We start from the raw sequence: 143,056 nt of genomic DNA on the forward strand, positions 1-143,056 counted from the left end.
GTTCCGTTTAAGGTCGTTGTAGCAACTACTGAATATAACGTTGACAGCGGAGCCGCTATCAACCAGGATTCTTCCCACCGACATTTTGCCTATAATAACGTCGATCAAGAAAGGATCGTCGTGGGGCAGATGTATTCCGGGTTTCTCTTCCTCTGAGAAGGTAATAGGCTCCCAGCCAGACCTTGGGAGTTTAGCGGACCTTTCGTAGCGGATGCTGCAGACTTCCTTTGGGTGATTGGCTCGCGCATAACGCTTTCTAGCTCTGTGAGACATGTTGGTGATTGGAGCACCACCGTCGATTGTGTTGATGCGGCCCATGGGCTCAATGTCGGCGATCACAGGTGGCGGTTGACGTACCTTGAACTGCTCAAGCTTGCCGTCACGGTACAAGGTCTCAATGGCTGTTTTGAGGGCGTTACAGCTGTTAGTATTGTGACCGCTGTCTTCGTGGTATTTGCACCACCTGCCGGTGTTTCTTGGCTTTCCTGTTTTTGGGTATTTTCCCGGGGGTGGTGGTGGATCTGATCCTTGCACTGATTGTATATTTCTTCGTACGAAGCCGTGAGGACTGTAAATACTGCATATCGCTGGGAAGACTCCGTATGTTTGTTGCGGTTATTCCCATGGGATGGGCGGTTTCCCTTGTAGTGTTGGTCATTTTGCCGCTTGTTTTGGTACTGACCCTGCTGCCACTCCCTTTTCTTGTCAGCTGGCGCTGTGGTGGTTTTACTAGCGGTCCCCTGCTGGCTGGAGGAGGGTTGTGTCGACTTTGGTAGCTCTGCTGGTGGTGGTGGGATCTCTCCATATGTGATGAACTCTGCTTGGGCATGAATGACCGCCTCACTCATGAGGTGGTCGTAAACTGCATTTGGGTGATTGTAGTTGAGATGATAGAGAAATGGCCCTTTGAGGAGTCCCTGCTTAAAAGCCGCCGAAGCCATTGTTTTATCAAGATCACGGCACTGAGATGCTACCGCTCGCCACCTTGTGACGAATGCCTTCAGTGTCTCCTCCATACCCTGCTTAACGTTGAACAGTTGGCTTGTGTTGTGGTGCCCGGCGGACAGTAGGATGAACCGGGAAAGGAAAGCGTGTGACAATGCCTGGAATGAGTCAATGGACCCCGGCGGGCATTCGAAAAACCAATTCATTGCTTCGTTGTCCAACGTTTCGCTGAACAAGTGGCAGAGGGTGGCGTCATCGAATCCCTTGTTGTTGGTGACCTTCTTGAAGGTGTCCATATGGACGAAGGGGTCAGTCTTATCGCTGTAATGCGACATTTTTGGAGTTTTCGCATACGCCGGTTTGACGGCCAACAAAATTGCAGCGGTAAATGGTCCTGGTCTGGACGCGAAAAGTGGATTTGAAGCTGGTCCCGGGGTGCCTGATTTCGCTCGGATTAACCTTTGTTCCAACTACTGCATCCTTTCTAGTATTTGAGCGGTTGCATCGCCGGCGGGATCTAGCCGGGTACCCCGCTAGACCGATCCTCGCCTGGGAGCGGGTGGGTTTCCCTCTGTTCTCGCCCGAGGTCTCGAGCGGTTGGTGTGCAGTGATGACTCTGCCTCCTGTTCCAACATTAACTGGGGTACAGGGGGTGGTCCCATTCCTGCTAGCTCTGGTGGGTGCAGCGGGACCTGAAGATGCACGACCGGTGCTGGTATCAATGCTTCGGTACCAGGTTGGTTGTGCCTTGTGAAGATCTGTTCGCCTTGTGAAGATCTGTCAGTGCCAGCTCATATATAGAGGCGAGGTCTTGGGCTGGCGGGCGGTTACTACTTGGGTTCGTCTCACAGCCGGGGTTGACCGGGGTGGTGAATAGGGCGCGGTTGATGCCTACCGCTGGGTTGGTGGGTTGGGGGATGGCGGATTGATCTGCCTGCTCACCAGCGTTCCCCCCGCTGTCGTTAGTCATGTTAATGCTCAGGTTCGGCGGTAGCCGATCCCTGGTTTAACACAGGTCAGGAGGGCGGACCGCTACTCCGAAGATTGAATGATTCCTGTTTACTATAATACGATAGACAAGGTGTCAGAGGGAGACCGCGTTGGGCGGTCTTCACTTCTCCGATGCCTAAGTCAGTCACTGTATATGGACAGTATAACAATGAATGAGTAGTAATTGCGTAATTAATGAGGAGAGAGGAGAGAACCTTTTATAGGTGAGGAAAAGGTTGATCTTCTTCTCGTTTCCGATGTGGGACTGATGTGCTTCGATTCCCATCGTCTAGAGTTTCTGATGCTATCTTGACGCGACGCGTGGCGACGCGTCGGCGGTGATCTGGGGGAGGTCAAGGGCTTAAGCGGTAGCCTGCCTGGCCGTGCATTCGCAGGTCACCCCTTGGCGGGAGTCGGTACCTCCGGCGGTACACTGAGCGTGGCTCATTATAGCTAATTATGCTCGTTCTGGCGCATGTAGGTACATGCAGGGATCAGTTGATGGCGCTACAAGACAAAAGCGTCTCCTTCACGTGCTTGTTTCCTGCCTGCACAATTGGTGTGCGTCTTTCACTCTCTCTTCCATCGCGTGCAACAGTGGGCATCAATTGATGGAGTCACCCATGTGTGGAGGTCGGCCCGAGCTGGCAGTTCCAATGACTTGGTCATGAAAAATGTCAACAGCTTGCCCGATTGTTTGCCTCTAGTCATGCAAAGCCAAGATTTGGCTGGTCATGCATGGGACGGTGGAAGCGTAAAAATCAATTAACCAGTCAAACACATCAGCAATGCCCAGTCAAACTGAGACCGGTGCACTTGCTCTTAGGGTTTCAAAGGGACGAACTGACGAAGGAACTCCCAAGGAAACCCAAGTGGAAATTCTAGCTCAGCTTAATTTGAAAGGATGACGTAAGCATACTGTTGGAAACTTAATTAATTTAAATTAGATTAAATTCATTTGAAATTTGAATGAAAATTCAAATTAACAATTTTGATATATATGAAAGAAGTAACTGATCATCTTATCCAAAGGTTATAACCTTTCACATTAAACACAACGTGGAAGTTGTAGTTTACAAAGGTATGACCTTTCAAAGAGATGCATCAGACTCCCATATATACATAACCAATCCCACCTTTTTCAAGAAAACTTTTGCATCAGATTCATCCAGTATTTCAAAGAATTTCTGCATTTCATATTAGAGTTAAAAATAGAGAAGGTTCAAACACTACATTGGTTCGCCGTTTCTTGCTGTTTAAAGTGCTTTCTCAGTAAGAAGAAAGATAGTTGTATCCTGGGAGGCATTCGCCAATTCAAACATTCAAGCACCTATGAGGGGCGATTTGTCTTAAGGCTATAGAATCAAATTCTAGCCTTGATCTGTCAAAGGTTTTTCTAAGATTTCATACTTTAGTTTTCTTATATCGTATTTGATTTGAATTGCAGTGATTTCTTATAGATATACTGATTCACTATATAGCAATTTCCTAATTATTTTTCTAACACATACCATCCTCTCACTGCATGCGGTCCGTAAACTGCTTAAGTTTAATCTGTGCACCTCACCTCTACAGTAAAAAGTCCCGATCAAAAGTAGTTGATGCGTGGAATGACTCAAAGACTAGTTGCAGTGATCTTGACTCGAACAAAAAAAAAGAACATACTCCAAGGTCAAGTTGCAAAAGACTATGATAGCTCAATGGAGTGATCGATGGTTGATGAGTAAACAATCTCGCTATAATGGAGATTGTTGAACTTGTACGTGTGATTCAAAATAAATTAAGACTTTTTGAAATAAAATTTTACGCTTGTCTTCCTCAATGTGGTTAAGTGAGAAGAGTGTCAATATTGTGTCTTGCCAAAAAAAATTAGATAACAAATTTGACGGATAACTAACTAAACCATCTTCTAATTAATTTTGCCTACAAGAGTAGGCACGACCTTCCTAAACTTGGTGGGTAGGCCAAGACCTACAGCCAAGAAGAATGGCGGATGCAGTTATCAAACAAACAATACTAAGATGCCTCAAATTTTTACAGTTTGACTGACTTGTCTTAGCAAACTGGTATTTGGACGAAGCCTTCCGAAACATATATGTAAAACTAGCTAGCTAAAGGAAACTTATTATTTCTAGGTGGTCCATGTCTGTTATGTACTTCGAGGTGTACCCATCGGCACCTTAAAGCTTACAACTAAGGTAATGTGTTTAATCTAGGCCGGGGTGAATAGAACCAAATTAATTTTGAACCGGTGCCTTAATTAACAAAAGATTGTGGCCGGGGAGATATGGTCTAATTTGTTTTGCCGATTTTCACTATACCTACATAATGTCATCTAGAAATGACAAACTTGGTTCAATCTATTTTGAAGATTTCAATTTGTCTTTAGGTTAGATCGATCCTAAATGAAGTATTTTCCACGTTTCCCTTTAGCTGTGTTTGATGACTTCATGTTAACTTTTCATTCAATGGGTTATATAAGAATGAAATATCAGAACAGCTAGCTAATATAAAGGCATTGTGTATGTTTGCCAATTTTGGAGAGATCCAATCTTATAAAGAATTTGCATTAATTGCTTGTAAGGAATTGAACGTCTCCCCCTATAGTTAATTAATTTTGAGTTCTGTTCAAGTAAACCCTAATTTGTGTTGGCCCAAACTCTAGATTACTTGACCTAGTGATAATAGGGTTAAATTAGAAGGATCTAGATTCCTATTCAATGTACGATTACTTTCCTTATATGATTGAGATTGTATACATTGTAATCCTATATATAAAGAGACCCCTATTATCAATGAGAAGACACAGCGATTTCCTCTCAATTTCAGTTTCTCTACAACACGTTATCAGCACGAAGCCCTAACCCTGAAACAAATAGCCAAATCCTGATTCAAGAAGCTAAAAACCTTGAATCCGAATACAAAACCTTGAAGCCTTTTCTTCCCCTACATCACACCTTAAAGAACTCGATTCCAGGAGTCCAGAACCGGCGGCGGCATCCCAAGAACAGGCCGGAAACCTACCGAACTGGCCACCGGAAGCTCCATACAACTCGCAGCAAATATTCCACCGGTTCACCATCTTCCGGACCTCCAATTTCCACCAAATTTTGATAGCAGAAGCCCGTTGATCAGAAGTTTCAGGAACCGGAAGAAAAAGTCCAAAAACCGGCCTTAAAAGACGTGAACCGACCACCTGAGCAGTTGCATATTGAACCGGCAGAAAAGAAGAAAAGAAAAAGAGAAGAAAGGAAGCCCAGCCCAAAAAAAAAAAGGGAAAAGAAGTCAAGCTGAAAGAAGAAGAGCCTAGAAGCCCACTGACCTGACCCGGCCCACTGATACACCTGACCCACAGCCACAGCATCTTCCACGTTAGCACAGCCACATTAGTCTGCCACGTCAGCACGGCCACATCATCTTGCCACATCAGCTCGATCAGCCCCTGGTCAACAGTCAACGATCGGTCAACGCTGGTCAACTACTTTTCCGAGGACTTTTCAGGCCATTTTCCTTCCACTTTTTCCTGCCAAATTTTCCGGCGACCTATTTCGAGGTATTTTTTACTAAACGTTCCCCTTTTTTTAGAGTTTTTAAATTTAATTTCTCTTCTTTTTCGGGGACTTGCAACGTCCCTTCTTCTACCCCCTTTTCTTTATCATAGGGGAGACCAAATTTAGCCGAACTGTGGGGGTTCGTGCTCGCTCCAAGCTTGAAGCTTGTAGAGTTCTCCAAACTTAGAGTTTGTTGAGATAAAACGATCAACCGCAAACATCATTGTTTCGATCTAATCCAACCCCTCTTGGAATCGAATTTCTTGGAAGCGACTACGCTCAGAAATTTTATTTGTTTTCGTGGTAGCCTTTTTCGCTCGAAAACTAACCCTAATTTCTTGTTCTCTTTCAGGATGAGTAACCTGAACAAATTGGACTTTGCTCCATTAGGAATAGCTGGCTCTGAATATCACAGGTGGGTTCGTGATATCCGCCAGCATCTCAAGGCCGACGGAATCTTGGATACAATTCTCGAGCCTAGCCAGGACGTGCTAACTATTGAGCAAGCTCAAGTTTAGGAAGCAAATAGAGCAGCCTTAAAGGCAAATTAGGAGAAAGTCATCATCCTAACGACTTGTCATATGGATGATTCACTCAAGTACGAGTGTATGAATGAAGAAGACCCCAAAAGGCTGTGGGTCTCACTCGAAGATAGATTTGGCAACGTTCGTGACTCCCAGCTTCCTGACCTAGAAGTGAGATGGCATAGCCTCCACTTCTGTGATTTCAAGTCAGTTCTTGACTACGACTCAGAAGCACTTCGCATTAAATCCTTAATGGAATTCTATGGTAAAGAGATCACAAATGCGATGTCGATTGAGAAGACTCTCTCTACTTTCCCCGTCTCTGCATTGATGGTTACTAAGAACTATCGAATCGATGTTACTGCAAAACGAATCACAAGGTTTCATGAGCTCATTGGAACTATGAATGTCACTGAAAAGCATGACAACATCCGGAATCCAATTATAGTCGCGCCCCAAAAAGATGGCGCTAAGAGTGAAACCCTAATCTTAGAAATACATTTGGACGTTTTGGTCTATATAATCGCTCTACTTGGGAAGGTAATCGCCAAAATAGGCGAACACGGAACCGAAGAGGTAAACTTGGAAAGAGAGAGGGAGGCAACGCCTCTGGCAATGTTGGTGGTGCCACCAACACTAAGAGCCATCTAAATGACGCTTTCAAAGTACCTTAATCAATGGAGTTTGAGCAAAGAGATGTATGTTCTCGATGTGGAGGGTCTGATCATTGGGCACACATTTGTAGAGCTCGTGAAGAAATTGTCACCGCCTACGAAGCATATTGTGAAGCCAGAGAAGCTCACTATATGGAACAAGAAGATCAAGAAGATGATTTAGAGTAAAGGGTTGAAGACTACAAATCTGGCTAGGATCAATAGATTGCCAATTCTGTTTAAGTGTTTATTTTTCCAAGAGATGTAATAGGCAATTGCCATATATTTTTGTAGTAAATGCCAATGGTTTAGCTTTTCTCCAAAGTAGGCTCACTCAAAGTAAGTGTGATGTCTAGGAAGGTTCTGAGATTAGTGGTACTTAAGCAAGTCTTGCTCCACGGACATCTCTATACTCACCTGGTCACATTTATTTTGGAATTACTTAAAGAAGTTAAACGACTACCATTGTTTTGCATTAGCTATCATTTTGGATTAGATTTTGTTTAGTCAAAGAGACAATGATGTAACTCCGTTGGCTTATGAATAAAATTTTGAGTTATTTATGACTCCATTTTGATTCTGAACATATGGATTTTTTTACTATGATGGCTAGGCCATCAGTATTAATTCAAGGACATGGAATAGCCCAAGTTCCACTTGCCAAATGACAACTTAATTACTGTCACAGAAAATCTCTACGCTTCTAGGGCGAATCACACCTATGAATAGAACACAGATTCCATGCGAAAACGCATGTAGAGAACGGAAATGAGTTCCTTTGCAATACCTCTAATGATTGCGAATAAAGGCGCATCTTAGAGAAGTTTATGTATCTCTCTATTGGATTTTATGTCACTATTCGAGCTATTAAATCCAATAAAGTTACGAGATAAGATCTCTTGGATTTAGACACATATTGGCTTTGTCATGACACGATAGGTCATCCTGGTCATGATATGATGATCCGTCTACTAAAGACTTCACATGGACATCATTTCTTTCGAGCGAAACGAAGTATGAATCAAAAGTTGATTTCTGGACTAAGTGTGACCGACACAACTGCTTAGGGCACCGCCTCCGTCCACCACCAGCCTAGGGCTCGCGCAGTCCCTAACCATAATGCCATGGATAGCGTCCATCATGGTGATGGCGCCCCAGGTGATGTTGCAATCACCAACTTGCTTCAAATAGCGTTTCAGATGCTCAGGCCTAACCAAAATACGCATTAGTTGGTTCTAAAGTCTCTCGCTTGTTTTACAAAGCCCGTTCCTTAGGGAAATTAGGACTAAGACCATCCTATGCAAAGGAAATGAACATACTCATTCTGTTCTTACATAGAATCCATGGGGATTCTGTGGATTGATTCAACCAACTTACGGATGCTTAAATATTTCATGATGTTGGTTGACACGCAAACACGCTGGTCACGTGTTGTGCCATTGTCCACCTATAAATTATGCTTATGCTACACTCCTAGCACATATCATATGACAACGGGCTCACTCCCCAGATCATCCTACTCAGTCAATTGGATTTGACTATGCTAGAGAGTTTATATCGAAAGACTTTCGATGGATATTGCAATGGGACTGATGTTGGACATCATGTTCCCATGTACACACCCAAATGGTCTTGCAGAAATGACTACGATGATAGTCAGAACATTGGTAATACGCACCAATCTCCTTATATCCACTTGGGGTGATGCAATAGCGCATGCATCTATGCTAATTCGTCTACGACCCACCGCCACTTAATGTACCTCTGTGTTACAGCTAGTGACTAGGTACAAGTATCATACGTATGCATATTTCAATGAGACATTTATTTGACAATTGCGCCACCGCAGCGCTCTATGATGGGTCCTTACAGACGAATGGGCAACTGCATTGGATTTGAGACTCCAACAATCGCCCGCCACTTAATTCCCTTGCAAGGCGATCTCATTACCGCTAGATTTGCGGGTTGTCACTTTGATGAGATAGTCTTCCCATAGTTAGGGGGAGATAAGAACACTGATGTTCAGCAGGAATGACAGGAATTGTCGTGGCCTGTCCCCACTATGTCTCATCTCGATCCCTGTTAAAGTGAAGAGATCACATAAATATGCTGCAAACAAGCCTGCAAGGAATGACGTCCCTACGAGAGGACGTAGCGCCACCCTACATGTAGGTAGGCATGGCGCCAACGCCAAAGAGAGTGGCACTTTGGCGTTATAGGCCATGGCCCCATCTAGGATGCGTGGGAGGCCCGTAGGTTCGAATGACACTTTGGCACATTTCAATCCTTTGATCATCAAGACTCAAAATCCATCTCATTAGAATCTTCCGGGTTAGGGTTATCGTTGGGGGACGCCTCAACGTCAGAACCTATTCCTGAGAATATAGAGCTCTATGAAAATTACACTAGTGTACTTGAGACGTGGGATATAAACTCCATCATAATTGATGATGTAGTTGCGCATGAGTTTGTTGAGTCAGATGATATCGAACCACGCTCCGTTGATGAATGAATGCCAACATAGAGAGATTTGGCCTAAATGGAAAGATGCGATCCAGGTTAAGATGGATTCTCTAACGAAGAGGAAGGTTTTCGAGTTAGTGATGCCAACACCTCTTAACATAAAACCTGTTGACTAATTGGTCTTCGTTAGAAAGCGTAATGAGAAAAAGATATGGTAATCTCGCCTTATGGCGCAAGGCTTCTCATAAAACACCCTGAAATCGACTACGATGAGATATATTCTCTCTTAATGGATGTCATTGCACTCCACTACCCTGTCAGTTTGGTAGTTTCTGAATAATTGAACATGCAGCTTACAAATGTGGTCACTACGTATCTCTATAGGGATCTAGATATGGAATATACATGAAGGTTCATGGTGAACTTCATTTACCCAAGTCAAGTGGCTCTAGACCACAGAGCGCGTTTACAAAGAGCTTGAAACGCTCGCTAAAATGACTACTTGATTGGGAAGGGATAAGCCCACGCGTTTCCATAACAAGTTTCGGATTCCATCGTGGTTCATGTTGGACATGATCTTCATTAGAAGCCCTTAAAGAGTTAAGGGAAACCGCTGAACACTTGAAATCCAATTTTGAGATGAAAGATTATGGGAGAACACGATTATGTCTCAGTTTGGAACTTGAGCATCGTGTCGATAGATGCTTAGGCATTTTGACAAGGTCAAACCTTCAACACCCCCATGATGGTCCATAGTCTTGATCCTGAAAATGACCCTCTTTGTCTGAAGGATGATGACGAAGATGTGCTAGAGGCAGAAGTGCCTTACTTGAGTATAATAGGCGCATTATTGTACTTAGCTCAATACACAGGACCAGAATCTGGTTTGCAGTGAACTTGTTAGCTAAGGTATAGCTCTGCGCCAACGCGACGCCATTTTGATTGGTGTAAAAGATATTTTTCAGTACTTGAGATGTACGATTGATATGGGCTTGTTCTATCCCTACAGAGAGAAGACGGATTCGGAACCATCACACACCAGAAAAGTCACCAACGCTGGCCTGCATTCTCTATCCCCATTCCAAAAAGATATAAGTGTTTTGGAAGGTTTTGCTAATGCTGGGTACCTCTCTGACCCACACAAATGTCACTCCCAAACTGGTTAAGTGTTCACCATGGGAAAAGACCATGATAGCTTGGAGGTCTAGAGAACAGACCGTAGCCGCTATATCTTCGAACCATGTAGAGATTATTGCTCTTCACGAATTGGTTCGTGAATGTTTATGGATTGGATCCATAATCACGCATGTTCGAACAATTGTGGTTTGAAGTCTACCACAAGATGAGCCTACGAGCATTTAGGATAATGTTGTTCATTTTGAACAAATGAAGCAAGGCTACATCAAAAGCGACAACGCCAAGCATAATCAGCAGCAACAGACTCTCCACAAATACCAAAGTGAACTAGGTTCGATCTTAGGATAATGTGGCAGACTTGTTTACTAAGTCATTGCCCAAATCCACGTTCGAGAAACATGTGGCAAGAATTGGCTTGCGGAAATTATCTGAACTCTCATGATCGTAGTCATCAGGGGGAGACGCAAACATCAGGGGGAGATGTCTACATGTTCACCTCGAAACGTGAAGGGTGTGTTGTGCTCTTTTTCCCCTTCGACCGAGGTTATTTTTGTCCCACTGAGTTTTTGTTACTCGGCAAGGTTTTTAAAGAGGCAATGAGAGAAGCACAGTGTTTGGGCAACACAAGGGGGAGTGTTCAAGTAAACCCTAATTTGTGTTTGGCCCAAACTCTAGGTTACTTGACCTAGTGGTAATAGGGTTAAATTAGAAGGATCTAGATTCCTATTCAATGAACGATTACTTTCCTTGTATGATTGAGATTATATACATTGTAATTCTCTATATAAAGAGGCTCCTATTATCAATGAGAAGACACAGCGATTTCCTTTCAATTTCAGTTTCTCTACAACAAGTTCAACATTTTAAATTTTTCATGATATACATGATATTTTGTTATACATAAAGACTTAACGGCTACACGTATTCTATATCTCATTTGATATCACTAGGGCAAAAGGATCAAGTCCCCTGGTTTTGTAATGCCACTTTCTTTGGACTGCATCCGAACATAGACTTGGGAGCTTGCTTCAATGCCTTGCCATCTTAACTGGGGTTTCAACTGTACTTTGATTGTTGACTCTCATGACCTTTCATAACAAGGCAGGCGTGCGTCCAGTAAAATAATATAGTACCAATCATGCACACCTTTTATTTTATTAGTTTTTTATATAAAATAAATAAATAAGTATAATTATAAGCTAAAGCATCAGTCAAAAAAATTGCTTTTCAAAACACATGGTTAACAAAGAAACATTCAAAGCAGCTAGCAATATTCTTATTAATGTCTTGAACGATTGCCTTCAGTCTTCAAGGAACAGCACATTTGTCTTGGATGTAGCCAGTGATTAGGGCCCAGTTTGGTATTGTTTTTGGAACCTGCTTTTGGTCCAAAAGTGCTTCTAGAGAAAAGTGAGGTTGTTTGGTAAACTTCAAAATTGTTGTTTTTGGGCGAAAGCGCTTCTCTGGGCAGTAGGAAATCAAAAGCTACTTTTAGTAGCTTTTGAAAATAGCTTTTGCGGAACGTGGCTGAAAACACGGAAGCATTAATGAAGTTAAACGAACTACCTATTTTGTCTTTATCCTTTTCTAAAATTTACATTGAACCCAGTCATTTTTCTTCATCTGTACGAGGCAAAACCATCGCACTTTCCTCCTCCTCCTCCCTTATTCGCTATCAAATACTTGAGCATGATTCATACTTATCGGAAGAAATCGAGAGAGGGTGTTGACATTTTTTCCCTCTCATCCTCTCTTTTCGACCGTCGAGGCATCAGACGACGATCGCTCTCCTCGACTGTAACTCAGTGACGGACTGCAGTCGAATAGTTGATCGATCTGTGTGGGTTTTTACTTTCTGGGTTTTCAATTAGTCTCTCATGAACATCTCCATGATTTTTTGGATTTTCAGTCGAATAGCCTTGAACTCTTGGTTGCTCTCTTCCTCAAGTAGCAAAGCGAAATTCTTGGTTTCTTTCTGGGTTCGATTTTTGATTCTTCAAGCTTAAAGCCCCTCTCTAAACATCTCCATTAGTTGATCGACTGTTGACAAGTTGCTTTATTGGATGACTTATGGAATTGATCAAGTTGTTTTGGACGTTAGTTACTGATTGAAATTGTATTGTATATTTGTATTGCATCTGTTTTGAAATTTGGCATCAGTTTTGTCAGTTTTGATGGGAATTGAATTGCATCTATGTTGGTATTTGGATGGGAATTGAAATTGTATTTGATATACAATTGTGGACAAGTGCATACTGAAAACTAATTTGTATCTGATATGGACATATGGTATGAAATTACATACTGATTGGTTACTAAATACTAATTGCATTTGTTACTGTTTTTTGTTTATTTTTTTCATTACCAATTCTGTGAATACTGATTGGCATCAGAGTTGCCTCTCCTAATACGGCCTTGGAAAGGGGTTCAGGTGGAGGTGGAAACAAGTTGGTGATTTCCCAAAGCGGGGTCTAGAACTCATTGTGGGGATTAAAGCTTCCAAATAAAGTGAAAATATTTCTGTGGAAAGCATGTTGTGGCTAAAGATTAGGAGAGCTAGAAAGGTTTACAGTGATTGCTTGGTTTTTATGGCAAACTAGAACTTGCCGAGTTCATAGGAAGAATGTCTCACAAGCCCTTGAGTTAATTAACAAGGCTACTGCTTGGTTTGATTTTAATAGTACAATACAAAAAGGAGATGATGCGATGAGTAATGTGCCTAGTGTATTAACATGTATGACCATTTTGGTAATTATACACAGTCAAAGCACTTTTGCCTTGCAACTTACCAAACACTTAGAAATTGCTTTTTGTTCTCAAAGCACTTTTAAAAACAATTTACCAAACACTCAGCTACTTCTTCTCACAGCAAGTTCGGAAGCGCTTCTTCTCACAGTACAATAATCTCAAACTAAGCCTAGATTGGAGTCTCCCTCCACCATGATTTTCTTGATATTCTTCTCTTTTGCTTTAATTAGTCATTCTCTTATAGCAAGTGCTTTAGTAGTTGAAACAGAGATTTTTCCAACACACTTGGCACCTGCCACAATAGGAATGCTATGTTGATCTCTGATAAAAGCCAGTTGCTAAAAATGTTATTTGATTTAGCCAGTTGCAGAAGACATTACTTGATTTAGTCAATCATCAAAATTGATTTTGTAACTATCAGACTGTGGGGGATGCCATTTAATGATGGCATTCTAGTTTTTGTTTGTTTCCCCACCACAATAACCTTTAGTTTTAACTTTTAAGCGATGAACGAATTAGCTTGATATAGTTTGCTCTGTTAATTTTAGAGTGAGAATGAATGTAAAATGCTTCTCTTAATATATCTAACAAATTTGAATATATATATATATATATATGACGTGAAACTATCTAGTAATTTATAAAAATGAAAACGAATGCGATGAGAACCCTAGCCTTCCCAGCAGCTCCGGCCGACTTCCAATCTCAGGGCATGTCCGTTTGGGTTCTTTCCTATCTTTTAATCCATCCAATTGGGTTCCTTTTCATCTACATCCCTCAAGCTCTAGCACTGATATTCATGGTGGCGGCGGGAAGGATTCACAAGCTTCGTTGTTTATTTGGCTTGATGATCATCCTATGGTTGTCCAGTGGTATTCGGTTCAAAGAGAAGGCCCAAATCTAGGTCGAAATGGTGGCCAGATTCCCTCTCCTAGGTTATCTCCTAAACTCGATTTTGAAAACAAGTATCTTGCAACTTGCGTTCGGAAGTTGAATGGCAGCAAGTTGGCGTTGTTTTGTTGCGAGAACGGTGTCCAGGGCTATGGCACCTAGAGCCGGCTCTTAGCAGGTACAAGATGAGCGACAACATAGGGCCCCAAATTAGGAGGGCCCCATTTTCTTTTTTTTTAAGCTTTATGTTTATATAATTAAACTAAAAATAATATATAATAGGGCTCAAACTGTGGAAGTGTCAATCAAAAAAAAATTATATGGCCCCAGATAACAATAAAATCATAGGGCCCCAGACTTTTCCAACCCCTCTCCTCTTAGTTTCTGCGTTCTCTCTCTCTCTCTCCTCTTAATTCTTATCATCTCTTTCTCCATTCCCATGATCTTTTACATCCTTTTTTCATTCTTTGATAGCTCTAAAAAAATTCCACATTAGAGTAGTCCTAGTTCTCTCCCACTTCAAGTCTTCATTCTTCATTGAGAGATCTAGAAGCAAAATGAAGCTCATCAGTAATCCTTAGAGCCTAGTCACGACTCAGTTATGATTAATTGATTTATATCCACATATAAATAAATATTTGCTTTAATATTTGTTTAGTTATTATTTAATAGTTTAATTTGTATAATCTTCTTAATGATTTGATTTGTTTTTAAAATTGCAAAGCCCTAGCAATTTTCTGGGAATTGAGAAACCTAAAACAAGGATCAGAGAAGTCAAGCAGTGAGGAAAGCCTGATGCTCATATATCAATCAACATTTTGCTGGAAAAATGTTTTATTTTGAGGATTTTATGTGAGACCTTTTTGTAATTTTTTTTGTTGTAAATTTTCATTTGTATTGAATAGTTGGCCTTTCTTGTAGGCTCATTAATGAGGTATAATTGATCAGACATTGTTGGCTATTTTATTTTATTTTATTAAATTAGATATTGTCTATTTGTTTAAGTATACGTTTCAGTTCAGACAAAAAAAAAAGTATACGTTTCAGTTATGAATTTAATGAGATTTCGATGATTTTGTCTTCCTTATTTTTTTATTTGAAAGAGGGCCAGTACGGCTGCCCTTAAGCCTTGATCATTAATGAAACTGCAGAATACATGGGGGGGGACATGAAACTTGAACCCCAATTTACAATAAGCATATAGAGAACTACTCGAGATAATAACAAGAGTCTCAACAAAAAGTTCGTATTCTACCATGCACCAATTAGCGAAGAGTGCACTTTTGACTACTCTATTCGCTTTACAGAGGTGGTGACATACCGGAAAGTAAATGCTTACTTGAAGCCATAATATACTAATAGGATCAGCTTTCCCACTATGTTGCCACCGGAAAACGCATCCGGTGACACTTAGTTTCATCCTGCCACTAGGAGGCTGCGACCATTTAGGAACTCGCCGCCTAACTAGAGCAGACAAGACACACAAGGTGTGCAGTCCGGGACAGAGCCCACGTCGCCCTACCGTGACACGATAGGGACTTATTACAGGCATAAAGCCACGTTTAATTAAAATGACAAAACAACTGAAATAAAAAGTAAAATAGGGAAAATTTCGCAAACAGTACACCAAGTAAAGGCCACTAATAATTCTTATACACAAAGTTTCAAACCAAACATTTCGGTACACGAAATCTGAAATTCGACCCACTATCAGTACACGACATCATTTTTTGACACCAAAATGTCCATTATGCCCTCAGTTCTTTTTTTTTTTTAATAATTTTTTTTCTGTTATTTTTTTTTCCTTCGTTTATAAATGACTCGAGTCATTTTTTTTTCTGTTATGCGAGGTGAGGAAGGCGGCGTTGGAAGCGAGGGAGTGAGCCCGGAAGAAGGAAGAAGAAAGAGATAAAACGAAGGAAAAAAAAAATAACAGAAAAAAAATTGTTAAAAAAAAAACTGAGGGCATAATGGACATTTTGGTGTCAAAAATTGACATCGTGTACTGATAGTGGGTCGAGTTTCAGATTTCGTGTACCGAAATGTTTGGTTTGAAACTTTGTGTATAAGAATTATTAATGGCCTTTACTTGGTGGACTGTTTGCGAAATTTACCCTTTTACATAATACTACAATTTTGTATAAGACTACAATTTAGAGGGCTGCATTTTAAGCTTTCACACAGGGCCTCCGAAAAGTTTGAGACAGCCCTGATGGCACTACTGGTATTGTAGTTAAGCTAAAAGAGGTTGCACAGCTGGGCAGTGGTGGTGCAATCGTGGCTCGACCTGTAACCTGGCGAATACTATGTGCAGCAGAAGTCGGCGCTGCAAGACTGGCAGGCGGTAGCAGACTTCTAAGAGCTTGGGTGCCCTTAGCAATTGGGGTGTTTGTTCCCTGGACTAGTTTATGGGTCTATGTTCCAATTTGGGCTTTTTGCTATTAGTTCTGGGCCTTGCTGGTCAGAAGTCATAAAAACTTGGAAACTTCACTCTAGTTATCCTAGTGAAGTGGAGAAGAGAAAACCATTTGGGGTTACCATAATCAAGCCTCTTAGACCGGCAAAAGCTGCTGCTGATCGATGATGTTCTGAAGCTTATTTACACAGCCAAACCTAGGGCTGGGATCAGTCCCATTTTGGCAGTTTTTCATTGGAACCGAGACCGAACCGATTAGTATATTTTCGGTTCGGGTTTGCATTTTTTCATCTTAGGAACCAAGATGGGACCGAACCAATCACATATAGTTCGGTTCTCGGTTTTTTCGGTTCCTGTTTCAAAACTGACCTATTTAACAAAAGTGACGGAAATTTTGCAAAATTGCAATATGCAAAGTCATAAACACATGTCATTATGCCATTACAACGTTCCAAACTGTTCAACTTGCAAATGCAAAGTAGAAACTACAAACTGGAAGTCTGAAACAAAACAAATAATGCAGAAACAATTGAAACTTTGAAAGTTTCAAACAACTAAACATTCTGACTGAAAGTATGAAACAGAACAAGAAAGTCTGAAATTCTAAATTCTGCAACATTCCAAGTTTTCAATAGAATCACAATGAGCAGTTTGACACACTCCACAATAGGTTAAATATTTTAAATCAATAAGCATCTGCACAACTCCATTAGCAATGGCAGCAATGCAGACTCCTCCCAGCTTCCTCATTACACCATTCCACCAATCCAAGAATCAAATGAGCAATCACCAAGGCGAATAGGCATACAATGATACAAGCAATTCTGCATTATTTAAAAATTAAGATTATGACATATCACTATTACAAAAACTGCATCACACAACACCCATCAGACAAGAGATTAAAAGTTTACTGTCGTCTGATAACGTGAACTCCATTGTACAACGGTGTTAACCATGTTCTGTTGTAGGAATGGTACCAAATTGATGACTTTTTCTTCAGAGTTCTATCACACAACACAATTATGCATGTTCTGTTGTCTAAATGACACAAAATTTAGCGGCAGATATCCCGCCATCACTGAACTCAAAATCCCCTCCCAAGACAAGTTCACCAATTTAATCACACAACATAATTATGTTTCATCCGTTGTAATAATTCTGCATGCTACAACGGTGTAGTTGTTTCTGTTGTAGGACTAGAACGGGGTGCCAACTTCTGCGCCAAATTTTGAGTGGGCGGCAATGTTGTAAAAATTTGACACCTTCTACTAGGTATATGTAGTGTGTGATATAAAAAATGGCACAACCGATTGTGGGCATTCTGTTGTGTGAAGGCTCAAATCTATTTGAATTGCTTCCCCCAAACCTAGCAAGGCAAGCCAAATTTCCCTCCCTATCCTACGACAGTTGTTTAATTATCTGTTGTATGATGAACTTAACTCTTCTTTGACAAATTCATTGAAGTACTCAAGTCTTACCAAACCTAGACAAATATTCTCTCAGAGACTCAGAGTCTCAGTCTCTCCCTCTCTCTGCGGTCCGGCTGCATGATTCTCAGGCTCTCAGTGGCTCAACCTCTCTCCGACTGTCGGAGTCCCCGGTGACAACGAATTTCTGGTAAGTTGAATTTCTGGGTTTTCAATGATTCAATCGAATTCGGAATCATGATTCTCACAATCTCATGAACTCATTCTGGGTTTTCACTTTCCAGTCATCACTCATTCACTCTTGGTTTGCTTCTTTGACTCCTCCTCAAGCTGTCAAGCCACTCCTCAAGCAGCAAACTTTGGTTCGATTTATGGGTTTTTGTCTTTCAATTTTTCAAACTTTCAATCGAATTTCTGGGTTTCATTGTTTCAATTTCACAATTTCTGGGTTCACACTTTTCAGGGCTTTCTGGGTTCGATTTCTGGGTTCAAGGCTTCAAGGAGTTCAAGCTCGGTGATTCTGCAATACATTGTGAGTCTTGTTAAGTTGCTGGAATACTGGGCATTGAGTCATTGTCTCAAAGTATCAAACTTTGAATGTTTTGTACTTGTGCATCTCATTCTCAAGTTTTGGATTTTGGTGTTTCTTATTCATGATTGTTGGAGGCTTGGAGCTGTGTTGGACTTTGCTTACTGAGTTACTGTATTGTTTTGAGATAATGATATTTGGCCTCTGTTTTGGGAATTGAATGTTTTGATTAATTGAATTGCAGCTGGTTTTGGCCTCTGTGAATGACTAAATGGGAATTGAATGCTTTGATTAATTGAATTGCAGCTTGTTTTGGCCTCTGTGAATGACTGAATGGGACTAGGAGTTCAAGATAATCCTAGGCAACACTCACCTTAGGTTGTCCGATTTTCTGGATCATATATGGAACTATTATTCTATTTATTATAATTATTGTTTTATGTTCGGTTAAATGGACTGCTGTTAGTTCTTAAGTTCTTTTTCCCATTCTTAAATTCCTTGTTTTCTATTTTAAGTGGAGCTATTTGGTGAAGCTTGGCTTGCTGGTTTTTTGGCCATAGTTTTGCGTGATTACATAAAGCTTAATGATCAATGGGTTTTTCCAGGAAGCATCCGACTCGCTCAATATTCCTGTAGCATTTATTAGTGCCATCCTGCTCCCAGTTGTAGGAAATATGTGGTCTATCCTGTTTTCCATGAGAGAAAAACTTGTGAGTTCTTTGAAGATTATGCACCTCACCTCCCTTAAAAGACTTCATTTATTTGATTGATGGAATTAGTCTTCTTGCAGGACCTCACGCTTGGAGTCGCTATTGGATTATCTATACAAACATCCATGTTTACAGTAAGGACTCGAATTCATATTCTCAATGCAGACCATTGAAACGTAGAGATTTCTAAAGTTGAATACCATTCCTAAAACAGACTTACCTTATTAACAATCCCTCGGGAGATAACAGATAGTGTTTTGCTTTTTATGATTGTAGATCCCCTTTTGTGTAATTGTTGGGTGGATAATAGGAAATCCTATGGACATGAATTTTCAACTCTTTGAGACTGTTATATTGGTTATGGCTGTGCTAGTAGTGGCATTTATGTTGCAGGTTTGTGTATTATTTCTTGTTTTTACTTCCTTTTAGCTGTAAATTATAATATTGGTATTTATAATCTCCAATTTTGTGTATGAGAGATGTATTGCTTTCAATTCCAAATTCTAGTTTGTGTATTGAAAAAGTAGCAAGAAATTGGGGATGCAGAATCAGTTGGTAGTAGAACCACTTATTTGTGAAGATGGATCATTCACAATTTTCAGATATGCAATGTCATGACTGAAAAGTCTGTGCACAGTGAACTGAACTTTGAGGTTTCTAATTACATAATCCAAGATGAGTATTGCTAAGTGATTAAACTAAGAATTTTCTCTATATCGAAACCAACACTACATATGAAGCGCATATAATTTTTGCATCATATTGCAGGTTTGTTATGCATATATCGTTTGCCTCCCCTTGGCCATTATATTACATTATTGACAGTTATGCATCTCCATTTTTCAGCATAATACATTTCTTACTTATTCCATATAAATTATAGTCTAGTCACTGCAGAATCTTTTTCATCTAAGATTCATTGCCTTAATCTTTTATAGCAAGGAACGTCAACCGACTTCAAAGGATTGATGCTTATCCTGTGTTATCTCATGGTTGCAGCAAGTTTTTTTTGTACATGTAGATGAGTAGATCCTTGAAATGGTGAGTTAAGCAATTTATTATACATCTCAAGTGAAAAAGAGAAAAGGATAGTAGAGTCAGCTTTGTATGCATGGGCATATAGAGGCCTACAAATGCATCTCCTTATACCTGCTTTTACAACCAATACACTTTTAAAGCTGTGATTGATGAAAAATAAAAGATGCACATAATCCCGCAAGTTTTATCTGTGTCAAATCAGGCTTTTCATTTTGTAACTGTATTTTTCTGTTTGTGATTATGTGGCACAGGTAATGTCGTCAATAGTAGTGAAAGATGCATGAATAAAATGACATGCTAAGAGCGTTCCATTGAGCCATTGTATATCACTCCCAATCTCTTAACAATCACCTAAACTGATTTGATCTCTAATCGAGTATACATAAGCTAGTCACAATGTAGCGTGGAATATGTTTCCTTTAAGAAACATATACTCTTCTCGTAGACTGCATTGTTTGCTGGAAGTTCTTTTCTTTGCACATGTGGGTGAATACTTGGAATGTAAACTTTTCAATAATAGATACTAAAAACACTCTTCTTTTTTTTTAAATAAACTGTGGCAGAAGTCTGAGAACTGTGAACTCCTAAATGTGAACTCCTAAAGAACTGCAGATCATCTTAGAGTCTCCTAATTTCATATGTAAGTTATTATGACCTAACATTGTAATCATCTAAAATGTTTGACATTGTAATCAAATGTTCACATATCACTTAGTTACATATCACACCAAAAGAGTAATCATGTTTCCTTTCCCTCTAGTTTCTGTCCATGCTTTAGTTTTACTGTAATTATGATTCTATAATGTAATGTTAATCATATGCACTAATCATGATTAGAAGGTCAGAACACTGTTCTTTTTAATTGAACTGGTGAGTTGCATGCCTCACATGATTGTTCTTTTTCAGTAACTTTCTATTGTTCTTTTTCAGTTAACTTGCTATTATAATTCATGTATTAACATATGGGAACTAATTTATGGTATCCTTAATCAGGGTACTAATCAGCAAGCACAACATGCAAATGTAAATATGGTATCCTTATTTTAGTACTTCAACTTCACTGCACATTCAAATGTAAGTATGTTCTTTCATTTATATTGATAGAACTGTAAGTTTGGATTTGGAAGTATTGATTTTCATTATCAAGCTTGAAACTTTAGTGGTATATCCTCATGTGGTCTGGTGACAGAAATGACCTGTACAGTTTGTTGTTTGCAATATATCCTCATGTGGTCTGGTGACAGAAATGACCTGTACAGTTTGTTGTTTGCAAGTAAGAGAGCTGAAATAAGCGAAAGGCTACCCTGCATTGAGAATGAGTGCTCGACCCATCACTTAAAGATCTTGCAGGAGAGTTGGAAGGAGCCATCAAATTGGTTGAACGAAAGCATTTTGTTAAGTTCTGCTGATACATATATTCACATGCAGCAACTGCATATGTGCATGTTTTATATTGTATCAGCTTTTGCTCTTTTTAATTGTTAGCTAGAATGCAGCAGCCATCAAGCTAGCTAGAATGCTTTCTTTTTTTGTTACATGGTATAGATGAATGTATGGATGATTGATAAATACTAGCTCTTTTGGTACATGCTTGAATTAGAGTACTTCAGTACTTCATATATAGAGCATTATTTTTGTGCAAATATTCCAGGTAAATAATCGATAATGAACGAACAATAGTAAATTAAATTACGTTGTATGAATACGCATGTCGTCAATCACACAACAAACCACTTATAATCACACAATAGTATCTATAAAATTATGTCGTCACATTAGTACTCACACAACAGAATAAATGGGTATCAGTTGTCCAATGTTAAATCACACAACGGTATAGAAACAATGTGTTGTATGACTTGTGAAGAATTCAACACTGAGCCTCACACATACAACAGTTACTTATGATACCTGTTGTGTGAATGAACAACCAACAACAGTCGCCATATATTTCTGTTGTATGATAAGTTAACCAACAACAGCGTGTACTTACTTCTGTTGTCTGAGTGTTATTTTTCTGTTGTGTGAGAAGTTAACCAACAACAGCATGTGCTTACTTCTGTTGTCTGATCACCATCGAAAATGCGCCGCATCCAATTTTTGGCATTGGCATGCGCAGAATTGGTGCAACGGTTATAAGCAATGCGTTGTGTCTATGATATTCAGATAACGGTGTTTCACCGTTGTGTGAGTGTGCTCATCACACAACATCGAGATAGACGATAGACATGGTCCACATCACACAACAGATTTCCACAGTTGTGTGATGCAGTTTTTGTAGTAGTGTATTGTTCAATTCTAAACCTGCTTAGCCGTTTTTGGGTTCTGACCTGTTTAGGCGTTTAGCACTTTAGGCCTTTAGGGCTTTAGTCGATTTAGGCAACGTGTCGATTAATGGGGATATTCAGTTCTAAGAGATGACAAACACCAAACACCGGGACCGAACCGATACCCTCTTCCTCGGGTCGGTTTCTATATGGAACCGAAAGCCTCAGATCAAGAACCGATTGGAACCGCACCAAACCGACCATTTTGGGTCGGTTCCTCGGGTTTTCAGTTCAAAAATCCCAGCCCTAGCCAAACCTCCTAACCCTAGCTTGAAGGGCGAAGAAAAAATATAGATAGGTGTGGTAGGGGCCTATTTACTATGTCTTGCTATTCTCCATAATTTATGGGCTCGCTTTTAAATAAGTGAGCGGTTAGTTCGAATATAAGTGGTCTATTTCTATGTATCACAGTAGTTTCTCTTGCTACAACTTCTTGATCTGTCTAGTCAAAGGCAACAGAATGATATGTAATGGCTATCTTGGCATGAGTTAATGAAATCTACATTTCTTTCACAAAAAAATTAATAAAAATAAAAACACTTAAATTTCACGGACGTGTTTGATGAATTGTCTTAAACATAATTATATAAATAACAAATGCACGATTCAAAATGATATTTAACTCATTGTTAATCATCGTGCACAAGGTAGATGACCATCATATCCACTGCCGCCCATGTCCTGAGGCAGATGATGACCGCTTCACCTACCCGGAAGCTCCCCGCTCGTCGACCACCCAGCAACCGGAAAGATATAAACTGTTTAGGGTTTAAGTACATATAACATTTTTACCTCCCACTGTCCCACATGTTCAATTTGACTTATAATGTAAATTTAGAGAGATTATTCAGAGCACCGCCGTGCACTTGCACCAACATAAATATCAAAGGTTGAGATTATTTTATAAGGATTGGGTCACTTACACCGTCGGTGCATAGAATAATTTACTGTAAATTTAACCTCGCGCTTCCTCATGCTAATTAGCAATTTTGTAAGCTAGGCAGTAGGCACTGACACCCATAACAGTGAAAACGCCAAAAGATCAACAACAACAAAAAAACTAAAAACAGGAGTGAGCAATGAAGCGCTGCATGCACACGTGGCCCAGCGCGTGGAAAGGTCGACACTTTCTGCATGGAAGATCAGGACTGAAACGTAATACCATAAATAATCAATTCTGTTAAAGGTCAACTTCTGGTCGCACACCAGTCCAAACCCCAAACTCATCAGACAGCTGCAGCCATTAAATCTCCCATCCATGTATTCATAGTTTATCTTACCAGGAAGAAAAATAATTATATTTCTAATCACTTCCCAGTAAATTCAAATCTCCTTATCAATATAATATGCCCATTTTAGATTCAAATTAAATTCACAACCAGAACCATCCAAGCTCCTTCTCCTGCTTCTAAACAATTTGATCCCTCTCTCCCTTCTTCCTCTTCGTCCTCTCTGCAACTCTCTCATGCCCTCCTCACCTTGAGATCTTCACCCTAGAAAATCAGAACCTTCCTCACTCTTTCTTCAACCATTATATATAAAACCAACCAACTTATTAACCGTTCAGTTCACTCTCGCTAGCTGCTCTATCCTTCCTCATTCCTCTATCAATGGCTTTAGTAACTCCGCCGTGCTCGGAAATTCAAAGGCCGAGAAAATCAGCTATGATTCAGAAGAAGCCGATGATGCTCAAAGATTATCTGATGGACGATCTGAGCTCCTGCTCATCCAGCGGCTTCAAATCCTTCCCACGCCGCCAATGCTGCACAACCGTCCGATTTCTCCTCGAGATCGACCTCAAATCCTCCTCCCGGCCACAACTTCCGCCGCCGCCGCCGCAGTCCATTCACAACCACAACAACTTGAAGAATCAAAAGCCAAAGCAACTACTCGGACGGAGCAGGTCCAGAGCCGCCTCCTCCAACACCCTCTCCGCTCTCCAAAGAGCTTCGGGCGCCGTCATTAACGCCGTTAGAAACTTGCAGTTTCACACCGCCAAGTCCTCCTCCTCCTCCTCGACGTCGGTACAAAGCAGTGCTCGGAAAGGTGGCTTGGTACTGCTTCTGCCTCGAAGCATTTCACTGCGGCTGTGGAGGAAGAGCTTCCGGACAAAAGTAGAACAAGAAGAGAAAGACATAGTAAAGTGGAGATCGTTCCGGGAACTTCTACAGGAGCAAGATAAGCCGTCCGATCAGACCACCGCCAGTACAAAAAGTACCGACAGTAAAACCAACAGCAACAGTTGGGGGGAGAGCGAGTTTAGTTTGACCTCGGAGAGTTCAATTAGCAACGACGTGGCGGAAGGTAAAAATAGTTTACCAGAAAATAAGAAAGTCGGCGGAAGAGTTGGCGTAACAGCCGGTGAGGATTTCATGGAAACACCAACCACCACCAACTCCACCTCCACCTGCTCACCTCAAAACGCAGAGGTAAGCGCAAATTTGGGTGTTTATTTAATGCTTCGCGTGTGCATATTCTCTCTCTGTCTGCTGGTAGCTAGCTAGTGACCGTCCATTTCGGTCTATTAACCGCAAAGTTTAAAAAAAACATGATTTTGATTAAGTTGTTAAATTAGCTCAATGTATAAAACACACCGTAAGGCGTAAGTAATGACATGTATTTTAAAATTTCAACACTCATAAATACAATGAAAACGTTTTTAAAATTTTAATACTCCGAAGTTCCGTTATCAGTGTATTCAAACGTGCCATAAATTACCATTATCGTTTTTTTTTTTTTTGAAAGGAAGTACTATCGTTAAACATCTTTGAAATTTTACGTAAGTGGGAAAGCGGGTGGATAGCTGGCTGTGGGGGATGTTGGGATTGCGATTTTGCATGCATTTCACGCGTGGGGTTTATCTAGGGAAATGTATTAGGTGCTTCTCCCTGCTATGGAATTGAATGGCTTCGAGTATTTCTAGGCCTGAGATCCTGCCACGTGCTATCTATCCCGGGATCCACGGTATTTGAATTTGCGAGACTAGCTAGTACCGTAGGGTATGAGACACTGGACCATTTCTTTATATATGACTGATTTACGATAAAGCCCCTTGCGTTATGTTGATAGTAACGGGGCGTTTAAGTGGGAATGGCGCGGTTGGTACGCGTAGTAAAGGCAGGTCACATGGGTAGTTTTGGTAATTTAGCGGGTTTTTGGGTTTCGTCGGTGACAAAGAGCGTTTGGTTTAGTCGTTTTCCTTGGTGGGTTGGCGGCTCTGAGCATCTCTAACTGCCGCTATTATTTTAAGGCCTCTTTGTTGGGTGGGGCAGTAGCACTATTTATTTATTTTTAATTATTTGTTTCAATTTTTTGGTTTTTTATTTTAATTTTTTTATCAAAATTGAAAAACGATTTTTGAAAAACATATTTTGAAAATGAAAATGAGAAAATGATTTAATATTTTCATGATTTGAGAACATGTCTGGTAGCTTTTTTCAAAATCATTTATGAAAATAAAGACATCACAAATGTGTTGAATAACGAAATATAAAATTATTATGACATATTTGTCATTGGCTTTTTCATCAAATTACTATATTGAAGAACTTTTAAACTAAACTGTATGACTTCAAACCAAATAATGTATTTATAATAAACAAAAAATAAAAATAAAAAAATAAAAACCCACTACTCTTCTTTTCTTCTCCCTCTCTCAGTTCTGTTTTGCTCAATGTATCACTATTCTAAAATATAAAGACTGTTCAAACCAGAGCTTTTATCTGGGCAAGTTAAAAAATAGGGGCATGAGTCATTATACTACAACTTCCGCATAGAAACATTAGCGAATCATCTTTTCCATGATATATATTAAATAGGGTGTAAGTTGCTACAAAATTAAAAATATCAAACAGTTCCATCCATGGGTATGAGGGAGAAGCTTCAAAAACTGCTGACCGGAGAAAACAACCTCAATTTACAATATAGACAATTAAATTTGATATGTCTGCATATTTAGCAACCAATTGATGTATATCAATACCACCCAAACCAAAGAAACAATCAGATATGGTGAGAATAGTTTTCCATCACAAACATGTTTGTCCATGCCATAGAACTACTGATTTACTGGGATCAGACTTTTAGAGAAAGAGAGGAAGGAAGGAGATGAGAGCTAGTGGAAGAGCCAAGTCTATCATGGCCTTCATCAATGTTTTATTCTCCGTGTTTTGTAATCCTCTCTTTCATTTTCAAAAGGGTGAAAACATCAATTTGATGTTTTCAAATTTATAGAGTATTTTGGTTCTCATTTTTGAAAACCGTTTTCCGTGTTTTTCTAATCAAATCCACCGAATGCATATTCATCTGTTTTTGGTTTTTGAAAATGAAAAGGCCCATATGAAAAGTGAAAATAAATAATTGGACTAGAGAGTAAAGACTCAATCTTCATAGGAGTAAATTAACTAATAGATGTTTTACACCAAAGAGATCATTCTAAGACCATCCTAATCAAAGTGTCTTAGAGGGGAGTTTTATGGAGATCCATGTACACGTGTTTCTAAAATATATCTGACTATTTGAGCCAAAATTCTTAAATCTCTCAAATTCATGTATTTTAATTTTTTTTCCAATTGAGATATATAGACATGCATATGGACATTGTCTATATAGATCTTGTTCATGAATTAAGGAAAATGTAGAAAGGCTCTATTTGTCTATGTACACCCTCAAAACCTTTTTAGTAAGCTAATTGTTGAAAATTTCCCCAAAAATAACAGGTGTGGCTGAATAAAGAGGAGGAGAAAGAACAGTTAAGTCCCGTGTCGGTGCTCGATTGTCCATTTGAGGATGAAGATGATGAGAGTAGTAGTAGCTCTCCTTTTCGTTATAGACTTGCTCGAATGGAAGGTCCATCCGTTTCTTCTTCTTTTCTTCCTGATCTCCATTTTTTATTATTATTTTATTCTTGAAAAATGTCAATTGGCTTTATGACTTTTAACTCATGTATATGAACATGTGAACAGGTACACAACACAAATTCATGCAGAAGATCAGACGATTCGAGAACCTCGCTCAACTGGAGCCAATCGACTTGGAAAGACGAATGGCAATGTCAGAGACAGATGGAGATGACCGAGATAACAGAACCGAAGAGAAAGCCGGAGAGCTAGTGAAGCAGTTGATCATCAAAACTAGTAGTTATGCCCTATCGAACGATTTGGTAGTGCATATGAAGGCCGATAAGTTGGCGGTGGATTTGTTCAGAGAGCGGAGTGTCGAAAACAGCAAGGAAAATGTGGTGATGGGAGAGGTACTGAAAGTAGCAGAAGAGTGGGTGAATGGGGAATCACCAATGTTGTCGAGTTGGGAGGTCGAAAATGGTAGAAAAGTTTATGTTAATGATATGGACAATAATTTCTTTGGGAAGTGGATGAAGTTGGATGAACAAGAAAAAGAGGTTGGTTTGGAGTTGGAGGTTGAGGTATGGAATTATTTGCTGAATGAATTCCTGCTTGATCTAGTTAGCTAGATAGTTAATAGGTCACTTGGTTAGCGTGGTCTGTGGAGTAGGAAGAAATTCTCGTATACAACCTTTGACGCGTACAATTCATCGATCTTTCACATTTTATTTCAACACAGTTCATCGATTTGTGAGAATAAGGTTGTATTCGACGGTTGTACACGAGAATTTTTTTGAACAAAATGGGCCGGTTGATATGCATTTGGAATTAGGCAAGTCATTGACTAGAATGGCTACATAAATGTGTAGGTTGAAGCAAGAGGGATGAAATTTTGAAATTAGGAGGACCAGTTGTGATTCCCTTCCATTCTTTATAAATCATCCTTCTCATTATTTTGAGTGACCATTTCTACATCCTCACTTTGTGCATTATTTTCCAACATTAATATCATTTTTTTTCCATACATTAAAGTTATGAAAACATAACTCGCATCGCATACCATTGGCGGACTCAAAATTTTATTTTTATGTGGACATATTTCTATATTCTCTTTATTTTAAACTGTTATAAGGACATACATATTAATATTTAGGCTGAAATTTTGTCTGCTAGTTAATAGATGATCAATTAACTTCACCATACACAAAAACTTAGTGGGGGCATGAGCCCTCACTTTTCCCCAACTAGGTCCATCTATGTTGGATACTAAGTAGTGTCACCATGAAAAGAGGTAATAAATGGGACAGCTAAAGAGTTAAGCCATAGGATAGCCGACGTGGATAACTAGCTACAACTGGTCATTGAATGAGTTACCTTGTGTATGTGTATGCTGTATGGTGAGTTACTAAATGCACCATCTCATTTGAATGAAACGATTTTCGTTTCAAAAAAAAAAATCGAAACTAAAAACCCTCGTCAAAAAATGATATCACAAATTAAAAATGTCCATTCGAAATGCCCAATGTGTTAAAAAAAGAAAAAGAAAAGCCCAATGTGGTTAATATAAGTAAAACAGCCCAATTAGCCTTTGATTGGTCAGGATTAAATTTTTTACTGCAGCTCTCCTGGTGAGGGCCAATTTTTTTTTCAGGTTGACCCACCAATACCATCGCTGTAATTCATAGATAAAAGAACAAAGCCAAACCAAAACCTCACCCAACCCAGTAATTCTTTCTTCAATAAAAATTCAAATTGCACCAATATGTAAACCACCTTTCTTCGTCTTCGATTGCGCATTGATTCTTGTGTGTCGAATCCTAGGCTCCCTGAATCTCCCTCCATTAAATGCGTGCCTTTCTCAATTAATGGGAGAGCCTCATTGCCATTTGCCACCTTCATCCTAATAGAAAAGAGCCAGAGAAAAAGAAAAGACAGCTTCTCTGTTATTTTGGGCAACACACATGAAACTTTTGCCGCCTGTTCGTCTTAAAAGAGGGTCTGATATTTCTATATAATCTGATTCTGATACATTTCTTCTCCAACAATCCGACCCTTTTGATTAAAGCTTTGATTTTTGGCTATAGTTTACGGCATTGCGTCTGAAAGCTAGTCTTTGGGGTTTAACAGAGTTGGTATTTATTGGGTTTTGATTATCAATATTGGAATATGAAGAACGAGGATCAAGCTAGGTTTCTGTTTGGGATTTCACTCTCTGATAGACCTGTGTGGCAGCAATTCATTATTTGCTCGTCTGGGTTCTTCTTTGGTTACCTTGTCAATGGCGTTTGTGAGGTTTGTTTCTAATTCAATTTGATCATTATGAATTATGTGCGAATGTTTCTTCATTCTCAGATATGATTAATTGTTGTTTGTTATGAACATTTTCTCAATTTGCTTTGTTGTTGTTCTTAGTTTCATTTTTCACTGTTTGATTGGTGGAAATGTGGGAGGAGAAAATGGATTGGAGTGAGTTTAGTGCATTTTGTTCCAAATGGATGTGTGGTGGCTTTGCTGTGTATAAAAAAAATTTAAGGTCATGAACTTTCCTCAGCTACCTAAACAGAGTTTTGGGACAATGTTTAGGTAACAATGGGTTTTCCTTGCCATGTTTTTGTTTAGGTCATGTTTGTATGTTCTTCTATCTTTGGTTCAGTTCTCCTGTCATTCATTTTTCTCAGTCACAAACAGAGTTTAGAATAATGTTTTGGTGAGGATAGGATTTCATTTGCTATCTTATGATTGTACCTCAAGTTGCATTTTTCATGCTGTTAACATGTCTTCCTTAAATATCAGGAATACGTATATAATCGTCTACAATTCAGGTTAGTCCACCTTGCTCGAACCATACCATTTGATTTCTTCTATAGTTTCAACATGATATCTGCTTAACTAAATCTTCTCTAATTTTGCAGCTATGGATGGTACTTTACATTTGTACAAGGATTTGTATACCTGGGTCTCATATACCTTCAAGGTTTCACCACGCAGAAAATGGTGAATCCTTGGAAAACATATGTGAAGCTCTCTGCTGTTCTTATGGGTTCTCATGGATTGACTAAGGGATCCTTGGCCTGGCTCAATTATCCTGCACAGATTATGTTCAAGTCCACAAAGGTAAATTTGTGAATAAATCTACATGGTTTACTTTTGGTTTTTGTGACCTTCTAAGTAAGCTGATAGTTGATAAATTTTTGGTTCGGAAATACAGTCCTCCAAATCTCATGACATTGTCACACGTATTCAGGTCCTGCCAGTGATGGTGATGGGGGCATTTGTTCCTGGATTGAGAAGGAAATACCCAATTCATGAATACATATCTGCAATACTGCTAGTGATTGGTCTCATTATTTTCACATTAGCAGATGCAAACACATCTCCCAACTTCAGCATATTGGGTGTGGTGATGATATCAGGCGCTCTAATTATGGACGCTTTCCTTGGGAATGTACAAGAAGCAATCTTTACCATGAATCCTGACACCACACAGGTGATCTTTCAGTTCCTATATATCCTCTCCTGGTCTTTCAAATGGTTTAGAAGATATGCGATAAAGCTGTTGTCTTAATAACATGTTATTATTGACTGCAGACAGAGATGTTGTTCTGCTCAACAGTAGTTGGGTTGCCAATGCTACTTCCACCTATGATTCTTACTGGAGAACTGTTTAGGGCCTGGAATTCTTGCGCTGAGGTTAGTGATGCTTGATCTTCACTTCATTTTCTAAAGAGTGGTGTTTGTGTTTCCGTCAAGGAATTAGTTACGCGCCAACCATTCGTCTAATATGGACGTACGTCCTAGTGGAGATCCAATTTTTAAGGCCACTCTTGTGACATAACCAGTTCCTTATGTATATTCTGCTTTTCTGTCGATGATTGCAGCATCCTTATGTGTATGGGGTGTTGATGTTTGAAGCCATCGCCACATTTGTTGGACAAGTATCTGTGCTATCCCTCATTGCACTTTTTGGAGCTGCCACCACTGCTATGGTCATTCCCTCCTCCTCATTAGCTTCCTTATTCTAAATTTTCTCTCACAACAAAAAACATATATTCATAAATTCTTCAATGTTGTGGACTTCTGTAACTGGTGGAGTGGAGTTAAACTCACGATTGATTCTGGCATCGTTCAGGTTACAACTGCTAGAAAGGCGGTGACATTGTTGCTGTCGTACATAATATTCACAAAGCCAATGACAGAAGAGCATGGGACAGGGCTACTGCTCATAGCCATGGGAATCATACTGAAGATGGTACCGGAAAACCAGGTTAACAAGCATGCAAAATCTTTCAAAGAAGTACTGATGAATGTCCCAGAAGCAAACGATATCGAGGAAGATGAAGAGAACAAGGCCTTGGTGTAAATATGGGGACTGCAGCAATTTCCTTTCTTTTGTTTTTCGTTTTAGTTGGCAGCAATTTTTTGAAGTTTTACTTTTCTTTTTCTTGTTTTGTTCTTTTTTGTTTCAAATTGGGCAAATCCGTACACCGGGAGCTCAGAGGAAAAGAGAAAGCAAGAATTTTCACCAGGGGGCATCTAATTCTAACTGTCAGGCCAGAATCTCAGGGAAACATCTATCTAATTTTGTTGGAGGGAAGAATGAAGGCAGAGAGACTCTGAGGAGAGAACAAGTTTGATCATATTGTATGAGAATAAGGTGATTCTCCCAACCCCCTGTTTAGTGAGATTTGAGCACAAAACTTGAGCAGATTGTGAGCCACATTACTACGTTGTAAACATTACCAAACTTCATTTTGATTGCAAAATTATATTAACCCTCTCTGAATTTTAAACTTTCGTGTTATTGAATAATGTGTTTATTAAGAACAAAAGTTACAAATCATAACTTTTGCTAAGATGAACCTAAGTATTGATCATTTACCTTTCACAGAGTCACTGGTTTCGATCTCCTCAACATTATCACACATGCCATCTAAATCTAATATTTCCCTTCATTCTTTGGGGTACAACCCCAATCAATTTGTCAAGGTTAACATGTGAGACTTGTTTCTTATGATTTGGAGAGATTTTTTTGATAAAGGGTTTAGAGCGATTGTAATGCTTTAATGGAGATGTTATGTGCACGACTGCACATAATCTTACATTTTTTTTTTCTCGAGAAAATCACATTTTATCATGTTCGGAACAATTAAAATAAAACATTTTATCATGTTCGGAACAATTAAAATATTTATTTTAATTCTTCACCTGATGAGGCTTCCTCGATTTTCAACTTTAACCAATTGGAATCATAATGTTCCCGATGCTCAATTTGTACATATATATAAACCTTCTCATCGTATTTACAACCAATGAACATTTATACTACTTGTAACGATCTCTCATGAATATTGTTTGAGCCCAAAAGTATTTTTGGCAAGATAGGGGATATAGCATAGCGGGCTGATACCTGCGGCCCAAAAATAAGTCTACTTGGGTTTGGGTTACAGCTTCACCCGTTCCAGAATCCATAAGGAAAACGAATCCTTATGGGAATCAAGTAGTGGAGATTGAATAGGAAATACATGCGGCCAAAAATAAGCCTACTTGGGTTTGGGTTACAGCTTCACCCGTTCCAGAATCCATAAGGAAAACGAACCCTTATGGAAATCAAGTAGCGGAGATTGAATAGGAAACTTCAATCAATAATCATTCTATGACAAGGAATAGTCAAAACCCTAGGGTATAAATACCAGGTTTTAAGGACGAAACAAGAACAACTCTTCAACCAACTAATCGCAACGATTATCAAAGCCTCTCCGGAGCAAACTTACCTTCAACCTAGTTGAAAACTAGCTAAGCAAGGGTAATGCCCTCGCAACCCAGCGAAGCTAAAGATACACGTTAGCAAACCCGTGTTTTCTCCAAACTTCCCAATGATTGCTCTGCTTAACCTACAACGTTAAGTATCGATTCAGTGAACGCAAGAGATCACAACACAAGCCCTTACCAGTAAGGCAAGAAGTCCTTTTCCGAAAAGCATAGAAAAGAATTTGGTGACGAGGTTGGTGCTCTCCTCGTCCACAGCGTTTGAGAAAAAGTCAGGTCAAGGGACTCTCCGAGGACTGCACCTCACTGTGTTGGTACGTCTACGCACACACTCAAAAGAGACTGTTTGTAACCAGACTGGTTTTGGAGCCAAACATTTTGGCACACCCAGTGAGACCTGCATAGCATTTCTTAGCGATCGCAGCCATTAGGAAGTCAAGCGCAAACCCTTACCAAAAGATTTACGTTAATTGCCCGAAGCATAAGACCTCTAGTTACAGCCCGCACTCTCATGGTCTCTCTGACAAACAAGTGACTCAAAAGTTCTCACTTAATCCCCGATCATCCGACATGTCAACCAAACAGGGTGGAACTCCCAACCCGCTACTGAGGGCGACAACACCCATGTTGTCCAGCCTAATGAGGCCGGCAACGCGTCCAGAGCCACCCAGGTGGTCGCTAGCGCGGAGACAACTGATCCATTTGTGCCCATTCTCCTCCCAGCCAATGTGAGCATTGAGGAGCGGCTTGCTATCTTTCAACAGAATGATGCCGCATATAATGAAAGGATGGAAAAAGCCCTCGCAGAAGAGCGTCGAAGGCTTGACGAGCTTTCAATTTCAGTTCAAAAGCTTGAAGTGAGTTCACGACAAACACAGGGATATTGGCAAGATATGCACAAGCAAAGCCTGGAAAACCACAAGGACCTCATGCATATGATAAATGGCCAGGGCACCCAGAGCAATTACATCTCGGCCGACATCACGAACCAAGCCAAGCATACTGCATCAGAATTGGCAATTGTTCGCAATGAGGGGTCTAACCTCGCGACCCAGGTTGCCATGCAAAGGGCTGAGTTGGACCAGGCTAAAGAGGTTCTGAATAAAGCTTTAGGAGATCCTAGTGCCATCATCGGTTCGCTTGGTCAATCCTCAGACTTTGGTAAATACATACCACCTATTGCCCGTGAGAAGGCTGGCAGCAGCACCGCTACACTATCTGCAACCGCTGCGGCGTCGTCAACTAAAAACAAGGAAAAAGCTCTGGTGATTGGTGGTAAAGAGAAGTTTACACCTTCGGTATAGCAGAAAAGTAAAACTTTGAAATTCAGTGAAGGCAGTCCTGTAGATCCTGTCGTGTTTGCTCAATATGACAGCAATGGAGCAGAGAATGTATACCAAGAGCTCCCAGGGAATTACTATGGCATTGACCAGGAGGGCAATCTAATCAAGATAACTGCTCTGGTAAAGGATGTGTCCACGCCAGTGATGACTCTTCAGCAATCCACTATTCCCAGGACCATTCGTCTGGAGGAAGGAACAGCGACCGCTACCCAGGCCTTACCCCTGCATACTGCTCGCCAGACTGTGGAAATACGTCCTCATCCCGACCCAGATTATGTGAGACGCGAAGAGGTAGAGGAGATGATCAGGTTGGCTAATCCTAGAGCCCACCTTGATGAGGTTTATGAGGGGCCTTTCCTGCAGCATATAATGCTCGCGCCTTTTCCCAGAGGCTACAAAAATATCATATTTTCTACTTTTTCAGGAGAGGATACTGAGAATGCGGCAACTCATCTGGCCAGGTTTATGGTGCAATGCAGCCAGTATCAAAATGATGACATCCTCAAGAGTAGGTTCTTTGGTACTTCTCTTTCTGGAGCTGCTTTTAGATGGTTTTCTAAGCTTCGACCAAGATCAGTGGCAAATTGGCCAGCAATGGAAAAGCTCTTCCGAGAAACTTTTGGGGATATTGAGCCTGAGGTTGACTTGGCTTCCCTCACTCAGATGGCCCAACAGCCCATTGAATCTACTGTTGCTTATCTTCAACGCTTCCAGATTCAGAAGGCCAAACTGAGTATGGTATTGCCTGAGAAAGAACTAGTCAAGTTGGCGAACAAGGTCTTGGAGCCACGCCAGCAAAAGAAGCAACATGGCAGCATGATCCAATCAATTGGAGAGCTTATCACAGAGGTGGGTAGCTTTGAACATCTCTTCAGAGAAACCGACGCTAGAAAGAATGCGTCCAAATGGACATATGTGCCTGGAAAACACCATATTGTGGCTGCCCTGAAATATCAACCGGCCATCTGTGATCCTTATTACCAAGGTGATGAGGTTTTCCAAGATGAAGATGATGAAGAGGAGAATGATGTCTCCGCATTCGAGCTGACAGGAAGAAAGAACTTAGCCTTGAAGCAGTTGAAAATCTCTAAGGAACCTGTCAAGCTCAAATCTGTAGCCTTCACCAAACCTGAATTCGCGACGTATACATATGATACCAATAAGGCACATGATGTCGTAGATGAAATGATGGCCGCGAAGATGGTAAAGACGGATTTTGGACCCTTCTCGTGCCTAGATCAGCTGAAAGGAAAAAAGTACTGCAAATTTCACAACCTGTGGAATCATAACACAGCTGACTGTGTGAAGCTGAAAGACTAGATTCAGGTATGGCTCAATAATGGTAGTCTGCAGGTGGAAGCTCCGACGACCGCAGCAACATTAGTAGACCTGAAACCTTTTCCTGACACCGGGGTCAATATGGTTGATGTGAATTGGACCAAGAAAAACCAAAAGAAACCAACCCTAGACTTGACTACTAGAGGACAAGGACTAGATCCCAGCAAAGAAGAATGCCAAACCTATTTGCTAAGCATCACCAGTGGTCCTATGCTCGCGATACAAAGGGGAATATGGCATCTAAGTGTCACATGAAGAGGTCGAGCAGACATTTCGCTTTGGCTCTTTCCCACCAGTCAAATGGGATTCGCCATCCTGAAGCTATCAACCTTCCAGCCCAAAAGCTAGAGACAGGATGGAGTCACCGCCATCCCCAAAGGACTCCAACCTGTTCATGAAATTGAGAGCGACCACGGCCGAATAGAAACGAGATGGAAAAGCTAGGGGCGAGCATAAGGATGTCGTTACCAAACCCTATATACCATAAGCATAAGAAGATACTCGCCGAAAACCCTCGCCAGTGGCATGAAACACTGTATGAGACACTATGGGCTTATCGCACTTCCAAGCGGAACCCTACTACCACCACACCCTATGCTCTGATGTTTGGCCATGATGCAGTTGTCCCTTTAGAAATCAATGTCCAATCACTACGCGTGCAGGATCAACATCATTTGATTGGTGAGGACTATGTCCAGGCTATGTGGCAGGAGCATGAAGATCTTAGCGAGAAGTGCTTGGAGGCTTTAGACAGCTTGGTGATGGAAAAACAACGTGTCGCTCGCGCCTATGATAAGAGGAAACACGGGCATAGTTCCAAGGAGGGTGACCGTGTGTGGAAAGCAGTCTTACCACTAGGCGAGAAGTTGACCGGCCGCGGTAAGTGGACTCCGCGCTGGGAATGTACCTTTGTGATTCATCGAATTCTCGATCGCAGGGCCTTTCACCTTAAGGATCTGGATGGTGAACTCCATCGAAACCCAATCAATGGAAGGTTCTTGAAGAAAAATTACCCAAGCGTCTGGGAATTTGAAGATCCCCAAGACCCACTTGTTCCTGGGGCAGGGGCCAACCATAGTCTTACTATGTTCACATTCTCCCTTACATTTAGGCCTCCTCAGTGGCCTCATTCTCATGTATTCGCTTCACCTAGTAAGACAAAGGGGGGCAACACTCTATGCATTTAGGCTTTGTTTTCACGGCCTTCAGATTTCTTTGTTTTCGATTTTTTTGGCAAATTCAAATATTTTGACAATAAGTGTTAAGAGTATGAGCGCGTGTAACATGGCCTACAACAGAGGCCTTTTTATGTAATAGGAAAACGAAGTAGCAAAAGAAATATGATTTTATTCATAAAGTGGCTTTGCGGCCAAAAACAATACAAGTACATTCGCGAAAGGTACATTTGTAGGATTACAAAGCCAAAAGTGGCTGAAATGTTGGACTTCAGATATTCTAAGAGATTCTGGGTTTTCTGCTAGGAGGGCAGTCAGATGGTCACTCTTCCTCTTTCTCTCTTCACCCTCCTCATATCTGAGCTGCAGTTGCTATCACCTGTACTGCAAGGAGAGGGAAGGAAATAATCCATTTCAACCCTTCTAGTTGATTATCCTCAGGGATGAAGGTGGTCTCCAGAGGAGAGTGCAGCCCAGTTGCCCCATCTCCCTCTGGGACAAAACGGAAGTTTGGTCCGCTAATTAAGTCCAGGAGGTGGGGCTCTGAAGAAGAGCATACGGCCTTGGGTGGCCTCCCACCCTTCTTCGGTTTGCTGCGTGTAGGGGAACCTAAGGAGAAGGACTCTACAAAATGTGGTATCCCACGTTAGGAGCCCGTGTGTTCTTCAACCTAACTGAAACCAGTGAATCCTATCCAGACTTTCTGAGGCTAAAGAATGCGGCTGGACCTAAAATTAGGCCATAAGGCCTACCCAGGGCTTGAGATTAAGCCATAAAGCCTAAGATTTAGAGGCTGATGGTGAGTTTGTGAGGAGAATATTTCAGGAAAAGAAGGAAGAGAAGCAAAGCTTGCAAGATTAAGTCATGTTTGCATGTATCTTCGTTTCCCCAAATGTGGATATTTATAAGGCCAACCTCGGTAGCCTTAGCCTTCTGATAGACGATTGAAGTAGATTCAACGCCATCAATAAAATTCAATGTTGATCAGGGAACTGAAGGAAATTGAAGACGCGTAGGTGACGGAACGGTCTTCAAGGAGATAACCGCTCCATTTCGAGATTATCTCTTTAAAATTGCCTTAATGTGCAGTTATGGCAAAGTTGAACAATGCATTGCCTACAAAACTTAAAGAAGTATTTGGGCCAATAAAAGTGGGCTAAATAACTAAATAATTTTAATAATAATATTGTTCATACAAAATAATGGGCCTAACACTAGAGGCCTGAATACCCCGGCCCGCATAAGTTAGGCGAAGGAAATGCTCGTCCAGGCGAAAGCCAGCGTCAACAGCGTCCTGTTCAGCTTGTTGTACTTCTCCGCGTGCTTGTGCCAGGTTTTGAGACAGCGTCTCAGAAACGGCTAAGGGTTGCTCCACCTGGGATTCCTCATGGGCAAGCCTGACCCTCACAGTGTTGAGTTGGGCCTGGAGTTCCTGAATCTGGGACTGAAGGTGATTCTTTGCGATCCTCAAATGTCTAATGAGGTTGGCCCGCGCACTCAGGAAATCTTGCATGTTGTCCATTTGTTGGGCAAGGGCTTGGTAATGGGCCTGGGCTTGCCTGGCCTGCGCTATCGCGGCCATTTTCTCATTAAGCCACCTGGGGAAATCATCTAGCAGCTTGTCTATGTCGCGGAACTAGGCTTCAGTGATGGCACCCTCGTGGAGAAGAACTCAGAGGTACTCTAAAGCTCTCGCGAGCGCGCCAGATGTAAGAATGCCAGGGCCCAGGAGATTGCGAAGGCCTTCTCTAGCATCATCTACAACTCCTAGAGGAGGGGTCACTTCAAGCACCCGAGCCAACCACTCTACTCTGGAAGGAGGGGTTTGTTGTGGAACAGGAACAATGACAAGGGCCTCAAGACGCTCCGAGACAGGAATTGCCTCTGGCACCGGCTCAGGGTTCACTCCTCCTCCTGCTTCAAGCACTTGGGGGGCAGGTTCCTGGTCACCCATATTTTTGCCATCTGGCTCAACGAGATAGTCGCCAGCTACTTCTTCAGCAGCGACAGCCATCTCCTCGTTTGGAGTAGGGTTCTGATCCTAAAAAGAAGTGTTAAAATATTCAAAAGGATTAAGGCATGAGTCAGAGCAGAGGTGACTATGAGAGTGTAGAGGGGGAGGTCACTTCAAGCACTCGAGCCAACCGCTCTAGTCTGGAAGGAGGTGTTTGTTGCGGAATTGGAACAACGACAAGGGCCTCAAGAGGCTCCGAGACAGGAATTGCCTCTGGCACCGGCTCAGGGTTCACTCCTCCTCCTGTTTCAAGCACTTGGGGGCCAGGTTCCTGGTCACCCATATTTTTGCCATCTGGCTCAACGGGATAGTAGCCAACTACTTCTTCGGCAGTGACAACCATCTCCTCGTTTGGAGCAGGGTTTTGATCCTAAAAAGAAGTGTTAAAATATCAAAAGGATTAAGGCATGAGTCAGAGCAGAGGCGACTATGAGAGTGTACCTCTTCAATAATTGGCTCGCGAGGGGTTCCTGAAGCACTTAATGAGATGGGAGTTTTTGTTGCCGTTTATTCTTAGACAGCCTCGACAGTGTCAGGAACCGAGTAAGGTGCTACTTGTTCCAGGATGTGTGCTACGGTTGGCTCCTCGAGAGGAGTGTCTGGAGGTGGCATTCTTTCTGCCTCAGGCGAGCTGTCGTCTAGAATTTGTACTGGCACCAAAGCCAGCCGTGAGTCACTCATAGCGGTGATTGGGGTTGTTGCGCCAGTGGAGGCTGGTGGCAGTGCTTGTGAGGAAGAGGCTTCACCGCCAGCGGTGGACGATCCTTCCCCGATTTGCCTCGAGGAGCCTGTGGATCTGTGGTGGACCTGCAAGTGAGAAGTGTTATGGGTTCAGATAAGGATAAAACGAAGGTCTTCAAGGCTTGTTGTAAGTATGTATTGTATTACCAATCGATCAGCGAGTGGTTCATCTTCTTCCTAGGGATCGGTCCGGGGGTTGGAGCAACTGTGCTTGCGGGCCAGAGCGGCGGCAATCTATAAAGAGTAAGGAAGTCACATTAGACTTTGAAAGAAAACATCAAGATAATAGATTCTTTGAGAGATTCCTTACCGTCTGTGGGTCATCATCATCAGAAGAGTCTTCAACTTCAAGATCCGTCGCTATTGCTTTTTGTTTAGCGGCCTAACCGATGGCCGGAGTAGCATCAACTACTTAACTGTAGGAAGGCGGCATAACTCATCTGCAATAAAATTTGAGCTAGGAGGATAAAAGAGTGAAAGCAGAAGGAGAATAATGGAGAACATGAGAAGGAAATTACCTCATGTGAAGGCTCGCAGATTACTATTCCGGCTTGAGCAGGACGCGGGGCTCGCGTGGGTTGCGGAGTAGGTGCAGGTTGTGCCTCATCCTTTGGGAAGTGAGCAAGCAACTCAGTATCAGATTCATAGGGATACCTCAAGTCTTGGAAGAGGGTTGCGAAGAGCTCGTCATCCTGCTATCTCCAACAGTTGACAGAGACTTCTGACCACCATTGGTCGTAGTCCTCAGCTACCCATCGACGGGAACGATCTTGTTGGCCCAATTAGGAAGGTCAACCAGCGCGAGCATACTTTGGGCTGGTGGAGGCCCGGTTGTGGGGCCAATTCTGTGCTAGGAAGTGTTGTAATTCCAAGCATCATAGAGGGGGAATGGCACTAACTAGATCAGGCCAAGTTGGCGAGGAAAGTGATTGGGGGCATAGAGCTCGTAACTGAGTTCATCAGCAGTGAGCCGGATATCTGAGCAGGAGATCACGCGGAGAAAGGTTAAACGCGCTCGATGGCCATAATTAGGGTCCTCAGGAAGGAACCCATGTTCAAGTATGGGCGGGAATCATCTATCAAGCACCATATCCGAGTATGACATTTCGTCCAGGAGGTACAGGTATGAGAAACATTCAAAATAAGGTAGGGATGTGTACCTTGCCTCGCGGCATAGCCATTGACCAAAAAGTTCATCGGCCGGTGGTAGCGGTGGAATTTCTTCTCGGCGGAAATACAGGAAATAAGTCTGAATTCAGAAGTCAAGGATCCAAAAAGGGCCTGAAATGCAGGTCTCGAAGGGGTGCATGGTGGCTTGGTACAGAGTGCGATAGAGAGCGGCTAGTACCGGTTGTCCGAGTCCTACGCGGCGGTCGTTGTAGAGGGTCGTGGCCAAGAAAGTCTAGGGACCAATGGGCTTATTGGCAGAAGTGTAGAAAATGAATTTACAAAGCCAATACTCCAGGAAAGCAATCCAGCCGGTAGCATTGTGCTCTTTGAGGTAATGGGCCAGCCACCGAGGGTAGGAGCCGCTATAGGAACCGCGACCGGTTTGAGCCATTGTCGAAGTGAAGGTGACGGAGTCAAATTGACCGTGACTGTAGGGCACGCCGTCAATGGGTAGACCGGTAATGGTGAGAATATCTAACAAGGTGATGCTCATCTAGCTGAAGCGGAAGTCAAAGGTATTAGTGGCGGTGTTCCAGAAACACAGAATAGCGGCCAGCGGTGAGCGATTGCCACCGCGTGGAAGATAAAAACACAGATTGATGATGTGTGTGATACCTGCCGCATTCCAGCGAGCCAGATCTCTCGATACCTAGAGAGCTCTGCCGCCCTAATGGTGGGCCAGTGCCCTATTTTTGCTCTGTGCAGATGCACACCCCAATTATTGAAATCTCCAGGGGTCAACGGATGGGTAGACCGTAGAGGGTGATGAAGGACCCAGTCCGACATGGTTATTTAGGAGTCTGAGGAGCAGAGGTCTCTAAATGTCAGTGTGAATGAAGTAGCGGGCACCGATACTGATTCCCCAGGTGTGAGCAGCTTTCTCGTTGATTTCCTCCTCTTGATCGATGATCATTTTCTTAGGGGGAACCATTTCTGGGTTTCTGTGAAGAAATAGTATGGAACAAGAAGGTTTCTGGGTTTAAGAGAGACTGGAATAGATTCTGATATGACAGGTCTAAAGTGGCTACGGGTTTAAATAAGAGATTTTGTGAGGGAAACGATGTGACGAAAAGACTTTTTGCAAAGCGAATGGACGCGAGCCCTCATTAATGGCCTCGTTTCGGTCATCAAGCGTGTCGTTTAAGTCCGCTTCGATAGTTACATTTTCGTGGGCCTGATCTCAGGGCCTGGGAGGCAATGTTTGAGCCCAAAAGTATTTTTGGCAAGATCCCTTTAAGGGATTTAGCATAGCGGGCCGATACCTGTGGCCCAAACATAAGCCTACTTGGGTTTGAGTTACAGCTTCACCCGTTCCAGAATCCATAAGGAAAACGAACCCTTATGGGAATCAAGTAGCGGAGATTGAATAGGAAACTTCAATTAATAATCCTTCTATGGCAAGGAACAGTCAAAACCCTAAAGTATAAATACCAAGTTTTAAGGTTGAAACAAGAACAACTCTTCAATCAACTAATCGCAACGATTATCAAAGCCTCTCCGAAGCAAACTTACCTTCAACCTAGTTGAAAACCAGCGAAGCAAGGATAACGCCCTCGCAACCCAGCGAAGCTAAAGATACTCTTTAGCAAACCCGTGCTTTCTCCAAACTTCCCAGTGATTGCTTTGCTTAACTTACAACGTTAAGTATCGATTCAGTGAATGCTAGAGATCACAACAAAGCCCTTACCAGTACGACAAGAAGTCCTTTTCCGAAAGGTATAGAAATGAACCTGGTGACTAGGTTGGTGTTCTCCTCGTCCACAGCATTTGAGAAGAAGTCATGTCCAGGGACTCCCCGATGACTGCACCCCATGGTGCTGGCATGACTGCACCCCATGGTGCTGGCATGCCTGCACACACGCTCAAAAGAGATTGTTTGCAACCAGACTGGTTTTGGAGTCAAACAAATATATTTAAAAAAAAACTATTGTTCTATTTTAGGGAATCAAAAATTGAGAGAAAATTGATGTGTGTTCTCATTGATAATAGAGGCCTCTTTATATAAAGGATTACAAAGCATAAAGTCTGAATCATACAAGGAAAGATAATCTCTAGATTCTTCTAATTAAACCCTATTACCACTAGGTCAAGTAACCTAGAGTTTGGGCCAAACACAAATTAGGGTTTTACTTAAACACTCCCCCTTGTGTTGCCCAAACGCGGTGCTTTTCTCGTTGCCTAGTTAAAAACCTTGTAGAGTAACAAAAACCCAGTGGGACAAAAATAACCTCGGTCAAAAGGGAAAAAGAGCACAACACACCCTTCACGCTTCGAGACGAACATGTAGATATCTCCCCCCGATGTCTACGTCTCCCTCTGATGACTACGATCATGGGAGTTCAGATAATTTTTGCAAGCCAATTCTTGCCACATGTTTCTCGAACGTGAATTTAGGCAATGACTTAGTAAACAAGTCTGCCACATTGTCCTCAAATCGAACCTGGTTCACTTTGATCTTGAGGAGCTTCTGTTGTTGCTAATTGTAGAAGAATTTAGGCGATATGTGCTTAGTGTTGTCGCCTTTGATGTAGCCTTACTTCATTTGTTGAATGCAAGCAGCATTATCCTCATAAATGCTCGTTGGATCATCTGTGATAGACTTCAGACCACAATTGGTTCGAACATGCGTAACTATGGATCGAAGCCATATACATTCACGAACTGCTTCATGAAGAGCAATAATCTCTGCATGATTCGAAGAGGTAGCGACTAAGGTCTACTTTGTAGACCTCCAAGATATCGCGGTCTTTCCCATGGTGAAAACATAACCAGTTTGGGAACGACCTTTATGTGGGTCAGAGAGGTACCCAGCATCAGCAAAACTTTTCAAAACACTTATATCATTTTGGGATGCGGAGAGGGAACGTAGTCCGCCATATGTGGCGTCCCTAACACTTGATGGGTCTGAATCCATCTTCTCTTTGTAGGGAGAGAATAACCCCATATCGATCGTACCACTTAGGTATCGAAAAATATCTTTAACACCAGTCCAATGGAATCATGTTGGCGCAGAGCTATATGTAGCTAGCAAGTTCACAGCGAATGAGATATATGGTCTTGTGCATTGTGCTAAGTACAATAATACGCCTATTGCACTCAGGTAGGACACTTCTGCCTCTAGCACTTCTTCATCGTCATCTTTTGGATGGAATGGATCCTTCTTTGGATCAAGACTATGGACGACCATTGGGGTGCTTGATGGCTTAATCTTGTCAGTGTTGAAACGGCTAAGCATCTTTTGGGTATAAGCTGATTTATGAATCAGGATACCATCTTTACGGTGCTCAAGTTCCAAACCGAGGCAAAACCGTGTTTTCCTAAGATCTTTCATCTCAAACTCGAATTTCAAGTGTTCAGCGGTTTCCCTTAACTCTTTAAGGGTGCCAATTATGTTCATGTCATTGACATAAACCGCTACTATTGCAAATCTGAAACTTGTCCTTTTTATGAACACACATTGTACAGGCATGTACATTTGCAAGCATAATTAGCTATAATGGGCCATGCTCATTGTACCCCCAAAGGTACCAATCCCAGCCAAAGGAATGACATGCAGACACACCGCCAGGTGGGCTACAACCTCGGAGTCGGACCACCTCTGGATCGCCACCGACGCGCAGCCACGCGCCACGCCAAGATGGCATCAGAAGCTTCTGAAACTGGGATCTGAAGCATGTCAGTCCCACATTGAAAACTAAGAGAAGATCAACCTCTTCCTCACCTATAAAAGGTTCTCTCCTCTCTCCTCATTAATTACGCATTCAATACTTACCCACTGTTACTTTGTCAACATAAATACATTGACTAACTTAGGCATCGGAGAGTTGAAGACCGCCCGGCGCGGTCTCCCTCTGACGCCCATTGTATTTTATTTGACAGGTAGCGGGAGCTCCGAGAGCAACACAAGTACCGATCCGCCCACCGGATCAGCATTAACTAAGGTCCAGCTACCGCCGGACTTTTAGACATTAACACACATGGGCATAGTTCATTGTTGACATATCCATTTCCAATCAAGTAATCACTTAGACGGTTATACCACATCTGCCCTAATTGTTTCAATCCATATAATGAACGTTTCAATCTAATTGCAAACGCGCTTCGTGGTTTAGAGCTACTTGATTTGGGTATCTGAAGTCCATCTGGGACCTTTATGTATATCTCTATATCTAGATCCCCATATAGATATGTTGTAACCACATCCATAAGCTGCATGTTCAGTTTTTTGGAAACTACCAAACTGACAAGGTAGCGGAACGTTATAACTTCCATTACGGGAGAATAGGTCTCCTCATAGTTGATTACAGGGCGTTGTGAGAAGCCTTACTCCACAAGGTGAGCTTTGTACCTTATAATCTCGTTTCTCTCATTACGCTTTCTAACGAATACCCATTTGTGACCAACTGGTTTGGTGTTGGGCGGTATTGGTACAACTTTGCCAAATGCCTTTCTTTTCGCTAGAGAATCAAGTTCTGCCTGGATCGCATCTTTCCATTTTGGCCAATCAGCTCTACGTTGGCATTCATCAACGGAGCGTGGTTCGATGTCATCGATCTCAATAATCTCACGCGCTATTGAATAAGCGAATACATCATCAATGATGATGGAGCTTCTTTCCCACGTCCCATGTACACTAGTGTAATTCACAAAGATCTCTACGTTCTCAGGGATAGGTTCTGACATTGAGGCGTCCCCCAATGATGTCTCTTGGACATAACCATAATCCGGAACATTTTCATGGGATGGATTTTGAGTATCGATGATCAAATGATTTGTTTGTGCCTCATTCGCTCTCTTTCTAGGGCGAGTATCCTTCGAACCAATCGGTCTACAACGCTTTCTTGCGGGACCTATGGCCATAGATGCCACATCATTGCCATTTTGAGCAATGGCGCCATCTCCTGGTGTCACAGGAGTGGCGTTATGTCCAGTATTTGGGACATCGATCCTTTAGCAATATCGTCACTTTAGCAATATCAGCAGGTATGTGTAATATAGCTCGTCACTTTAGCAATATCAGAAAACGTATCAGGCAGAGTGTTTGCTACGTTCTGGAGCTTGATTATTCGTCGCACTTCAAGTTCGGACTGTGTGGTACAGGGATCGAGATGAGACATAGTGGGGACAGACCACAACAATTCTTGTCGTTCATGTTGAACATTTGTGTTCTTATCTCCCCCTAACGATGGGAAGACTGTCTCATCAAAGTGACAATCTGCAAATCTAGAGGTAAAGAGATCGCCTGTCAAGGGTTCAAGATAGCAGACAATAGTTGGAGATTCATAGCCAACGTAGATGCCCATTAGTCGTTGAGGACCCATCTTATTACGCTATGGCGGCGTAATAGGTACATAAATGGCACACCCAAAAACTCATAAGTGCGAGATATCAGGCTCGTACCCAGTAACTAGCTGTAACGCAGAGTAAGATTGGGTTACAGTAGGTCGTAGAAGAATTAACGTCACTGCATGCAATATTGCATATCCTCAAGCAGAAATATGGAGATTGGTGCGCATAAACAATGTCCGTGCTATCATATGTAGTTGTTTAATAACGGCTTCTACAGACCATTTTGGGGATGAATATGGGGAATTGGATGCTCTACATCAATCCCCAGTGACATGCAATAGTCATCGAACGTTTTCGATGTAAACTCCCCAGCATTATCAAGTCGAATTGACTTAATATGATGGTCAGGGTAGTGAGCCCGTAGACGGATAATCTGGGCGAGGAGTTTAGCATAAGCAACATTTCGAGTGGACAACAGTGTGACATGTGACCAGCATGTCAACGCATCAACCAATACCATAAAGTATTTAAAAGGTCTGCATGATGGTTGAATTGGTCCACAGATATCCTCTTGGATTCTCTATAAGAACGGAATGAGTATTTTGGGATCCTTTGCGTAGGACAGTCTCGGTCCTAATTTCCCGAAGGAAGAGGCTTTGCAAAATGAGCGAGGGGCCATAGAAGCAACCAATGAGGATTTTGATTGGGCTTGCGCATCTGTAGCGCTATTAGAAGCAAAATGTGTGACTGCATCTCCCATCATGGCGGTGGAGCCATGGGAATTGTTGTGTATGGTGTTATGACCATTGGGAGGAACAACCATGGCGTCATGCTCATGGTTGGCACCATTGATGGCGTCATCACATGGGACTTGAGCGGCCCTATGGCGCCTCAAGACTGCTGCAACGCCAGATGCTGCAATTGTTGAGGTCTTGCTAAGTCCAGGAATCAATTTTCGATTCTTGCTTCTTTTCACTCTGAATAATGGATGTCCTTGTTAAGTCTTTAGTATATGGAGCATCATATCACGATCAGGGTGCCCTAGTCGGTCATGCCAAAGCCAGTATGTGTCAGAATTCAAGAGATTTTCTCTTATGACATTATTGGATTCAATTGGTAGAATTGTAGTGACATAAAGTCCACTAGATTGACACATAAGCTTCTCTAAGATGCGCTTCTGTCCGCAATCATTAGAGGTGATGCAAAGGAACTCTTTTCCGTTCTCAGTATGAGTTTCCGCATGGAATCCATTGGCTCTTATATCCTTAAAGCTCAATAAGGTTCGATTTGCCTTAGGAGCGTAGAGAGCTTCTGTGACTTTAATCAATGTGCCATTTGGCAATAGGAATTGGGCTATTCCATGTCCTTGAGCTAAACCTGATGGCCCAGCCATCGTAGTCATAGAGGACTGTATAGGCAATATCTCTAAGAATAATTGCCTATGGCGTAGAATGGTGTGCGTAGTCACACTATCCGTAAGATATTTTAGTTCTCTATAATCCATTCCTAAAAGAAAATATCATAATTAAAAATGAGTCATAAAGAAAAGAACTAAACATTTATTAATAAACCAAAAGGAATTACATCATTGTTTCTTTTACCAAAGAAAATCTAATCCAATAAACTAGCTAATGCAAAACAATGGTAGTCGTCTAACTCCTTTCGGTAATTCCAATGCAAATGTGACCAGGTGAGTAGAGAGATGTCGGTGGAGCAAAGCTCGCTTAAGTTCCACTTATCTCAAAACCTTCCTAGACATCACACTTACATTGAGTACGCCTACTTTGAAGAAAGACTAATACCATTGGCATTTACTACAAAAATAATATGGCAATTGCCTACATGTCTTGGAAAATAAAAAAACTTAATCAAAATTGCCAATTTCTGGGTCTTGATCCTTGTAGTCTTCCACCTTTAGATCGAGATCGCCATCTTAATCTTCTTGTTCCATGTAATTTGCCTCCCTTGCTTCACGATACGTTCCTTATGCGTTTGCAACTTTCTGGGATGCTTTACATGCTTTGGCCCAATGTTCAGTTAATCCACATCGAAAACAAATATTATTATGGTCAGGCTCCTTTGATTGAGGAGCCTTTGGGGAGCGATTTGGACGACCATTGCTCTTGGTGGCGTTATTACCATGGTCGGAGGCTCAGCCTCTCTCTCTCTCTTTTCACACGTTGACATCCACGGTTCCGTGCACGCCTCTCTTGGCGATTTCCTTCCTCTTTAGGGCTAGAATATGGACTAGAACGTCCAGAATTGTCCCTAGTCTTAGGGTTTCGCTATTTGCGTCCCCCCTTGGGGGCGCGACTATAGTTAGACTCCGGAATAGATTTAGTTCACACGGGTCTAGCATTATAGTTCTTCACAAGAATATTGTCTTGCTTTTCAGCTACGTTCATGGCGCCAATGAGCTCATGAAATCTTGTGATACGTCCTGCATTCACAATAATCCGATAATTCTTTGAAATCATCAGGGCAGAGACAGGGAAGGTAGAGAGAGTCTTCTCGATCAACATAGTATCAGTTATGGTTTTGCCACAAAACTCCATTAAAGACTTGATACAAAGAGCTTCTGAGTTATAATCAAGCACAGACTTGAAATCACAAAAGCAGAGGCTATGTCATCTCACTTCTAAATCAAGAAGCATGAAGTCACGAAAGTTGCTAAATCGCTGCTCAAGTTCGACCCATAGTTTTCTGGGGTCTTCCTCATTGAGGTATTCACTTTGGAGCGAGTCATTCATGTGCCTTGTGATGAGAATTATGGCTTTAGCTTGATTTGCTTCAAAAGCAGCAGCCTGCTCAATGGAGAGCACGTTCTGACTAGGCTGTTCGATGGTTTCCAGAAGTCCATCAGCCTTAAGATGTTGGCTCACATCTAGGACCTACCTATGGTATCATGCGCCAGTTGTCTCCAGTGGAACAAAGTTAAACTTGTTCAGGTTACTCATCCTGAAAAACAACACAAGATTATGGTTAGTTTAGGAGCAAAAAAGGTTACCACGAAAAACTATTAAATTTCTGAGCGTAGTATCTTATAAGAAATTAGGGATCTTCTGAGCGTAGTCACTTCTAAGAAAATCCGATTCCAAGAGGGGTTTTGGATTAGATCGAAACAACGATGTATGTGGTCGATCTTTTTATTCTCAACAAACTCTAAGTTTGGAGGACTCTACAAGCTCCAAGTTTAGCGTGAGCACGAACCCTCACAGTTCGGCTATTGGTCTCCCCTATGAAGAAGAAATGGGGGTAGAAGAAGGGAGGTTGCAAGTCCCCGAGAAAAAGAAGAAAAGAATGAAAAACTTTAAAAACTGGAACTTTTACAAAAGTTTACCTTGAAAAGTTGCCGGAATTCTTGACATGAAAAGTTGACCGAGGTGGCCGGAAAAGTGGTTGGAGCTAGGCTGGGCTGCTGCAGGGGCTGTGCAGGGACGTGCGGAGGCTGTGCAGGGCTGGCAGGTAGATGCTCGGCAGGGACTAAGTAGCTGTCAGCAGATGCAGGCACAGGGGTGCACAGGTCTAGGCAGGTGTCGGCATGGGTTATGCCAACCTTTCGGCATATGTCGACAGGGGCAGGCATTGGGGTGCGCAAGGCTCTTGGTAGCTGTCGGCAGAAGGCTTGTAGGGGCTATCGCCAGGTGCAGGCACATGGCTCGGCAGATCTCGGCAGGGCTCGCAGGGGGCAGGCTTAAGGTAGGGCCGGTTCGGATTTTCCGATGGCTGGTTCAGGTCGATTCAGACCGGTCCAGGTGGTTCCGCCACCGGTTCTGGGCTCCTTGGGATTAGGGCTTTGATATGTGGGGTGGTGGTTGTCGGATTTTGAGGATTACGAAATTAGGGTTTTCAGGGTTAGGGCTTCGTGCTGATAACGTGTTTTAGGGAATTAGAAATTGAGAGAAAATTGTTGTGTGTTCACATTGATAATATGAGCCTCTTTATATAGAGGATTATAAAGCATAGAGTCTGAATCATACAAGGAAAGATAGTCTTTAGATTCTTCTAATTAAACTTTATTATCAGTAAGTCAAGTAACTTAAAGTTTGATCTAAACACAAATTAGAATTTTACTTGAACATATTCTAATTTTCAAAGAAGGCACTAAGCAGTAGCCAAGTGCTCGCTTCCCAATCTACAGAAGGCACACGTGTGGAGCTGTAGTGCGAAGCCAGACCAACGGTCCTAATTAAAAGTTACTTCCCCACCTCATCCAAAGGCTCCTGTCAACCCCCATTCCAATTTTTATTTTCCTTTATTTAAAAAAAAATAATCACGAAAATAAGGGAAAGTTCCCTTGTCCTTGTTTTGCCTGCAATTCTAGGTCGGAGGAAAAAAGCACAACCCCTGAAGAACCCTAGTTTGCCTTTTCATCCAAAACCATCATGATGGGAGGAGCCAAACGTTTCGGCTTATCAGATACCAACTCCGACTCCGCCGCCGTAAGTAATGCTTTTCCGTTCCAAAGTTTCAGGCTTTTTTTGTTTTGTCTTTGTTGACCTTTTTTTTCTCAGAAAAGTTGGCAAAACCCTAACAAATTAGGGTTTTGAGGATAGTGGAGGTCGTGTGTATTAGGGGTTTTTGGTTTTGGTGTTGTTGAATGGTGTAAAGGTTTGAAATTTGAGTTACCCAAGCTGAGCACGTACTGGATTTTGCTTGTTTTGCTTGCATTATAGTTCCAGTGTTGAAATGTGAAGTTGTGAAGGGTTATTTGCTGGTATTTTTGTTAGTTTATGGGATTATTCCGGGTTTTCGGATTGAGTGGTTCGTGCTGTTCGAGTCTGTTCCTGAACTAGCCAAAGATTTTGGAGCTAGAATAAGTGAAGCAAGAGTAGTATAGTAGATTGAAACTAAGTATTAGCAGTGAAAGGAAAGTAATTCGTGTTTTGACTTGATTTCAGACTTTGATTTGGTTTGAGTACGGTGGTTTGGGTTGGTTTTTGGGTGGTATGTTCTATCTTGAGTGCAAAGTTTGAAAACGGTGTAGTCTCTGTACCATATGATTGCCACCTTACTGACTTGATTATGTGCCAAAGTGGAGAGGACAAGAAAGCTGAATTGAAAATTAAGGTTGGAAGAGAAATGCAGACAGTGAAAAAAGAGAAAAATATTGCTGCCATTCTTCGTTTAGAGGCTTCTGGAGAGGGTGCGTAAGAGGTGGTACATTTATGGTAGGAGAGCCAAGGTGTGGGGGTTTATTGATGTCAAAGAAAGATCTCAAGTTTAAGGTTTCCCCTCTCAATAGGAAGTTATGTATCAATTGGTTTTTCCCAGCTTCTGTATATTTTGGAAGTTCCGTGGTTTCTGTTTTGTATTATTGTACTGATTGTTTTAGTAGTGTACTACTGTTTTGAATAAAATTTTGATATATATTAATGATGCATGAATTTGTGTCTTTTGCGTGATTTTGGATGTGCAGTTTTTGTATCGATGCTTATTGTAATTTCTCTTACATTAATGATGCAGTTTCGGAACAAAAGAATAATGACAGGATCCTCATTTGATGTTCATAGAGCAGAATCTTCTCAAGAGCAGATTACGGCTACACCTTCATTGGATGAACGGCGAGCTGAGTCATCGCGGCGGCATGTGAGAGCTCTCAACACCCAATTTGCAAGGTCCACCTTATTTCTATCTCCATAACTGTGCTGCCATGATGTAGCATGTCCTTATAGAAATTTCTTTTCATAAATGGTTCCAACTAAACAATTTGGTTCTTCTTACTGACACTGCTCTTTAGTATCAAATATGACGTGCAATTTCTCAACTCCGTATGACTTGATATTCTTTGCATAACACTGAAGTTTCTAGACCAGTTAAAATTATTTTCATTCTTGGAAATTAATTTTGCAACCCAGATACACGGCTGTCACTCTGTCAGTTTTTCTGTATTTTATGGACCCATTCAAAAATTTATTTTCTTTCTCTCTAAATATGCCTCTTTTCTCTACAGTTGGGTACAGACACAACTAAAAAATCAGCCTGATGAAATTTGGGAAGACGGTATTCGAGATTACCTGGCCCATGCTTCAAACATCATGGTAATTCTTTAGAATTTGTTTTCTATCTGGAGATACTTCTACCTTCTTGGCTAGTACATGATTTGTCAAACAAATCTATTTTACAGAAGCTAATCAGATAGGTTCCACAGATAATTGCTTGTTCAGGCCTTTCTTTTTTTCTCTAAATCTTCTCTTTGACGGGGTCTGGGTCGGGGTGGGATGGCAAATGCATTTACCTACATGAGATATGAGCCTGTGCATGTAACTGAATAAACATGTTTAGGACCACATCTCCACCCCCCCCCCCCCCCCCCCCCCCAAAAAAAAAAAACAAAACAAAACAAAAAGTTTCATTTTGTCCACTTAAAAGACTTGCTGCATTCAACCTCTTATGTCAGGAAAAATTCAGTGACGTTGTGAACTGGCTTAAAGTAAATGCTGCAAAAGGAGAAACTTTGGCTGCTGCAGGATCTCAGACTTCTACTGAGAAGAAAAAGGAGTCGGAGTCCACAAAGAATGAGACGAACAAATTTCAGGCGACAACCCCTTTCTCGTCAGTTGGTGCAACCACAAACTTTACAGCTCCATGGAGTACTGGAGTGTTCTCGAACAGCCAGAGCTCTACAGGAGTATTCTCCAACAACCATAGCTCCACCGGAGTGTTCTCTACCAGCAAAAGTTCTACAGGAGTATCTTCCAATGGCCAAAGCTATTCAGGATTATATAACAGCCAAAGCTCTCCAGTCTTCTCCGCTAATCAGAGCTCCAGCATATTTTCCAGTAGTCAGAGCTCCAGCATATTTTCCAGTAGTCAGAGTTCCGGCATGTTCTCCAATAGCCAAAGCTCCAGCATGTTTTCCAATAGCCAAAGCTCCGGCATGTTTTCCAATAGCCAAAGCCCCGGGCAATTCTCAAATAGTCAAAGCTCTAAAGTTTCTTCCGATAGTCAAAGCCCTGGGTTATTTTCCAATAGTCAAAGTTCGGCATTATTTTCCAATAGTCAAAGCCCGGGATTATTTTCCAACAATCAAAGTTTTGGGGGATTCTCCAACACTCCCAGTTTTGGGTTATTCTCCAACAGTCAAAGTTCTGGGGCATTGTCCAATAGTCAACCCCCTCCCTTGTTTGGTAGGTGTTGTTTTAGTTACGCATGTCACTTATGATTTATAGGAATTCATGGTCAGTGTGTTTATTAGAAAATCCAAGTAGGAGATTATGTGCCAAAAAGAAAAAATAATGTTTCAATATCAAAAATGTTATTGTTCTGTGGCAGAATAGAATTGAAGGAGTGAAACTCCAGTTGAATCATAATGATAGTCAAAGAAATAGTTTAAGTAGTTTAGAGAATGTTTTCATGGAGAACTGATTGAACTTCTGGTATTTTTAAAGTGTTTTATGGAAAATTTGCAAACTCTTAAAACGCACAACTTCAATTCCATAGGTAAAAGTGGTTGCTGTTAGTTTGACGTTCTTTCAATATTCATTCTTGCTAGTTTTCTTCCTGTCATTGATCCAGCTCCAGTACACTAATCAAAGATTAGGAAAACTGAAACCCGTAATATGTACAAGTTCTCCTGTTTTGGAGTAGAGAAGTGTTATTCCTGTTATTTTGTTGTGGACTTGACATCCTTTTTTTCTTTTGTGATCTTGTGTACCAGGAAGTCAGAGTTCAGTTCCTCAAAACCGTGATGCTTCTGATGAAGCAGATGCTGGTGAGACAATTAAGTTTCTACTCTTTTTTCTTTCCTCATTTCTTTCAATGTATGTTTGATTTCAGTTTCTGTTTGCTGATAATTATAGGAAGTATCTAGATATGGTCTTCTTTACTCTTATCAAGTATTGAATCTATCGTTTTGGTTATCAGATAATGATGTGGAGGAACCTAGCAGCCCATCTGTGAAAAAGTCTGAAGAAAAGGGTGTTGTCGTAGTCCACGAAGTCAAGTGCAAACTTTATGTGAAGGTATGGGCGTACAATAGTATATATTTGTTCACCGTCAACCACGTATGGGTAATCAGAATTCTTTATGTGCTGAAACAAATTTATTCTGATTTTGTGTTTTCATATATCTAATTGCTAGATGCACACTTTAATTTGATTGAAGGACGAAAACTAATGTATGGTGGTTACAGTCTATCGATACTTATTTTGAATTTTCCAAGTTTAACAAGCAGGTATTTGAAGAAGAGGTTGCCATGTAAGAAATATGAATCTGTATATAATATAGCAGTAAAGTATTCATAGGGTTAAGTTATCCAGGATGCACTTGATTTCAAATTTTGGGGTGTAGTGTATCTCTTGAATTTTCTGGATGAAAGTTGCATATTGCAGCTAACAATGCTGTGCATTACGGTATCAGTATTCTAGTACTGTATTCCTTTTCAACAGATGGAGAAAATAAAAAAGTGAGTTGGATATGTAACTTCATATGACACAATTAAGTTGTGCCCCTCACTGGGAAATAAAGGGAGGAACAGTCGTAGCCTTATAGAAGTGAACCACTATTTCATACACTATACCTTGGATAACACTGATTGATCAATATAGAGATCATCACTAGAACTTGTTACAGCATTTTGTATCTTTATCTGTTTTCTTTGTAGTTCACTTTGTTCTGGTACTGTTTTAGGCTACACATACCACCTGTCTCTCAACTGGTTGTGATCATAGTCTAATGCTACCCGTGTGCTGTTCTAAGAAATTATCTTCTGATGCTTTATGTCTATTCCACATTTGAGTGCTGCCTTTGATGGGTGCATTGTGTTCAGTGCTTTGGTTATTTTCTTGATTGATGCATTGTGTTCTTTCCAAAATCGCTGAGTGTTGTTCCACGGGCCACTTTTAAGTTAATATTTGCCGATTATTTTTTGACACCCTTTTCTTGATCTTGATATGTACAGTCAAGTGATCCAGTGGATAGTTGGAAAGATAAAGGGACAGGGCAGCTAACGATAAGATGCAAAGAGGGTGTCAGCAAGGGTACAAAAGAATCAAAACCAACAGTCATTGTTCGCAATGATGTATGTTTTCCTTCCAGACATCTGTGGTTTCAAATATATAGAACTGGTGTTAAAATTTAGTTGACATATTTGGTTGTTTTAGTTTTACTTTGTGCTTTTCCCCTTGTTAAGTATAGGAGTCAGATGTGGTATGTGAAACTAGTTATAGCTTTGTAGTCTATGATATGGGAACGGGTTATGAGAGAACAAGAAATTGTTTATAGATTTCTTCCCCCGTTTCCTTATTGAACATTTATGATGGTATGAATATTCTCTATTTCTGTTGTCCCTTTTTCAGTTGTTACTAGTGTGGGGTTGGCTTTATTTTCTTTTTCCAGTTTTCTGCAAATCATTGCAACTCTAAACCCTGGATGTCTTGACCGAAGTCTCACTTTCCATTCTCTTTACTGATGGCAGGTGGGAAAGCTGCTGCTTAACGCGTTGTTATATTCAGGCATCAAGACTAATCCGCAGAAGAATTCCCTTGTTGCGATATTTCATACTGCGGTAATACAATGCTATGATATTTGAATGTTCAATTAGTGTTGGTTATAACCATCTAGCAGGTATACATTACAGCAGGGTTATACTGCTATGAATCAAATAACAAATCTTAAAAAGGCATTATAAGTAGTTTAGCTGCCAAAAAAAAATTTGAGAAGCTCTTGGGAGTTCTCTTTATTCTTCTCTTGAGTGTCTCTTTTGTGGGATTTTGGGGTGGTCATTTGAACTTGATCCATTGATTAGGTATGTTAGGAATTAAAGCAACTAATGTCAATGCAATAACAAAAGAGTGCAATTTCTCCTGATTTTGTAGGGCTATGGTGATGGAAATGAAGGTAGTAATCAAGATAGTGTCGTGGCACAAACCTTCTTAATAAGGATGAAGACAGAGGAGGATAGAAATAAACTGGCCACAGCAATCCAAGAATATGCTCCTGCATCTGAAAGCGAGTAAAAACAGAACCTCTTATTTGCTGTAATCATCCACAGCTACAACAATGTAATGGTGTATTACTAGAAAGGATCATTTTTGTTCTCTATATATTCTGCAAGGGCTGCTTCGTTAGCTGGCCCTTTTTTGAGGCTCCAATCGAGCAGAGGGTCACTTTGATAGTTCAAATAAATTGTAGCGTGTTTAAGAGGCAATCTTGTACCATAAGGGAATGATAGTGGTTATGTGTTGCCGAAAATTTGTAACTTGTTATCTTTATGCAATCTACCTATCAATTGTTGGATGATTACAGTTATTAATGCACCACCTATACCCTTTCTACCCTTATTATTCATGGTTGTGTTTTCATTTTGGTTCCAATGGCTTTTACTTCGAACTAAACATGTCTTTCTGATGTCTTCCAGAACTAGAGAGAATGAAGCAGAGGGAACTCGAGATCAATGCTTGAAAATGAGGGAGATACTTTGTTCTTTTTCGACAAACCTCAGTGACAAGTTTTTGGCTGCACGGATGTGTATGTAAAGGGTTATATTAGATATTGGAGATCTCTCTAACAAATCGCGTCTGTAGTCCAACGGTTAGGATAATTGCCTTCCAAGCAATAGACCCGGGTTCGACTCCCGGCAGACGCAATTTTTTTTTTATTTGCTTTATTTTTGTTTTGTAACTTGTGTGTTTTACATATCTATTGATCTCGAGGCTGAAAACTGAATTCTTAAAGAAATCTGAGTTTTGAAAATGTCAATAATCGAGACTGAGATGTCGTTTTGCCAAGCTCTCATTTGGATTTTGAAACAAGTACATACAATCGGAAACTTTTTTTTATTTTTTTATTTTATTGTTCAATCACACGGTGTACTCAAAGTCTTCTTAAGCCCAAAGACTAATCTATGCTCGGGGGATTTGTTCAATCACACTGAGTTTTGAAAATGTCAATAATCGAGACTGAGATGTCGTTTTGCCAAGCTCTCATTTGGATTTTGAAACAAGTACATACAATCGGAAACTTTTTTTTATTTTTTTATTTTATTGTTCAATCACACGGTGTACTCAAAGTCTTCTTAAGCCCAAAGACTAATCTATGCTCGGGGGATTTGTCAGAACGCTTCCTCCCCTGGCCACCAAGAATATATTGAGATTTAACTCCAATAAGCGTCGGCGAGATTCGAATCTGGATATGGGGTTCCACACCTGGTTCAATCGGAAACTTGATAATGCCTAAACTTGAGTAAAACAATCAACATTTAAGAAGGCATCGTCACCCTATATTACACGAAAATTACGGCAAACGAGGCCCATGCAAACACCAGAGTTCAGCTCTTCAAATGACTCATCCTACAATCAAGTTTTTTCCTGTGTATGCAAGTACTGTATATATATGTTTCCCTCATGAAAGTATTGTTTAATTATGTTTCCCTCATGGCCGCCGGAAACTTATTCGGTCTTCTAGCAGACAAGTGACAATCTAAGAGATGGGACTGTTGGAATATGAGTGCATGATGCCCAACGAAAAACTGATTCGGTTACAATGAGATTTAGCTGATCAAGCTCACCAAGTCCAATTGTATGATTCCTTTTGCTGTGAATTCCGGCAACCCTAGACAGCCCATTTGTTCCACCTCTCCGAAACTCTTTGCGTTCTAGTTCTCCATCATCACACTTAGCTGGTGAGCATTCCAGCTCAAGTAGCTTCTCCACATTTGACTCTGCATTTCTCAACAGGAGGAGTTTTAGGACAGATATAAGTAGCTCATTCGTCATTTACTCAATAGTAACAAATATACTAAATAAACAATAACAAAAGTCCTGCTGATAAGCCAATAGGTATGCATTAATACCACACAATGACACACCAAAAATTATAAGCATTTTGTTTACTGTAGCTAGGAAATAAGATACCTCCACAAATTGGATCCAAAGTTGACATTTTAGCTTTAAATCTCAATGGAATGTTTCCTTGCACTTCTGCAGAACTTGGACTGAAGAAGGTAAAGCTAGGCATTGATGGAACTGGTGAAGAAAACTCAGTTGCACTTGATTCATAAGCACAGCTGCTGAAAGAAAAGCCTCCAGATGCAGGGCAAGGAGTACCATTCTCATCTAGGAAAGAGGAGAAAGATGATTTGCATGTGAATGCAGGTGAGTGCCACAGTTTCCCATCAGCAGTTGTTGGTGAACCCTCACCGAAGCTAAAGTCCTGATTCCTGTCAACGGATGCAGGAGAGAATGAATCTTCATCCAGTTGCAGCTGTCTGAAGACGCGGGTGTTTTGGTTGTACAGTTCTTCATGTGCTTGCGCACAGTCTTCCATCCATGGGTGAGCTGCATAGGATATAAACATTATTATACACAGAACTTGGAGCAAACAGCAGGAATCAATAATTGAGCAATTTTGGAAAGACATTTGGGATGACTTTATACAGTTGCTAGAGGACTAAATATTAGTGCTGGAATCTGGATTAGTCAAATTAACCAAAAGACAAACTTTACTGCCCATCAGAACATATGACATGACAGTACCATGATAAGCAGTAACTTGCAAAGGGCAGGTTTAATGGCCTAATCTGAAGTGTCTTCAATGCCCTTACAAGCACGTCTAAACAACCATGAATGTCACAAATTAATCAACTGCATGTCAAACTATTGTTATATCCTTTAACCGCAAATTTAGATTCGGGATCCAGAGAACAGATATAGTCTTCTGTCGGTTACTATAGCAAATACGCTTTGAAATTGACAATGATGAACTGTTGTACCTAGAACCTGAGCAGCTGTGAGCCTCCTGGAAGGATCAACACAAAGCATTTCAGCAATCAACTGCTTGGCAGAAGCAGATATGTGACCCCAAGGACCGGGAGGGAACCACAGATCTGCGGCCCTAACAGCGTCAAAAATACTTGATTTCGTCTTACCCCAAAACGGAGGCACTCCACTAAGAAGAATGTAAAGAATAACTCCAGCACTCCACACATCAGCAGACTGGTTATAACCTCCTGTAAGTACCTCAGGGGCTATGTAAAATGGACTTCCAACAGTGCCATGCAATTTCTGCCCTGTTGATACAAAAAGGAAGTGATTACAGTGAAATAAATATGTATTTTTGTAGAAAGGTCCAAATTTGTAGATGTAAACAAAAGGAAGGGAGTAAGAAGATGAGCTAACCGGGTTTAATGTAGGTTGCAAGACCAAAATCTGCCAACTTAATTGGTGAGGATGAAGATTTTGTGGCCAAAAGAATGTTTTCCGGCTTCAAATCTCTATGAACAACACCCTTCTCATGACAATACTTAACAACATGCATCAGATGCCTAAAAAGAACCCGAGCATCAGTTTCCGAGTATCTGCCTTGCTTCTCGAGCCGGTGAAAAAGCTCCCCTCCAGCACATAATTCCATCAACAAATGCACATAATGTTCATCCTCATAAACTGCCTTGAGACTCACAACATTCGGATGTCCAGACAACCTAGACATTATTTCAATTTCGAGCTTGATGCTGCGCGCATCATCATGCGTGACCAATCTATCTTTGGCAATAGACTTACAAGCCAAAACCTCACCTGTGAGCTTATCCGAACATGCTCTTATGACACCAAACTGCCCCCATCCCAATTGCTCACCCAGAATATACTGGTCTTTCAAATTTCCCACTTGGGTTGCTTCAAGAATAGTGTCAAAATGGCTTGCCACTCTGTAACAACTGTAGACTCGAATTGAAGGCTGCCTAATGTCGATTTTGTTGGCTATTTCCATACCAGGAAACACAACTCTACTATTCCTTGCTTTAAGTGTCACAATTCAGCATATTAATAAGAGCAGTTCATAGTATAAAATTGCAAAAGGGTCCTCAAATCATCATCCAGGGGCTTCCAAGATCATATACTTGTACTCTCGATCATGGTGGACAATATGGTCGAAGAACACATAACCCGTTCTTCAAACGGTGACATTCCTGAATCCTCACCAATCACCTGCTGCATAACATAAACATGTATCAGTTTTCAAACACCTTGATGAAATAAACTCTGGAATTAACATTTTACATGAATTTTCTTCTTTTGGGTGATACAATATAGCATTACTAAAACAAACCCATATCCCAAATTTGTCAAAGTTATAAGCTCACCCACCACCCTACATATTTCAAACCCAAAGTCAATACCTTATCACTCAAAAGTAAGCGTGATACTCAATTGACCAACAAGATTGAAAACCCACATGAACAAAAGCAACTGAAAACCCCATAAACAAGCACAAATCCTAAACACAAACAATCAAAACTCATAAACACAGCAAAACCATAGCAGAACAGAACAACCATTCAAGTTCCAAGCTTTTCTTGAACACTGATAAACCAAGCACATCAAAGAACTCACATTTTGAGAGAGACAGAGAGAGACAGAGAGAGTAAACTTGTCAAAGACCCATGGTGGAACAGGTCCGTTACAGCAAAGCATCCCAAGTCCGAACCAGTTATCGGCTTCTCTCACTTTGTTTCAAAAGTTCACTTCTTTTTACTCTCTAACCGGAGACCGGGGAAACCTGTCTTCGTTTCTCTAAAGTTTACAACTTTTTTCTTCTCTTTTTATTACCTGACAAATCTAAGCTAAGCTATCACAATTATTAGCGAAATAAAGTTACACCCTGGTGCAGACATCTTACACCTGTCCCCAAATTCCAATTTCGTCATCTAAGGTCAGCAGTAATACCGGACTCACCTAAATTGTGTCCCAAATTTTAATTGCAAAAATGGAAGACATGGTTTAGCAATAATGTCTTACTAAATGAAGATAAATGAGGTCTAGAGATAAAGTCTACATAGGTCAAAATTATGTGCATGAGTTAATATACTTAGTTATGTACTTTATTTTCTTCAATTCTAGACGTTTTTGTAACCACACTGCTTATGTGCTTATTTATTTGTCGTTTTCGTATTTAGTATCGCAAAGATGCCTATCTGACTCTTTTTTTAGTTTCTAAGACAGAGATTGATGTTTTGCTTTACTTCTTAATGGATTGTATTATTACAAAATTACAGCGCCAGTAATTCTAGAAAAGCTTGAAATTCATATTTTCGATTCTCATGTATATTATTGAGTTACTGCAATTGAGTTATCATATGTGAATTACATATATACCCTTATAGACAGGCATGTGTCAGTTGATAAGTTGTCAAGCACCCTCTAGTGGAATTTTTTAAATCCCAGGGAAGCTTCAAGCTACTCCAATACTTTTGATACTTTTTCATTTCTTTCATATAATTATGATTGGGGGAATTGGGAATATTTTAGTGGAGGGAGACCACTGAAAGCAAGTGATCCATTTCCCATGGCCAGATGTGTATAATAATGTTTCTAAGCATTTGGTGACAATGAGACCACATTCATAATTTGGTTGTTGGGTTTGCCTTGAATGGACGAGGGGGTACCATATCTGAGTTTTTCAAGTCCATGTAAGCGAGGGCAGGAGAGATTTATGTTGGTAGGTAGGTAGGTAGGATAGGAATCGATGAAGAATCCCAGCCGGGAATTATTAGGGTGTGCAGCTCTACACCCATGTGGCCTTTTGCCTTAAATGGAACTCCTCATCCGAATGAAAAAGTTTATGCTCTCTCGTTTGTCAATGAGGCACTTGAGTAGTTTGTCCGCACTGTGTTTTTTCCTTTGATACACTTTTGTGTAGAACCATGCAATTTTCCAAAATGATCTCTCCCATGCAACTTTTAGAAATTTATTTTTTAATATTGAAATTTAAAACATCAAGAAATAATGTCTAATTTAACAATCGATAAACAATTTATTGGCACGCCGATAATGTTAAAAATTTAAGAGTTACTATTTATTTCTTAAATAAACTAAGGGTTAGTGAGACTGTTATCAAATTTTGATTAACAAAATTGTTGAATATAATGGAAGACATAATACTTAAACCTCATATTATAACAAGCATTGAAAGACTATTCCGAATAACAATAAGACTCTCGACTAACCTTATATATTCAAACTAACAAGGATTGTCATACTATCAACTTTATTATACTAACGGTGATCTGGTAGTTGTGGTTACGTTTGAATGTTCCAACGTGGTGGAACAGCCAATGTAGCTAGACGGAGGCCCAACCCTCTGAGAAGCGCGGTCGTCATGGTGGTTGCACCACTTCTCCTAAGAAGTTCAAGACTATATTTGGTGGGAAGCTCCCAACTCTCCAAGCTGGTTCTCTAGGCCTGACTGAAACTAGGTTGGAAGCAGATTTGGTGACATTGTTTCGCTTCAAAAACCCTCGAGCCTCCAAGTAGCAAGATGCTACTCCTTTGCGTCTTACCTATTCTTATGTTGTTGGTGAAGTGGTTAGCCCTAATGTTAAGGGCAAAGGATAAATTTAAATTCCTTGTTTTCTTTGCCAGACAGTTGGATTTTGGTCCTTGTCTACTTAATTCCCAGTTTCTCTAATTGTACACCGATTGATGTGTCTAACGACTAGTTTTATTATTTTAAGGGAGTTAGGTAGTGAGATTTTGAGTCCTTTTGTTTTTAGGCTTGAATAAGTGCGGTCATTTTGTTTGCAATGAGGGTTAGTTGTAAATTTACTTGGCGGCTTTGTTTCAACTATGATTTTAGTATAAAATAGCATTTAATATACGTGTCTTCTAACTATGAATAAGTAATAAAATTATCATTTAAAAAAAAATGAAAAGTATAAGTGGTATATTTGCATCCAATGACATTATATGCGTTTCATTCTATACTTTTCTCAGACGATTATTGGAGATCGAAGGTCCAAAAAATATATAGAAGTCTAGAACACAATAATAATATCTTTTTATGTCATTCCCTTTTGTATTGTTGGTGATTAAGTTAAAATCTCTATATACGTTTGGGAAAATACTTAAGTACATTAATGTACGGATACATCAAGTACACTGGCTTGGTGCAAGGGTAGACTAACTCCATGCATGTCTACTCATGTACTGAGCTGGTCTACCTCTGTATTGAACTAATCTACTTGATGTATCGGTACAGTAATGTACTGTAGACGATCCCATAAATTTGAGACTGTTATTTTTTCTTTTTCCTATCATTTTACAAAGATTATTTTTGCATGCTGAAAATCAAATGAATTAAAAACCGTTTCGTGTAATATAACTCGACCAAAAATATCATGCAGCCTGTTATCAGAATTTATAAGCAAAGCCTGTCACAGGAGAGAAAGTTGATTTATATTATCTGGTATGTTCCACGTTGTAATAAGCCAAACATCGAGTCAAATCTCAAATGCCTTATTCTTTTAATTTTTCATGGCTTTCTGCCGTAAGTTTCAGAGCTCGAGAAACCTACTGCAATCATCGAACTTTATAGAAAGCCTTCAAGGTATTTAAAATTGTTCAGAGATCGGTCACGTCATATATTTTGGAGAGGTCATTCCAAATTTCCAATATTAAAAACCTTCGACCCAGAAAGCTAATTACGTGGAGGGTCGCCCTTAAATTATTAACTAATTAATCTCCATTTGACCATTTCTTTGCAGCACACAAAGTGGAAACCCAGATGATACATCTGCATGCGAGTGCTCCTTACTAGCTATGGAGTCCTATGGTGCAACAAGTCACCAACCCATTCAACATTTGCATGAAGTCGACACATTCTTGTAACTATCTTGAGACTTTGTCTTTTCGTGTTCATGTGAGCATTTTCAGTTTTCAACAGGCAAGATTTGGTAAAGTGTAAGCTTATACAAAACTGGCACAAGGGGTGAGTTAATTAGGCAAATGCAATTCTTATACCGGAGCTGGATCAAGTCATCGAGGCCAGCTTAAATGATGAGAGACGGTGAAAAGGCCGGTGAGTTACGCTAGGATGAGAAATAGATCAAGTATGATAATTTTCTTTTCTATAAAAGGAAAAAGGTAACTAATTAACACTAGCTAGCAAACTTAAGTAGCCACCTAAGTTTACACATGGTAATAAGTTTGTACTAGTTGCATGAGCACGTAGTGAAGCCAATTGCCCCACTTTAGTTGCTCTCACTCTTAAATTGTGGATTATTAGCTTCACTTGTTACGTTATTTTCTTCAAAAGTGCAAGTGTAAAAGTAGAATAAGTGAACGTACAAATTTTTATCTCCGAACAAATAAGTCAAGAAAGCGGTAACTTTTGCTTAGAAAAGAACTACAGTATACCAGATAGAAGAACTGCAGTGGTATTTTCGTCTCTTCTGATTTGATTCATTTGAACCATGTGCCAAACGGCAAAACTGCAAAAGGTTCATGTAATGCCAAAGTAGCACCGTACATATAGTAACTAGACTAATATATATATATATATATATATATATATAGTAATATCTTGTCACTCTTGGTTGTCTTTGGTGTTTTATCCTCGTATGATTTGTATAGTGGGTGGACCTGAGAGTGAGGGAAGAAACATGATAGAGAGATCTTTGCATGATTCTGGGTTTTGGACCTTTCAAAACAACATGTTAACGTGTCTCGTCTCGTTTCATGCTTATTCTAAATTAGGGGGTCATCATGGCTGGGCTAGGGCCGGCTCTATCCTAAATTTTAGGGCTTAGGGTAGGGTCGGGCCGGGCCGAGTCTAAGTCAACAAAATTTATGGTCGGGTAGAGTCGGGCCGGGACTTAAATATGCTAACTCTTACCTGCCCAAAAAGCTCGATTCGCTAGGGCCGAAAGGGCCGGCCTTCAGAATATGGCCAAATAGGGCCGAAAATGGCCTTATTTTGTATAACCAAAAATAAATAAAAAATACATTCCTCAAAATGTGGCTAAATGATTATACAGGTAATACAAGACTCATTGTTTTTTGTTGATCATATTTAATACATATATACACACACACACATATAGAAATTAATTTATAACATTTATTAATTTAGTTAAGGTGCTTATATTCAATATATTTACTTACCCATGTTATGAAAAATACATGGTTGCTCAATTTTGAAGTTAAGATAAGATAAACAGTAGAGCAAGCCTAAAAATGTTTCTCTCTCTGACTCTCTCACGAGAGAATGTCCGCGTACGGCGATCTAACTCGAGTGCCGGCGGTAAACCTACGATCCGAAAGGTGGGATTTTCTCTTCTCTCTGATCGCTTTTCCGGGGACGGTGGTGGCCTTCGACTTCATCGAGTCGCTGAGTTTGTTGCGTCTGGTCATCTTCTGGTGACTGGAGGCGCCTTTGCCTTATGGCCGGGGGGATCTCTCGGTGGTGGTGCTTTGATGGCGACGGCGAAGTCGGTGCGACATGGTTTCAAGTCTGGCAGCGTTGTGGTGTTTCCTGTGTGGCTCGTTGATGGTGGAAGGGATGAGAGCGAGCCTTTGGACTGTTTCATGTTTCTACCCACATTGTTCGAACCGGGTGGATTGGATCTAGTTTTGGTAGTGTTTGTCGTTACTATCCGGGTGGCGGAGGATGGTGGCGATGTGGTGGCTGTGATGGTCGTAGCAACACCGGCGGTCTTGATGCTGTCGGTGGAGGTTCTGTGCAGGCTAGGGTTTCCCCGGGTTGGTATTTCTGGGCCTTAAGTTGGAGGCTGGGCCTTCTTTGTGTGGGTTTGGGCCTCCTTCGTTTTTTTGTTTTTCTTTTTAGTTTTAGTATTGGGTCTGCCTTCTTTTTTCCCAAAGGAGGCTAGGTCAAGTTTCTTAATTTAATTTCTTTTTGGGTCGCAAAAACCAGTGCCTTAGTTGTTACCATTTATGCCTGGAGGATGGTTTGTCATCCGCTGCTTTGAGGTGTCTAGTTTTTGTTAGAATAATGGTGCGTGGACTTCCTAAAAGGTGGGTGTACTATGGATTTTTTGGGATTTTATTCTTCTAGAATAGGGTGTCATGAGGTTCTAAGGAACGATTTCTTTATGTCGACCCCATAGCGGTGTTTCATTTTTGTACTGCTCGCTGAATCTAATGAAAGGGCTGACCTATTTCGTTCAAACAAAAAAGGTGGTTATATTCAATTAACTATCTCTCTAAATCTATCAATATTAATTGTTATGTAACAATTAAGGAAAATAATAGTTAAAGAAAACAAAGTCTATGTAATAGAAAATAATAAAAATAATATATAAATTTTAGGGTAGGGCTGGGCCGAGCCGTAGGGTAGAGCCGGGCTTCATTTGCATGACCCGTACCCTACCCTATTTGAGAAAGGGTAGGGCCGGCCCGCCCTAATGTAAGGGCCAGGTCGGACTTCTGCCCTACTGGCCGGGCAGGCTTAAGGTCGAAGGGCTAAATGATGAGGCCTATTCTAAATATACGAAAGCTAAACTACGCTTTTACGGTACATTTCAGAACAAACAAAATGAATGAATAGTGGAATGGCAATTGTGTCCTCTGTGTTGTTGGTTATTGCACGCAATGAATAGTTCCCTAACTATTCTGCCCTCGCCTCATGTCTTCGGTTTTGCCCTTGCTTTCCCCCCATAATCTCAGGCTGCCCGTACTAGATGCTTCCATCGGTTTCTTCTTTCTACGGCCATATAACCAAGATTGACTTCCTTAAGTGGTGAGAAGAGAGAGTGTGATGCGAGTTTGCTGTGGATAAGAAGGAAAGGGACTGTGATAGAGGTCGAAAGAGACTCTGAGAGCGAAGAGGCTCTTTTGCTTTAACCACAACACTCCAATAGCTCAAGTAAAACTCGCCTGCAGTCTATTTGTTCTCTTGATTTGACGATGAAGGTCTCTAATCTGACGATCAGTACTATAGCATTTAAAAGGTAATCCCGATGTTAAAGTTTTCATCTTTATAAGTTTTTGGCTTCTGGGTTTTAAAAGGTAATCCCCATCTTAAAGTTTCCTTGCCGATCTGCTTGATTAGAAACTTGAAAAACAAACATATTTATCAGAAGCTTGGTTGAGACGGAGGGACGAGAAGATCGAGGAGGACGAAGATGGAACTGGGTAATCGATTTTGAAGTCGTGTTTTTTTTTTTAGTTTGTTCTAATCAATTAAAGGCTTTAGATTGTTTGTTTTTGTGGTTTAATTCAGAATTTCTTTCAGGTCTTAAGATACTCTAAATGGTCCAAGTGAGGGCTAGAAGATAGGGGAAGATCTCCGCGAGAATAGATCGGGTCGAAGGTAATTGTGAGAATTGGATCTGTGGTTTTGTTCTCGATTGTTTTGAATCGTTTTGTGTTTTTTTTTTCCTTCTTTTGTTAAATGTTTTTTGGCTTTGATTCCGATCCTGGACTTTGAGGTATGAATTGTGAAGATTGAAGACAATACATATGGTTTGATGGCTGAAATATAGAATTGTGATTCGATTCGAATGCTTTCATCCCATGATCAGTTTATATATGTGACATTTGGTTAGGCCATGCTTTGCTCCTCATACTCTGTTAATGTGAGAAAGTGTATATTGTAAAGTTTAGGTCTTTAGGGTTTTTTATTTGAGTTTGTGATTGGTGGTTTTTGTAGGTATTTTTGCTCTTTTGGTGGCTTTGATGTTCAATTGCGTGAAGAGAGATGACATTGATTGCTCTCCTTACGAAGAGGGCGAGTGGAGGTGAGTAATTTGATCCCCAGCTCAAGATATATGATCGAGATTTTAGTATCAATTTTGATTCAGTATTGAAATAATTGAGTTCTTGATTTTGGTTTGTGAATGCCATTGGTGTTGTTAACGTTAGGACCCAATACACTCCTTATGAACATTTAGATGATTCTATGCTTCAGCAATTGAATGTTAGTGTAAACTGAACATTCTGTGATTCCTATTTGTGAGATTGAATTAGGTTTATCTATCTGAGGATCGGAGGGTGCATTAAATGTAGGCTTAAAAGATCATCTGACAATACAATACATTATATTGTATTGTGTGCCAGACATTGAAGGGTTGAGTAGTTATGATGGGGAGGTTCTTCAGTCGACCAGATTCAAATCCGGGGTTGACTTCATGGACAACAATGTTTTGGTGGTTATCTCTGGGAATTTTGGCATGTAAATTGCTTTGGATCTGGCAAACAATGGTGCAAAGACTTCAATCATTGTTCAAAGCCCAGTAAGAAGTCAAATCTGACTTACCTTTACATAGAAGATTTAGAGAGAACATGTTTTTTTTTTTTTCCTACAAAAACTTATTCACAACTTCTTTTTTAGTACTGTTGGAGTTGGAGTAGCCAAATTATTTGATGCAAGATTTGCTTAAATTTTCAGGAAAGTTTCAGAAATTTGAGGAGATTAGGAGAGAATTTGTATCAGCAGGTAATAATTTAACAAAGTCTGTTGATTCTAAATTATCATATCAATCTTATGTTACCAGAATAAAGACTTGAAGTGAGCATTATTCTATTCTGATTGTCAGAGTCAAGGTTGTTCACTCTTGGGAATACATGATACACCAACATTACAGGCAAAGGAAAGACTTTTTCTTGATTGAAAATGGCAGGTACATATTTAACGGTGTCTTTTGGACCATGAAGTACATAATGATACACCAGTAACTTTTTATTTTCTGCAGTTGATACGCAATTTACAACAGTGAATTATGGAGCAGTAATGTAGTTGGAAAAGAAGAAACTAGATATACACAAATAAAAATGGAACATTTTTTTTCTTCGATGTAGCTTACTGAAATCATTCAAGTAAAACTTTTGTTTCTTATCTAATGTTCAAATTAAGGCATATATTAAAGAGTGCCCCTTATATATTTAAAGTTCAAGACATCTTTTGTTTCTTCATGACCAATTATAGACTTATAGCCTCATACGAAAGTGAAAAACTTTAGAACAGAAGGATTGCTGCATTCATTTGATTACAGCAATTCATTCCTTATTCTTCCTGCTGATATATTAGGTTTCTCGGTTTGATTTGGAGTAACATAGGACATTTGTATATGCTTTTGGATATTATTACTTATTTCCTCCCTTTCCCTACCACATTGTATTCAGATTTTAAACATGTCAAAGGTTATATCACAGTGGAAGTTTACAAGGATGGTTCTCTAGAGGTTGTGGATAGATTTCTCGATTTATGGTAGGTATTCAATAGTAAGATGCTTACTGATAGATATTTCTCTGTTGTACTTATGTATTCTTTGGTTTTCTGCTGAGTTTCTGAACCAGTCAAGTTTTTAAGGAAGCATCTTACTATTTTGCAGACTAGCATTTCAAACTTATTTCTTTTACTCCTTTTCTGACGACTTAGGTTTCCCTGAAACACTTTCATTCTGTTTTATTTGTTGCAGGTTTTATTCGGAATCTTATCAAGATGAAGCAACTAATTGATGCTGTTAGATGCATTTGCATCTTGCAGTTAATTAACAAGTTCTGCCAAAAAAAAAAAAGAATTTATCCAACCTCTGTAAGATTAAAAGCACAGAACTCAGGATATTAACCAAAGAACAAAAAAAACTAAACTTTCAATCTAAACTATTCTGTCAGTGTAATAGCCGCATTATTGTACTTAGGGAATTCATCATGTCACGACCTCGGTGCCATAGGCGGTCATGCAAAAGCTTGTATGAGTCAGTGTCCCACATATCATTGTTGGTGACAGTATATGATTCAATGATCCGAATCGTAGTGAGGTACAGTCCACTAAATTGAGTCATAAGTTTCTCTAAGATGTGTTTCCTTTCACAGTCATTAGATGTAATATCAAGGTATTCAGTTCCATTCTCACGGTGTATTTTTACATGATAACCGTGGGCACAAATTGCTTTGAAACATTAACAAGGTTCGATTAGCTCTTGGTGCATACAGAGCATCTTTGACTTTAAATATATCTCAGATTCTTTTAGAGTAATTCTATTTTAGTAGAATGATAATCTTTTCATTCTAATAATAATTTGTTTTTTTCTAGATGTATTGCTTTACATCTTTATATTGCAATTTTGAACCATGTAAATATGTGTATAGTAAATAAATTTGAATAAATTCAGTGGTTCAGAATAAAATTCAAAATTTATTAATAAGCCAACGATAATCAAATCAAGGTCTTGTTCTAATTCATCAAACCATTATTGAAATAAACTTTAAGACCAAGTAATAGTCTAATTAAGAATGAGGCATTATGCCTTCACAACTGTTTTTGGAAAATAAAGTAAATAAAGCAGATCAGTCAAAATCTGGGTCATCGGTTGACTGAGCAAGTTCCTTGTTGCCATTAAAGTATGCAATTGTGAGGTTGACGTCTGGGTCATGGCCTCCTTCTTCCATATAGTGAGCCTCTTGTTCTTTGGACTCCCTATACCTCTTGTAATTGACTGCTACTTTGTTGCTTGCTTGACAGTTCTTGTACCAATGCCTAATGACTCCACACCTATAGCATGGTTCATTGCCAACTCTATTATGTTTGACTGAAGGGTTCTTAGGTTCCCTTTGCACCTTGTTTCCATGACCACTAGCGCCACCATCTCTGCGCCATACATTGGGAGGGCCTCCACGGCCCATATCACGACCCTCATGTCCCTTGCCACGTGGTGCATTATTGTCACGTGGGTAGAGATCAGTACGTCCAACCCCCTTTGCATTGGGGTTCTGTCCACCTTTCACTTTGCCATAATTAGCTTCAGGAATTTTCTTTGTCCCAACAGGCCTGGCATTGTTGTTCAAAAGAACCTCATTATGCCTCTCAGCCACTTGCAGTAGGTTGATCAGCTTGTTGAAGGTTGTGATTCTTTTGTTATCATACTCCAGCCTATACTGGTTCACTAGTATAAGTGGAAAGAGTCTTCTGGATCATATCATCTTCTGTGAGTTCCTTTCCACATAAATTTATACGTGCTTTTAGGCGCAACATGTCCTTGTTGAAGTCATTGACCCTTTTGTAGTCAAGCAAGCGGATTTCATTCCACTGAACGATCAGTTCTGGGAGTAAGGTGTCATGAATGTTCCCAAAACGTCCCTTAAGGGCATCCCACAGTTCTTTGGGCGTCTTCAACTGAAGGTATTCCCAGCGTAGGCTAGGATCAATGTGTCGCCTCAAAAACATTAAGGCATTTGCTTTCACCTTATCAGACGGTCCATCGTCTTTGGGGTCAGTGGGAGTTTTGATGGTGGCAATGTAGTCTCGTGCCACAAGGCAGTTTCTACATCGGAAACCCAACGGTGGTACTCAAGTCCGTCTGAGTCCAAAATGTCAAACTCAGGTCGAGTTGGATCAGCCATCTACATAAACAAGAGAGAAGAAATAAATTACGCAGTCATAAAGACATCCACGTGAATTATTTTCCAAACGTATGAATTAGATTTCAAGACCAAGATTCATAATGGTCACATTTTTTTTTTCGATGCTATGTGAAAATACTTTATCACAGTAAGTGTGTGTATAATGCGCATGAATTTTCATTATCATGGCAAAATGGAATTGTATATGTTGCATTCTAAAATTAATAATAGCACATTTAATAATAAATAATAAAAACATAGCATATAATAAATTACATGGCATACTCAAATTTCACAAATATATACCAAACTATATGTATGTTACACATAATAACAGCAATAATATATCATGCGTAAAATAAAATATAAATAATAGCATAATATAAAGGCATGCTTAGGAATAATTATATAAGAGTAAATAAAATTCACAAAACATGCTCACAATTGCATAATAAAAACATAAGCAATAAAATATAAAGCATGCTTAAACATAATTATAAATCATGCTTAAATATAATGACATAAAACATAAATAATAAGGCATGCTTAAAACAATCAAAATTATCTAATTAAACTTGCTTAATATAATAAAAGCATAAACAATAAAATATAAAGCATGCTTTGTTAAAATCATAAAATAAAATAAAGAAAACATACTTGATTTCGATAAAACAATTCTAGCACACGCGCGTGTTGATGCAGGCGTGCGTAGCGATGTTTTTGGGTTTGAGAAAAACTGGGCCGCTTCCTCTTTTTCAGTAATGGGCCTTGTTTTTTTTTTTGGGCTGCAAGCCTACTTTTTCTCTTTTTTCTTGTATGGGCCGCAGGGCCTCTCTTTTTTTCTTTTCTTTTTCTGTTTTTTTTTTTCGTTTCTGGGCCTGCAGGGCCTGCTGCTTTTTTTATTTATTTATTTGGGCCGGGTGTAAACTTGGGCCCTTCTCTTTTTTTTTTTTTTGACCGGACCTTTTCTTTGGGCCGATTTACTTTTTCTGTCTCTTTGTTTTTTTTTGCTTATTTTTCTTCTTTTCTCTGAGTTCTCTCTCTCTATTCGCGTCTTCTTCTGTTTTGCAGATCGGAAGAGTGCGGCTAGGATGTTGGCTGGACGGGTGTGGAGGAGACCGGGTTGGCGGCAGGGCTAAGGCCTGTCTGGTGAGAGGCTGCACGCGAGTTGTTAAGGCGAGCTGTGGCAGCTGGGATCTGCGCAGGCGGGGAGGGCGCTGGAGCGTAGGCGGGTGGGTTGCCGAAGTGGCTGTGCGGGTTAATGCCGAGTTGGGCTGCTGGAAGCTTAAGGCTTGCAAGTGCTGCAGGCCAGGGGCGGATCCATTCACAGACTAGGACGGGCTTGAGCCCGTCCGAGATTTTGAAGCCCAAAAAAAAAAATAGATGTATGGTTTTTTTTTTTTTTTTAATAGGGGTTTGTGTTTGTCTAGACAAAGCCTAGTCCCCTGAGTCACTCTCTGTCTCTCTCGGTCTCATCGAGACATCGCTATTCACTACGACCCGAGTCACTCGACGCTACGGAGACCGGAGTCTCACTCATCGAGACTAGGGCACTAGGCGATGGTCGACGGACTCTCACTCAGTCACTCTATTCGGACTCCGGCTACCGACGATGAGTCATCGAGACTAGGCGACGGACTCTCACTCAGTCACTCTCTCCCACTTCCTCCTCCTCTCGCCGCCTGCGGCTCAGCCGGCTCTCCCGACTCCTAGTCCACTCATCGACTACGGATCTACGATTCTACGGCCTATTAGAAGTTTCACCACTAGACTTCGTCGTCTCCATTCTCCAACTCTCCTTCTCCAACTACACGTCTACACCAGGTGAGGTACTCTTTCTTTTTCGCTCGCAGCTCGCTATCTGATTCTGATTTTTGAATCTAGTTCCTCTTAATCAAACCGATTCGTTACTGATTTGATTCAGTAAAATTGGGGATTTTGTTGAAATTAGGGCTCTGATAGTCCGATTTATAGAGGATTGCCTGTGGTAGTCAAATTAGGTATGTGAATGTGTGATTGAGACTGAAAGATTGTGGCTTTTCTGGGTTATTGGATTTTGGGGTTGAAAGTTAGTGTGTGGATTTGGGTATGCATGATCAAAAATAGAAACTTTTTCTCTTTTAGTGGTGTTTGGGGTGCTTTACGGCTTTACCCATTTCAGCTTTCTCCTTTTTAAGATTGAACTGGGTATTTGGAATGGGTGATGTACTGATGTTGAAAGTTTCTTAGTGAATCAAAGCTTTACGATTCTAACTTTGTGTTTTCATTGGCTTGAATGGTTGGATTTGGGTTGAAATTTGGGGTCTTCATTTGGGTGTGACAAGAAAGATAATGTTGGCTTTCATTTTGTTTAATACTTTAACTGATGAACTGATCAAGGAGCTGCTTTGTTTAATTTTGTGCAGGATTGAAGTACCTCTTGTATTGCATTGCACGTTTATTTGTTGTTGCTTTTTTTTAAAGTTTTGTATGAATATACATTTGAGGGGTAAGGCTCACTACTTCCCCCTGACTAGGTGTACCTTTTTTTTTTTAATAAATAAAATTCTCTCGCACCGTTGAGATTCTCCATAATATATATATATATATATAAATTTTTTTGTTTTTGTTTAAGAAGTCCAGCCCGTCCAAGGTTCCAATCCTGGATCCGCCATTGCTGCAGGCCCGTGTGTTGTGGCCTGTGTGCAGCGCTTGTGCAAGGCTGAGGCGGGGTCTGTAGGCTGTGTGATGGGCTGCAAGCTGGGCAGCAAGGGGCGTGCTTACAGGTGGGAAGCGCTGGGCAAGGCCGAGTGAGGCGGGGAGGAGGCCGATCTGGATTGAGCAGGGGAGGAGGCCGATGGGAGGCTGATCTGAATTTTTTTTTTTGGTGGCGGTAGAAGAAGAAGAAAAAGTTTTTTTCTTCTAGGTTTTTGTTTTTTTGTTTTATTTTTTTTCAACGGAAAAAAGAAAGAAACTAGAAAATTCTTGGCTATTTGCTCTGAGCGTGCTGATAACGTGTTAAAGTAAAGGACTAATTTCAGTTTACCCCCCTGAGGTTAGGGGTCGTCATCATGTTAGTCCCTCGAGTTTCAATTTAATCAGTAACACCCTTGTACTCTCCAAATTCATCAGCCGTGTCCAATTTCTACTATTCCGTCCAATTTGGACAGTTAAGTTTGACTTTTGAGAGCTAAAATTGTCATTTCAAGACAAAAAAAAAACAAAACAAAGAAAGAATTTTTTTTTTCGTTTTTTTTTTTGCATTTATTTTCTGTTTTTTTTTCCTTTTTTTTATTTTCTTGTTTTTTTTTCTAGGCTTATTATTATTATTATTATTATTATTTTATAATTTTGTTTTCAACCTATACACCATAAGACATAAGTTATAATAGGTTTATAAAAAAAAAAAAAAAAAACTCTAGATGGTCAAAAAACCGCTCGTTGGTCTACGATATTTGTGATATATCTCCAATAAAGCAACGAATTTTAGGATATATCCCCAATAAAGTGAAGAAATATCTATAAAATATGATTAAAAAAATTAAATACATATATTTCTTCACTTTATTGGGAATATATCCTAAAATTCTTTACTTTATCGGAGATGTTCCTGTTCCACAAATATCGTAGACTAGTGAGCGAAGAATTTTAGGATATATCCTCAATAAAGTGAAGAAATATCTGTATTTATTTTTTTAATTATATTTTACAAATATTTCTTCACTTTATTGGGGATATATCCTATTATTCTTCACTTTATAAACCTATTATATTTTATAGATATATTTTACAAATATATCCTAAAATTTTTCGCTGGCTGGTTACAAATAAACCCTATAATAGGTTTATAAAAACAAAAAAAAAATACTCTAGGTGGTTAAAAATTTGCTCGCTGGTCTACGATATTTGTGATATATCTCCGATAAAGCGAAAAATTTTAGGATATATTTGTAAAATATATCTATAAAATATAATAGGTTTAAAATACATCCTATAATAGGTTTAAAATATAAATTTTTTTGCTTTATCGGAGATATATCACAATAAAGTGAAGAATTTTAGGATATATCCCCAATAAAGTGAAGAAATATATGTATTTATTTTTTTAATCATATTTTATAGATATTTCTTCACTTTATTGGGGATATATCCTAAAATTCTTCACTTTATAAACCTATTATATTTTACAGATATATCCTAAAATTTTTTGCTTTATCGGAGATATATCATAAATATCGTAGACTAACGAGCACCTTTTTGACCACCAAGAGTTTTGTTTTTTGTTTTTATAAACCTATTATAAACCTATTATAACTTGTGGTGTATAGGTTGAAGACAAAATTATAAAATAATAATAATAATAATAATAATAATAATAAACGAAGAAAAAGAAAATAAAAAGAAAATAAAAAAAATGAAAAAAAAGAAGAAAAAAATGCAAAAAAAAAATTCATTTTTTTGTTTTTGTTTTTGTTTTTGTCTTGAAATGACCATTTTAGCCCTCAAAAGTCAGACTTAACGGTCCAAATTGGACGGAATAGTAGAAATTGGACACGGTTGATGAATTTGGAGAGTACAAGGGTGTTACTGATTAAATTGAAACTCGAAGGACTAACATGATGACGACCCCTAACCTCAGGGGGGTAAACTGAAATTAATCCTAAAGTAAAATTGAGATTGGAAAAAGGTCTACTCATTTCATTTCATAGTCCCTTTATATAGGGATAGAGTTACAACGGAAATATTAATTACATTAAATACATTGAATGCTGATTGATCTATAATTGTGCTGATTGATAGTAATCACTGATTCCTTGATTCCCTCTCCGTCAGTTGCTTTAACGAAGGCATACAATATGTTTTTCCTTTAACAAAACAACTATTTTTGTTGAATGATTCTACATAATAGTAACTAAATGAACTATCCTTCTAGGGAGGCGTAATATATGTTTGGTACTTTGGTTGTTTCTCATCACTTCTTCTGAAAACTGCCTCATTGATGAATTATTTTATTGAGTTTTCTTTGGTTTCATGAAAAATACAATATATATATATATATATGGTTTTATATGTTAACTTAACTCATTTTCTTCCATTTTTACGCTCGGAAATTTCGGATTTACATATTCATGTTTTGGAAACTGGTGCAGACTGTGCAGGGCAGTGTTATACATCTACCTCAACTCTTTAGGTCTCATTTGATTTGGGTCATGAATAATGCTCATGTTTCTCATCACTATTTGGTAACACTGAATGTAAATAAGATGTCAGAGAATTCAATTTTTCTAAAGATAAAAATGGAAAAGAAGACAACTTCATCTATTTAATGGATTCAGTCAAAACAAATACCAGGTTAACCATAAATATTAAATCAACCAGAAAACTACAACAATGTAGAACTCTCTGCCTCTTTCTCAAAAAAAGAAAAAAGAAATATATGATTTGATAAAATGAAACAGTACAAGTACTTATTTGCTGAAAAAAAATGTTATGAGAGATTTGAATACTGTGTCAGAAAACCCATAAATTCATGACAACTTCTGTGGTCATCATATAGAATTTTACTCCTACTGAGTCCCCAGGATACCTTTCCTTCTTGATCCACTGCATGACTGCCACGTGGACAACCTTTCTTATCTTCCTTTTTTTAACTTTCTTTTCATTTTCGGTTAAATTTTCTCATAGCCGTTTCAACTTCTTTTTTGTTATGTTTACTATTTTGCTAAATTATTAAATGTCTATCTTGCTAAAAACAAAAACAGAGGTTTTAACAAAAAGTAAAAGAGATTGTTGCAAGGGATATGTGAGACTCAAAAACATTTCAGAACGAAGTTCATGAAAACACTGACACATCATTTTAGGCCTTGTTTGGTTCACGGAAGGGAAATCAATTCCCTTGTCTGTTCCTTGGGAAAGGGAAACTAAAGTTCCTGTCAGATTTCTTTTCATGTGTTTGGTAAAGCAGGGAAAGCATCCAAGAAAGATCATTTGATTTCCCTTCCGATGTTTGGTTGGTGCAGGAAATGAAAGTAAAAATATATCTGAAACAATACCCTTCTATTTTAAAATAAAAACAACCTGGAATGAATTTTCAACGCTACCAAGGGTACTCAAGCAATTAATGCTAGGGTATTATTGTCCAAAATTATTGCAATTAATGCTGGGAAATGGGATGGGAAACTCAATCCCATGAAGTTTGAGTGGAATGAGTTTACCCCCAACTTTCTCCTATATCAGGAAAGCAAGGAATGACTTTCCTTTCCCAAGTCCTCAAATCCGTGAAACAAACGAGGCCTTAGGGTAATGAATTTCTTGCTTTAAATCGTGAAACTTAGAAATGTTTCAAAATCGAGTTTACGAAACCACTGACTCGTCACTTATTCATTGAGTTACCTTGGGGTGCGTTTAAATTTCTCTTTTTCATTGTTTGCTATTTTGCTAAATTCTTAAATGAATTTCAGGATAAGATTCCCTAATTTTTTTTAATTTTTTTGTCCATATATAGAACAAAAACACAGGTTTCAATAAAAAATAAATGAGATTGTTACAACATAAATGTGAGACTTTGAAACGTTTTACTAGTTCATGAGAAAACTGACGCATCATTTAATGAAAATAAATTTCTTACCTTAGTGCGTTTTAAATTTTCCTTTTGTCACTACTTACAATTTTACTAAATTCTTAAATGAATTTGAAGATAAAATTTTCCATTCTTTGTCCATAAACAAAACAGAGAACTCAAGTTTCAACAAAAAGTTAATGGGCGTTATGTTACATAAAATTCGTAAGCGGTTCAAACTGAGTTCACAAAAAACTGACGCATCATTCGATGAAAATGCATTTCTTTTCTTTCGCTTCAGTTTAATTTGACCAGTTAAAAAAAAAAAAAAAGATGCTTCAATTTTCGTCCACATATAGAAAACAAATAGAAAAGGAAAAAAAAAAGGGCAAACAGAGACGGGGTAGAGGTTACATGGGGTATTAGCAAAAAGCCAGAAAGGGTGGGAGAATAGGAATAGCAATAGAAAACGTGATTGTGGGGCCCTCCTTTTGGTTCCAGAAGAGAAAAGGTCTCTTGTGCTTTAGATTCTGACGATGGCCTCTCGGGCCCACTTTATTGTTAGCTCCCTGGGATTTGACGTCTTTGCCCCTTTATTCGATTCTGTTTTTAACTTTTAACCTCGCATCGTGACTAAATCCTCCATTTACTCTTAGCTTGCCTTTGCTAGAAGTAGATCTATAAATGGAACGGATTTTGATCCGGACCCGCTCCAGATCATTGACTATTGGACGGGTTTGGATCGAAAGTTTTGATCCGTTGATCTGTTAATGATCCGAATCCGTTAACCCGTTTATTTAATGGATCAAATACGGATCTAGGTCGATCTGATCCGTTAATGATCAGGCCAGTTTTTGTAATAATAAAAAATATATATTTTTATTAATATATTATTATTTTTTAAAAATATAAAATATAACATATGAAGAATTTCTAATACAATTTTTTTGCAGAAATCTAAGGGACAGTCGATCACCCAAGATTCCAATAAGCATTAAGAATGTTGATAATGTACTTCTACTTTTGGTGATACTTTTCATGTTGTTTTAATATTTTATTAATATCTTATGAGGTATCATGATATAAATTTAATATTACTATTTAAAATTTTAAAATATTTGAAATTATAACGGGTCGGATTAGCGGATCGGGTATCCGTTAACCTGGCGGATACGGATTTGGATTGATTTTTTTTTTAAGTAAATGAATTTGGATTTAGGTCAATCCGATCCAAATCCGGTCCATTTACAGGTCTAGCTATAAGGGGCGCATGCGTCGTAAAAAACTTATATAACACTGTAATTATGGGTTTTTGATGAAATTATTTTGTTAATTTTATTAGGTTGTAAAAATCTTTTTGCATTTCAATAGTGATTTTGTTCATTACTATTTGATCTTATCATTTGTTTTCTTTTCTTAATTTTGTGTAATTAGTTGCTTAGTGGACTGAATTTACTTGTTTTGAATAAATAATAATAATAATAATAATAATAATAATTAAAAAATATATAGATTTATGTGTTGTGAAAGGTTTGACAATCCCTCGAATACGTTACATGTTCAAATCATTGGTCGCATAAAATATAGACTATGAAACGTACTATTCACATTTTATGTTGTACACGTACCAAAATTTGATGAAGCAATCAAGTTATAAATGACCTGAAACAGTGTGTCGAATAAGTTACATGTTCAAATCATTGGTCGGAGATTATATAGACTATGAAACGTACCATTTACATTTTATGTCGTATACGTACAAAAATTTGATGAAGCAATCAAGATATAAATGATATGACATAACATACCGAACACATTTGGTAAACATTGATCGGAGATTATACTCACTATCTAGCATGTGTTGCTTTACCTCACTTGACGTATACCTGCAAAAGTAGTGCATGGAGAGAATATTTGAAACTCAACGAACGTTTACTCAAACTTCATGCAGAATAATGATAACTATAATCAGACATTAGGGTTAAAAAAAAAAATTCATGTTCCGTAATTATCAAAGTCTGCTAGTAATCTGTCAATTTGAATAATAATAAGTGGCAAGAAAATTTAAACTCAACTCGTAAGTCAAGGGTCTAGGGTTTGAAAAAAATTTAGCATGGATCCTCTATCTATTATGTTTTACTAAAGAATTTTTTTACCACAATTAACTTTTCAATTTAAAACTAAACAAACAAACAATACTCTTCTATTCTAAAAAAAAAAAAAAAAACAATAATCTTCTATTTAAAAAAAAAAAAACAAACAATAATCTTCTAAATAGAAGAGTACTCAAGAGACAATTTTAAGAGATTGTAAGGGACAAATATATCTTAAAACTATGCATATGTTTTCAGTCGTTAGATTCATTCATCCCTCACTGCTTTTTAAAAACTGTCCCTTAGATGAGCAGGATTCCTAAACAGAGACTTGTAGTAATTGTAAAAACAAGAATTCACCTATAAACTTGTCTATTTCGGTAAAAGCCATTAAGTCTCTCTGGCAGATGGTGAAAAAAGAGGGGTATGATGGTAAATAGAAGGAAAAGACCGTGTAATCTGACACAAACCCAAACACCCTCTCTCTGGGCCTCAGTCTTCCTTCTTGAACTCGGCGCACTGGAGAAGCTGTCTCTCTCTCTCTATCTCTCTCTCTCTCGTTTGGTTTCGTTTGGTTGGAGCAAACCGGCGGCGTCGTCACTCTGATAAGAGAGAGAGATAGCGCTCTTCTTCCACTCTTTCAGACCAAACGACATCGCTTTCACCCATCTTTTTCACTTCACTGTATTGCCCCCCAACTTTTCTGTGTTGCCTTTTTTAGTTAAAAGAAAGCAACCCATTGGGCTCAGTCGTGTTGGGTACTCACTCCTCTGTTTCTCTCTGCTGAAAAGACACATTCTTTGCGCTCAAAGTGAGTATAAATTTGAATCTTTTTGGGACTTTCTTTATGGGATTAATGCCGCTTCTCTGTTTTTCGGAGGATGATCATGCTCTACATGGCTCTTCTGAACAAGTTTTCGTTACGGATTTGATATTTTGATTCCTTTTTTTTTGGGTGATTATGTGCTGTTTTGGTTTGTTCTACATCATTGGTGATTGGTTTTTGAAATTCAATGTGTGTTTGCTGCCTCTGGTGCTCTGCATGTTGTGTTTGATCATGGAGGACTGTTGAAAAGAATGGACCTTTGCACAATGCAGATTAAAATCTTATGTTTTTTGTGTTCTTCATCCCTGGCAATGTTAGTTTCTCTGGGTGTATAAGACAATCAAGGTGTTTTCTGGTACTCGTGATGTGTTTTTTGTTTAATTTATGAAAACTTAAGCTGGTGAAAGAATGGTTTCTGTTTATGCTATTGCTTATGTATATGAGTATTTAGTGATAAATTTTGTGATCAAGTTTTTTTTTTTCCTTTGGGATGTCTTGTTAGGTTTGAATGACTTGCCATGTTAGAGATATCATGTCTTGTTAGATGTCTCTTTGTAATGAAATGGTTGCTTGTTGATTATTTTTCGATCACTAAACGCGTCTGCTTTGTTGTGGTTATTGATCGTTTTGTTTTGTCAGGGTTAGTTGGTGGTTGCACTTATTGACTGATGCTACTGACAATCTGAGTTTGCAACTAATTGCTATGTGCATTTCAATGTTAGAGGTCTGCATATAGTAACAGTACAAGATTTTAGATATTCTGTCTCTTTTTGTGGCTAAGCGGTAGCTTATTGATTATGGTATGATCAATAAAGCAGATATTGTCGTGATTATTGACCGTTTTGTGGTGCTACACAATCTGGATTTGCAACTAATTTCCACGTGCATTTCATTGTTTGATTGCGCCTCCACAGATTATTAGTGCGGATTTGGACAGGTTTATGTGGGGGATTTTCCAGTTGCATTGAGCATCGATGGCTTATTTGTGTGGGTTTATTATATCGTCCACTGCCTTTGATCCTAATTTTCAAAAGATAGTGATTTTTATGCTGTTATTGGCATCAATTTGCTAAAAAAAAAATAAAAAAACATAAAAAAAAGGAGCTGTATGTGACAGCTGCTGTTTATTTTATCTTGGTTTTTCTTTACAGTGCATCATATTAATTTCTCCACGATAGAAGGGGGTGTGTAATGTAAACAATGTTATTTATTGGTGCTGGCTTGTTATATATTTTAAGCATCGGTATAGTATTCCCATAATATAGATATCTACTTAAATACCGCCATATCGGATCACTGCCATCACCAGTTTTCCTAGAGTGAACCTTCCAATTATTTCTATACATGTATATCGAAGGTGCAGAAAAGCAATATTGCAAAACGCTTGAGAACATGACACTATTTCCTTCATATGTCAGACTCTTGTAATGAAGTTGCAAATGAACTCCCAGTTTTATCTAAACTGAGTAGAATTTTTAAAATGCAGAGTTATGGAGAGCTATGCATCTTCCTAGAATGCTGTTTTTTTCCTTTCTTATCAGTAACTTCTTTATGCTATACTGTTTAACGCTCATGGCTATCTATGTAGGTTGCTTGATTTGTTTCTGCAAAATATAGAAGTAATAGAGCCCATGGAAGATGAATTGTATAATGAAGAACTAGTGCCATGTGCTTGCATAACTGGGGTACATCTAAATGTTTCCACTCGGGAAGATACGGTAAGCATGTAACGGTATATGGTTTTTGCTAGAAGCGTGAGATTTAATTTTATAACATTTATAGAATTTATCATTTTATATGAGATTTTTCTAAGATTCTCTATTAGGTTATAAGATTTAACTTGCTTGTTGGTTTTGTTAGAGGTTTTGTGGTTATTACTCTCATGGTTTCTTCAGTAATTCTTTCTTTCTTTTTTCCTACACTTTGAACCATATGCTTCAGGTACATGGCAATTGTAAACATGTTTCTCTGAATTATTCATATATCTATTTCTTATCAAAAAAAAAAAAACACATTATTTATATATGTTTCCTTCTGCTTTCAATTATTATTGTCCACTGTTATTTTAATCACAAGTTCTTGATATGGGAATTATACTTTTTAAAATATTACAGTCTTTGGCATGCACGTGTGCGCCTTGAACTTTTAGCCTATGATATGAAATTCATGAGCCTGTATAAGTATGAAGGGACTATTAGGTACATAGTTTAAGTATACTGTGATGCATTTGCTCTATCAAATAAGAATGTCTTTAACACTTCAATTCTGTGACAGGAGAAAATATCAACATTATTAATCGAGGCAGCTGCCCAGGTTAATGATCCAAAGTTGGGACTTCCAAATCCAACGAATCAGTGTTCTACTTGTGGTACCCAAGATATAAAATCCTGTGATGGTGTGTATGGATATTTCACATCGTTCCATAAAGAAATTTGTTACCATTTCTGGAATTGGTGGTAATGACTTTTTCTTTAATTTTTAGGTCATTTTGGGTCCATCAAGTTTCCGTGCACGATACTCCATCCATACTATCTACCGGAAGTTGCTCTTATTTTAAACAAGATTTGCCCGGCATGTAAAACCATCAGGCAAGGTGTAAGGGTCAAGGTCAGGTACCACTGATCTCGACATCATTGAATAAATGTGACTTGTACTTAGTACCATCACCATTGAAGATTGGTTAATATGTTTCCCTTGATGGTTGATGGTTTAAGTTGATTTTTTTGTTTATTTTCAAATTTAATGTGGAATTTTTTTATGTTGTTGTTTCATGCTAAGTATTTAATTTTATACTAACTGTGAGAGTACTAGTTGTCTTCTTGTTGTTGATAGTGTGCATTTAATTAGTTATTGATTATCTCTTATTATGCCTGTTCCAGGGATCTGAACGGAGGGGCTGCAGATATTGCTTTGTGAGTTTGTCTTGTCAAGTTAATTTTCTTTCTTTTTTTCTTTCTCTACCATTGTAGCTCAAGTCTTGATACTTTTAATTAATAGGGAGGTTCATCGGATTACCCTAGAATGAAGTTCAAAGTTTCTTCTAGAGAGCTTTTCAGAAGAAGTACAATAATAGTAGAAGCAGTTGGAAAATTGCCTCCTGATTATTGGGACTTCATTCCCAAAGATCCCCAACATGATGAAACACACACAAAACCAAATAGAAGAGTTCTATCTCATGCCCAGGTATCTTGGTCTTATTATACGTTCATGCAATTAGCTCTTCAAACTAAGAAACCATCAGATACAAGCATATGCACGAAAGTTTACTTTTGCACATATATAATATTTGTATGTACTGAAAATGCCTCTGTTTGTATCTATAGATGTATTCCTATACCTTGGTCCTATTATATATCCGTGTAATTAGCTCTTCAAACTAGAAAATCATCAGATACAAGCACATGCATGAAAGTTTATTTTTGCACATATATAATGTTTGTATCTATACATGTATGCATATACCTCTGTTTATGAGATACATGGTAGAGCATCTAGGTAGTATGCATGTTTGAAGTTTTGTTTCTTTGTATCAGGTTGTTTTCCTTAATTTATTTATCAAAAGAAAAAAAAAAACATTTTCTTAGAACCCATTTTTTACACTCCGGTGCCTAAGTGCTCGTTTTCTCCTATGGCATATTGGGGAACCTGTATATTAAATAAATAGCTATATATAATTGTTACCATACTAACCACTAAGTAAACTTACCAATCTGTCTCTAGATGATAATTTTTAAGAATTTATTGTTCTTTCTGTGTGCCATTGATGGATACACTGTCGAAGTCTCTTTTTCACATGCAATTTATTTCAGTTTCTTGCCTTTCACCTTTAAGCCATGCTTTTCAGATCTCTCTCTCTCTCTCTCTCTCTCTCTCTCTCTCTCTCTCTCTGTACATCAGTACATATATGTATGTATAGATGTATATCTGATGTGTACATTCTTTTTCTTTACATAGCAAATGGTTGTCATGTTTGTGCCATACTTTCTAATTCTTCAAAGCTCTTTTTGATGCAATGCTTTCTTTCTGCCTTTCAGGTTCATTTTTTGTTGAATGATGTTGATCCAGATTTCATCACAAAGTTTGTTCCAACAACCAGCTCACTTTCTTTGGACTGTTTCCTTGTCACACCAAATTGTCATCGTGTGACAGAAGTTATGTATTCATTTAATAATGGGCAGTCATTGATGTTTGTAAGTCTTTTTCAGTGCTGTACTTGGTTGGTTTGTTTCAGAGGTTGCCTAATAATCCATGCTTCTGGTTTATGCTTGCCTCTTAATTCTGCTTTGATGAATGTGTATAGGATGATCGGACTAGAGCTTACAGGAAACTAGTGGATTTCAGAGGCACCGCAAACGAGCTGGGTTCTCGTGTTTTGGACTGCCTGAAAATTTCCAAGGCAAGCTACTCAGTTAATTTTCTGTTTTCTGTAGATCTCCTAGACAAGTGCTTCCTAATGTTCATACTTTTAATGTGCAGATAAACAAAGACAAAACAGGCAGAGATTCAATTTCAGTTGAGCAACAAAAGATTAAGGATTCTCCGTCCAGAACATCCGGCTTGAGATGGATAAAAGATGTTGTTCTTGGAAAGAGAAGTGATCACTGTTTTCGAACTGTTGTCGTTGGTGATCCAAACATCAAGCTGAGTGAGATTGGCATACCCCGCCATATTGCAGAGAAAATGCAGATCTCTGAGAATCTGAACCAATATAACCTTGACAAGTTGTATGCGTTTTGCCAGCTACGCCTTGGCCATCAGGGGAGAGGTGACATACATGTTCGTAGAAATGATAGTCTGGTTAGGATAAGTAATTTAGAAGAACTGGAGATGGGAGATATTATATACAGGGCGTTGAGTGATGGAGATGTTGTGTTGATAAATAGGCCTCCATCAATACATCAACACTCCCTAATAGCTTTAACTGCAAAGATCCTTCCAGTAAACTCTGTAGTGTCGATAAATCCACTGTGTTGCTCTCCTTTTCGTGGTGATTTTGATGGTGATTGCCTTCATGGTTATGTTCCTCAATCAGTGGATACCAGAGTCGAGCTTACAGAGCTTGTTGCTTTAGATAAGCAATTAGTTAATGGGCAGAGTGGTTCCAACCTTCTTTCTCTCAGTCAAGATAGTTTAACTGCTTGCTATCTCATCATGGAAGATGGCACCCTGATGAATAAGTTTCAAATGCAACAACTGAAAATGCTTTGTCCCCCTGAACTGCCATCACCAGCGATAATCAAAGATCCTTCTGGTAACTCCGTTTCTTGGACGGCAAAGCAGATAATCAGCATGTTTCTACCTGCAAATTTTAATTATGCATTTCCTTCAAATGGCGTGCATATTAGCAATGGAGAGCTTCTAGCTTCTTCTGAAGGTTCTTCTTGGCTGCGAGACACCAGTGGGAATCTTTTCCAAAGTCTCATCGAACATTGCCCCGGTCAGATACTGGACATCTTCTTTACTGCTCAGGGAGTTCTATGTGAGTGGTTGTCAATGAGGGGCTTGAGTGTTTCTCTCTCAGACTTGTATATCGCGTCGGATACATGTTCAAGGAAAAACTTGGTGGAGGAAATCTTCTATGGGTTACAAGAAGCAGAGGAGGCATGTACTATCAGACAGTTGATGCTTGATTCTTGTCAGGAATTTCTTATGGGCTATGCTGAAGAGACAAAAAGCCCTTTGACTTTTGGTTCAGAACATTTTTGTTATCAGAAGCAGAAATCTGCTGCACTTAGTCAGGTCACGGTAGATGCTTTCAAAGAAGGTTTCCGGGATGTCCAAAATTTAGCATACAAATATGCCCGTGAGGACAACTCGTTGCTGGCTATGTTTAAGGCTGGAAGCAAGGGTAATATGCTGAAATTAGTTCAGCATGGTATGTGCCTTGGTTTGCAGCATTCACTAGTTCCCTTATCATTCAAGTTTCCGAACCAGCTCTCATGTGATGCATGGAATGATCAAAAAGCACGTGGTATCGTTCAGGAGGTTGGAAGAGCTTTTGAATCCATCGAGTCATATATCCCATCCACTGTCGTTAAAAGTTCGTTCTTGACTGGGCTGAATCCGGTCGAATGCTTTGTTCATTCAGTCACGAGTCGAGATGGTTCTTTTAGTAATAATGCGGAACTTCCTGGGACTCTGAATCGAAAGCTCATGTATTTCATGCGTGATTTGCATACTGCTTATGACGGAACAGTTAGAAACGCATATGGGAACCAGCTGGTTCAGTTCTCCTATGATAATGACGAGGGCATATCTACTGCAGATAGCACCACAAACAGCTCATATGCAAAGAGTGTTATTGATTGTGGTGGCGGCCAACCCGTTGGTGCATTGTCTGCTTGTGCAATATCTGAAGCTGCATACAGTGCTTTAGATCAGCCAGTTAGTCTACTTGAAACTTCTCCTCTGCTAAATCTGAAGGTTCTTCCTCTCTCCTCACTCTTCTCCCTGCATCCTCTTCTCTCTGCAAAAGTTATTTTATTAATTTTTTTCTTGTTCTTTCAGAAGTATCTATGCATGTTACTTTGTTATTTTCAGTAAGTATGGCAATGATGCTTAGAAATTGACAGTTAATATGCTGAAAACTGTATCATCATTCTAGGAACACCTGTCTTACTTATGTGCGATGCTCTTTAATTGCACAGAACATTTTGGAGTGTGGTTCAAAGAAAAGGAGTGCTAAGCAAACTATGTCATTATTTTTATCTGAGAAGCTTGGAAGACCTAGGCATGGTTTCGAGTATGGAGCGCTAGAAGTTAAAAATCATCTAGAGGGACTCACATTTTCAGACATCGTTTCTACTGTCATGATAATGTTAGTTTATTTGTTCTCTCTCTCTCTCTCTCTCTCCCCCCGCCCAAAACAACGGTCTGTAATTGTTGTGGTAATGTCGGTATCAGGTTCTCCTCACAAACTGGCAGCAAGATGCATTTTAGTCCTTGGGTTTCTCACTTTCATATATCTAAGGTAATAAAAGGTGTAATTTAACTTTTTTTTTTTACTTGATACAAGCTCCATTCTATGGTATAAATTTTCGCCCATTCAGGAAATTGTACGAAGAAGAAGGCTGAATGTGCGATCTATTATAGAGGCACTTTATGCAAGATGCAACTCCGCTCCAGTGGAGTTGAAAATTATCCTTTGGAATTTGAAGATCACAAGAAATAAGTAAGCTCCTTGATCTATCTAGGTCTTATATCATCTGTTATGGCCACTTAGATGCCTGGGTGACATTGACAGTTAAGGATCCTTCTTTGTTACTGTATAGATCTTAGATACTAGGATTCACATGTTTCCTGAAGATAAATGTAACTGCTTATTTAATGATTGTACATATTTTGTACTAATCAATTATATCTTCAGGTGTCCAATTCCTTAACCTGAACAACTAAATAGGATTAGTGCATATAATGCAATTTGTTAAGTGCAAGAAAACCACTTGAACAGTTGCAAGTTTCTAGACTTTTAGTTTTATTTAAATATTGTGAAGCAAATCATCAAGCTGATTTACATGTGAAGTGTATATTAATAGATATCTGAACTTATGCTTGTGAGTGTATTACCATTGCACCCTAAAAAAACATTCTTTAGCAATGCACAACTAAGGTCCTGAAACTTTAAGTACCTTGATGGATTAGGATCCTATTCACATGTAAGTCAAAATGAGAGGGTATACTCTTTGGCGATGGCCTTGTAAGCATGTTAAATTGTTAATGGCATATCATGATGCACCACAAAAAATGGAACATCAATTGATGGTGTGCATGGTTTGGCCCCATTATCCATTGGTCATAAGCAACATGCCTTTGGCTTCACAGTATGAGGGATTCAGTACTTCTCAAGACTCTTAATCTTAGAAAATCTTGAATTGTATCAATACATGTATTCTCTGCAGCATCTATATTGTCTTAAAACTGAATCCATCTCATGGAACTGTACTGTCCCAGTCTAACTTGGCTGATAATTGGCAGGGAATGTGATTGCTGCAGCACACCTAATGATACATTTTGCATCAGTGTCACACTGACTGAAAAGCAAGACAATTCTTCTGAAGAACTGGATAAAAAGCAAGACAAGTCTTCTGAAGAACTGGATAAAACTCGAGTCTTGGTGATACCATTCTTGCTTAAAACAGTAGTTAAAGGTTGGTTCTATACTAAAATCCCTGATTTTTTTTAACTCAGTATGTACAACATGCCCTCTTCTGTGATCTGACTTTATTTTTTCCTTAGGTTTTCTGGAGATAAAAAAGGTGGATATTATATGGAATGATCGAACTGGTTCACCTGGTGAACTCTACTTGAGAGTTTCTATGTCAGGAAAGACCAGAAGGGGGGCTACCTTTTGGAATATGCTTATGGACGATTGTCTTCCGGTTATGGATATGATTGATTGGTCACGAAGTCATCCAGATAACGTCGATGACTTCTGCACTGCCTATGGAATAGATGTTGGGTGGAAACATTTCCTTAATGTGAGTTCCCTTTGCTTTTTTTTTTTTTCAAATAAAATTTCCTTGGGATCTGTTTCAAATATTAACTACTATCATGCATGCAAGCACAGAAGTTGGAGTCTGCAACCGTAGATATTGGAAAGACAATTCTTCCGCAGCATTTGCTTCTTGCAGCAGATTGTCTGTCAGCCACCGGCGAGTTTGTCAGCTTAAACGCAAAAGGCATTGCTCAACAATTGGAACATGCATCTGTCACAGCCCCTTTTATGCAAGCTTGCTTTTCTGTTAGTTAATAACTTATGTTCATACTTCAATATGTTACTGAAAGTTACTTTAAGTCAACTTTTTTATGCTCACTCTGGTGAAATTTGGTTCAGACTCCTGGTCCTTGCTTGGTTAAAGCTGCTAAGGCTGGAGTGGTGGATAATCTCCAGGGGAGTTTGGACGCATTGACATGGGGAAATACTCCGTCCTTGGGAAGTGGTGGACAGTTTGATATTATATTTGCTGGGGAGGTAAATTTTATATTGTTCCTTACATGGCTGTAACTCCTTATTAAGTGTGCAACTAAAGGGTTTTGGGGGATCTAGGATATGGCTTCTGGGCTATAGAAATGTTTACATAAAATGTGGCTTGATGGGTATAATTTTGAGGGATTTATATAATTGTACAAGCTACATCTTGAGTTGTGCCTTCTTGAAATGAATTTCTTGAATTTATTGATGGGGCTAATAATCTTTGAATTTCTTATCTTCAACTCCAATTAGATTCCTTAATATATAGTTCTTTTTTATTATTATTTTTATTGTTATTATTTTATTATTAGTGTACACATAGCTTTAGCAGTTCTCATGTTACTGCTCAATTTCTCCTATTGATGCCATGCTTTAGTGAGTGCGCATTTTACTAACCTTCATTTGTTATTACAGTTTAGCATTCTGGTAGGAGTTTTCTTAGCACTGAAGATATCAAATCATATCTGTATTCTCCCAATTTGAAGCAACTAATTACTAGTAAATGTGTCAATTGAATGAGTCAACATGCTACATTTGGTAGCATTCCTGTTCATCTATTGCTATATAATTGTTTTTGTTTTATATTTTGATAATCTCACTTCTTCATATGCATACTTGTTCTTTTATAGTTCTTAACCCCTTCCTTTATAATCAGGGATCTGTGTCTTCTAAGCCATTTGATGTTCATGATATGCTGAGCAGACAAATCAGTTCCAACCCCCAGAATGTATTTGAAATGTCTGATGCTCCAATTCATCTATCTGACAAATATGTTGCTCCACATGTGTACAAGTATGGTCTTTTGTGCAAGTTGAAGAGTATTACCAAATCAGTCTTAAGAGAAACTTTTACGATCCAGGATATTGATAGATTGTCTCAAACCTTGAAGAATATATTGCACAAGTAAGTTAACCCCACAACATTGTCTCTCCATTGTTACAGGATACCAGTTTCACGTCTCTTAGGCAATTAGTTTAATTGATATTTGAGATCTCATATGCTTCTCATTTTGGGAAAAAGGTTATTTCTATCTTCATCATCATCATCATCATCATCATCATCTCACTATCGGAGGGGCATATGTCAGGGAGGAGGGAAGTTATTTGTTCTGAACCAAAACATAAGAATGAAAAAGAATTTCAATGGATTTGAGATTTCAATTGTAACATTCAGTCTATACATTTTCCTTTTTCTCTTCCTCACCTCATCACTATCAAATCCCATAGTAGGGACTCCTCTAATCTCTTTCTACATCATGTAACTTTCAAACTTTTTGTGTTTTAGTAGTCTTCGATTGCTGGCTTTTCTTCACTAGTATCATACATGAAAAGTACTTGTTATTGTTTGAAATTGGTAACGACACATTAAGGACTCCGTAGTCAAGGCATTTGGAACTGATTTTCTCTCGCCTGGTGACGGCTTGCATATATTAGGAGCATACCTGATATTGACACTGAAATAAATGCAATGGTTTCAAACACTCCGTAGTACTTCTTCTTTGCCAAAATTTTAACATCGATGATGTCCTTTTCCGGCTATACAGAGAATTTTTTTTCTTATGATTTTATAAGTTTCCAGAATGACCAATTTGATTGTTTTTCTCTTAGGAGTTGGGACAAATAGGTAGAAAAACATTTTTACATAATGAAATAAGAAAGTGTGTTATCACATATATGTAACTCGTGTGAATGTAGGTATGACATCAATGAAAGCATAAATGAGATGGAGAAGAAAGATTTGATGACGGCTTTAGAATTTCACCCTCATAGGGATCGTAAGATCGGATTAGGAATCAAAGATATAAAGGTATGTTATTTGCTCATTTGCTGAAAGATTTGTTATAAACCTGGTCTGTGAAATTTTTAAGATGTGAAAGGTAGATGCGTATTTGTGCTTAATCTCTCAACTAATCATTGCAACTCTCACTGCCCAGCCCGGCAGCCCCCCACGCCCGCACACAGACATTTTTTAGTAATGATCTTTTGTGAAATTGGATTTGTTGTTCCAAGTATTCTGACTTCATATCTTAATTCTTTTAATAGATAGGGAGTTTATCTCTTGGAAAATGATTAATGGTTCTCCTTGGGTACATTTATGTATTACTTGATGCATTAATGTACACATGCTCCAACCATTGGTAGAGAAACTTCATGTACCGGTAACCCAGTGGGATCTAGTGGCACACTGGTTTTCCGCTGCGTGGACCTGGTCTCTTGGAACATATCAGTTCCTGTACTCCTATATTTTATTATTATTATTATTATTTTTTTTTTTTTGAGAAAGAAAAAAAGAAGTCTTGGTGACTTGTTTAATGTGTTCTATTTCAAATGAACCTCCTATCATAGTGTTGAATATTGTTTTCCACATGTGGTTGGCAGATCGCTCTGTAGTTATCCTCCTATGGATGCTAATCACTTGATAATGTGGAAATTACTTTTTATACGTTTGGTGGGCTATAGAAATAAACGTATCTCAAATGTGAATCAATAAAGACCCGAGAGTTTAGATAAATTATTCCAGTCTTCTGTCCCTATACGTTTCCATGATGCTTTTCTTGCGTATCTTTTATAGGTTGGCCAGCACCCTAACCATGAGAATGCACGATGCTTCATGCTAGTACATACGGATGGGACGATTGAAGATGTTTCGTACCACAAGTGCATCATTGGTGCTTTTGATATCATAGCTCCTCATAGGGCAAAGGGCTATCGCCTGAGACATTTGAGCCGTGGTCCTCGGTAAGCCAGCTTCATGCACAGTGGCATAAATTTGGGGAAATAAGGGTTCAAAATAAACTGTCATTTGTGTAGCTTCTCTTACAGAGCTAACCCTCTTACCAAAGCTTCCTTTTGCTACTTCTACTACATCCTTGTTTGTCTTCCTTTTAAATGGTCAGATAAGATCTAGTGGAAGTAGCAAAGGGAAGCTTGTAATGGTTAACGGGTTAACTACCCCCCTAAACCCCAATTTCCATGTTGTATTCATAGAACAAATGTCACTGTTGTATCAATCTATTCTATTGCTTTGTCTTCCAGTTTTCATCATAATTTGATGTGGACATTGCAGTAAGCTTTTGCTGCCTTCCCTTTGGTTTAATGTAGTGATGTTGGAAAGCACTAAAGCACACACAAGATCATTTATCGGCATTAATTAGCTCTAATGCGCAATTAATTATATGCTCGGATGACTTCAACTAGTTCATGATGAGATCTGGTTGACTCATCATGTTTTCAGATCTGATGAGATCTGGTCGGTCATGACTCACTCTCTTTATGCTTGCATATGGTGGAGAGCACCAGGAGCCACCTTTTGATATTGTTTATGACTATTTTAGGGCGAGGATACTGACTTGCACTGACATAAATGGATGGTTAGATTATATTAAATACACTTTTAGGTTATTAATAAAAATATTAATTGAGATAATTTTATAAGTGTTGAGTCATTTACATCGTAGGTGTATAGAATAATTTCTGTTATATCTGCTATATAACAATGACATATTTGGCTGCTACCAAATAATTTCTATTACTTGTGCCGATTCTTACTGCTACCAAATAATTTCTATTACTTGTGCAGATTATTATGCATGTTTAAACTAACGTGAGGTCACCTATCTCATATATATATATATTGTTTTTTATTCATAAAATCTTGAACTTGTGGTGATCTGAAATATTCTTATCCTGTAATTGATGATATTTAATCAATTGAACATGTGATTTAAGTGCGTGTACTTGAAAGAATTGGATCCTCCCCCCACCCAACAATCTTCTTTTTGTCACCTACGAAAGCTCCGTAGACACAAGAAAATTGCCATCCAGTGATGCAACAAGCAATTGTGGCTCGTTCTTTTCTCTTTTTCTGACGCATATCGCATAATATGGCCTCGTTACAAATAATTTCCCAGTAAAATCTTATTGGAGTGAAACACCGGGTGTGTTCGTGTTTCCGCAACTTTTTTGTAAGAATCTTGATAAATGTTACATGGTTGGAGATGCTCTAAAACACAAAAAAAAAAAAAAGATTAACCTATTATCTATCTGTCCTGATACTCCCAATAATTTGAGGATGAATAACTTCATTTCGCTATCAGTACGAAAAGTTTGATTGGACGAGCATTATTTGTTTCAGTGGATGCAGTTTCTTTTATCTCTTTTGAGTCTTTGCGTTTGTTTCTCCTTAATTGTTGCCTTCACTTTTCCAGAATATGACAGATTCTGCCTCCTCTCGCCTCCCCATTCTGCACACATGTTGGATATAGAATTATAGGTTCTGCTGCTTCTCCTTTCCAGGTATACTTGAGCCAAAAGACTCTTCATCTTTATTTCCTCTCCAACTTTTATTGTTGCACAGATTCCGACTCTTCTGTTTTTCCAGCAACACTACTTCAGCTCAAGTGTTTAAATTTCTTCAAGCGGAGTGTAATTCACTCTTAATTTTACAATTCACACTCTATATTTTATTTTTTAGTAATTTAAACCTTTTTTTTTTAATAAATTAGTTTTGTCTTTTCATAAGCATTTCAATCAAAAAGAGAAATAATGAGTGTTGATTGTAAAAAATGAGTATAGATTTCACTCCCATTCTTCAAAATTTATGTCTTTTGACCTTACCAACATTTGAGCCATATTGAAAATAGTCAAAATGTCTCTAAAATTAACTTTTTAAGTGTCAATATTCATCAATATTTATGAAAATTTCAATCAGCACTTAAAATTTCACCGTAACAAAAGAGATTTATTTCTGTTAGTGAGTTTGAGGAAAGCCCTCATTATGAGAGTGCTTCTGAAAATCTTAAAGAGCAAACAAAAAAACATTTCAGTTTTATTATTTCGATTTAGATCTCGTAAAGGGTAATGCCAGACTACCAAACTAAAAATATTTAAAAATCTTGTAAAAAGTAAAAATTGAACATGGGTAAAAAGTGGTGTTAATTATTAATAAATAACAAGGTGCTTTTCTTCGGAAAAAAAGAAGAAGAAAAAATTGCTTTTGTTGTAGAGAAACTGAATTTGAGAGGAATTTGCTGTGTATTCTCATTGATAATAGGGGCCTCTTTATATAGAGGATTACAATGCATAGAATCTCAATCATACAAGGAAAGTAATTCTACATTGATTATGATTCTAGATCATTCTAATTAAATCATATTACCACTAGGTCAAGTAACCTAGAGTTTGGGCTAAACACAAATTAGGTTTTCCTTGAACACTCCCCCTTGTGTTGCCCAAACGCGGTGTTTCTCTCGTTGCCTCGTTAAAAACCTTGCCGAGTAACAAAAACCCAGTGGGACAAAATTAACCTCGGTCGAAGGGGAAAAAGAGCACAACACACCATTCACGATTCAAGACGAACATGTAGACATCTCCCCCTGATGTCTGCACCTCCCCCTGATGACTACGATCATGGGAGTTCAGATAATTTCTGCAAGCCAATTCTTGCCACATGTTTCTCGAACGTGGAATTGGGCAATGACTTAGTAAACAAGTCTGCCTCACTGTCCTCAGATTGAATCTAGTTCATTTTGTTCTCGAGGAGTGTCTGCTGTTGCTGATTATACTTGGTGTTGTCACTTTTGATGTAGCCTTGCCTTATTTGTCCAAAACAAGTAGCATTATCTTAAACGCTCGTAGGCTCAACTGTGGTAGACTTCAAACCACAATTGTTCGAACATGCGTAATTATGGATCCAATCCATATACATTCACGAACCACTTCGTGAAGAGCAATGATCTCTGCATTGTTCGAAGATATAGCGACTAGGGTCTACTATGTAGACCTCCAAGATGTCACGGTCTTTTCCCATGGTGAACACTTAACCGAATTGGGAATGACCATTGTGTGGGTCAGACAGATACCCAACATCAGCAAAACCTTCCAAAACACATGTCGTTTTGGAATGGGGATAGAGAACGCAGGCCAGCGTTGGTGGCGTTTCTGGTGTGTGATGGGTCCGAATTCATCATCTCTTCGTAAGGATAGAACAAGCCCATATCAATTGTACATCTCAAATATCGAAAGATATCTTTTACACCAATCCAATGGCGTCGCGTTGGCACAGAGCTATATCTAGCTAATAAGTTCACAACATATGAGATGTCCGGTCTTGTACATTGAGATAAGTACAATAATGCGCCTATTGTACTAAGTAAGGCGCTTTTGCCTCTAGCACATCTTCGTCATCATCCTTTCGACGAAGAGGATCATTTTTAGGATCAAGACTACGGACGATCATGGGGGTGCTTGAAGGCTTGACCTTGTCAAAATGCCTAAGCATCTATCGACACGATGCTCAAGTTCCAAACCGAGACATAATCGTGTTCTCCCAAAATCCTTTATCTCAAACTCAGATTTCAAGTGTTCAGCGGTTTCCCTTAACTCTTTAAGGGCTTCTAATGAAGATCATGTCCAACATGAACCGCGATAGAATCCGAAACTTGTCATAGAAACGCGTGGGCATATCCCTTCCCAATCAAGTAGTCACTTTAGTGAGCGTTTCAACCTCTTTGTAAACGCGCTCCATGGTCTAAAGCCACTTGACTTAGGTAAATGAAGTTCACCATGAACCTTCATGTATATTCCGTATCTAGATCCCTATAGAGATACGTAGTGACCACATTTGTAAACTGCATGTTCAGTTATTCGAAAACTACCAAACTGACAGGGTAGTGGAGTGCAATGACATCCATTACGAGAGAATATGTCTCATCGTAGTCGATTCCAGGGCGTTTTGTGAGAAGCCTTGCGCCATAAGGCGAGATTACCATATCTTTTTCTCACTACGTTTTCTAACGAAGACCCATTAGTCAACAGGTTTTATGTTAGGAGGTGTTGGCATCTCTAGCTCGAAAACCTTCCTCTTCGTTAGAGAATCCATCTTAACTTGGATCGCATCTTTCCATTTAGGCCAAAAACTCTCTACGTTGGCATTCATTCATCAACGGAGCGTGGTTCGATATCATCGGACTCAGCAAACTCATGCGCAACAAAATGCGTAACTACATCATCAATTATGATGGAGTTTATATCCCACGTCTCATGTACACTAGTGTAAGTTTCATAGAGCTCTATATTCTCAGGAACATGTTTTGACGTTGAGGCGTCCCCCAACGATAACCATAACCCGGAGGATACTCATGAGACAGATTTTGAGTCTTGATGATTAAAGGATTGGAATGTGCCAAAGTATCCTTCGAACCCACAGGCCTCCCACGCATCCTAGCTGGGGCCATGGCCTGTAACGCCAGAGTGCCACTCTCTTTGGCATTGGCGCCATGCCTACCTCCGTGTAGGGTGGCACTTACGTCCTCTCGTAGGGACGTCCTTCCTTGCAGGCATGTTTGCAGCATATTTGTGTGATCTCGTCACTTTAATAGGGATCAAGATGAGACATAGTGGGGACAGACTACGACAATTCCTGTCGTTCCTGTTGAACATTCGTGTTCTTATCTCCCCCTAACGACGGGAAGACTGTCTCATCAAAGTGACATCCGCAAATCTAGAGGTAAGGAGATCGCCTAGGAAGGGCATTTAAGTGGCGAGCGATTGTTGGAAGCTCAAATCCAACGTAGTTGCCCATTCGTCTTGTAAGGACCCATCATAGAGCGCTGTGGCTGCGCAATTGGCACATAAATGGCTCACTCAAATGTGCGTAAGTACAAAAGACGTGTACCCAGTCACTAGATGTAACGCAGAGGTACATTGAGTGGCGGTAGGTCGTAGACGAATTAGCATAGCTGCATGCGATATTGCATCACCCTAAGCGGATGTAAGAAGATTGGTGCGCATTACCAATGTTCGGACTACCATCGTAGTCGTTTCCGCGAGACCAATTGGGTGTGCTCATGGGAATATGATGTCGAACATCAGTCCCAAATGCAATAACCATCGAAAGTCTTCGATGTAAGCTCACTAGCATAGTCAAATCCAATTGACTGAATATGATGATTTGGGGAGTGAGCCCATTGTCATATGATATGTGCTAGGAGTGTAGCGTAAGCAGCATTTATATGTGGACAATGGCACAACACGTGACCAGCCTGTTTGCGTGTCAACCAACATCATAAAATATTTAAGCGTCCGCAAGTTGGTTGAATCAATCCACAAAATCCCTAAGGATTCTTTGTAAGAACAGAATGAGTAATGTCATATCCTTTGCATAGGACGGTCTCAGTCCTAATTTCCCTAAGGAACAGGCTTAGTAAAACGAGCGAGAGGCTTTAGAAGCAACCAATGAGAATTTTGGTTAGGCCTGAGCGTCTGAAACACTATTTTGAAGCATGTTGGTGATTGCAGCATCACCTAGGGCGCCATCACCATGATGGACGCCATCCATGGAGTCATGGATAGGGACTACGCCAGCCCTAGGCTGGTGGTGGACTGAGGCGGTGCCCTAGGCAGCAACGTCGGTCACACTTAGTCTAAGAATCAACTTTTGATTCATGCTTCGTTTCGCTCGAGAGAAAAGATGTCCGTGTGAAGTCTTCTTGTAGACGGATCATCATATCATGACTAGAATGACCTATCCTGTCGTGACAAAGCCAATATGTGTCTAAATCCAAGAGATCTTCTCTCAAAACCTTATTGGATTTAATAGCTCGAATAGTGACATAAAGTCCACTAGAGAGACACATAAACGTCTCTAAGATGCGTCTTTGTTCGCAATCATTAGAGGCAATGCAAAGGAACTCATTTCCGTTCTCTACATGCATTTTCGCATGGAATTCGTTGGCTATTCATATGGTACTATTTGCCCTAAGAGCGTAGAGAATTTCTGTGACAACTGTAATCAAGGTGCCATTTGACAAGTGGAACTTGGGCTATTCCATGTCTTTGAATTAATACCGATGGTCTAGCCATCGTAGTCACAAAGTCATATGCTCAGAATCAAAATGGAGTCATAATGAAAAGAACTCGAAATTTTATTCATAAGCCAACGGAATGTATCATTGTTTCTATGATCAAAGAAAATCTAATCCAATAAAAAGTAATATGACAATCTCCTACATCTCTTGGAAAATAAAAAGACTTAATCAAAATCGCCAATTTCTGGGTCTTGATCCTTGTAGTCTTCCACCCTTAGATCTAGATCACCATCTTGATCTTCTTGTGCCATGTAATTTGGTTCCCTTGCTTCACGATACGTCATGTATGCGTTTGCAACATTCTGGGGTGCGGTACATGTTTTGGCCCAATGTTCAGTTGATCCACATCGAAAACAAACATCATTATGGTCAGGCTCCCTTGATCGAGGCGCCATTGGGGCGCGATTTGGACGACCTATCCTCTTGGTGGCGTTACCACCATGGTCGGAGGCTCCGCCTCTCTCTCTCTTCACACGTTAACCTCCACGGTTCCGTGCACGCCTCTCTTGGCGATTTCCTTCCTCTTTAGGGCTAACATATGGACCAGAACGTCCAGAATTGTCTCTATCCTTAGGGTTTCGCTCCTTGCGTCCTCCATTGGGGGCACGACTATAGTTAGACTCCGGAATAGGCTTAGTTCCCACGGGTCTAGCATTATAGTTCTTCACAAGGATATTATCGTGCTTTTCAGCTACGTTCATGGCGCCAATGAGCTCATGAAACCTTGTGATACGTCCTGCATTTACATCAATCCGATAATTCTTTGAAATCATCAGTGCAGAGACGGGGAAGGTAGAGAGAGTCTTCTCGATCAACGTCGTATCAGTTATGGCTTGGCCACAATACTCCATTAGAGACTTGATACGAAGAGCTTCCGAGTTATAATCAAGCACAGACTTGAAATCACAAAAGCGGAGGCTATGCCATCGCACTTCTAAATCAGGAAGCAGGGAGTCACGAACGTTGCCAAATCGCTGCTCAAGTTCTACCCATAGCTTTCTTGGGTCTTCCACATTGAGGTATTCATTTTGGAGCGCGTCATTCATGTGCCTTGTCATGAGAATTATGGCTTTAGCTTGTTTTGCTTCAAAAGCAGTAGCTTGCTCAATGGAGAGCACGTTCTGACTAGGCTCTTGGATGGTTTCCAGAATTCCATCAGCCTTAAGATGTTGGCGCACATCTCGGACCCACCTACGGTATCCTGCGCCAGTTGTCTCGAGTGGAACAAAGTTCAACTTGTTCAGGTAACTCATCTTGAAAAACAACACAAGATTAGGGTTAGTTTCGGAGCGAAAAAGGCTACCACGAAAAACTATTAAATTTCTGAGCGTAGTCGCTTCCAAGAAATTAGGAATTTTCTGAGCCTAGTCGCTTCCAAGAAAATCTGATTCCAAGAGGGGTTTTGGATTAGATCGAAATAATGATGTATGTGGTCGATCGTTTTCTTCTCAACAAACTCTAAGTTTGGAGGACTCTACAAGCTCCAAGCTTGGAGTGAGCGCGAACCCCCACAGTTCGGCTTTTGGTCTCCCCTATGTAGAGAAAGGGGGGTAGAAGAAGGGATGTTGGAAGTTCCTGAGAAAAGAAGAAGAAATATTAAAAAAAACTTCAAAAAACGGGAACTTTTAGAAAAGTTTACCTTAAAAGATGGCCGGGAAAATGTCGCCCTAAAAGTTACTGTAGTTGCCGGAAAAGTACTGTAGCTCCGGGAAAAGTACTGTAGCTGACAGGAAAAAGTCATCGGAAAGTGCCGGAAAAGTTTCCGGAAAAGCGTTGACCAATGCTGACGTGGCAGTGGGTCAGGGTACTGACGTGGCCGTGGGGTCTGCGTCAGTGGGCTTGGGCTTCTGTCCTTCTGGGCTTCTTTTGCTTTCTCTTTTTTTGTTTTTTTTTCTTTTCTTTTTTGCCGGTTCAAGATGCAGCAGCTCAAGTGGTCGGTTCATGCCTTTTTAGGCCGGTTTTTGCAAATTTTCTTTCGGTTCCTGAAACTTCATATCAATGGGCTTCTGGTATCAAAATTTGGTGAAATTTGAAGGTCCGGAAGATGGTGAACCGGTGGAATATTTGCTGCGAGTTGTATGGAGCTTCCGGTGGCCGGTTCGGTAAGTTTCCGGCTGGTTCTTGGGGTGGGGCCGCCTGTTCTGGACTCCTGTGATCGATTCCTTTAAGGTGTGAGGTGGAGGCAGAAAAGGCTTCAACGATTTGTATTCGGATTCAAGGTTTTTAGCTTCTTGAATGAGGGTTTGGCTATTTGTTTCAGGGTTAGGGCTCGTGCTGATAACGTGTTGTAGAGAAACTGAATTTGAGAGGAATTTGCTGTGTATTCTCATTGATAATAGGGGCCTCTTTATATAGAGGATTACAATGCATAGAATCTCAATCATACAAGGAAAGTAATTCTACATTGATTAGGATTCTAGATCATTCTAATTAAATCCTATTACCACTAGGTCAAGTAACCTATAGTTTGGGGTAAACACAAATTATGTTTTCTTTGAACAGCTTTTTATTTGTTTAACAGTTTTTGCATGGGGCATTACGTTCTTGCGTAGCACGTGGAAGTGAAGGTGATGGAGCATGGGTAGCAAGCGCTGTCGTTTTAGTGTTTTAATTGAAATGACCTCATGACCTCAATGGTATGTCGTCAGATCCTAATAACAACAAAAAGTGGGGATTTGTGCACAGTTGTCGGTTTGGCTGTTATCTAGTATCTACAACATGTCATGTGCTCAAGTACAACTTGTGCAACCCACTATATTGATGAGTGACGGTGAAGGGTTTAGAGTCGGGGATACGAAGACGACAACACCCTAGACTAAGACGATTTTTTTCGCTGGTTGATGCATGCTTGAATGTATAGATTTATTTATTTAGTGAAGATTCATGACGCTATTGTAATCTATGATTTGGTTTTCAGTGGCCACTTATATTCAACAATTTTATTAATTAAAATTTAATAGCAGCCGTATCAATTTTTATATTCTCTCAAATTAGAGAACGATTTCTCTCTTTTCCAATAAATTTTATATTTTCACTCTCTTAATTTATTATCGTTAAATTAAGTTAATGAGTGTAAAAACATAACCACGCTTAAAACACTGTAACACATTAAATGAGAGTGGAGAGCATCAAATGCCCTAACACAGTTTTACTACGTCCTTTTTATTTTGTATACTTCTAATGTAGTCTTTTAAAAAATGTAGTCTTAAGATGATTAATTAATTAGAACTAAACATGTGCTTGGATTGCTAGCTAATCCATGATTGATGATGGCTCGTAATCATGACTCGTAATCAGATCATCTATTCAATTTGGACCAGCACACGCAGCTTTCATATTAACTTATAATTAATTAGATATTTTACTGATACACTACCCACTACCTACGATACATATCTTAATTGTTTGTGTCATTAACTCTGACTAGTTGATGTGCCTGTTGATCTAATCAAGTTGTCTATCATTTTTCTGTCGCATCTTGTTTGTAGCTATTAGATTAGAGAATAAATATTGAATTCATCAAATAAAACTAATAGCCAAACGTACGTCAAAGTTATATGGTTGGCAAAAAATAAAAACTATAGTACCGCCGTTACATATATGGAAGCCATGAAAGGGTACTTATTAACGCTCTTTATATTAATGTAATTCTATGTATTCTTAATGTCTTATGGTTAATAAAGTCTAATCAATTAAATCATGCTATGTGCATAAGTCCGTGTACTGCCAAAAGGGTTAATTCCTACCTAGAACTGTCACCTACAAAAAATCCACTTGCATAAGAATAATTGTGATCCAGTGTTGATGTAAAAACACGAGTAATTGATATATATATATTGATTTCTTAATCTCACATGTTGTTTTCTTCTTCCTATCAGAAACACAAGAGAATATAGTACAATCGATTAGACAAAGAAAGAAGCATAATAATCTTTCCGTGGCAAAATATCTAACGCAATTAGCTAGATGCCGGGCCAAAAACCTCATCACATTTATAGTGAACAATCATGAATATATCCGAAAAAATTAATTTATACACGTTTTATGCACAAAGTAATTTTTACTTGAAGTGAAACTGACTTTTACTGTTTTAGAGCATCTCCAGCAATACTAGCAATTTTTTACTCAAATTTTTGCCGTAGTAACTAAAATATTATTTTAACTAACCACTTTTAAAATACGACTACATTAGTTCTCTCTATTTTAGCTAGGTTTAAATTTATATTATTTATTAAATAAAAAAATAGTTTAAATGTATTTATAAATTACATATAATAACTTAAAAATGTTTTAAATTAACAAAAATAATAGAGAGATGTAAAAGTAAAAATGGATTGGAATTGGTCAACTCATTTCATTTCATAGTCCCTCTATATAAGGATAGAATTACAACTGAAATATTAATTACATTAAATACATTGAATGCTGATTGATCTATAATTGTGTTGATTGATGGTAATCACTGATCCCTTGATTTCCTTTCCGTCAGTTGCTTTGACGAAGGCACATAATATGTTTTTCCTTTAACACTCCCTCTTGTGCCAAGTCAAAGACGAAATGGTGCATAAGTTGTTGCCTCACTAAAAACCTTGCCAAGTAACAATAAAAAACCTGTGGGACAAAAATACACTTTGGTCGAAGGAAAAGAGCACAACGCACCTTTTACATTTGAGTATGACATGTGTGTGTTAGACTCCCCCTGACGTCTACACCTCCCCCTGATACTTACATTAATCAAGGGAGCTTGGAAAGTCTTCGCATTCCTATGCTTTTCACATGTTTCTCAAATGTGGCCTTAGACAGTGATTTGGTGAACAAATCTGCGCCACATTCTCCTCAAATCTTACTTGATTCATTTGCATCTTGAGGAGACATTGTTGTTGCTGATTGTAGGAAGACTTTGGCGATATGTGTTTTGTATTATCACCCTTGATATATCCTACCTTCCTCTGTTTGATGCAAGCTGCATTATCTTCATAAATGCAAGTAGACTCTTCAGTGGTAGATTTCAAACCACTAGTCCCTCTAATATGTGTAATGATAGTTCTTAACCATATACACTCACGAACCATCTCAAGTAGAGCGATGATCTCTGAGTGGTTCGAGGAGGTAGCCACAAGGGTTTGCTTGGTTGATCTCCAAGATATCGCCGTGTTCCCAATGGTAAATACATAACCATTTTGGGAACGACCTTTATGTGGGTCAGAGAGGTACCCAGTATTAGCAAAACCAACCAAAAGGTCATTTGGCATTTCAGTGTAGTGAGTGGTGCTTTCGCCATCAACATTTCCTTTAGGGATTGCAGTTCCATATGCGGTCCCTCTTGTCTCTCTGTAGGGAAAAAACAGTCCCAAGTCAATGGTTCCTTTTAGGTATCGGAAAAACATTCTTGATACCATTCCAGTGACGCTGCGTTGGCGCTGAGCTAAATTTAGCTAACAAGTTCACTGAGAATGCAATGTCTGGTCGAGTACATTGGGCTAAGTACAATAATGTGCCTATTTCACTTGGATAGGGAATTTCAGCTCCCAACACCTCTTCGTCATCTTCCTTTGGACGAAATGAATCTTTCTTTGCATCCAAGTTTCGACCAATCATGGGAGTGCTAGTAGGATGCGCTTTGTCCATGTTAAATTTCCTGACTTTTGGACATACGCAGACTGGTGGATTAGTATTCCACAAACTCGGTGTTCTAGTTCAAGGCCTAGATAGAATCTAGTTTTCCCAAGATCCTTCATCTCAAATTCGGATTTCAAGTAGCCCGCGGTTTCTCTTATTTCATCAAGAGTACCTATTATGTTCATATCATCGACATATGCTGCTACAATTGCAAATCCGGAACTTGTTTTCTTTATGAATACGCAGGGCATACTTCATCGTTCTTATATCTCTTCCCAATCAAGTAGTCACTTAGACGGGTATACCACATTCCCCCGGATTGTTTCAAACCATAAAGTGAGCGTTTCAACTTAATTGCAAATGCACTCTGTGGTTTAGAGTCACTTGACTTGGGTAATGTAAGGCCATCAGACACTTTTCATATATATCTCTGAATCTAGATCCCCATAGAGATATGCAGTAACCACATCCATGACCTGCATTTCCAGTCCTTCGAAAATTACTAAGCTAACTAAGTAGCGGAGCGTTATAACGTCTATTTTGGGAGAGAATGTCTCCTCGTAGTCAATTCCAGGACGTTGTGAGAAACCTTGCGTCACAAGGCGAGCCTTGTACCTTAGGACTTCATTCTTATCATTACGCTTTCTGACAAAGACTCATTTATATCCTATAAGCTTTACACTTGGTGGGGTTAGCACTACCAGACCAAATACCCGTCTCTTTTTCAGAGAATCTAATTATGCCTGGATTGTTTCATTCCATTTAGGCCAATCTGCTCTTTGTTGACATTTTGCAACAGAGCGTGGTTCGATATCATCGTGCTCTATGATTTGTTGAGCAACAGTGTATGCAAATACATCATCAATGTGTATGGAAGATCTTTCTATCAACTCATACGCACTCTCATAGTCTATTGAGATTTCTTTGTTCTCTGGAATCATTTTAAACATCGGAGCGTCCTCCAGTATTGATTTATGGACATAATTATAATCAAAGACAATCTCATGAGAGGGATTCTATACATTGATGATTGGTTTGTGCCTTACTCACCCTCTTCTTCCTTGGGTGAGTGTCAATCGAACCAAGTGGCCTCCCCCTCTTCCTTAGGGAGCCACGGCCTCAACCGCACCTCCACTAAGTGTGGTTGCAGTGCCTCTATCTGCGACACCGTGCCCCTTGTTGGGGACTTCTAACCTTGCAGGCACATTTGCAGCTGGAATATGTGATCTCGTCACTTTTACGATATCAGTAAACGCATCAGGCATCGAATCTGCTACGTTCTGAAGATCGATTATTCTTTTCACTTCACTTTCACTTTGTGAAGTGCTGGGATCAAAATGAGACAGAGTGGGAACAAACCACGACAATTCCTGTCGTTCCCTTGGAAAATCCTTTTTCCTATCTTTCCCTAATGACGGGAAGACTGTTTCATCAAAGTGACAATCCGCAAATCTAGCGGTAAAGAGATCGCCTGTCAAGGGTTCCAAATAGCAGATAATTGTTGGAAATTCGTATCCAACATAAATACTTAATTGTCTCTAAGGACCCATTTTGGTGCGCTGTGGGGGCGCAATAGGTACATATCCTGCGCAACCAAATATGCGTAAGTGTGAAATGTCAGGCTCATATCCAGTTACCAACTGGTACGCAAAAAAAAATTGTTGGCTAGTAGTGGGTCTGAAGCGAATAAGTAAAGCTGCGTGCAATATTGCATAACCCCATGTAGATATAGGTAGGTTGGTGCGCATAACCAATGCCCTAGCCTGCCATTTGTAGCCTTTTGATGGTGGCTTCTGCGTGACCGTTTTGTGTATGCACATGGGGTACAGGATGCTCTACATCGATCCCAATAAGCATGCAATATTCATCAAATGCTTTTGATGTAAACTCTCCAGCGTTATCAAGCCTTATAGACTTGATAGGGTTATCAGGGTGGTGAGCCCTTAAACGTATAATCTGTGCTAGGAGTTTTGCAGCATTTCTTGTGGACAATAAAACGACATGTGACCAGATTATCGAAGCATCCACCAGAACCATAAAGTACTTGAATGGTTCGCATTCTGGATGGATAGGTCCACATACATTTCTTTGTATCCTTTGTAAGAATGGAATGTTTTGTTTTGTATCTTTAGCATAGGAAGGTCTCGATCCTGTTTTTGCTAAAGAGCAGGTTTTGCAAAACGAGTGATGTGCCTTTGAAATAGTCAATGAGACATAATGGGAGGGAGGTAGTGCTTCTGGTACTTCAGAAGGCAATGACTGCATTTGAGCAATACTAGAACTGACACCTTGCAGTGTGGCGGATTTTTCTCCCATTTTTCACTCGAAAGAAGGGATGTCCGTGTGAGTTCTTTAAAAATACGGATCATCATGTCAAGACCGGGGTGCCCTAGGCGGTCATGCAAAAGCCAGTATGAGTCAGTGTCCCACATTTCATTGTTGGTGACAGTATAGGATTCAATGATCCGAATCATAGTGAGCTACAGTCCACTCGATTGACTCATAAGTTTCTCTAAGATGCGTTTCCTTCCACAGTCATTAGATGTAATATCAAGGTATTCAGTTTCATTCTCACGGTGTGTTTTTACATGATAACCGTTGGCACAAATTGCTTTGAAACATTAACAAGGTTCGATTAGCTCTTGGTGCATATAGAGCGTTTGTGACTTTAAGTGTTGTGCCATTAGGCAGCAAAAAATTTGGCAGTTCCTCGCCCTTTTATTAGTTGTGATAATCCAATCATCGTAGTCACAGAGGAATTATAGGCTATTAGTTCAATGAATAATTGCCTATTTCTTAATATTATGTGGGTAGTTCCACTATCATCTAAGCACTCAAGTTCTCCTCCATTCATTCCTACAAATAAATGGGAGGTATTTAGAAAATATAACTCATATTCTTTAGAGTATTTCTATTTGCGTAGAATGATATTCTTTTCATTCTAATAATTTTTTCTTTTTTCTAGATGTATTGCTTTACATCTTTATAGTGCTATTTCAAACAATGTAAATATGTGTATAGAAATAAATTTGAATAAATTCAGTGCTTCAGAATAAAATTCGAAATTTATTAATAAGTCAACGATAAGCAAATCAAGGTTTTTGTTCAGAAATCTAATTCATCAAACCATTCTTTAAGACCAAATAATAGTCTAATTAAAAATGAGGCATTATGCCTTCACAACTATCTTTGGAAAATAAAATGAATAAAGCAGATCAGTCAAGATTGAGAGCATCCATTGACTTAGCAAGTTCCTCTTTGCCATTGAAGTCTGCAATTGTAAGGTTGATGTTTAGGTCATGACCTCCTTCTTCCATATAGTGAGCCTCTTGTTCTTTAGACTCTCTATACCTCTTGTAATTGGCTGCTACTCTGTTGTTTGCTTGGCAGTTCTTGTACCAATGCCCAATGAATCCACACCTATAGCATGGTTCATTGTCAACTCTTTCCTTTTGCATCTTGTTTCCATGATCCTCGTGTCCCTTTCCACGTGGGTAGGGATCAGTACGTCTAAACCCCTTTGCATTGGAGGTCTTTCCACCTTTCATTTTTCCATAATGAGCCTCGAGAATTTTCTTTGTCCCAGTGGGCCTGGCATTGTTGTTTAAGAGAATCTCATTATGTCTCTCAGCCATTTGCAGTAGGCTTATCAACTTATTGAAGGTTGTGATTCTTTTGTTGTCATACTCCAACTGATACTAGTTCGAGAATTTATTTTCTCTAATAGCAATTCTGACATTGTCCCCATTTAGGAGGGGTTCTCCTTTGAGCTATTTTACAAGCTCTGATACCAGTGAGGTGCGGATCTAACCAATGCTCAAATAATCGAGTGGTTTTTGTTCCTCTTCTAGAACATACAAAAGATTATCAATATCTTCTTCCACTTTATAGATCCTAGTTTGGAGTCTATAAATAATATCCCAATAGTTGGGAGTTTCTTTGTTAAGACTATCTCTATAGTGTTTCAGCTTTTTTCAACTTTTCTCTTTCTTTTTTCAATTCTTTGCTAGTATTTTTTTAAAAAGCAACTAATTCAAGTCTATCTGCAATCGATATTGTGAATAGTAAAGAAGGTTTACTGTTTACCGTCTAATAGAGGATGCAATTTAGCTGCAATTATATCTAGACAAATAATTTCAAGATGGGCTCACCACGCTTTAAAAATAAAGGACAAACTTAAAAATTAAAATGGAAGGGTTTTTTGGACAGTAGTGGAAAAGGTGAAAAGATTTGTGTGAGTGGGAATAAAAATAAATTGGTGGGGTGTATGGGAAGTATATTGGTAGTTTTAGGGTGTATGAGAATTTTCCCTTAATAATCACGTTCCGTCTGATGATGACGTCACTAAGACATGCCGCTGGACGGGGAAGCAAATTCGGCTAGAGCTATAAGCGTGTGGAGGTGCGTTCAATGTACCAAGACTTTTTTCTATGTTAGATTTGATTATGTATAAGTCCACTGTGGTATATCATTACGTAATCTCGTTGGATTATAAAATACATGGCATTTACAAGCAACCATGAGTTGCTTGTTTGAAGCTAATTCATGATTAATGATGGCTTTTGACGAGCCACTAATAACTCATGACCCGCAATCACATCAGATTTCATCATTTCCTCAATTTGCACATGCTGGAAAATAATCAATTTTTTCTTTTGTTTTTTTGAATATGTGCTGGCAATTAATTAATTTTGGACCAGCAGCTTTCAAGTATTAAATATTAAATATAAAAATAGAAATTATAATAATTTAAAACTGTGCATTTATTTTCAACCGTCAGATTCACTTGTCTCTCACACCCTTAAAAATTGTTTCTTAGGTGAGTAGACCTATATATATATAATCTTGCGCGGATATCCGCACCTAAGCAAAAACGTACTAATTTTGTGTTTTTCCCCACTTTTCGATCACACATTCACATCTTAACCGTTCAGTTTTTAGGTCCTAATGTATAGATCACCTCTGCAAAATTTCAGCCAATTTGGTGATCGTTAAGGCATCCAAAACTGCAATTTACACAAACGAACCAAATCTGTTGAACCGGAACCGTTCGTATCTATTGTTGTAATTTGCAGTTTTGAATTTCTTAATGATCACCAAATTGGCTGAAATTTTGCAGAGGTGATCTATACATTAGGACCTAAAAACTGAACGGTTAAGATGTGAATGTGTGATCGAAAAGTGGGGAAAAACACAAAATCCGTAGGGATCGAAAAACTGCGGACTTCCGCAGTGGAGAACCGCTCTATATATATTTACATTAAGTCATGCTATGTTCATCACGTACTTGTGATTAAGTCCGTGTACGGCCAAAAGGGTTAATTCCTACCCAACAATCTTCTCTCTGTCACCTACAAAAAATCCACGCACAGGAATAATTGTAATCCAGTGATATAAAAGACTAAAAGCACAAGTAATTGATATACACACAAAAAATAGAAGCATAATTTAATCTTTTCTTGGTGAAACATCTAACATAATTGGCTAGATACCGATAAAAAATTCCTCATCATAATTTTAGCAAAAGTAATTAAATATTCGAAAAAGTCAATTTCTACACGTATCTTGTTCCAGGTACAAAATAATTTTTAAAATGTTGATGTTACACACATGTTAACATATTTGATTATGATGTTGAGAATGTATACCAGTGGGGTTTTGTCTCTTTGGAGTTAGAAGCTTTTAATTTGTTTTTCGTTTGTTGTCTTGACCTTTCCTAAATGACATATTTACAGTGGGGTATTTTGTCACCCCAGAGTTGAAAGCTTTTTATTTGTTTTTCCGTTTCGGTTTTAGTATAGTTATAATTACAATTTTACCTGAAGTGAAACTGCACAAAATTACCTGCAGTGAAACTGAGTTTTACTGTTTTATGTAAAATATTTAACCCCATAATAATGACAGTGCTTCCGAGAATCTTAGAGAGCGGCCCTTTTATCCTTTGCATCACAGTGACTTTATTCAAGATATCAAAGCAAATGCGAAGAGTCGGAAAGTTCTATTTTCTGGAATTTTTTTACTACAACGTAAGCTCGACAAAGGTTCACTTTTTACTGTTTAACCAGTAAAATAATAAACTGGGCAGCAAGTGTTGTCGTTTTGGGATTTTCTAACCCCACCAGTTGCACACACGTCTGTTTTGGCTTTATATATTAGATACCTACTACAACACGTCACATGCTCGCCTACATTATTTCTTATTACAACAATTAAAAAATTGTCAAACCATTTTTAGTTCAGATCTCTCATTACTTGAGTTAAGTCTGAGGGCCTGAGATTTAATTATCATCACTGCTTTCAGTATTTCCACATTCGATTAATGAGCTGCTCACTCACCAGCAAAGCCATTTCGATGTAAGTAGGCTCCCAACATTAGCTGAAAACAATGTTACTTTTTAGAAAGAAATATTGGTGTCCCCTGTGCCGTTTGCATCACATTAAGATCGATGAGAGCATATGTGCATGGGTTCCGACCGTAAAGGTATGCACATGAAGAACAAAGGCGGTAGGGCATGCATTCTTTAGGGCTCGAATTGATGTTTAACTGAATACCAAAGTTTCATGAATGATGGTGTAAGGAATATTAGGTAATGCATGTGGTTGCCTTGCATGCTGAGGCAAACTTTCTCATCGTGCTCAAATTGATATCTTCTTTCCTATCATGAAACCTCGAAACTATCATTGGAAATGGGGTAAAAGATTGTAGACCAACTTTTGTAGTCTCTTACGTTGGAAATAAGGCCGAAAAGCAAATGCCACCCTCAATATTGACCATGACAAAACCTAACTAATAAAGAACATTCTCTTCTAATCCTAACATTGCAGCCAAAGGGTTGGAATAGAGGAATGTCTATCTATCTCATATGAGTGCGTGTCCTTAGTGGTGGTGGTAAGACAATAACTTTTCAGTATGGAGGTCATGTGCCCCATCAAGAATGGGATGAGATGGAAATTTTACTATAAATCAAGATTAGTAATCTAATTAATTGATATAAATAAAAAATACAATAAAATTGTATTGTCACGTTCATTCACATCTTATAATAATTTATTAAATAGTTGATTGAATTTAGTAATCCGACTGCCCCATTGAAAACTGTCTCGCCACAAATGTGGATTGAGCTGCATATAAATAGCACTCCCCAAAATGCAAATCATGGAGTAACAATGAGTCCTATATGATTCGGGTCCCCCCCCCCCGTCCTTCTCTAATTATTATACAGCAGATCCCATCCGATTCCACACCCTGTCCAGTCAGCAGTCAGCAGTCACTGATCCTTTTTTATCTCTTTTTTTCTTTCCCATACTGCCAAACCCACATTTCAAAAATGGCAGCCATATCCCAAAACGTTATAAAATAAAGATCCGATTTACATGTGAACCATATACGACGAGGACTCTTCTGGCGCCGATCAACTTTTCCACTCAGAAACACTCGTATATATAAATCTCTCTGCCAAATCAAATCAAAATTTTTTTTCTCTGTGGTGCTCTCTCTCCTTCTGCTTAATTGTGTTCGTTGATGGTCATCTAAGTCTTGGTTCTGCTCCGAAATCCACCCTGGTAAGTCCAATTTCACGTGATATGTATTTTTTGTACGAATGCGAGCCTGTGTGTGTTTTATCTTCCGGATTGTTATCGGACTCGTGCTTTTGTTCGGTTGCCGGAAACCGGAATGAGATTCGGAGCCGGAGCCGGTTTGTTATTGCGCAATTGAGATTTACGAGCTAGCTCCGAGTGGTTTGAGATGAGAGGGTGGTATTCTCTGTTAGCAGAGCAGAATCAATTTTCTGCTATAACACTTTGTGCATTATTTTTATGAGACAGAGTTGATTACATCTAAGAGTTTATAATCCTAATTCTAGGACGAGTTTATAATCCTAATTCTAGGACCTTCACAGAGTTGATTATTTTATTCATCATTTTTTTTGTTTTTTTTTTGTTGATAAGATGAGTGCATTTTCTGATATCTGTGTAAGCTTATATTTTGGTAGTACAAGTGGAGCCTATGATTGTTTGTGTGGACTTGGTCAAATTGGGTGGTTCTGTGAGAATAGAGTGTGCAGATTATTCAAAGGATGAGTCTTGTAGTTGATTTGATGTATTTGACCTGGTTTGAACTGAATTCAGATTCTATATTATATTAACACTTCAAGTTATAATGAAAAAAATGGGTATTTTGTTCTCAAATGATGTAATATTTACTTAGTCGGCGGCATACCGCTTGGGATTTGTGAGTCGGAAGTGTTGATGCAGAGTCCTTATTGCTCAGCTCAGGCAAGAACTGTTAGTTGTTTATAGGCAACTCCTCTGGTGGCCGGTGAATTACTGTAATTGTTAGCATTTCTATCGTACTTCTTTTTTGGTTCCTTACCGTGGATCAGCCTGTGGTCTTATTGAGTTCAAAAATATTGTGTTCTTTCTCCTTTTGATGTTGCCATGCGTTTAACTTCATTTTTGCTATTCTTCTGTTAATTTTGTAGTGAAAAATGGTTGCCTTTGGGAAAAAGCTGAAGGACAGACAAATTGAAGAATGGCGGGGGTATGTTTGATTTTCTAGTATTGCCTTTTTTTATATTATGTATCTGTTAGTATAAGATGCATTCTGGCAGACATCTTGGAACCATTTCTCTTGTCTAATGGTAAAAGAGTAAAAAGAAAGGGTTAGGTTGATGGCATTCTTTGACAGTTTTCCATCCGTTTAGTCTTAGTACTGCTTTGCTTCTTTGAATGACGACTTCTTTTCCTCTGTATTTTGAAGTCTTTTAATCAATATTCTTTTGTCTTCTAAAATAAAAAGGTGATGCATACTTTCTTGACTGATGACAGATCATGTATGATAACCCAGAATCATAATGGAAAATGGTGTTTTGAGATGAATGTTGATACATCATATTAGAGTAGACCAGTAAAATATATAGTCTTGTAACCAAATCTGCACGAAAAATATCATTTTGTGGAGTAGATATGATAATCTGCATGAGCATTCAGATTCTTAAGTTGACATCATCGTGTTCTCGCTGATATAGTTGAGCAACTCTTTTTTATTTTCTTCAGTCAAAATATCAAGCAACTCAGGGAGCAATTTTAGATGGCATTACAGAATACAGATTACCCAACCCTGTGCCCAGATGTGTACAAAAAACTACACACACACACACACACATATAGTATCAGAGAATAAAAGCATTCATATCATGAGAAACAAGCACATTAGATAAGAGGTTTTAAGAGAGTGATGAAACATAAGTTCCTTGTTCTTTTAGAGAAGGCTTTTGCATATACAAACATACACATGCATGTAGTTTGTGCATGCTAAAGAAAGAGAAGGGGAAGGATAGTATTACACATGCTAATGCCATAGTCCTACATGTCTATCATATCACTTCTAGTTTACAATATTTTCTTGGTTCTTTTTTTTTTTATGCATATAGATATAGAGTACGGTATTAAGGGTAGTATTATACATGCTTATTAATAGTTGGGTATGTCTATCATGTCACTGTCATTTTACAATATTTCCTTGATTCTCTATTTTTATGAGTATGATTGGGCGCTCATAGCCTGTTTCATTGTTTTACAGGTATTACATCAACTACAAACTTATGAAGAAAAAAGTGAAACGCTATGCTCAACAAATTAAAGAAGGAACACTAGATCGGCGCCACGTCCTAAAGGATTTTTCTATGATGCTAGATAACCAGGTATGTAGTCGTCTATGGTTGTTCATCAATTCTCAATAGTATAAGAGAGGAATTATATCTTGGTATACATGCTTGATTGCTCTGTGTACACAATTTCCATATTCTTGTCATCTTTGAAATGGTACCAATGAATGTTACTTGGTGTGAATTGAAATTCTTATGAGTGTCGATTATTCACATCCTATTAATGTTTGGTAGGTTTTTTGAATAGTTTTATTTATTGATTATGCTTTCCTTCCCCCCCCCCCCCGATATTCCCTTGGAGGAAGGTAGGGAAAGCTAGTTACAGCCTCATTTGGGCATTATAAGTTTCTATGGCTTCTGTATGTGTACTTTTCAACTCATGTCTACAGACTGTTGACCCAAGCACTCACTTAGACAAGGCGTTTCTGTGGCTTTGGTTTGTTGGATAAGTAGTGCACACACACACACACTGAGGTCTTTGTGCAGTATGTTTTTTCATTACCCTTTTTTCTTTCCTTGACAATCTGAATTCTGCTGTTATTCATGGGAGGTACATAATAAATGTGTTTCACTTGTCCTTTTCTAATATCAGATAGAGACGATCGTCCTTTTCCTATTGGAACAACAAGGGCTACTTGCGAGCAGGATAGCCAACTTTGGAAAACGACATGATGCTCTTCAACAGCAACCTGATATTTCCCAGATATCTGAACTACGAGAAGCTTATAGACAAGTGGGGCGAGATCTTCTGAAGCTTCTATTTTTTGTTGAGATAAATGCTATTGGCCTGCGTAAGATACTGAAGAAGTTTGATAAACGCTTCGGCTATAGATTCACTGATTACTACGTTAAAACTCGTGCTAATCATCCTTACTCACAGCTGCAGCAAGTCTTTAAGCATGTGGTAATATGTTTAAACAGAGGCCTTTTCCTCCCCTTATGTCCTTTTACATATTTTAAAACTTGAATAGGCTAGATGCTTTTTGCCATTTCCATTCATGTCTATTCTAGTGCAATGTTAAAAATTAAAATATTGGGGCATGAAAAAATAAAAAAGCAGAATACATAATGTAGCTACTAAACATTGTCAGCATATAATTAGCAATTGCAAACTTATAGTTACATCCAAATGATGTCTACCTAACTAATATTATTGCAGGGGGTAGGGGCTGTTGTGGGAGCTATCTCTCGAAATCTTCATGAACTTCAGGACCGACAAGGAAGCTACTTATCAATATATGATCAACCGTCTCTTCCTCTGCAGGTTTCTTTTATGATTGATGCTCTAAGCATTCTTGCTTCTAAATGTACTTTTGCATGTATTATGATGTTATTGTTTGAGCTGGAAACAGTTAAACTGTTAGTGATGTATATTAATATTAATTAGGATTCACATGTAGGATCCTGTCGTTGATTCTATAAAAGCAGCTGTGGACAGGTTGACCCATTCAACGAACTTTCTCAGCTTTTTGGGACAACATGCACTCATTTTGCAAGAAGAGTTCCCTATTCCGGTTGAGGAACAAGCTGATGATCAGATATACCATTTTAATTCTCTTCTCTTAAACTTAGCAAATACATTTCTTTATATGGTCAATACATATATCATTGTCCCGACAGCAGATGACTACTCCATAAGCCTTGGAGCTGCAGCAACAGTTTGTGGTGTTGTGATTGGAGCAATGGCTGTTGCACAGGTGTTTTCTTCAGTGTATTTTAGTGCATGGTCAAATAGATCATACTTCAAGCCTCTTATATTTAGCAGTATCGTTCTTTTTGCGGGAAATACCTTGTATGCACTGGCTTATGATCTTGATTCGATATGGGTACTTTTGATTGGTCGTCTACTTTGTGGGTAAGTAATTCTTTTACTTCTTCTGATGTTTCTTCTTTTGGATAGACAATAATATTCCATTCAAAGTAGTGAGTTAGGAAGTTTTAAATCTATTCAGCTTTGCCATGATCTGGCTGCTCAACTACAATTACCATGGACCATATTTCTCGTAGCTCTACTATTTGACATTTTAAGGAAGCATCTGCAAAGACTAAAATTTTGTTATAGGTTAGACCTGGGTTGAACTTGGAAGCAGGCCAGGCCCAATATTTGATGTGTAAAAGACTTGCCCATCTAAGTTGTACTGCTTGTTTCTTCTGGAATTTTGCAGTACTAACCATTTAAGGGGAAACTTATAAATGTTTAAAGACTTAATCCTCCTGAAGTCAGGTTATAAATGATTACGCAAACCAAGGAGCCTTTGGTTTACATGTTGTGGGGAACATAGTTGATAAATGAGATGGTGGTGGATAAACTTTCATTTTCCTAACTCTTTGAATAGAGTTGGATCTGTTACTAATAAACAAACTACAGCTGCTTGCTGTTTGTAAATTTTACACACACCATCTTGTTTTGCTTCCTGGGAATGAGAAGTATTGGGTGCTTGTGATGTATACCAGACCTGATGCTCATTTATATCATGCAAATAAATGTGTTTGATTTGAGGATCCAGTTTGAAATTTGAGCTAGAAATAGTGTAATGCAATGAGATTTTGAAGCTCATTTATATGATGCTGTGAGATAAATGTGTTATGATTTGAGGATATAGTTTGAGCTAGAAATAGTGTAATGCAATAAGATTTTGAAGCTCATTTCTTCTATCTCATCAGATAATTTGACGAATTCCTGCCTTCAAAATTTCAGATTTGGTTCTGCTAGAGCTGTAAACCGGCGTTATATCAGTGATTGTGTACCACTTAGAATTCGAATGCAGGCTTCAGCAGGTTTTGTTAGTGCTAGTGCCCTTGGAATGGCATGCGGTCCTGCCCTAGCTGGCTTGCTTCAAACTGATTTCAAGATTTACAAGCTTACATTCAATCAAGACACTCTGCCTGGCTGGGTTATGGCTGTAGCTTGGCTTCTATACTTAGTATGGCTTTGCATTTCATTCAAAGAACCTGTACGTGAAGATGAAGAGGTTCCTGTGGAATCGACTGGAGGTATGTCGCCTAAGTGGTTGGTTGATCTTGTGAACATATACTGTTTAGTTTTTTCCCAATATTAGAAGCTTTTAATGAGGCATTAGATTTAATGAAATTTGACCCTGGCATTCCCACTTTATTGTTATGACTGTTAATTTGCTGGATTAAGACACATAGTTACATGTTTAAAAACAGCATCAATTGTGTCTTAGTGTTCCTTGGTTTCGATATCATCAAATTGAAAATGAAACTATTATTACTTCATATTTTCTGATGAAGAAACCAAACTAGTCTTTTGACAATAATAATTCTAGGTGAATGAAAAAAAAAAATCTTCTCAGAAGGTGGATATTGATGCTTTTGACTATTGAGAGAAACTTTGAAGTTTCAAATTCATCCTATTACTGATGTCTACGGAAAGACAATTTCTGTAACTGATTTTAAACAGTTGTATGTGTAATTATTATCAGGAATTCAATTACAGTTTTCAAAATGCTAGACTATTTTTTATCCCCACAAAATAACACATCTTGACAGGGTCATTCCCAGTTGAGTTGGGACATTGTACTCTAACATCCATAGTGCTCTATAACTGAGCAGTTCTTTAAATCTACTGTTGTTACTTATTGGTAATCATTATTGGATTTTAGACCTCACTCGATAAGGTAATCAGTTCCTTGAACCGAAGTAGTTGAATTCAGTATCCAAATTTCTTGGTGGCTATTGAGACTTTTAATAATATGGTTAATGGGTCATGAGTTTATTTCTAACAACATGGGGTAGTGTAAATGTAGTGCTGAGTCATTGCTGGCTTCACTAAAGTCTTGCCACCTTTTTGGGGTCATGAGTTGATTTCTAACAACATGGGGTAGTGTAGATGTAGTGCTGAGTCATTTCTTGCCTCACTAAAGTCTTGCCACCTTTTTCCAATGCAAACAATATAGTTGCAGCCTGGTAGCTAATAATTATCTGAAGGTAAATGTTTAATTGACAGGAAAAGCAGAAAGTGACGCACTCGAGAAAGGTCTTAAAAAACCATTACTCATCACTTCTGAAAACACTTCTGAAAACAATAAAGAAGATGAAGATGATGATCCTGATATTGATGAAAGCGAAGAAGCTGTTGAGGAATCTCGCAGACCAGCTACTTCGATTGGATCAGCATATCGACTACTTACACCCTCGGTGAAGGTATGTCAGTGATTTGGAATTTCATATGAGCTTCCCAACTTAATTATTCCATTAAATTATGTGCTTATCTTTAGTAACTGAAGCAAACCTATTCATTTGGACCTCTATGTGAAACTAAACTTGATATCACTGTTGCATGGACAATTATCAAGAGGTTCAGTCAGGGAACCCACTTGCACTTCTAATTGGTCAAAGTAGTGTACGTTGCTATATACTTGGATCTATGGTGCACAATAATAGAAACTTCTATAGTGATGAATTTTATAGCATTTGCATTATGGCAAGAAACAGTGAATCTGCTTTCTTTTACTTAGTAAGAAATGCCTCATTTAACTGTGGAATTGATTGTGATGTGTGATAAAGTTCTAATGCGAAATAGTTTTACTTGTTATAACCAAAAAATACAGATATATACAGGAGATTTTGATATCATCTAGTTTGTTAGTTTAATACAGTGGATTTCAGTTCTAAATCTTTGAAATGCTATGGAGCTTATCCCTGAAAATTTCTATATGTTTTCATCAGGTTCAATTATTGATATATTTCATGCTCAAGTACGTAATGGAGATTCTACTTTCAGAATCTAGTGTTGTTACCACATACTATTTTAATTGGTCTACTAGCTCAGTTGCAATTTTTCTTGCATCTCTTGGGCTTACCGTTCTTCCAGTTAATATATTGGTCGGAAGCTACATCAGCAACATGTTTGAAGACAGGTATTTTTCGGAGGGAGAATATTTTCATCCTTCCCTATTTATGTTGCCCATTTATAATTGCTAGTTGAAAGCTCCATAAATATTTCTCCTGCTCACTGATGGATTTTATCATTTTTTGACCCAATTGCAGGCAAATTTTATTGGCATCTGAAATACTGGTTTTTATAGGCATAGTTATAAGCTTCAATATAATAATTCCATACACTGTGGCACAGTATGTAGTTTCTGGACTCGTTGTGTTTGTTTCGGCTGAAGTACTTGAAGGTGATATATTTTATTTTATTCAATTTCTTTTTGGTTTTGCTTATTTATTAAAATTTTAATCTCTAATTAGGATCAGTTAATAGGATTATCTACGATACAATTCAAGGAGCTCCACAATTTTATAAATACGCTGAACATTTGTTCTCGCTTTATAATAAAGGAATAATGGGAACTTATACCAAATGGTAATGGTCAATAGTTGATGCATTCTAATGTCATGCAGATGAATAAAAACTCATATCATAATCTATCATATGCAGGTGTGAATTTGTCACTTTTATCTAGGGTCATGTCATCGAGGCTTTCCCGTGGAACTTACAATGGTGGATTACTTTCAACAGAAGCTGGGACTCTCGCTCGAGTAATTGCAGATGGCACCATTACTCTGGCTGGGTACTTGGGGGACAGTAAACTCTTGAACGTGACATTAATTCCTTCCCTCGTCATTTGCGTTACATCCATTGTTGCTACCTGCTATACCTACAACTCTCTCTATTGATTTACAACTGTTGTAGCTTGTATCAAAATTGATCATCCCTTGGCAATTCGAGTCATCAATTCTTTTTTGAAACTTCAAATTTGTAGCCTCCTGTAGGTATATTAGTGGTGTACATGTTTAGAAAGTAGGTCATTGTTTATCATCAATTTGAATAAACTTTCTTCTGCACAATTGAATCTACTCATTCTTGATTATAATATTCTTTTTGGGCTAGGAGACCTTCATTGGGTAACTACTTGAAGAGTAAAACCTAGGTATATGCAATGACATGATATTCTCATTGCTAAAAGGTTGCCGGGGAAAATGCATAATACTGAAAGTGAAGGTTGAAGTGTAAGATTGCTTGGAGAATAGTGAAGACTGCTTGGACTCAGATCGGATGAATTCCACCTGCTTGGGTTTTTTCTTTCTCTATTAAAGTAAAGAATTTCACCTGGTAACCATAAAAACCATATTATGAATTTCACGGACTTTAGTTATTTTTCTTTATTAAAGAAAAGAGTTTTACTAGGTGACTGAGAACTTTATAGGTAACCATAATTAGATTTAAATTTGTAGAATCATATTTATTAGATTCAACAGACATCATAGAAGCACACTATTGAGAGCACAATAAAAAATAAAAATAAATAAATTACTCGAAATTTGGTAATCACGACGATTTTCAATAAATGAAGGGAGGGGTTGCGACCCATCATCTCTATCTTGACAAAGCCTGCAACGAGATTGAAAGACCGTTCTTCTTAGAGCGAATAGAAATTGCTTATGACAAAATTTTTGTTAGCTCAGAAGTTGTTCTTCATATTCAGTACAAAAATGCTTACCTCTGATCCTGCGATTAATCTTACTGGGATTATAAAACCTTTTTGAAGAGCCTTAGAAATTTAGAAAGAAACATTGAGATGGAACAACTGATGTATGTTACTTTAAAATGATTACAGATACTATGAGCCAATGAGGCCCAAAATGTAATCATACCAATCGTCAAGTTTCATATGCTATGGACAATATATAGTAAAAACGAAAAACAAAATCCTAGTAAAAAAATGAAAGAGACCGCAGCAACACACTTCGCTGCCCTCCCCCGAGAATTGCCTATAGCAACCGCCGCCAAGATAGTCACTCCAACGCCGGTTCTACAATGCAATGGCCACTGTACCAACCACCAGCCTCGACAATTCCACCACCATGCCAGCCAACCACCATCACCAGCCTCGAAAACTACATCATGGGTCCTCAATCTTTCGACAATATTCATCACAGTTGCCCCCAACTTCCTCTTTGGTATCTATAATTGATGATATGGTTGATATCTAATTATCATTTAAAAGAACAGTTGGTCGTTAACTCTCTTGCAAGAATAACTCTAACAGCATCCCTATAATTTCTATATGATAGGGAAGCAAAAGTTAAAACTTTAGCATTTTTTTTTCTCCAATTCCAACAGATTCTCTATTTTACAGCAATCTCTAAAATCTCCATATTTTTCCTTAAAATTTTAGAGATTGCTGTAAATATAAGAAATTTGGTTTTCTCTTTCCTCACTTTCCCTAAAATAGGGATAGTTATAGAGGATTTGTTGGAGCAAAAGAGACTCATTTTTCTAGAGAAAAATCAAAATATGAGGAAGCAGTTGGAGTTGCTATAACTTGACACTATCAATATGTGCTATCCATAAAGAGGAATTATGTAGCTAATGATGCTATCAAGGAATTATTCTGTGGTCCCGGAGTATCACGTGGCAGTGCCATGTGGTTAGGTTCCAACCAATTTAGTGGAGACCATGCAAGGGGTGAAAAAAAAATAAAACTAATAAACAATAACTTCAAGTCATATGGGCCAATAATATTACCCCGGACCACCACGTACACTATGGTCTGAGACCATGTTATAAATGATGTTGTCTAATAATCATTTAAAAGAAAGGTTATTGGTTTGGTCATTGTGCGGGTTCCAAATTTAGTTGTTGGGACTCTAAACCTAAGAGCAAGTTCACCCGTTGGGTCACCTATTATTCACTGTTTTTTAGCATTATTTTCATCATTTGGGTCACAAGTACAGTGTATTTCGCGCCCTGCGTCACGAGCATAGTGTATTTCGTGCCCTGCGTCATGAGTATAGTATATTTCGTGACCCAGAGAATGAAAATATATACTAAAAAGCAGTGAATAGTAGGTGACCCGGTAACCCAACGGGTGAACTTGCTCTAAGTAATGGTGAATGGATGCAACAGAAGTACTGGTCACCACTCACGAGTCACGATAATATTTACTGTTTTGATCAATAAATCATATATAAATTTAATGAACACCTACTCCTAGCTCGTACATGAATTACATGATTGATGGATACAGTGGCAAAAATAATTAACTCCGTAGTGGTCACACCCCTACCAGATCCCGAATTATTTCGGTGCCGTTAACAAAACCTAGCTGCGTCATCCTACCTCCTACCAAACAATTTAGATCTAAAAGAAAAACATAAATTTGTATCAGTTTAGAGGAGCTGGTCTCTTCAGAAAAACATTTGCTGAAACGACGAAGACAATATATACCTTAAATTGCTTTAAACGAATTAGCCAGAGAGCACGTGAAGCTAATTAAACGTGTCTGTGGGACATAGTTCAGTTCAGAGACCTTTTCGACCTATAAATCAGCCGTAAGTATAGAAGAGCTAAGCGGTAGCTAGCTTCAATTGTATGTGTAGTATCACATCTTTTGCATTTCTTGAATCTTTGGGTATCCTAGTTTTCTGCCCAGTAATTTCTGCGAGCTTGTTTCACTCACCACCTCAGAGATCGTTGGACCCTGATTGGACTTTATTGTGTATATATAAGGAGAAGAAGGCATCAAGGTTTGTACAGCAATTAACTCCATTTAAACCAGTTGGTTAACGAAGATTTGAGCTACCTCCTTCTTTCGTTCTTGATTTCTTTCTTCAGTTCTTGAGGAGTTTATAACACTTACAGGCTACTTGCTTGAAGCTAGTTGTGACCAGAAATATATAATAGAACCTAATGGGTACTTATATGGGGTGCTGGAGATTGGTGTTTGGTGCTGCAATTCTCTTCCTTCTTGGCTTCTGCGACTCCAACACAGGTACATCAACTAACTGAAACTTTGTAACGATTTTGCTCTTGTTTTTCTGGTTAGCGATCTAGTTGTGAAATATGCATGAGATCGCAGTGATCTAATTAGTATATGAGTTCTCTGGAGACTCTGATATGAATTAAGATTCACATTTGGAATAAGTAATTAACTAATACTATGAGTTCATGATATTTCATCATCCGTACAACAAATATCATAAAAATTAAAGGGAATACCTTAAAATGTTGCCTACATTAATTGCTTTATTGCGAAACTGAACTAGTAAATCAAAAGCTATTTACTCGTTATTTACCTACAATCTTGCATAACACGCATAGTTTTGTCTCTCTACGTTACAGCTCCAAACTTCACCTTCATGCACAATGCAACAACAGCTCCAGCCATATCATACTATGACTACATTATCGTAGGTGGAGGCACCGCCGGATGCCCCTTGGCTGCAACTCTTTCCCAAAACGCCAGCGTTTTGCTACTAGAACGTGGCGGCTCACCCTATGGCAACCCTAATATTACCGATTTAGGCGCCTTTGGGGCAGCGCTCGCTGACCTTTCCCCCACATCCCCCTCCCAGCGCTTTGTCTCTGAGGACGGTGTTATTAACGCTCGGGCTCGTGTTTTAGGCGGTGGAAGCTGCCTAAACGCCGGCTTTTACACACGCGCTGCCGCGGACTACGTCAGGTACATACCAACATATGCACCGACGTATATTCAAACAATATACTTAATGTAATCAAAGATACGAAACATACTGTTCGATCTTTTGATATTGGCACTATATAACCTTTATATATACATAACACAACTACGATATGTGTTTCTATGTATAGGGACGCGGGTTGGGATGGGCGATTAGTCAACCAATCATACGAATGGGTGGAGCGGCTCGTGGCATTCCGCCCGCCAGTTCAAGGGTGGCAGTCTGCGGTGCGTGACGGTTTGTTGGAAGCCGGTGTGGTACCAGACAACGGGTTCACTTACGATCATATCTATGGGACCAAAGTTGGAGGAACCATTTTTGATGTTGAGCGGCATAGGCACACTGCTGCCGACTTATTAGAGTATGCTAATTCCACTAGGCTCACTGTGCTCTTGCACGCCTCTGTCCAAAAGATCTTGTTTAGAACAAGAGGTTTGTGCTCATTCATCTTTCCCCATTGTTATGACTTATGAACACCTAGTAAAACATAATGTTTTACTATTGTTTTTTTCCTTTTAAAAATAAAAACAATGAGCAGGAAAAGCAAGGCCATTGGCCCATGGTGTAGCGTTCAGAGACGCATCTGGAACCAGACACACAGCATACCTCAAGAGAGGGTCCAAGAACGAGATCATTATATCAGCTGGGGCAATTGGAAGTCCACAGATTTTGATGTTGAGTGGTGTGGGCCCTGAAGAGCACCTTAAGGCCCACAACATCACCGTTGTGTTGGACCAACCCATGGTTGGCCGAGGCATGTCAGACAACCCTATGAATGCCATTTTCGTGCCTTCACCTAGCCACGTCGAGGTGTCGCTCATCCAAGTCGTTGGCATTACTCGCTTCGGAAGCTACATTGAAGCTGCTGGAGGCGAAAACTTCTCTGCGAGGGACTATGGAATGTTATCTCCCAAGGTATTCATTGAGCCCTTAATTTCCATGACCAAATTCTCAAACATGCTCAAATGACCCATCTTCTATAATCTAAATGGTTGGGCTCTAGATGGGGACGTTGCTTCGGAGAAAACACCCCCATCTCCTAGTTCCTGTCTAGGAGTCCTCCAGTCATTAGAGACCTGTTCTTATAATTCGTATATCCAAGGATATAAAATGGCCTTAAAAAAAAAAAGGATATAAAATGGCCTTATGGATTCAATTTTGATGTATGTAAAAATATAGAAAACGAAATGTTCTACGTCCTTTGGATGTTTCTAATGGTTGTAGATAATTTTTGATGACATATTTGCAGATTGGCCAGCTCTCCACCGTGCCACCAAAGCAAAGGACCCCGGAAGCCCTAGCTAAAGCTGTGGAATTCATGAACAGTCTTGATGAAGCAGCTTTTAACGGAGGCTTCATCCTTGAGAAGATCATAGGCCCCGTTTCCGCAGGCCATTTGGAGCTCCAGACCCTAAACCCGAACGACAACCCCTCTGTCACCTTCAACTATTTCCAAGACCCCCTAGACTTGGAGAGATGTGTCCAAGGCCTTCATACCATAGAGAAGGTGGTTGAATCAAAGGCATTCTCCAAATTCCGGTTCAACGATATGTCAATACCAACTCTCCTCAACATGACAGCCCGAGCCCCCATCAATTTGCTGCCTAAGCATGAGAATTCTTCAAGGTCTCTGGAGCAGTTCTGTAAGGACACTGTGATGACCATTTGGCATTACCATGGAGGATGCCAAGTTGGGAGAGTTGTTGATCATCAATACAAGGTTCTTGGTGTTGATGCTCTTAGGGTTATTGATGGCTCCACTTTTAACTACTCACCTGGGACTAATCCTCAAGCCACTGTTATGATGCTTGGAAGGTACGTAACTAATTTTACTACTAGATTATTTATAGTTAGAAAGGTCTCAGACTCTCAGTTATATATAGTATGTGTAGTGATTTTCCATATAATGGTGCAGGTACATGGGACAGACAATACTGAATGAGAGACTTGCGACTGATGAACCATAGTGTGTTCATAATACTGGGGTCATACCCTATATATTTGTAACTATATATCAGGGCCGGTTCTGAGATTTGTGTGGCCTGAGGCGAATATAATCTCGTATAAATTGACATTAAGTGTTCAAGTAAATTTTTTTGGGTAACTAGTAATACATTATTCATATTGTTTATTCTATTGTGTATTTGGACAAAACAAAGAAGAAAAGAAAAAGTTCAATGTGTATTTCTTTATTCTATTGATTAAATAAGCAGTATATTTGGACCAAAAAAAAAACTCTAGGCTAGCGACTTTGAATAGATTATAAAGATGAAGAAAAATTCAGTGTAAAAAATATTCTAGCCCAGCAACTGAAGCTGGGTTTCGAACCTTGGTTGGGTGGACAAAACTAAGAAGAAAAGAAAAAGTTCAATGTGTATTTCTTTATTCTATTGATTAAATATGCAGTATATTTGGACCAAAAAAAACAAAAAAAAAACTCTAGGCTAGCGACTTTGAATAGATTATAAAGATGAAGAAAAATTCTGTGTAAAAAATATTCCAGCCCAGCAACTGAAGCAGGGTTTCGAACCTTGGTTGGGTGGGAAAACACAACAAAAAAGCTACCCATAACCACTAGGGCTGATGTAGCGCCCAATAAATGTGGTTTCAATAAAAATACATATAGCATCCTTTGAGTAAGTAGACAAATCGGAGGCCCCCGGGAATCGGTGACCTGCGACGGCTGCCTCACATGGCAGCCCTCAAGGCCGGCCTTACTATATATACAAACTTCAATTTACAAAACTGAGTATGGTTAGTGCATCATTTTTCTTCAGTATCTATTATTCACATATTTATGCAGTTTGTATGTAATTGATGGACATCGCATTAATTAGTTGCTCAATCTGATTTTCGGTTTTGATAAAAAGGAATACAAAGTTTTTTTTTTTTAGTTGAAGGAGGTTAGACTTTGTTAAAAGAAAAGGATTATAATAGCAGTGCCAAGCAAGAGTTATGCTTTTACAACTGATCCAATAATTCATTAGGTGACTTTCACTTTATTCATTATCTCTCTAAAGGTGCCGCACACGCACCAACCTTGGTCGAGTCTTCAGTCGAGATCCTCTCGTCCGGCGGGACTCTGGGTCGGTGGGGCTTGCCTCGTCGTCACTGGGAGGCTGCCGGACAGGTGTCGATGGTCTAGGGTTCCCTGGTTCATAAATCTGCAGTGGCACGGCTCGAGGTTTTGTGTCTGATCTGGTCTTGCTTGGGTCGAAACCACTCTGTGGCTGGGGGAGTCGTGGATCTGCTTCAAGGGATGGCGCGGGCTGGTGTTTGTCTTCAGGCAACGGCGGCAGTGCAGCGTATCGCCGAGCTGCAGTCGGTGCTCAAGGGGCACATGGATCATTTCTTTTTTGGATCGGGTCTGGTGTTGTTCTAGTTTTGTTGCCCTCGTGGTGGTGGCGGTGTGGTGCGGACGATGGTCCTTGAAGCGGCAGCGACGACATTGTGCAGGTGTGGTGCAGGCGTGGCAACGGTGTGCGGCGTCCTCAACACAGCAAGGCAGAAGTTCCATAGGGCTGAGTCAGCTAATTGGGCTTAGGGTTTTGCTCTTCTTTGGGCCAAATGGGCCGGTAGTTCGTTTTATTTTTTTCTAGTTCTTTTAGGCCTTTTTTTAGGCATCTAGTGGTTTTTCCATACCTAGTTTTAGCATTGGGTTTTGGTCTTTGTTGATTTAATTATCAGTATCTCTAGTTGTACACCAATTGAGGCCTCTAGGCGACTAGATTTACTGTTTTTTGAGTTAGGTTGGGAGGACCGGGCCTTCTAGCGCCTCCGGCGTAGTACCAAAGGGGGATTCCGCTTTGTCTACGTACTTGATTGTATAATGAGTAGGTCTATTTTTCTATGTACCACTGTGGGTACTACCACTGTCTTCTTGTCTGTCTAGATGACAACAGAAGAGTATGTAACGACCTATTCTGGCTTCTGATGAATATATTTTCTCCTAGTGGCTCTATTTCAAAAAAAAAAAAAAACAGCAGTGCCAAGCCATGCAAAAGAAAAGGAAAAAAAAAAAACTAGATGCACCTTTCAAAAAGAAATTAAACTAGCTAGATGGAAACGACATCAAAAATACATGAAAATAGAAATATAGCAAGAGCACTAGCGCGAAGCCAATTTTACCACTATGGATTGTTGCCATATAATGAATTTTGTGATCGATGGTATGACTACTCATGCATATCTAACGCACAAAATGACAAAAATTAATTTTGTGAAGAACAGAGGATATAATCTTCCATCAAACGATCAAAGTTGGCTAAGGATGTCAAAACATGACCATGTTGGCAGGCGATCCTTTACGAACAAGTACCATAAATCCGAATCCCGAATCCCGAATCCCGAATCCAATACCAATAACAGGGCCCAAAACCAAAGGAAAAACAAACAAAAGAAAATAAAAAAATATCAATAGGGAAGAGAATATAACATGGGATATACCTCAAGGACCAGGTTTTGCGCTGGCCTTACTTGCACTAAAGAGAGAAAGCATCTCTTCTTTGGGTCTTGCCCTTTTCTTCCTTTCTTTTTCTGCTTCATCTGTAAAACACGAAAGCAATGGAGGATATCAGAAATAGACGACCCATGAAGACCGAATATCTGAAAACATAAATTAGCAACAATCTTTTCAGATAAAAGGAGGAGGAGATATGGCATTATATTGCATGGGAATGTGTACAAGGATATCCATAGCATATGCTCCATCTATTCCTCTGCCCCTTATTCCCTTTCTGGTTTCTCAAACTCATCAGTGGCTATATATATATACTGCACTCAGTTATTGGTGCATCATGCATGTGTGTGGGTTGTGAGGAACCTTGATAAATAAGCGAATTAGTTGTAGGGCGTCTTTCCTTTGGCAGGCAGTGGTGGTTTTGTTTCGATGGATCGATCACGGCTTTCGCCTTGTGATTGATTATTGATTTATGATCTGCCAAAGGAGAGTTGCCCTGCAACTCTTTCTGCTTAATGTGATCTACTGCGACAGTCTAAAAGGTTGTGTTAGTTTCATGCAGGAGGTATGGCATATCAGAAAACTCGGAAACAGAATGTATGTGATCTTATTGTGGTTTTCAATTATCAAATTATTACTTGTTTAACTATTAAATTGTTCATAGTAAATGCATCGTATGTGATTTTTATATCATATGTATACAGTACTGGGTTTTAGAGATATGGTTGATGCAAAATGATCGAGTATGACATAGTTGTGTGGAAGAACCTAGCTAACTAATAGATTAATGCAACTGTGGGATGGATGACCGATGATTAATCCCAAACTTAGTTAAACTTCTCTATCACAACATGTTAGTTTTAATTGATTAATTACGCATGTTGAGGTTAGGGCTGTGCCAAATGTTTGGATTGAGTCTTATTTTGCAATGGTTGTACACTATTTTAAAATCTAAAAACTCATTCTTGGAGTCTGCACATGGAATAAATTAATGGAATGACAGTGGCAAGGAACTTGCAGCTTCAGGTCACACACATCTATAGGGAGGGCAATGTTCCAGCTGATGTCCTCGCCAACTTTAGTGTTTCTCATGAGGGCAATCATGGTTGGGGTGTCCTCACCCAGTTCTTGGCTCTTGTTTTTGGACGTGATTTTAATGCATGGCTGGCTTATAGGTTCAGGTAGCTTGATGATGCATGTATTGTCTTTCTTTGTTCTCTTTTCAGTTGAGTTTTTGTTAGGTCTAGAGCGCTTTAGTAAGTTCACTCAATCTCTTATATTAGGTTGCTTTCTTGAGCCTGGTTTTGATTTAGTCCGCCGGATCTTTTGTACTTTCACTTTATATTAATAAAATTTTGGGTTAGGACGATAACTTAGTCCTTCTCCTGCTTTCTTTAAAAAAGTAAAAAAAATAAAAAATAAAATTGTTCACGCCCTTCGTATCAAGACTGGTGAAGGCTAATTAATACTGTAGTGGTTTTTGCTATTTAGCGACATTGGGGAAGCGTCTTGGGGAGTTTGAAACTAACTACTGAATAGACTTTCTTTGATATGGTACAGTGGTCATAGTTCGACTACATGGTAGAGTAATTACCGGCCTTTACACTTGCGTTGGTGGTGAGTTCCAGCCTTCACACAATCACACTTACTCTACCACTCATCACACTGTCGTTGGTGGTGAGTAGAGTACCCAGGAGATCGACTTCTTTAATATTTCCCTCCGGTATATTGTTCCTCCCAGACATTTTTCACTTTGAATTAAAGGGATACATTGAAATTAAGCACATATAAGGTGAGCCAAGAGGGAGCCTCGATCATCTACCAACTATTAAATTACATACGTGCACCGAGTAATACAATAAAAAGCAAATTGATTGAGCTAAACAATGAGCGACCATGTCAAATTAACGATCGTGTTGTAAATATTTGTGGATAATCATGTAAATAGATGTTGAGTAATAGGTGTCTATCCCTATAGTTTGGTGATTGATAGGTTGTAATTGTAAGAGTGATTGGATTGTAATTAAGCATTACCCTTTCGTGTACACCATGTAGTCCTATATAAGGCTCCTTATGGTGAGATGAATAATACACACATTCTATTCTCTGTGTCCAAACTCTCTCTCTCTCTCAAATTTTTTTTCTGTTTTACAACACGTTATCAGCACGAAGCTCTAACCCAAACCCTAGCCAGAAAAAAAAACCCCCCTGCTGCAGCCTGTTTGCACGCCCCGAAACCTCTTGATCAGGACCTCAGATCAAAATCTTTCCTTCATCAAAGTTGTTCGTCTCTGCCTCTTCTTTCTGGCCTCCAAATTTCAGCCATATTGGAGTTGTTTTGAGACCTGTACACCATTTGAAGTGGCAGCTGTTCAGAAGAGAATCTGCTCCGTGTTCACAACTAGCTCTAAGATTTGGATCGAATAGCTTTGAGATTCGGGATTTCCTACCAGAAGAGGCGAATAGTTCTTGGATTGGCTGAGAAGACAACATTCTCAGTTCTGCACACATAAGCTGAAGATTCATCCGTTGTTCATCAAGTAATGTTTTCCAAAATCTAATTTCATATTCATGTTTAGTGAGCCTAATGATTGAATATGAACAATCACCATGATGCATGAACCCTAATATTTGGTATATACATATTTATATATATTTGTTTATGTGTCTTGGTTTATTTGGCTTTGGATTGTTTGGTTGGAAAAGAAAAAAAAAGGTTAGGATTCTTGGATTTGAAGCATTTGGTCCAGTAGTACCATATAGTGCATACCAATTAAAAAACAAGCAAAAAGAAAAGGGATTCTGCTGCTCTTGGGATTAGAACCCAGCCACATCATGCATTAGCCTAGCACATTGTCCACTATGCCACTATGGCCATCTGGAATTTATCAACATCATTTAATATTAATACTGCCATAAACAGATTCAACTCCATATAATTGGTGATTGATCAATTGATTCAACCTGTGATTTGATTTTGATTGATTTTATCCAAAGCAATTACCATAGTAATTTATGCTCATTATCACATTGAGACAATTCTGAATTATTACGTGAATTATGATAGAAGAATTATGGGCTTAATTTTTGGTTACACTAATTTGAAGTATGCCATTATAATTCCTTATGCTTGAAGCATTATTGGCTAAATTATTACGTGATTATTACATAAACATTATGCCTGAAGCATTTGCCAAATTTATTACCTGTACGTAATGCCAGAAGCATTAATGGGATTTGAACCCATTTCCTTAGGTATATAACCGCTACATTAATATATTTATGTTACGATTTAATAACATATATTGAACTTGGTTATGTTATAATTGTGAATATTAATAGAGGCTGAGTCAGAAGCTCAAATCAAGCCCAAAATCATAACAACAAATTCGAGCCAGAAGCTCAGGCCCAAGTTGCAAGGCCAAAATAGAAGCTCACTACATGTTACCATGACAAAAGTTATGAATCTTCTCAAACTAGGCTCATCCAGTTGGATGAGATGTCTAGGAAAGGTTCAGATGAGGCCGTGTACTTAAGCGAGCCTCGCTCCACCTAAACCTCATCTTTCCTTACCTGGTCGTATTCAATTGGAGTTACCGAAAGGGTTGAGTAATAACTTTTCATTCCTTGGCAGATTAGCCTGAGCCCAGCAGGCCCACTCTCCCTTTGCAGGACCTAGCAACCCAGTAGGCCTCACATACTCTTTGACTAGCGCATGAAAGCCTAGGTCACAAGCCCGCAGACTAAGCCCGATAGGCTTCACTATCAAGCCCACTCCTTTGGTCCATCAGAATCAAATAAAAGGAAAAATGATTTGATATTGTAAATAGATTCACCATATTTAATATGTGTAATTAATTGCCAGAAGCATTTATTCGCATAATTGTGTGATAATTAATCTGTTATATTACTAGCATGCAATTAATATCTCAATTGATTTGTGATTTCCATTTAGCCAATTTGTGAGATATTATTACAATTTGCTCTATTCAATATCATTTTGTTACTTGCCAAATTTTCGCATTAGAATATATGTGTAGAAAATGCAGGTATCTGATGAACCAGTAGTTCATACATAAATCGAACTTGTAGTTTCGATAATGCCATTTAAGAAACTTGAAGTTTCCTTCATAAATTCACCACACATGATAAAACCAGTAGATTTTACATGTCTAATCCGATTTTTCATACCATGTTATAGAACCTGAAGTTCTCATTACTTGCTTATGGATGATATTACCCAAAGCACTAATATTATTTGTTCCTTTCCTATAAGAAATGTCAAATCTCAACATGTTTGACTTTGTTGCTTTGGATCTCTAGAAGAAACTATCTAAAGTGAACTCAAGATGTGAAAATTCATCTGACTGCAAAGAAGATGAGATCAACAATCGATATTGACAATGTCGTCACTGAGGCTTTTGAGGCGAGTGCCATAATGTTCATAAAGAAACATATGGAGAGAGCACTCCAAGTTAAGTACCCGATTAAGAGGATACACAGACTCTTTGGGTTGCTCTGGAAGAGCACTTTCACCATCAGATGACCATTTTCTTGCTTGAAGCAAGACATGATTGGCAGAACAAAATAACCCATATGACCATCTGCCACGTGGCCAAGTCCCAAAAGGCCAAGGTGCATGTAATCCAGCTCCACGTGGCTAAGGCCCACGTTGTGGGAACCGTGATGCCCTAACTCAACAAGCCTGAGTTGAAAGGAACACTGGTCCGGCCCGTCGCCATCAGAATCAGCATGATCTTTGTTATCGATGTGGAGGAATTGACTGTTGGTCCCGCACCTGTTGTGCCATAGCCGAAGCAGTAGATGAGTATTACGCCGGTCGCGGAACTCGAAATACCAACTTTATTAAAGGGTAATTTTCTATTGATTCCACACTAGAGATCATGGATTTTCAGGCAGTTATTGAACATACCGAATACCGAGGATTAGAATTCGAAGACATGAGTATAATTGATCCCTTGTGGCATATCTATTTCATCTTAATGAATGAAACATCTTCAGATTTTGGTGATTTATGTTTTCAATTATTTTGGATTATAGAAATGTGGTTATGTTCGAATATATTTAATTCAATAAACTTATTCATACATGTGATCCATTGAATTAAATAAATGAATAGGCATATTCTGTGGGGAAGTTTGTTGACTGGTTAAAAGTGCTATTATGCACACCATACTCCCAGATCGGAGATATTTTTCAAACTTATTGTCTATTCATACTTCTGTGACAACCGTATCAGGCCAATCCAACCTGATAGAGGGTTATGACAAAACCCACTATATGTTGTCCAATGGTACTGAACCTACCATTAATGAGGCCTTATAATCTCCACGTTCCAGAAGAACGTTATTGAGTATTAAGGATATTCGAACCAACGGTTATCACGCTGAAACCACTGAGAAAAATGCGTGGAATATCTTTGCATAACCTCCGAGAGTGCGGCCAGAAGCGTACATTGGAGAAATTGAAATCTGTTAGCTAGAAGCTAACTAATTCAAGCAACTGCTTGCTATAGCATGACCGTTTGGTCCACCCAGGTCAAAGTATGATGCACCGTATCCTCAATTCATCGCAAGTGCACCCCCTTCTGAATAAGGGTCTTGTATATAATGACACGCTATGCCATACTAGACCATCATATGCAAAGACTAGTACATACACCACCATTTTTCTGCACAAAATGCAAGGGAAATTTGTGGACATATCCAACCACCATGTGGACCAGTTAAATATTAATGGTTTTGGTTGATGTATCGACAAAGTGATCACATGTTACACTATTGTCCACAAGAAAATACTGCTTTTGCTAAACTCTCGCCCAAATCATGAAATTGAGGGCTTACCACTCGGATTATCCCATAAAGTCCATACGACTTGATAATACCGGAGAGTTTACATCGAGGTCTTTCGATGATTATTGCATATCCCTTGGGATTGATGCTGAACATATAGTTCCCTATGTTCACACCCAAGATGGTCTCGCAAATAGAATCTTGGTAATGCGCACCAAGCTCCTAGTTTTTGTGTGGGGCTATGCAATCTTGCATGCAGCTATGTTGGTCCCGTTGAGGCCCACTGCTACCCAACCTTACTCCGCGTTATAGTTGGTGACTGGGTATGAACCTGATGTTTCGCACTTACGCGCATTTGGGTATGCAGTCCTCGTGCCAATTGTGCCGTCACAACGTACAAAATTGGGTCCTCAACAAAGGATGGGCATACATGTCGATTATGAATCCCATCCATTATGTGCTCTTTAGAGCCCTTGACAAGCGATCTCTTTACCGCTAAATTTGTGGATTGTCACTTTGATGAGACAGTCTTCCCGTCGTTAGGGGGAGATAAGAACGTCACCGTTCCTGATGAACGGTGTGAACTAACATGAAATGTCCCCACTATGTTTCATCATGATCCCCAAACCGCATGAAAGTACTAAAGTGCGGACAATTCTAGATCTATAGAGTATAGAATAAAATATGCCAGACGCTTTCTCTGATCTAGCTAAAGTGACGAGATCACATATACCTGCTGCAAATGTGCCTGCAAGGATAGATGTCCCTGTAAGACACGTCGCCCCAGATGGACGAGGTACGACCATGGCGGCTAACCAGTCACATGTCCCTGCCCAGAAGCGAGGTAGACCACTAGGTTCGAAGGATTTTTATCCCCGGAAGAGGGTAAAACTGGCACCAACGAATCCACTAGACATCGCAATCTCAAACCGATTCATCTCATGAGATAAATCCGGATTATGGGTCTGTCCTAGAAGAGACGATGTTGGGGGACGCTCCAACATTTGAACCCACTCCCGAGAATAGAGAAATCTCAGTAAATTTAGTGAGATTTGGAATCGAATTGAGATTATCATCGATCATATATTAGTATATGCGGTGGCCACCGAAATTATAATAAGCGATGTCCTCGAACCCTGCTTTGTTGATCAATATTAACGTAGAGACGACTGGCCAAAATGGAAAGAAGCAATCCAGGTCAAATTAGATTCCTTGATAAAGAGAAAGGTGTTTGGACCTGTTGTTCCTACACCTCCCCATGTTAAACCCGTAGAATTTAAATGGGTATTTGTAAGGAAGCATAATGAGAAAAACGAGATTGTGATACACAAGGCTTGTCTAGTGGCGCAAGAATTTTCTCAACGCCCTGTGATTGATTACGAGGAGGCGTATTCTCCCGTAATGGACGTCATAACGTTCTGCTACCTTATCAGTTTGGTAGTTTCCGAAAAACTGAATATGCAGCTTATGAATGTGGTTGTAACTTATCTCTATGGGGATCACGATACAGAGATATACATGAAAGTTCCTGAATGACTTATGATACCCGATGCAAATAGTTCTAGACCACGGAACACGCTCTCCATTAGTTTTGAGGCTTTCACTTTATGGATTGAAACAATCTAGACGGAGGTGGTATAACCGTCTAAGTGAATATTTGCTCGGGATGGGATATGTGAATAATAAACTATGCCCATGCGTGTTTATTAAGGAAACAAGTTCCTAGTTTGGTATTGTGGTGGTCTATGTCAATGACATGAATTTGATCGATACTCCTAAAGAGATCAAGGAAACCGCAAAGCACCTGAAGTTGGAATTTGAGATGAAAGGCCTTGGGAGAACAGATTATTGTCTCGACCTGGAGGTCAAGCACAGTGCAGATGAAAAATTTGGTCTATCAACCAAATTACATCTAGAAGATGTTAAGATGCTTTAATGAGGATAAAAGTAAGCACACCCATGGTCGTCTGAAGTCTAGAGAAAACCATATCGTCCTGCAGATGATAACGAAGAGATATTGGTGCCAGAAGTCCTATATCTAAGTGCAATAGGCGCATTATTGTACTTGGCTTAATGCCCTAGACAGGACATCTCCTTTGATGTGAACTTATTAGCTAGATATAGCTCTGCGCCAACACACTGCCACTGGAATGGCATAAAAGACATTTTTCGCTACCTTAGAGGTATGGCGGATATGGGCTTATTCTATCCCTATGCATCAAGGAATGGATCAAACCCCCTTGATTCTTAGAATAATGCTCGCCTTGTTGGATATGCTGATATAGACTATCTATCAGACCCGCACAAGGCATGTTCCCAGATTAGTTATGTCTTTACCATTGAGAATACTGCAATTTCTTGGAGGTCTACGAAATAAACAGTTGTTGCTACCTCTGAGAATCATGCTGAGATACTAGCTCTTCACGAAGCAGTATGTGAATGTACATGGCTAAAAGTCGTTACAAAGCATGTTCAAAGCACATGTGGACTGCATTCCACCACTGATGAACCAACCATTATCTACGAGGATAATGATGCTTACATAGAGCAGATAAAGATGAGTTTCATCAAAGGAGACAACACCAAACATATTGTATCGAAGTTCTCCTTCAATTAGCAACAACATGAGCATCAGAAGATTGAAGTTAAGCATATTTGATTTGAAGACAATTGTGCAGACCTCTTTACCAAGTCACTACCAAAGTCTGCATTCCAGAAGCATGTTCAAGGTATTGGTCTACGTAAACTATCTGAATTACCTAACATGTAATTTTCAGGGGGAGTCAAAATCAGGGGGAGTATCTTGAAGCATACCCACTTGACCATCGTGTACTCTTTTTGTCCTTCGTCCAGGGTTATTTTGTCCCACTGGGTTTTGTTACCTGGCAAGGTTTTAACGAGGCACATCTTTAGCATGGTCACCCCACTTATACTACATCCTGAAGATGCTTTGATTCGACATATACATGCATTTGCTCATCTTTTCCCTTCGACCACGAGTTTCTCCCACTGGGTTTACCGGGCAAGGTTTTGGTGTAGCAACTCTAATGCATCCCTCTCGTAGACATACTATCTACTTATGGTGTTAATAAGAAGACTTCACCTATCTCTAAAGCTGTGATACTGCTACTCCACACTCAAGCGCGTTGTGCTCTTTTTCTCCTTCGACCAAGATTGGTTTTTTTTTTTTCCATAGGGTTTTTATTACTTGGCAAGGTTTTTGACGAGGCAACTTAGAAGCGCTCAGCCTATGCAACACTATTGACATGGAATAGCCAAGGGGGAGTGTTGTAAATATTTGTGGATAATCATGTAAATAGATGTTGAGTAATAGGTGCCTATCCCTATAGATTGGTGATTGATAGGTTGTAATTATAGGAGTGATTGGATTGTAATTAAGCATTACCCTTTTGTGTACACCATGTAGTCCTATATAAGGCTCCTTATGGTGAGATGAATAATACACACATTCTATTCTTTGTGTCCAAACTCTCTCTCTCTCTCTCTCAAAATTTTTTTCTGTTTTACAACAGATCGCTAAATATTAAAACTGATCGAGTTTAGTTAATAGAATTGTCCTGACTAGCCCCTTGCACTAGTTCAATTAATCTGTTTTAGATACAAAACTTTCCTCCACCCAATGTAAGCTAGCTATAGATATGCATCACCACTTAAGCATCGATCAGACTTCAGATTCGAAGTTAGTCTGATATCGATCACTCGCAGAGAAGTTGCCAAGATTTCCTTAACACCTTCTAAACAGTTGGATACACCCATCTCCCCTAGCATGTAACAAATAAAAATTTAGAAATTATTGATTCAAATTCATGAACAAGGAGCGAGGAGTATACATCGATCAGGAATCTTTTCGTTAGTTTGTACATTAATATTTTTGAAATTAAATGGATCGACAACCTTGCAGCTTCAAAGTTCAAATCAATTTGGTTACATGCATTTGATTTTATTTATTTATAGTTAAATAGATTTCATTAGAAGAAAGGAGTCAGAAGGGCACACATACAATCATACATAATATCCCTAATCTATGGGAACATAGTACCATTTACTATTACATTGACGCTCAATTATTCTAAGAGCCTACATGACTATGTAAAGTCATTCAACACAAAAATAAAATAATTTGAATCCTTATTCGTTAATGCACTCAATTGTGGTACTTTAAGAGATTCATTTACTTCGTTTAAAAACAAACCCATACTATGCAAGCTAGTAATACACTAATACCTATGCCAAACATAAGATTAATTAGTTGGATCAATTTGCCAGGATCCCAAATCCAAAACTTTAGAGAATCAGAGCCCATCAGCTTGGTCCACACTTGGGCCCAGATCCAAAAAACACCTCAAACCTCTTTGGATATCCCAAATTTTTTGGGCACCCAAGTTGTTTTGCGCACCCCAACATCTGTATTGCCGACATTTTTTTTTGTTTTTTTTGTTTTAGGGAATCAATATTTGAGATAAAATTGCTATATATTCTCATTGATAATATGGGCATCTTTATAGAGGATTCCAATGCATAGAATTTGAATTGTACAAAGAAAGATAATCATACAATGAATGAATATCTCTAAGATATTCTCCGAGATTATCTCTAATTAAAACTCTATTAACACTAGGTCAAGTAACCTAGAGTTTGGGCCAAACACATATTCTGGATTTACTTGAACACTCCCCCTTGTATCGCCCAAACGTGGTGCTCCTCTCATTGCCTCATTAAAAACCTTGCCGAGTAACAAAAACCCAGTGGGACAAAAATAACCTCAGTCGAAGGGGAAAAAGAGCACAACACACCATTCACGTTTCGAGACCATACATGTCACTACAACAGAAAGTGAATCAGATGACAGTTAAAAACTGTCATCTGATATGGAGGGTGGCTGTCGTCTATCTCGGTGACGTCTGATGAAGGCGCATTTAGAGAACTGTCGTGTGATGAACTCGGCATCCATGTCGACAACATGTTGATAGGCTCTTGACAGCATCAACTGTCGTGTGAAGTTTGTTCAGACAACAGGCAATTTGAGCACCTGTTGTGTGATTGATATTAAGAAGTCGTTTTTGTTTATAACCATTGTATGATTATTATTCAGACGATAATTTTTATTTTGAGGCCATTGTGTATATTGTGTACATATGACATTTTATTAATATATTTTCTGTAGTTATTGTTGTCCTAATAGAATGATTCAATGCATTATATATGCTGAAATTGGAATAAAAAATGACCAAATTAACATATCAATATATAAAAGAGATTGTTATAATCTATATCATGCACCAAATTGGATAGTACAGAGGGAAATCCTTGGGCTATCCTGCGCATCACCTATGCATATTCTAGCCATCTTATATATAACGAACAATTATCTACCCCACTGTTCCTTCAAGCTTCAAGCCAATCATTTGATTCACCTCAGACCCAAACTCATCAGGAAGCTCATACAATACTGCCAGGCAAAAACTAGATATCATGGCAGCCATGGCTTTCTCATAGTCTATTCCCCTTTGCTGAAAGTAAAATAGCTGGTCTTCACCAATTTTGGAGGTACTAGCTTCGTGTTCAATGCGAGCTGTGGGATTCTTGACCTGTTAACAAGTACAAAATGATTTCATTGAGGAACAAAGACTAATAGTATGTTCCATGATAGTTTTACATTATACAAGCACTAACTGGAAGAAAAGCAACAACATAATGTAAACTGGAAAGCAACAACATAATGATTATTTTGGAAAAAAAAAATCAAACTGAAAATTAATACCAAAACAGCCAATTGCAAGGCAATTCTTATGGTTGTAAACCTTCAAACATGCCTTTATTGGCTGAAAATTAAAAAACTAGTAGCACTCAAGGATGTTCCAGTTAATCCATCATCAACTACCTATAATATTCAGCTTAAACCCACACTGCAATGCAAGAATATGCTTGTAAACATGTAAGATAAAGACCAAAATCACTCTAGACAAAACACTCTAGATAATCAATGGAACAGTAAGATAAAGACCAAATCACTTCCAATTGCTAGAACCTGTTTTAACATTCTCAACAAACACTAACTATTTTGTTAACCATCTGGTAAGCATCACAAACAAGCAACCTCGATACAAAACACTAGTGTAAACCCATAGTTTGCATGCAATGTACAATTGGACATCATACATAAACATTAGTGTTTTAAATCTATGATCTTCTTTGCTTTAGGTAAAGATGCAACATCATCATGTGGATAAAAATACTTAAGAGCCTTCTTATGTGACTAAACTCTTAAACATACTTGGGGTATTACTATAATGCTGAGCCAATCCCTATGCTGTGAACTTCAAAGGAAGCAATTTCACAACATCCAACACCAACTGAGAGCACAGAGGGAAGAAATTGTAACCGTACCTTCCAGATGAAATGAAAGCATATAAGAATACCAATGGTACAACCAAAGTATATACTAGTCCCAACTAATCAGAGTTGGAAAAATCAATCCTAATTCACCACTCCACCCTATCTAAGGTCAGATTCTCTATTACAACTAATAATCAAACAAAAATTCCAAAATGTGATTGCACCTACTCCACATATAAGATAATAGTCTCATGTAAATAGATAGAATAAAATAAAGCTAACAAAAACTTATTTCCAAGGAAGATGATGATTGGTACCTCATGAAATGGGTATTCATCAGCTTCAAGCATACGTACAACCTGAAATGGGTATTCATCAACTTCCATATACTGCATAACTGCCTCTACAGGTCTAGTTTCTTCACAATCAAGCTCAGAACCCTAATCAACACTAACTGACAATGAATTTCATATAACAACCCCAATTTCAAGAGTCAAACAAATTATGACACCCAAAATTAAAAATTAAAAAACACACAGCGACACCTAAGATTTCAACAAGCATATAACAGTTTAAAGAAAAGAGGTAAAAGTGAAAGAGAGAAGTCACCTAAAGTTCACTCCTTTTGCAATGCAATAAGACAAGAAGAACAGAGAGTCCAAACCAAACCAAATGGTCGATCTTGCTACATCTCTCCACATGATCAGATCATTCAATAGCTACCCAATTCTCTCAAGACGACCCCCATCATCATCATCCACTATCAACACAAACACAAACATAAATCACACAAAAAAAATATAAAATAAAAACCAAAGCAATCGAAGATTGAAAGAAAGAGGTCGGGATTGACTTGTAGATGAAGTTGGGGAGGGCACACAAGGGACCAAACTCAGCTAGTCCTTCTTGGACCTTCTTTTCCTAGGCTTGACAATCTATTCCCCCAAACCCAAATCCTTATCTTCTCGAATCTCAACCTCCGATCTCCTCCTGGACCTTCAGGTGTTCCTGTGCGAGGCATAACCTAGAGAGCCCATGGGAGCCTTTGCTGCTCTTGCACCCCTCCGTCGTGGGCCTGCCAGTTTCACCGTGGGCTCATCGGCATTTCAAACAGATCGGCGAGACGGGTCTTTGACCTTCTTGGATTAGGCGAAGGCAAGAATAGAAGTGGCTCGTGCAGAGGAAGCGAAGGTAAAGATTTGCGAGATGAAGGTGAAGGTGATTGAATGAGACCCAGGGAGCGAAGTTGAAGATTTGCAAGTCGCGACGCCAATTTGGTTAGGGACGGAGGCTCCGAACTAGAATGGTGACGATAAAGAGGCGGAAAGGCATTTCTGGGTGGTAAAGGATCGATTAGTGAGAAAGAAGCGATACCTGAAACCCTAATCGAGTCTCTGATGGTGGCAATGGATCGCAAAGAGATTTCCATGGAGAGAGAATCTTTGGTTGACTGCTCGAAGAAGTTTTGGATGTTCTTCGTGTTTATGTTGGCTCTCCACGCATTATTGCACTTCTTTTCTCGGAGCCCAGACCGAAACCTTCAGCGAGATCTTGGAGATTTGAAAATTGAAAATTGAAAATTGAGGATTTGAAATTTAGGGATCCAGACGGTGGATGGTGGGGATTTGAAAATTGAAACCCTAGAAAGTTGAGGGAAAGAGTGAGGGTTTGGCCATTGGTTTTGATTTTTGGGGAGACGCTGTCGAGAGAGGGAGGAGCTTTGGGTTTTGGTTTTGGGTATGTATCAAGAAAAAGTGAGGAGCTTTCACGATTTTGTTATTTTTTGCCCAAAGTGTTAGGATTTTGTTATATCATTTCTCGTCATATGATCAATACATATTGGGGAAAATTTGGGATTTCATATGGTGTTTGGCACCACCAACATGGTGGGAAACTTGGCTCTCAATTTTTTTAGGGTTTTAAGCTCAACCTATATCGATTAGGACAAGTTGTATCAATTTGGAGAAGGACTCGCACAACAGAATTTCATAATAATGAGTCTGAATGCATTAGTTTTAAGTTTGGAGTTTGTCTTCTATCAATTTGACTTCCCCCTGTAGGGAGTTGAAGAAAACTGGTGGTGGGAAATCTCCCTCCTTTCTGTCAAACTACTTGATCAGACCACAGTTATATCATTTCTCGTCATATGATCAATACATATTGGGGAAAATTTGGGATTTCATATGGTGTTTGGCACCACCAACATGGTGGGAAACTTGGCTCTCAATATTTTTGAGTGTCACACAACAGTTTTTATTCTAAACGTCTTCTAATCTAATTTCTAAGTCCCTATCACACAACGGCTCTTACAAAAACGACGTCTGAAAAAAAAACAATTCAATCACACGACGGACAAATGCATACCGTCATCTTAAAGGTGTTGTCTGATTCAATTTCTGTAGTAGTGTGTAGACATCTCCCCCCTAATGTATACATCTCCCCCTGATAACTACGGTCATGGGAGTTTCGAGATAACTTCCGCAAATGATGGTACCAACATGTTTTCCGAAAGTGGAATTTAGGCATTACTTAGTGAGCAAGTCTGCCATACTCTCCTCAGATCGAACCTAGTTCACTTTGATCTTGAGGAGAGTCTGTTGTTGTTGATTATCCTTGGTGTTGTCGCTTTTGATGTAGCCTTGCTTCATTTGTTCAAAATAAGCAGCATTATCCTAAATGCTCGTAGGCTCATCTGTGGTATACTTCAAACCACAATTTTTCAAACATGCGTAATTATGGATCCAACCCATATACATTCACGAACCACTTCGTGAAGAGCAATGATCTCTGCATTGTTTGAAGATATAGTGACTAGGGTCTGTTTTGTACACCTCCAAGATATCATGGTCTTTACCCATGGTGATCACTTAACCAGTTTGAGAATGACCTTTGTGTGGGTTAGAGAGATACCCAATATCAGTAAAACCTTCCAAAACGCTTATCATTTTGGGATGGGGATAGTGAACGCATGCCAGTGTTGGCGACGTTCCTGGTGTGTGATGGGTCTGAATCTATCATCTCTATGTAGGGATAAAACAAGCCCATATCAATCTTACATCTCAAGTACAGAAAGATATCTTTTACACCAATCCAAAGGCGACGCGTTGGCGCAAAGCTATATCTTAGCTAACAAGTTCAATGCCAATGAGATGTCTGGTTTTGTGCATTGAGCTAAGTATAATAATGCGCCTATTGTACTCAAGTAAGGCACTTCTGCCCCTAGCACATCTTCGTCATCATCTTTCAGACGAAGAGGATCCTTTTCAGGATCAAGACTATGGACGACCA

General features: G+C 39.1%; 8 protein-coding genes, 3 long non-coding RNA genes, 1 other non-coding gene and 1 pseudogene across 28 annotated transcripts; 11 read left to right on the forward strand and 2 right to left on the reverse strand.

The window, feature by feature from the left end:
* The first annotated feature begins 17,816 nt into the window (after positions 1-17,816).
* LOC112179917 lies at positions 17,817-21,613 on the forward strand. Of its 7 annotated transcripts, none has more exons than XR_005803967.1 (9): positions 17,817-17,938; positions 18,033-18,110; positions 18,212-18,280; positions 18,883-18,987; positions 19,057-19,121; positions 19,264-19,380; positions 19,926-20,028; positions 21,019-21,099; positions 21,270-21,613. It is a non-coding gene; the product is annotated as an uncharacterized LOC112179917 (long non-coding RNA). The 7 variants fall into 7 exon arrangements; XR_005803964.1 differs by having other exon boundaries at positions 19,068-19,121; XR_005803965.1 differs by having other exon boundaries at positions 19,068-19,121; positions 21,300-21,613.
* Positions 21,614-23,342: 1,729 nt separating this feature from the next.
* On the forward strand, positions 23,343-28,131 carry LOC112175459. Its single transcript, XM_024313137.2, has 3 exons — positions 23,343-24,781; positions 27,071-27,200; positions 27,317-28,131. The coding sequence occupies exons 1-3, from the start codon at positions 23,963-23,965 to the stop codon at positions 27,820-27,822; spliced, it is 1,455 nt and encodes a 484-aa protein (XP_024168905.1). The 5' UTR covers positions 23,343-23,962; the 3' UTR covers positions 27,823-28,131.
* A 150-nt stretch (positions 28,132-28,281) lies between these two features.
* On the forward strand, positions 28,282-31,977 carry LOC112175283 (UDP-galactose/UDP-glucose transporter 2). The gene is made up of 7 exons (XM_024312958.2): positions 28,282-29,485; positions 29,987-30,015; positions 30,106-30,307; positions 30,438-30,680; positions 30,782-30,883; positions 31,072-31,179; positions 31,323-31,977. Exons 1-7 carry the CDS (start codon positions 29,360-29,362, stop codon positions 31,551-31,553), a joined length of 1,041 nt encoding a protein of 346 aa, XP_024168726.1. The 5' UTR covers positions 28,282-29,359; the 3' UTR covers positions 31,554-31,977.
* A 4,121-nt stretch (positions 31,978-36,098) lies between these two features.
* On the forward strand, positions 36,099-36,827 carry LOC112177511. Its single transcript, XM_024315806.1, has one exon. It carries the CDS (start codon positions 36,099-36,101, stop codon positions 36,825-36,827), a length of 729 nt encoding a protein of 242 aa, XP_024171574.1.
* Positions 36,828-50,296: 13,469 nt separating this feature from the next.
* Positions 50,297-56,312, forward strand: LOC112178882 (nuclear pore complex protein DDB_G0274915). The gene is made up of 9 exons (XM_024317142.2): positions 50,297-50,471; positions 51,496-51,647; positions 51,983-52,070; positions 52,430-53,159; positions 53,690-53,743; positions 53,896-53,993; positions 54,932-55,051; positions 55,448-55,537; positions 55,848-56,312. The coding sequence occupies exons 1-9, from the start codon at positions 50,415-50,417 to the stop codon at positions 55,986-55,988; spliced, it is 1,530 nt and encodes a 509-aa protein (XP_024172910.1). The 5' UTR covers positions 50,297-50,414; the 3' UTR covers positions 55,989-56,312.
* Positions 56,313-56,545: 233 nt separating this feature from the next.
* On the forward strand, positions 56,546-56,617 carry TRNAG-UCC. Its single transcript has one exon. It is a non-coding gene; the product is annotated as a tRNA-Gly (tRNA).
* Positions 56,618-57,228: 611 nt separating this feature from the next.
* On the reverse strand, positions 57,229-60,536 carry LOC112178589 (calcium-dependent protein kinase 26). 2 transcript variants are annotated; one of them, XM_024316747.2, is made up of 5 exons: positions 60,360-60,536; positions 59,148-59,954; positions 58,742-59,038; positions 57,885-58,307; positions 57,229-57,691 (listed from the first exon to the last, which is right to left on the reverse strand). In XM_024316747.2, exons 2-5 carry the CDS (start codon positions 59,734-59,736, stop codon positions 57,432-57,434), a joined length of 1,569 nt encoding a protein of 522 aa, XP_024172515.1. In that variant the 5' UTR covers positions 59,737-59,954; positions 60,360-60,536; the 3' UTR covers positions 57,229-57,431. The 2 variants fall into 2 exon arrangements, with proteins under 2 accessions (XP_024172515.1, XP_024172514.1); XM_024316746.2 differs by having other exon boundaries at positions 59,148-59,957.
* Positions 60,537-66,374: 5,838 nt separating this feature from the next.
* LOC112179891 lies at positions 66,375-67,875 on the forward strand. Its single transcript, XR_005803977.1, has 5 exons — positions 66,375-66,712; positions 66,814-66,896; positions 66,997-67,074; positions 67,414-67,501; positions 67,731-67,875. It is a non-coding gene; the product is annotated as an uncharacterized LOC112179891 (long non-coding RNA).
* A 276-nt stretch (positions 67,876-68,151) lies between these two features.
* Positions 68,152-69,366, forward strand: LOC112179890. The gene is made up of 4 exons (XR_002927951.1): positions 68,152-68,199; positions 68,300-68,383; positions 68,886-68,970; positions 69,182-69,366. It is a non-coding gene; the product is annotated as an uncharacterized LOC112179890 (long non-coding RNA).
* A 10,853-nt stretch (positions 69,367-80,219) lies between these two features.
* LOC112180849 (DNA-directed RNA polymerase IV subunit 1) lies at positions 80,220-92,567 on the forward strand. Of its 5 annotated transcripts, XM_024319412.2 has the most exons (20): positions 80,220-80,547; positions 82,151-82,280; positions 82,837-82,957; positions 83,045-83,169; positions 83,442-83,474; positions 83,560-83,745; positions 84,597-84,752; positions 84,863-84,958; positions 85,039-86,985; positions 87,210-87,379; positions 87,466-87,532; positions 87,612-87,733; positions 88,537-88,609; positions 88,643-88,709; positions 88,798-89,039; positions 89,129-89,302; positions 89,396-89,533; positions 90,189-90,436; positions 91,228-91,339; positions 92,105-92,567. In XM_024319412.2, exons 2-20 carry the CDS (start codon positions 82,194-82,196, stop codon positions 92,273-92,275), a joined length of 4,335 nt encoding a protein of 1,444 aa, XP_024175180.1. In that variant the 5' UTR covers positions 80,220-80,547; positions 82,151-82,193; the 3' UTR covers positions 92,276-92,567. The 5 variants fall into 5 exon arrangements, 4 of the variants coding, with proteins under 4 accessions (XP_024175180.1, XP_024175179.1, XP_040367694.1 ...); XM_024319411.2 differs by having other exon boundaries at positions 88,537-88,709; XM_040511760.1 differs by lacking the exon at positions 80,220-80,547 and adding an exon at positions 81,008-81,549 and having other exon boundaries at positions 88,537-88,709.
* Positions 92,568-111,301: 18,734 nt separating this feature from the next.
* LOC112176549 (SPX domain-containing membrane protein At4g22990) lies at positions 111,302-119,531 on the forward strand. 4 transcript variants are annotated; one of them, XM_024314529.2, is made up of 11 exons: positions 111,302-111,581; positions 112,502-112,560; positions 113,602-113,722; positions 114,279-114,590; positions 114,846-114,950; positions 115,087-115,541; positions 116,385-116,680; positions 117,657-117,853; positions 118,379-118,569; positions 118,700-118,833; positions 119,094-119,531. In XM_024314529.2, the coding sequence occupies exons 2-11, from the start codon at positions 112,508-112,510 to the stop codon at positions 119,330-119,332; spliced, it is 2,103 nt and encodes a 700-aa protein (XP_024170297.1). In that variant the 5' UTR covers positions 111,302-111,581; positions 112,502-112,507; the 3' UTR covers positions 119,333-119,531. The 4 variants fall into 4 exon arrangements, with proteins under 4 accessions (XP_024170297.1, XP_024170300.1, XP_024170301.1 ...); XM_024314532.2 differs by lacking the exon at positions 111,302-111,581 and adding an exon at positions 112,222-112,319; XM_024314533.2 differs by lacking the exon at positions 111,302-111,581 and adding an exon at positions 112,275-112,295.
* Positions 119,532-121,866: 2,335 nt separating this feature from the next.
* On the forward strand, positions 121,867-125,323 carry LOC112179593 (protein HOTHEAD). 3 transcript variants are annotated; one of them, XM_040511829.1, is made up of 8 exons: positions 121,972-121,990; positions 122,127-122,185; positions 122,301-122,430; positions 122,781-123,120; positions 123,270-123,571; positions 123,678-124,054; positions 124,389-124,954; positions 125,055-125,323. In XM_040511829.1, exons 3-8 carry the CDS (start codon positions 122,349-122,351, stop codon positions 125,104-125,106), a joined length of 1,719 nt encoding a protein of 572 aa, XP_040367763.1. In that variant the 5' UTR covers positions 121,972-121,990; positions 122,127-122,185; positions 122,301-122,348; the 3' UTR covers positions 125,107-125,323. The 3 variants fall into 3 exon arrangements, with proteins under 3 accessions (XP_040367762.1, XP_040367763.1, XP_024173825.1); XM_040511828.1 differs by having other exon boundaries at positions 121,867-122,185; XM_024318057.2 differs by lacking the exons at positions 121,972-121,990; positions 122,127-122,185 and having other exon boundaries at positions 122,207-122,430.
* A 14,926-nt stretch (positions 125,324-140,249) lies between these two features.
* Positions 140,250-141,197, reverse strand: LOC121050616 (annotated as a pseudogene).
* Between the last annotated feature and the right edge of the window lie 1,859 nt (positions 141,198-143,056).

Source organism: Rosa chinensis, chromosome 7 (assembly GCF_002994745.2).
Source record: "Rosa chinensis cultivar Old Blush chromosome 7, RchiOBHm-V2, whole genome shotgun sequence".
Lineage (NCBI taxonomy): Eukaryota > Viridiplantae > Streptophyta > Magnoliopsida > Rosales > Rosaceae > Rosa > Rosa chinensis.

Coding starts and splice junctions, on each gene's coding strand:
- LOC112176549 (XM_024314529.2), top strand. CDS start 112,508: ATGGTTGCCTTTGGGAAAAAGCTGAAGGACAGACAAATTGAAGAATGG. Junction 113,723..114,278: donor CTATGATGCTAGATAACCAG/GTATGTAGTCGT, acceptor TTCTAATATCAG/ATAGAGACGATCGTCCTTTT. Junction 117,854..118,378: donor TACTTACACCCTCGGTGAAG/GTATGTCAGTGA, acceptor TGTTTTCATCAG/GTTCAATTATTGATATATTT.
- LOC112175283 (XM_024312958.2), top strand. CDS start 29,360: ATGAAGAACGAGGATCAAGCTAGGTTTCTGTTTGGGATTTCACTCTCT. Junction 29,486..29,986: donor TTGTCAATGGCGTTTGTGAG/GTTTGTTTCTAA, acceptor CTTAAATATCAG/GAATACGTATATAATCGTCT. Junction 30,016..30,105: donor TATAATCGTCTACAATTCAG/GTTAGTCCACCT, acceptor CTAATTTTGCAG/CTATGGATGGTACTTTACAT.
- LOC112180849 (XM_024319411.2), top strand. CDS start 82,194: ATGGAAGATGAATTGTATAATGAAGAACTAGTGCCATGTGCTTGCATA. Junction 83,170..83,441: donor GGCAAGGTGTAAGGGTCAAG/GTCAGGTACCAC, acceptor TGCCTGTTCCAG/GGATCTGAACGGAGGGGCTG. Junction 90,437..91,227: donor TTGAAGAATATATTGCACAA/GTAAGTTAACCC, acceptor GTGTGAATGTAG/GTATGACATCAATGAAAGCA.
- LOC112178882 (XM_024317142.2), top strand. CDS start 50,415: ATGATGGGAGGAGCCAAACGTTTCGGCTTATCAGATACCAACTCCGAC. Junction 52,071..52,429: donor CCCATGCTTCAAACATCATG/GTAATTCTTTAG, acceptor CTCTTATGTCAG/GAAAAATTCAGTGACGTTGT. Junction 55,538..55,847: donor TTGCGATATTTCATACTGCG/GTAATACAATGC, acceptor CTGATTTTGTAG/GGCTATGGTGATGGAAATGA.
- LOC112178589 (XM_024316747.2), bottom strand. CDS start 59,736: ATGGAAATAGCCAACAAAATCGACATTAGGCAGCCTTCAATTCGAGTC. Junction 59,039..59,147: donor TGCAACCTACATTAAACCCG/GTTAGCTCATCT, acceptor TTGTATCAACAG/GGCAGAAATTGCATGGCACT. Junction 58,308..58,741: donor CACAGCTGCTCAGGTTCTAG/GTACAACAGTTC, acceptor TATCCTATGCAG/CTCACCCATGGATGGAAGAC.
- LOC112179593 (XM_040511828.1), top strand. CDS start 122,349: ATGGGTACTTATATGGGGTGCTGGAGATTGGTGTTTGGTGCTGCAATT. Junction 124,055..124,388: donor ATGGAATGTTATCTCCCAAG/GTATTCATTGAG, acceptor ACATATTTGCAG/ATTGGCCAGCTCTCCACCGT. Junction 124,955..125,054: donor ACTGTTATGATGCTTGGAAG/GTACGTAACTAA, acceptor ATAATGGTGCAG/GTACATGGGACAGACAATAC.
- LOC112177511 (XM_024315806.1), top strand. CDS start 36,099: ATGTCGTTACCAAACCCTATATACCATAAGCATAAGAAGATACTCGCC.
- LOC112175459 (XM_024313137.2), top strand. CDS start 23,963: ATGGCTTTAGTAACTCCGCCGTGCTCGGAAATTCAAAGGCCGAGAAAA. Junction 24,782..27,070: donor GCTCACCTCAAAACGCAGAG/GTAAGCGCAAAT, acceptor CAAAAATAACAG/GTGTGGCTGAATAAAGAGGA. Junction 27,201..27,316: donor TAGACTTGCTCGAATGGAAG/GTCCATCCGTTT, acceptor ACATGTGAACAG/GTACACAACACAAATTCATG.